Source organism: Carassius auratus, chromosome 8, assembly GCF_003368295.1.
Source record: "Carassius auratus strain Wakin chromosome 8, ASM336829v1, whole genome shotgun sequence".
NCBI lineage: Eukaryota > Metazoa > Chordata > Actinopteri > Cypriniformes > Cyprinidae > Carassius > Carassius auratus.
This window is the reverse complement of record NC_039250.1, coordinates 21,127,994-21,238,388: the sequence shown is the minus strand read 5'-3', so window position 1 is coordinate 21,238,388 and position 110,395 is coordinate 21,127,994. Positions and strand designations below refer to the sequence as shown.

The window sequence follows — 110,395 nt, the reverse complement described above, 5'->3', positions numbered from 1 at the left end:
CCCATACTGTTATAAATTTCAAGCATGATCATTCTTCAGTGTTCTAATGCCTGGATGTCTTTTTTCTACCATAGTATAATTTGTATTCATATATAAGCATACACATACATAAAAAAAACCCTCTGCCGAATCATGATTTTAAACTATTTTATGGAAGACTCAGACCAGGGCTTCCCTAGACACAGACACATGTCCACTCCTCCACACAGGAGTTCATCTCCTCCCCTTTCCCGTCTCAGAACACAGGTGAGCTCTGAATGTTTTCTCACACAAGCTGGACAGCTTCACTTAACACATTAACAAACGAATGAATGAGGACTCTCTGACCTCAGGATACCACTGTTGCTACACTTAGAGACTTTTTTCATTTCTCAAGGTTTCTCTTTATCCCACAGGTGTGAGTATTTTCTCTTTACTGCTTGAATACAAGCGTGTGTTTGAATAAGGGTGTGTAGGGAGGTTCATTCTGTTTCAATACCAATAAAGTTGAGTCATGTAACCAAAACTTGCCTCACAGGATTAACTTCCCTTGTTTTACAGTTTCTGTAAGATTGTTTTTATTCACATCATGCATTATTTCACACCAGTTGTTAATTTTGGCAGTGAATTGATGGTTTGTCATGAGTACCTTTGGCATTAACTTATTTTCCATATTTTTCCATATTTTACATCATGGATGATGGTACTCTGTTAAAGTACACTTCAGTTGAACTGTATATCTCTTGTCTTGCTTTCACTTTAAACAACACAAAATAGATTGTGCAGAGTATGATGGTCTTTAATATAGTGTTTTAAATGGAGCATTAATTAATATGTGGCTCTAAAGCTAAATATATTTCTGATATTTTAATCTTCACCGACTTATTTTGCTAGTAGCTTGACCTTTAAAGACTGTAGTTCTGTGCTTGCCAAGCATTAGCAAGACTTAAAGTATTCAGGGAATCATGATTCAAAACCCAAATATAGCAGAGAATGAATACAGACATTTTCTCTTATAAGGCTACTGCCCGTATCCTGAACGGAAGATTAAGATCTAAGTATTTCTTGACGTACAAGAACTGGCAAATTTTTCACAATGTTTCCTTGTCATGCCGAGAGTGCAAGCTTAAAAAAAATTTCATCAGCCATGCTATTTGTACTAAAAGATGCCTATATGATATACAAATACAATATTAGACTTTTTATAATAATAACATGTGACTCACACTGTGGTGTGTCCATCAACACTATAGCTTCATGCTTAAAGGGTTACTCCACCACAAAATGAATTTTTTTTCAATAATCACCATGTCGTTCCAAACCAGTAAAAGCTCCGTTCTTCTTAGGAACACAATTTAAGAGATTTTGGATGAAAACCTGGAGGCTTGAGACTGTCCCAGTAGCCGTGTTTCCACTATCGAGCTAAGACCGGGCGTGCTAGTGCGTGCCAGGGCCAGTCGCGTTTCCAATGTCACTTCCGGGGCTTGATCGTGCCTCGCCGGGGGCTTCCTCGGGGCCAACGGCCAGGGTTTTTTGGCCCGACGAAAACCTTGGGCCAAAGCGGGCCAGCTGGGGCTAGAGGATGGGTTATGAACAAAGGTGGAGTTTCTCCGAGTCTAGAGAGCGTCAGCGCGGATCATTTCAGAACCGCTTGGAGAAATCAGACGTCAGCTTCTTATTCTCTATCACAATTGTGTATTTATTAAGTAACATTTTATCTGTCATCTCGTTTCAAGAGTTTAGCTCCACGTTGCATATCATCAAAATATAATAATGATTTTTGTTCAGGAGCTTTTATAAAAATAGCAAGTCTGTGCTGCGGATCATTTCAGAAAGATAACAGCTTTAACACGAGCATTAAACACTTTTTTAAATAAGTCGAGCTCAAAACTCTCTTTCAGTCAGCAGCGAGTGTTTGAAATAACTTAATCCAATGTGGATTATAATCACTAAATAAGGCAGAAATATTTATAAGCGATGAAATAGATATGCACGCTAAACATGTTACCATATGCCACGTTTCCACCGAAATTACCCGGAACATTTGTACCAGGAACTTTATTTCCCAGGAACTTTTTTCCCCCCAGACCTGTTGCTTTCTGCGTTTCCACCGCGGTGTAAAATACCAGGTAGATTAGGCAAACAAACTGGTGACGTAGGTCTGCGCGTGTTTCTCAATACAAAGTACCGCTGATAAAAAAAAAAAAAAAAAAAAAAAAGTAAGCTGATTTTGGACGTGCATCCTCGGTAGTTGGTTCAGACTTTGTGCATTCGTCTCGGGAGTGTGATGTCCGCGACGACGCAAGTCCGGTAAATCTATAAACAGCAGGGTACTTGATAACTTCAGTCTGCTCGTCTTGGCTACTGCAATTTTCCTTACTGTATATTTACAATAAAACGAAATAGGATATCAAATACCACTGCCTCCTTTCGTTTTCATTTGAGCATAATAACAACTGCAGAAATGTACTTAGTTCAGGGAAATGTGTATATGCAGCCATTACAATGAAACGAAATATTATATAAATTTGCCTTTTTTATTTTCATTTTAACATATAGATGAATGAAAACAGACCAAATAAAACCTGTTAGATTTACCCCGCAGCTGAATTATATTTTATGTTTAACCACTAAAGACACATCAGAGCCAGCGGCACATATCAGGAGGTCTATCCCAGGAAAGGCTGCTCTCTGCGGATACATGAGGACTGAGCTCCCGCTGATTGCGTGGAGCTCACCGTCTCAGAGATCGGCGAAACACATTTTTAAATAGACGCTGTCTTTATAAATAAACAACAGATTTGAGTTTCAAACAACTACATTCTCGCCTGAAATACTTTTAAAATTACATTTCATGACACAATAACAGTAATATTTTGAAAATGTTGATCCAAATAAATGGTGGTTTGATCTCGGGTTGTTTTCACTTTGTGGTGAATTCTGTGTGTTCTGCATCTGCACTGATTAGTTGTGGGCGTCTCCGTTTATTGTATCAGCAACAGCTGCCACTCATTACTCATCTCCTATATAATGGCTTGTCTCACGTCTTGTGTTTGTGAGATCGTTGTTTCATGTCGTTGTGTTACCCCCGTCTGGCTTTAGTGTTAGTTTGCGTTTGGATGTCTGTGTTTTTCCCTAGAACCTCATCCACTCTCCGCACGTTCACTCAGCCACGGACACTTACCTTCGGCTCTATTCCCCGCAGTTCCTGTGCCACTTTCTCCTGCTGCCTCACGCCACCAAGACCCGGACTTCCCACCTACACTCCACTTCAGGCTGGATTTCTCACCAACCACCGTCTCCCTGGAGTGTTATCGTCCCATCGTCATTGTTCTACTTGTCTTCTTCTCATTAAATCCTGTTAACTCGCATTTGTTTCCGGACTGTCTTTCACCAGCCGTCACAGAACGATCTCACCCAACATGGAAGCAGCGAGCACCAACACCTTCACCGATTTCCTGCACCATAGCGTCAAGAGAATGGATCAGCAGCAGGAGAGCATCTCGAACACCGGACGCGCTGTCCAAGCGCTAGTGGCACAGGTGTCCAAGCTCACCCAGCAGATCCATCAGCTCACGTCTCCCACTGCGCCCATCGCCCCGCCTGCGCCGACCGTTCCCCCGGGGATTCCCCAGGACCACTTCCGGCCTGAGCCGCAACTTCCAGCGCCGGAGAGTTACGCTGGTGAGCCAACTTATTGCAGTACATTCCTTAACAAGTGCTCTATGCATTTTGCCCTGCAGCCCCGCACTTTCGCCACCGAAGAATCCAAGGTAGCGTTCATGCTCACACTCTTATCGGGCAAGGCTGCCTTATGGGGAATGGCGGTGTGGGAGAATCAACATCCGTGCTGTGCCTCATTCCACCTCCTTTCTGACGAGATGAAGAGAGTTTTCGACCGGGCCGCGACCGGCAGGGAGGCCGCCCATCGCCTCTCGGAACTCCGTCAAGGACATTCATCGGTCACAGAATATTCCATCGAGTTCCGTATCCTGGCGGCCGCGTGCCAGTGGAACGAGGCGGCGCAGTGGGATAAATTCCTGCATGGGTTATCCGACCGTGTGCAGCAGGAGATCTACCTCCTCGAGCTGCCCCCTACCCTCAACGAATTCATCGACCTGGCGTTGCGGGTGGAGGCCAGGTTTAATCGCCTGGGCCACCAACACAGTCCTTCCAGACCTCCATTCTCTCCTGGTAGGGGGCGCTTGAGTCGAGAGAACACGGTCGGCTCTGTCGACGATCACGAGCCCATGCAGGTGGGTTGAGCTCGGCTGTCCCGGAGGGAGAGGGAATGGCGGAGGTCCCAAGGACTATGTTTATACTGTGGAGACTTTGATCATAACATCTACTCTTGCCCGGTTAAAGGACCCAGCCCGGTAGTAAACCTGAGGCTACTATCGGGTGGGATCTCCGCTGAGAAGTCCTCACCTACATCATCGACCCTCCTTCCGGTGAAACTGCGGTGGAGAAATCAACATCACGAGAGTCACGCCCTTCTGGACTCCGGAGCCGAAGGTAACTTCATGGATTCTTCACTTGCACATCACCTGAACATTCCTGTCCTTCCTGTGTCTCTCCCCATCCATGTCACCGCACTCAACGGCCAGGAACTGCCTCCCGTCACCCACCATACTGAACCCATCACACTCATCACATCCGGCAATCATCAAAAAACCATATCCTTTTTTCTCATGGACTCCCCTGTTGCTCCCATTGTTTTAGGTCACTCCTGGTTGCCCAAACATAATCCACGAGTGGAATGGGGTTCGAACACTATCACATTGTGGAGCGAAAGTTGTCATGAGTCTTGTTTGGTTTCTGCCTGTCCTGTTGTTCCTGTGTCTGTCTTTCAGAAGGAGACCATGGCGTTGCCAAACGTGCCCGTAGAGTATCTGGACCTGAAGGAGGTGTTCAGTAAGTCCCGGGCTGCTTCTCTTCCTCCGCATCGTCCCTATGACTGTGCCATAGACTTAGTGTCAGGTAAATCTCCGCCTAAAGGCAAGTTATACTCTCTTTCTATTCCTGAGAGGGAGGCCATGGAGAAATACATTTCTGATTCCCTAGACTCTGGATTCATCCGTCCTTCCTAATCTCCAGCGGGGGCGGGGGTTCTTTTTTGTGGGTAAGAAGGATGGTTCTCTGCGACCTTGTATCGATTACCGGGAGCTGAACAACATTACTATTAAGAATACTTATCCATTACCACTCATGTCTTCAGCTTTCGAGAGGTTGCAGGGAGCATCGGTATTCACAAAATTGGATTTACGTAACGCTTATCATTTGGTCCGCATCAGGAAGGGGGATGAATGGAAAACTGCCTTTAATACCCCTAGAGGGCATTTTGAATATTTGGTTATGCCGTTCGGGCTTTCCAACTCGCCCTGAGTTTTCCAAGCACTCGTGAATGACGTGTTGAGAGATATGGTAGATCAGTTTATATATGTTTACCTGGATGACATACTGATTTTTTCTTCATCTCTCCAGGAACATGTCCAACATGTCAGACGAGTGCTCCAGAGGTTACTAGAGAATGGGCTTTTTGTCAAGGCAGAGAAGTGCGTATTCCATGCACAGTCGGTCCCCTTCCTAGGGTTTATCGTGTCGTCTGAGGGAATACGAATGGACCCTGACAAGGTAAAGGCTGTGATAGATTGGCCATCTCCAGATTCCCGTAAGGCCCTACAGCGGTTTCTGGGGTTCGCCAATTTCTATCGGCGTTTTATTCGTAATTACAGCCAACTAGCCTCACCTCTGACAGCCTTGACCTCCCCCAGTACTCCGTTCAGGTGGTCTGACGCAGCTGAAACTGTGTTTTCCAACCTAAAGAGCCGCTTTGTTTCGGCTCCCATCCTTGTCGCCCCTGATCCCACACGGCAGTTCGTAGTGGAGGTCGACGCATCAGAGGTGGGGGTAGGAGCAGTGTTGTCCCAACGTGCTGCTTCAGACGATAAGGTCCACCCTTGCGCGTTTTTCTCTCATCGATTATCTCCTGCCGAACGTAATTATGACATTGGCAATAGAGAGTTGTTGGAGGTCAAATTAGCGTTGGAGGAGTGGCGCCACTGGTTAGAGGGTTCAGGGGTTCCCTTTATTGTTTGGACCGATCATAAGAATTTAGAATACATTAGAACTGCTAAAAGACTCAATTCCAGGCAGGCTCGGTGGGCACTTTTTTTCGGTCGTTTTGATTTTACCCTATCGTACCGCCCGGGTTCCAAGAACGTTAAACCCGATTCTTTGTCACGTCTTTTTGATCCCTCCACCCGTCTCGTTACTCCTGAGTGTATTTTGCCTGAGAGATTAGTTGTCTCAGCACTCGTATGGGAGGTTGAGTCGAAGGTCAAGACGGCCTTAGAAGGGGTAACGCCTCCGTCCGGTTGCCCACCGAACCGCTTATTTGTGCCGGAGGAGTTAAGGTCCGAAGTTGTCCGGTGGGGTCATTGTTCCAACATGGCTTGTCATCCAGGGATAAGTAGAACTAATGGGTTGGTTAGACAACGATTCTGGTGGCCACGTATGGCTCGCAACGTCCGCGATTTTGTTTTGGCTTGCTCAGTGTGTGCCAGTGGAAAGTCATCTAACCGACCTCCTGATGGGCTCCTTCAACCGCTGTCTGTCCCTTCGAGACCCTAGTCACATATCGCTCTAGATTTTGTTACCGCCCTCCCGCCCTCTAATGGCATGACAGTCGTTTTGACTGTAGTGGACCGGTTCTCGAAGGCGGCACATTTCATTCCCTTGCCCAAATTACCGACAACCAAGGAGACAGCGGTTACTGTGTTAGATCACGTCTTTCGGCTTCATGGCCTCCCGGTAGACGTGGTCTCAGACAGGGGATCCCAGTTTATATCCAAATTTTGGAGAGAATTTTGCAAGTTATTAGGAGCGACAGTTAGCTTGTCGTCGGGTTATCATCCCCAAAGCAACGGACAGTCTGAGCGAGCCAACCAAGATTTAGAGAGGACGTTGAGATGTTTGGTCTCCAAGAATCCTTCTTCCTGGAGTCAACAACTCTCTATGGTGGAGTAGGCCCACAATTCGTTGCCAGTGTCAGCAACGGGCCTCTCTCCGTTCCAGTGTAGTGTAGGGTACCAGCCACCAGCTTTTCCCAGTCTGGAGTCTGAAGTCGCGGTCCCCTCTGCTCACGCGTTTGTCCAGAGGTGCCACCGCACCTGGACCAGAGCCCGTGAGACTCTGCTCTGGGTGAGGGAGCGCACTAAGGCCAAGGCCGATCGCCACCGGTCAAAGCCTCCCGTCTACGTCGTGGGTCAAAAGTGTGGCTTTCTACCAGTAACATTCCATTGCGATCCGTTTCGAACAAATTAGCTCCCAAATTTATCGGCCCGTTCACTATAACCAAGATCATTAATCCGGTGACAGTCCGCCTCAAACTACCTCCTGCGTACAAGAGGATACACCCCGCCTTTCATGTGTCCAAAATTAAACCTGTGTTTTATGCACGTATTAATCCGCCTACTCCGGTTCCCCCGCCGACGCGTCTTGTAGAAGGGGAACCAGCATATTCGGTTAATCGTATTCTGGACTCGAGACGGAGGGGACGAGGATTCCAGTATCTGGTGGACTGGGAAGGTTACGGTCCGGAGGAGAGGAGTTGGGTACCTGCTAGGGACATATTGGATCACTCCCTTATTGATGAATTCAATCAGCAGGTAGGCCCTTCTGGGAACTCCAGGAGGAGTTCTTAGAGGGGGGGTACTGTCACGGTTGGTAAACCGTGATCTCGGGTTGTTTTCACTTTGTGGTGAATTCTGTGTGTTCTGCGTCTGCACTGATTAGTTGTGGGCGTGTCCGTTTATTGTATCAGCAACAGCTGCCACTCATTACTCATCTCCTATATAATGGCTTGTCTCACGTCTTGTGTTTGTGAGATCGTTGTTTCATGTCGTTGTGTTACCCCCGTCTGGCTTTAGTGTTAGTTTGCGTTTGGATGTCTGTGTTTTTCCCTAGAACCTCATCCACTCTCCGCACGATCACTCAGACACGGACACTTACCTTCGGCTCTATTCCCCGCAGTTCCTGTGCCACTCTCTCCTGCTGCCTCACGCCACCAAGACCCGGACTTCCCACCTACACTCCACTTCAGGCTGGATTTCTCACCAACCACCGTCTCCCTGGAGTGTTATCGTCCCATCGTCTTTGTGTGTCATTGTTCTACTTGTCTTCTTCTCATTAAATCCTGTTAACTCGCATTTGTTTCCGGACTGTCTTTCACCAGCCGTCACATGGTTGAACTCAACCAATGCTGCGTGAACTCAACCAATCAGCATGTTTAGCACCAAAGTCCCGCCCCCGAAAGTTCCGGAACTTTAAAAAAGTACCACCTCGCCAGCAGGGACTTTCTGGGGGGCATTTTTTTACCCGGAACTTTTATTTAGTTCCTGGTTCCTGCGGTGGAAACACACCAAGTACCGGACCAAGTCCCTAGTTCCTGGGTAAAGTTCCTGCGGTGGAAACGCGGCTATAGTAAACATATGACAGCTTGAAGAAATCAGACATCAGCTTCTTATTCTCTATCACAATCGTGTATTTATTAAGTAACTTATATTATCTGTCACAAGCCTTGTCTCGAGAGTTTATCTATCGTTGCCTATCATAAAAGAATATAGCCTAATAATGTTTTTTGTTCAGGAGCTTTTATAGACGGTTTCAACGGCATCAACATAAACAAACGTTAATGCGCGTGAGCGCTTTTGTGGACCTAACTTAACTTCCGGTAGACTCCAAATAGAATCAATAACAACAGTCAAGTCCCTCTAGAGTAGATATTTTTTATAACAAACAAAATATGTTTGCTGCGTGGATCAGGCAGACTTAATGAAAATGCAAATTCATTCTTTGCCAGCAGGAGATGTTTTAAAGCATAGACATAAAGCGCGAGAAATAGAGGTTTCCCCAGTAACAGCTGTAAACAAAGCAGAGCTGGTACGCTCAGACGCTGCTTTATCAGGCATATAACATTCAAGTCCTACTTCAGAAATACAGCGATATAAAAACAACTGTGCCTCCTTTTGATATTTAAACATAAATGAAAGGAATTATTATTATTAAACGTGCAGTACGTTACGTAATGTTACGTTACTCATGTTTATTTAACGAAGCCTTTTTGAAAATCGATCAGTTTTAAAATTGTGTTGAGTCTCCAAAAATAAATAAATGTATGGAAAACACATCCTGCAGCACAACCACCTGAGCCCAACTTCAGTCAACTCATCACCTTGCCTTTAACTGCGTTTGTAGATGGCACCGCAGCCAGACCGATATAACACAGACCGGAAGTTAACTTAGGTCCAGGCGCGTGCGCCCGATGAAACCGTCATAAAATAAAATAGAGATATTATCATTCATTCTAAATATGACGGCTACTGTGGCTTCAAATGAACAGAAACAGACTAGACTGAATAAGCTGGCTATTTTCATAAGTGTTAAAAATAAATAAAATAGAAATAAGTGTATTTCTGTGTGATTAATTTTGAGTCCTGATAAATGAAATCAATTCTATAGTTAAAACATCGATGCTTTTGAATGTGAATATATAACAAAGCATGCAAACAAACGGCCGCTTTTATCATGTTCATGTGTGATCGCGCATGTTCCAGTGACTTATTTCTTAGTTTTCTGATAACTTCTCTTTGATGGTGAAATGATGAGGTTGCATGACGTTGTTCTGAGAGGCGTGTAAAGGGCGTGTTTTAGTGACGTGCAGCGGTGCTTCAAGCTCCACTGTGGAAACCCTGGGCTATTCTGGCCTCGTGCTACTGGCCCGGGGCTATGAGCCCCGCCCGGCCCGCTTTAAGCCCTGGCTCGCACTGCCCCGACAGTGGAAATTAGGCTATAGATTGCCAAGTAAATAACAGTGTCAAGGTTAATAAAAGGTATGAAAAGTTGTCATCAGAATACTCCATCTACAATCAGACATGCAATCTGGGTTAAATGAAGCGACGGGAAAATGTTTGCAAAAATAACGACTTTATTCAATAATTCCTTTGTCAACAGTCTCCTCTGCGTCACTCCATATCACCGTTCTGCGTGTGTTCTTCTGTGTCATCTGCGCCACAAGGATGCACTGTTTCTATGTTTATGTAGAAGAGCATATGCAGCACAGTATTTACTTGGCAGTCTATGGGACAGTCTCAAGCCTCCAGGTTTTCATCCAAAATATCTTAAATTGTGTTCTGAAGACAAACTAATGTTTTACGGGTTTGAAACGACATGGGGGTAAGTGATTAATGACTACATTTTCATTTTAGGGTGAAGTGTCTCTTTAATAACCTTTGTGAAACAGATGAGTTCTTAAATTGTATTCAGTGTGCACTTTAGTGTTCTTCAAATTGTTAAAAAGTATTATTTTTAAAGAAAATATAAAATGAATGAAATAAAAGGCAATTTTTATGACTTGTAAATACATATTAAGTACTTGATTGTAATTGTTAATTGTTAGTTGACCTATAGGCCTGTAATACTTAGAGAATACTTAGAGAAAGCTGTTACCATAGGGCCATGCTAAACAGTAAAACCTTGACCTCCTGGTTAATCATCCAGACCAACTGAAACAGCAACAATGGCTTAAACAAAATTAAGAATTTGGAGGCAGAGTTATCCATTCACCTGACAAATGGCAATTGTGTACAGGAAACCTGTGTGAAAACAGTCAGCAGAATTTTCAGTAGCATGATACTTTTCTTATTTGGGAAGATCTGAATATATTTAGTTTTTATATAGTATGTAATTGCACCTCCCACATATTAAAATGATAGTGTATTTTTACTTTGTTTAAAGTAATCAAGCTTTAAAAACACAAAGCATTGTACTGCCAGCCTGAATCTGATGATGAAGAGGAACAATATGCACACAGACACTCACAGCTGTTTTCTATCAAGGCTAATCTTTCCATTAGGTGTTTTTTAGCATGCAGTAACGCTCTGCAGAATGTTTTTACCATTACGTTTCCCCTGTCTTGTCCTCGACCTTAATATTATTTACATGAAGGATATGGTCCTGTTGAAAGTTATTGTCACTGATCTCAATGCTTAAGCAGATTTGAGCATGTACTGAATCTGCAATTTATGTTCTAGATTTTGGACATTTTTGAACAATTTTCAGCAAAGCACTCGTGTTTCATGTTGATTTCAGTTGTCAGTAAAATGATAATTTATCCCAGAACCTTTTCCTTGTGTTTCAGATTGTGTTGACAGAGCTTGAGCTTGCAGACAGTGTTCTTTGGAGGATTGTTAAGTGTTTTACAGTGTAAAATGGAACTACAGAATATATCAAACGGTCACTATGTTCTCAACTCTGACAGAAGTCTTGAGAATGGGTAAGTTTCAACTTCAAAACAAGAGGAACTTTTGCAAAAAAAAGTTACTGCTTTAAAAGTTCACAAATTTGACATGATATCATATCTTCTAGCTTGTAACTTTTTTTGCCAATTAATGCAAAGCTTGGTTTGAAAGATACTAGGGATCTGAAACTCAGGTGTTATTAGACTATCATTAAATCAGACCTCAATTTTCACTTGCATGTTGGTTTAGCTAGTAATATTATCTCATGTATGTTTTTTATATATAATATATTACACCAAATCAGTGTTTTATTAATATTTTAAATTAACTTTTTAAATTTTATATTTCATTTTTATCTTAGTGTAATATCTAGTAATATTATGTTTTATTAAATTTTGTTTTTAATAAAATATCATTTAAATATTTAGTTAAAGTTTTTATTTCCATTAGGATCAGTTCGTAATCGGTATGTTATCAGTTAGAAATTTTAGTACTTAAGCTTATTATACATGTTTTCATCTTATATTTTTTTTCAGCTTTATTAACATTTAAATTAACCATTTTGTTTTTAATAAAAAGCAATTCAGTAACCACTTGGTAATTTGAGCCTGCAACCACTGTTTTAAACGCATTTATTAATACAGCATTCACAAACCTGCTGCATTAATGCAATTAGAGATAAATCTTATATCTTGATGGTCCTCACCTGGTCAAAAAGAGAATCAGTAGCTTTTCCTGCATTTTGTTTTTAAACATTTTCAATGCAAGATGAAATAGAGCTCAAAACAGAGTAATTCAAATGTACCATTTGTTACTTTGCAAAATAAATAAATAAATCATTTTGCTTATATTACACAGATCTGATGCCCTCGAAAACATGACAGAGGGTGATACCTTCCTCCCCTGTAAGAGTAATGGAAAGACAGAAACTCAGTTTACAGATGTGAGTATCCAGATTTCAGAACTGCCTTCACAAAAACTTGCTGAATAAAGCTGGATGAAACTGATTCGAATGATGTAAAAGATTCACAAACATAGACCCTCTCTATATTACAGTTAAGTATAATGTGTAACAGTAGGAATTACTTGTAACTACTCTGTCCTAGTAATAGTTTGTGGCGTTAATACACAGAAAAAGTTAATCTACTATTTAAATTAAAATAACTTATTCAGATAAATAGACATACAATCCATGACTAACACAACATTCAACTTTTATCACAGTTCAAGGAAAAGACTTCTTTCGGAATGTCTATTTTAAACCTCAGTAACGCCATTATAGGCAGTGGAATTCTGGGACTGGCTTATGCCATGGCCAACACCGGAATCATCCTTTTTGTGTAAGTCAAACTACACTTCCAATCAAGCATTTGCATTTAGGTTGATTTATGGTATAAATAGATAATAAAAATAAAGGTTATTGAAGGTGTGCTAGTAAAAATTAGTTCTAACAAATAAGTGTTTCTTTTATGTCATAAACATAATGAGTACTGTGTGTAAATTGTCTTTCTGGTATGTGCTCATACTTACAAATGTAAACAGAACATTTCAGGTTCTAGAGAAGTTTAAGGGGCCGTTCACATATCGCGTCTTTTGCACGCTCAAGTTCGTTATTTCCAATGCAGGCTCGCAGTATGTGCGCTCAAAATGGAAGCAACGCGGTGGCGCGTCCACACTGCATCGAGTTAAAAACATTTCAACTTTTCAGAATGCCGCAAGCGCACCGCGGGTCATGTGACAAGAACCATCCAATCAGCTTCATCCTTTCCCGTAACAACGTTGAAAGCTCAGACAAGATGAAGGAACAGCTGAATATAGTTGTATATGGATTGCCATTTTTAAATAAATTTAGTAGCAGAGCAACTGCAAGCGATTTTTAGAGCTGCAAATCCATTTATCTTTTGCTGAAATTTCCGTGTCTTCATGGAGAGAGCACATCATGGTTGCTTAGCAAAGGCAGAGCCTCAGGGGCGCAACTGCCCGAGCGCTTTGGAAAGAAGGAGAAAGTGGCTGGCCTAGCTTTTTCCATGCGTTTTTAGGCGCGACATGTGAACGGCCCCTAATAAATCTGTCCTTGGCATTTGGCTACATTTTATTAATCTGTCTGTATTTCTTTCTGTCTGTCTGTCTGTATCTTTGTCTCTCTCTCTGTATGTCTGTCTGTATCAGTTCAACTTTAAATCAATTCAATTCAAATTTGCTTTATTGGCATGAATGTAAATGATACAATATTGCCAAAGCTTAGTATACATATGCGAAATAAATAAATAAATAAATAATATAACAATAATAATAAATATAGCTGCAAGCAGCAATTATGGGCCCAAACACTCCAGCGGCAAATTAAGGAGCTAAGAATGGCATGAAGGACCACAGTAGATGCAAAAGTGAGCAATTACAGCAATTTTAGGATAATTGAAATGGCTAAAAAATCATAAATACAACCACTAATAATACAATTAAATTGCCTATCACTTTTGACCAACAGATGGCGCTGTAATCAAATCATTTTGGTATGTTCTGTGTGAGATGACAATAACACACAAAAAGTTTAGTGTCAATATGCTAAAGCATTGCAGAGATACAGCCTGAGGTGTCATTTTGGCATGATGCCTCAAATTCGTCACGGTGGTATGCGAAAACCGTTTCGTGCATCGATACAAAATCCATAACATCTAGTCAGCACAGTCTAAAGATCATCTTTCAATTTTTTGGTGATTCAATTTAGGTGAAAATCAGACTAACGTTGTTGAGGAGTTCGAAAAAGTAGGTTCACAACATAAATCAAAAGAAGCGGATAGGAAGTTCCGCTTACTCTGGCATATTTGGTATCTATGTTATCGGCATAAGCCAGGGAATATTTTGAGATGAGTTTCATTGCAATAGGCTAATGCATTAAAAAGTTATTAGCATTTTTATAAGTGTAATTATTCAGGGTTAATGAATGGTTTATTACTCTTGACCAATAGGTGGCCAAATTTATGTGGCATGGTCAGTTTGAGGTGACAATAACAGACACAAAGTTTGGTGCAAATATGTCAAAGATGTGTGCAGCCCCAAATGTATTTTGGCATCCTTCTAGCAAATTCATTGATGCGCTAAATGAGAACCGTTTTGTATATCGACACGAAATCCATAATTTCTGGCCAGCTTGGTCTGAAGATGATCCAAGTCACATTTGGTGAAAATCGGACTAACAGTCTAGGAGGAGTTTGAAAAAGTAAGTTTTCAACATTAATCAAAATGGCGGACAGGAAGTATGGCTAATTTTGCCATTATTGGTATCGATGCTCTCAGCAAGAACCAAAGAATATAGGGAGAACATTTTCATTTCAATAGGCTAATATATTCAAAAGTTATTAGCATTTTTGTGATATCTCATTATAACTTTTGACCAAAAGGCGGCGCTTCCACCAAACTTTTTGAATACCTTCAGGGCATGGAGCTGAAGATTTTTTTTAATTATTTTCGTAACGATACGATAATGCATTAAAAAAATACAGCATTTTAAAACATAATTCAAAATGGCTGACGCCTAAAAAGGCTGACACGGGAAAATTCGATATCATTCGACTCGACATGACTAACTGAATCTGAAGACACCAGTTGTGTGATTTTTGGCCAAATCATTCAGAAGTTATAAGGCAAAATATGCATTTTTCATATCTCTTCTGACCACTAGGTGGCGCTGAGTTGAAATACAGCAGGTTGTCTCAAATCATGTTTTTTTTTTTTTTTTTTTATTGACATTTATTGAACCTTAACAAAAAAAGGCATTCGAAGTTTCAGATTTACAATCAAACCTGAGCGTACATACAAATATTACAACACAATATACATATTCACATCAGCAGGCAAGAAAAGTTGAAGCCTAGGTGAAAATAAAACTAAAAGAAAAAGAAAAAATGTAAATAAAATACAAATAAAATTAAATGAACAAATAAATATATAAAGTAGGGGAGTAGGACAATATTCAATTTATAAAATCAAAGTCTTCCAATAAGGAGTACAAATACACTGCTTTAGGACTTTTCATCCTTCTCACGGTCTCCGAATATACTTTAAACTCCTCCTTAAAAACCACTAATTTTGGAGGGATTTTGAAAAATTTACATTTGTGTATATAAAATTTCAGCAAAAGCAACACATTATTAATTACATAGGATACCTTTTTATCCTTTATTAATAGCCCAAATTTAATAAATTCCCACGACAGTATCAACCTTACAGGTATTCTTTGTTGCATCCATCTCAATGCATCATTCCAAAATTTGTTTACCAAACTGCATTGAAAAAACAAGTGTTCAACTGTTTCTATCTCTACCTTACATATTTGACATAAATTTGAATCCCCAACATTAAATCTAGTTCTCAAAAATTATTTTGTTGGATATATATGATTCAGAATTTTAAAGTGCACCTCTTTACATTTAGGATTAACAGGAAATGAAAGAAAATTGGTCCTAATTTTACACACTTCTTTCTTCTAATAATGACGAAAAATGTAATTTCTTAATACCGGTCCTGGGAAACATTGATGTATTAAACAGTCTCTTAAGAATTTGTTTGAACATTTTCTGTCAACAAAGCTTACATTTTCTATAATAAGTTCTTGTACTTTAGGTATTATCCTTGAATGTTTCAGATGTTCACTTACTAATTTAAGCATCTGTAATGGAATATTCTTGATAATTTTTTCATACATTTTAGAAGAGCAACTTATATTGTATTTACCACAAAAAGCAACATGGCTTAGTATATTTCCCACATTGTCCACTAAATGTGTTAGTGACCATATGCCCTTCTGCCACCACTCATCAATAAACAAAGATTTTCTGTTCACAGTTATACATCTGTTGTTCCAGATTGACATATTATGAGGGCTAAAATTATGCTTGAAAATCAATTTCCAGTATAATAATACTTGTTGATGGAAAGCAGAAAGTTTTACAGGGAGTTTCGAAAGTTCAAAGTCACATTGCAGCAGAAAACTTATGCCACCACATTTATTAAATACGATAGTAGGAATCTCAAACCAGAAAGAGGACTTATCATTAATGAAAGCCTGCAACCATCTAAGTTTAATGACCCCATTCATAATATCAAAGTCAATTGTTTTAAGACCTCCTTCTTCATAATCTTTAATCATGTCACTTTTACGTATATAATGACTTTTCATTTTCCATATAAAATCAAAGTTTAATTTGTTAACTGCCTTTATCCTTTTTGCAGAAACTGATAAAGAGAAACATGGATAGATGAATCTAGAAAGATTCTCTACTTTTGTCAATACAATTCTTCCAAAAATTGTTATGTCTCTCTGCAGCCAAGTATTCATTATTAATTTACAATTATCCAAAGTTTTATCAAAATTTAAATGTTCTAAATTATCCATCCTCTTAGATAACCAGATACCTAAATATTTGACTTCATTTTTCACTGGGATATTGTATAATGTTACATTAGGATGATCATGAATGGCCAATAACTCACATTTTGACATATTTAGCTTTAAACCTGAAGCTTCTGAAAAAAACTTAATTAACTGAAGTGCTAGGGGTATTTGCTGTTCATTTCTTAAAAAAAGAGTAGTGTCATCAGCAAATTGACTGACAATAAAATTATTACCTTCAAAATCAATGCCTAATATGGTTCCCATTTTGAGTAAAATAGACAACATTTCTGCTACCATAATAAATAATAAAGGAGAACATCCACAACCTTGCCTGATGCCTCTTCTAACCTCAAATCTTGGACATGTACCTTGAGTAAGAGCTACAGAACTGTTTATATCTTTATAAAGCATTCCAACAATACTAATAAATTTAGGACCAAAACCAAAGTGTTTAAGAGTTTGAAAAATAAAAGAATGCTCCACCATGTCAAATGCCTTATAGAAATCCAGAAATAAAATTAAACCATCCTCTTCAATTAAATGACCATATTCAACCAAATCAAAAACTAACCTGATATTATTATGAATTGACCTATCCTTCAAGAATCCTGATTGGGTCACACTAATAATTTGTGATATTCCTGTTTTCAATCTGGAAGCCAGTGCTTTAGTAAACAGTTTGTAATCAGTATTAAGTAGTGTTATGGGGCGTAAATTATCTAATATCCTTTTATCTTTTCCTGGCTTTGGTATCAAAATTATAAGCCCTTGTTTCATAGTTGGCAATAATTCAATATTATTTATACACTCTTGTAAGGCTTCAAATAAAAGATATTTTAGGTCATCCCAAAAAAAATTATAAAAATCTGTGGTTAACCCATCAGGACCCGGTGATTTACCAGGTTTACTCTGTTTAATCGCCGCATCAAGCTCTTGTAAGGTTAGGTCTGAATCGCATAGTTCTTTAAATACACTATCAATAGATGGTATATTATTTTTTATCATCTGAAAAAAAGAATTTGAATTAATAGAGGAAAAAGAAGAGGAATACAAATTGGAGTAAAATTTAAACACCTCTTTTACTATCAAGTTGTGATTTAATTGTTCTACTTGGTTCACAATTAAACTACTGATCGAATTTTTTTCTTGTCGTCTTTTCTCCAAATTAATGAAGTATGAGCTATTTTTTTCCCCCTCTTCCAGCCACTTAGCTCTGGATCTCACATATGCCCCTTTTGCCTTTTTAATATAGAATTCATCTAGAATGGAATGAAGCTTAATAAGTTTTTCTTTATCTTCATCTGACATGTTAGGTTGACAACAGCATTTATTAATATCTTGTATTAACTGGAATTCTTTTTTACGTTTCTTTTTCATCAGATTTTTGCTAAAGGTCATTAAATATTCTCTTAATTTATGTTTTAAATACTCCCATTTAATACCACTTGGCATCTTTTTTACTTTAAATTCAGCAATTATTTTTTTAATATATGTACAAAAATCAGTATGATTCAACAAATCTGCATTAAATTTCCAATAGCCTCTAGTATTACAAGGTTTATTTCTTTGTTCTAAGATTAAGTTGATCACACAATGATCTGTTAAGGGGGCACCTGAAATATTACACTTAGTCGCATTACTTGAAAGAGATTCAGATCCGAGCCAATAATCAATTCTTGACTTTGAAGTGGCATTCGGTTTGAACCACGAAAAGTGTCTGGCAGTGGGGTTTAAGTTTCTCCAAATATCAATTAATCCATTGGATAAGCAGAAATTTTGAATAATACTGTTAGCATGAGAAATATCAAATTTAGACGGTTGTCTATCCATGTAATCATCTGGTGACATGTTAAAATCGCCACCGATTAAAATATAATCTGTAGGGTAACTAGTTTTTAGGTCACTTATGACATTTGTTATTGTCTCCAACAGGCCTTTATTCTGGGTTTGAACATTATACCCATACACATTAACTAAAATGAAAAATATGTCGTCTAAGTATAGGACCACTGCAAGCCAATGGCCATTAACATCAGCCCTGTGTGTAATAATCTTGCCTGGGCATTTATTCATGCATATAGCGACCCCTGCAGACCGATTTGAACCATGACTAAATAACATAACATCCCCCCACTGCTTTTTCCAAAAGGTAACATCTGCCAACTCTGAATGTGTTTCTTGTAGAAAAAAACAATGTGATTTTTGACTTTTGCAAAATAAGAAAATTGCCTTTCTCTTAACTGAGTCCTTTAAACCCCTACAATTTAAAGAAGAAAATGAGATATCAGATTTTAACACGAACATGAACAATTAAACAGATAAAACAAAAAATTGAATACAAAAATTAAAAATTTAAATCCAAATAAAGATGTAAACTACGTTTAGCGTTTGTGGAATAGAAAAAACTGAATCCCATTCCTTTATCACCCCACCTCACCTCATATCAAAGAGAAGCAGTCAATACCCTTTTTAAGTGATACGTTTACCCTCTATATACCCAAATGGACCTCTAAACCCAGCCGCATTGCCTTCCTTTCTGGCTTGTGCGATTCTTGGCCATAATTCACTTCTCAACAGTCTATCTTCTTTCGTCAGGTCTTCGGCAAAACGGATGCCAGCTTCTTTGCACACTGCTGACGACTTGGTTCTCTTCCATACTTCGTCCCGCACCAATCTGCGGGTAAAAAGAATGATCACCTCTCTCGAACGACCGGTCTCCTTTCTTCCCACCCGATGCACGACATCCACAGCCTCCTCCATAGTAGAAGCAAACTCAGGCGTTATCTTGCCCAGAAGTTGAATCACATCCTCTCTTATGCGCTCGTTTGAGTTCTCCTTGAGACCTTTTATGCGAAGACACCATCTCCTCTTGTATCTTTCCTCTTCCAGCACACGAATTTTCAGATCATTATTGACTTCGGATAGATTTTCAATTTGTTTCTCCATCATTTTAATTTTGTCTTTGCATTCTCGTAACTCCTGCGCATTTATTTGGAAGGACTTAGCAACGCTTGCAATCATCGCACTGTGCTGCTTCATTTGCGTGCTTAATTCTTCGTGCTGTAAATCTACCTTAGTTCCAAGGGCTTTAATTGCATCCAAAATAGCCGAATTGGGCACCTCGTTTTCCTCACACTCTGTTGGTTTTTTAGCCTTTTTCCCTTTTTGGGGTTTACTCGGTGTGGGTGGATCAGAATCGGTTCCTCTCTCCCTTTTGCTCGAACCTATTGCTATTTCCATTTCGTAACAGTGATCTTCCATATCGGCACCACAACTTCGGGTATGTGTATTAGCAGGTGGAGGTGGAAAAAAACTTATCAAGCTAAACTAACTTGGGAAATTTTGTGAGAGCACGAAACAACTTGACTACTCAATCCGCCATCTTGCCAAGACCCCCTCTCAAATCATGGTTATTATAACACACACCAAGTTTGGTCTCAATATGCCAAACCGTTGCCGAGATATAGCCTCACATGCATTTTTGCATGCTTTCGTCAAATTTGTTCACTTGTCATTTGAGAATGGTTGGACGAATCAACTTTAATTCCTTGAACTTGAACTTTTTTCCAGCATTGTCTGAAGATGATCTGAGCCAATTTTCGTGAAAATTTGACTTACCGTCTAGGACGAGTTCGAAAAAGTAGGTTTTTAGAAAAACTTTTTTTTTCCAATTTCTAATTTTGGGGTTCCTTCGACTTGGCATGAGCCAAGGATTCAGAGGAAAATTTCATTTTCTGGCTTACAGTTCAAAAGTTAATAGCATAAAAATTTTGAAATTTTGGACAAGTGGTGGCGCTAGAGACTTCAAATTTGAACACCTACAGAGTTAGAGACTTCAAATTTGCTATAGTTAATGTTGGGACTTTCCTCTATCAGTGTGCCAAATTATACAGCTTTCTCAAAGTCGGTTCTATGGGCTGCCATAGACTTGCGGCGGAAGAAAAAGGTAGAATAATAATAAGAAGAATCCTAATGGATAAAATAGGGGCCTATGCACCTTCGGTGCTTGGCCCCTAATAAATTAACATCACAGTAATTGAACTGAATATTACAACTTAGAATATTATATCTTAGAATATTCAATTGTAACAAATTAAAATGTTTGAACATTTGATACCACAGTCTTTAACTTACATTGAAGCACACAAACATATTTAGGATCACTGTGGTGCACAGTAAGGTAACACACTGAGGTCACACACACACACACACACACACACACAAACACACGTTCACCTACTGTCTCTCAGGCTGTGGCACGTCCACATGTATCTCGCAGCCAATGCTGGCGTGTGTCCCTCTCCTAGTAGTATCTTTATTTGTTCTGTTTCTGGCTGTAAAGTTCTTTATTAAGTTGGTGAATTTGTTAAAGTAGAGGTCTCTTATGGACATGTATTTCTGAGAGGGAAGGAGGAAGTGTGTCTCTGTCTCGATCTCTCCTGTCTGACAGTGAGCACATACTCTTTGCTCTCTGGGTAACCGGGTAACTCGTGTCTGCCGGTCTTGATGGCTAGACTGTGCTAGACTAGACTGTGATAGAGAAGAAAAAAGTTTTTTTAGTATAGTTTCTATTTCAACAGCTAAAACTACAAAAAAAAAAAAAAAAAAACTTCCTGCCAGTCAAAAAAATCTGCAATATGCAAATAGGGGAAAGTGTTAGCAAATAGAACATGTCATTGACTTACTGTTTTGCATGCCTTTACTATGGAGTTATTTGTGTGTGTGTTTGTTTGTGTGTGTGTTTGTTTGTGTTTGTGTGTGTGTGTGTGTGTGTGTGTGTGTGTGTGTGTGTGTGTGTGTGTGTGTGTGTGTGTGTGTGTGAGAGAGAGAGATGGTGTTGTTGTTAGAAATGCACTCCCAGCTTGTCTAATGCATCATTAATGAGATTAGAAGTTAGATTTGTGTCTCTGTCATCTCCTTGTCGACTGATGAAAATATCCCGATCAAACTGCAGTTTGTGCCGCCTAATCATGATTACGTAAATTAGCAATACTGAAAGTCAAATGACCGGCTGATGAGTCTGTCAATCTATTAGAAATAATTTTGTGGGGAAAAGAATTCACTGAATATCCATCTACACAGGCTATTAAATTGTCAGTGGATTTTATTTTGGAACTCTTTTTTTTTTACTCCACCAAAGACAGAAAGATGTACAGGTTTGGAACAAAATGAGGTGGTTATATTAAGATGAAAATCATTTTGGGTGGACTATTCTCACTGTCCACATGGGAAGTTGCTTTTTGCTGTTGTTGCTTGGTTTCATTATTTGTTTAACCTGTTTGCAGAATCCTGTTGCTATTCATCGCTGTTCTCTCTGCCTACTCCATACACCTGCTTCTGGAGTGTGCAGGAGTGGTTGGTGAGGAACTTTTTCTTTTTATCTTCAAGACAATCCTGATAACATCACACCCTATGTTAAAATGTATCTTGACTTTTTTCTGAACTTTCCATTCTGTTTGTTTGTGTGTGTAGGGATCCGTGCATATGAACAGCTCGGGAACCATGCATTTGGTCAACCTGGGAAAATATTAGCAGCATGCATTATAATAATGCATAACACTGGAGGTAAAATTTTATATATTATACATTTCAGTAGGTACCCACAATGTCAAAAAGACATGACAGCTGATAAAGCAAAGTCAGGGATAAGCACTTTAAGCAATATGAGCACTGAATACAGATGTACTACAACACTGTGTTTCTTACTTTCAGGAATGTCCAGTTACCTGTTCATTGTGAAAATAGAGTTACCTCATATTATTCAGGGTTTTCTGCCAGATAACTCGATAGAGTGAGTACCAGAACACAATACTGATCCTGATGTGCCGGATACAGGGAGGTTCAGAACTGTAAAACTTTTAAGATTCTGAAAAAGATAAAATAAATAAGATTGATCTTAAATAAGTGAGAAATATTTTGCACTATAGATTATATACTATTTCGAGGTCTGACATGATATGTGGTGTAAAACATTTACATTTATTCTCTTTGTCAGTTCCTGGCTTGTTGACGGGAGGTATCTCATCATTATCGTCAGTGTCTTGGTCATTCTTCCCCTGGCATTGTTGAAACAACTTGGTAGGTTCCTGCCTCCTTTCCTCACATTCTTTCATTAAGTTTTCTCCCTCTGACATTTATCATTCCGTTATATTTCATAATAATCACAATCAAATATCTGCACTAAGGACTGTTGAGTGCACCAAACGATGCTTTTAAATTCAGAAGTCATTGCTCAGCGAAATTTCACAGGTGAAGGAACCAACACAATTGTGTTTGGAAAATGTTCTTTAACCAGATTTCACTCATTTTCAAGATGGTCATGTGAATTCGGCACAATATACAACAGAAAGCAGGTTGCTAACATGACTGGGTAGGGTGTAATAAAGGCCTTTATTATAGCTACACATTTCATCAGTATCTACCAGTTGAGCTTAAAAATGTATTCAAACTGGTATGACATGAATGTAAATGCATTTATTATGTATTTCTGCATTTATTTTAGGGTATCTGGGTTACACCAGTGGTTTCTCCCTCAGCTGCATGGTCTTTTTCCTTATAGCTGTAAGTCCACTTTAGACTTCCACCTACATACAGTATAAACACACACGCAGTGTTAATTTCGTTGACGAAGACTATGACGAAAAATATTCGTCAACTAACCTTTTTCACGGACGAAAACTAAATAAAAACTAAATAAAAAGTCAGATATGATGACGAAAAACGTGACGAAATATAACTGACACTTTAGTCAACGAATAAAAATGAGACGAAAATATATGGGAGGGACGAATGGAGAAGAGATCCAATCAGTGCGAATCTTTGAGGGTAGGTTGATCTATGCAGAAGCAGCCGAGCCATTTTAAAAAGCCGCGCAAATGCAAGCGCAACAGCTAAACAAAGCAGCAGTTACACAGAAAAGAGAACAAAGATGAGTTTGCAGAAATTCGCACAGTTTCGAGGCCGTTTTCATAACAGTTAAGTTGTTTACACAGGGAACTACACTGCAACCTTTTGAAATGCCATTGCGACCCAAATTTTTATGGGGTCGTAAATGTATCACTGATTATTTTTGTACCTACTTATGTGTAATGCTATGTTTTAATATGAGCATTTATTAAAACATAAATGTGTATTTTAAGAATACGTTTTATAACGTGCTCCAAGCATTCAACACATCAAGTTGGCTTCAGCCCCGCGATGCGGGAAAGTTGAACTGAGCAGAGCAGCTGGTTACTCGCGTAACACTGAATCGAGCTCTCCTTCAGGACGTTTGCGTCCTCCTGCACCTGAACGAACAAATACAAATCGCATTTTAAATAAACATAAGAAAAAGAGCGAAAAGTGAAAGAGCTCAATTCAGCAGCGCGGTGTTCTGGTGTTCAGGGAGCAAGATGAGACGCGTCTCAAAGTCTTCTTGCTTTTGTACCGACAACAAATACATACTAAATATGTCGAAATAGCCGTCTTGGAAAGTGTGTTCTAAAAAGTCTGTAGTTATGTCTTCAGTGAAAGTAAAGAGTTGGAAAGAAATCGGATGTGTATCTTTATAATGGATGCATTTGTCTCTTAAAGTGACCGCGCCTAATTTACTAGCTCTGCTGTCAGTGTCTTTACTGTATGAAAATGAAAGTAAATCACTCACTGCTCTTGATTGAATTACTTTGTAGTTTTAACAAGAATTTATCCAAAGTCAATCCGAAAATCAGATAGAATAGATTATATTGTTTTACTAGTGACTAAAAAAAAAAATATATATTAGGGACCTGAGCATGTTTTGCTTAAGTGTTTCTTTCTTTAATTTCTAATGCAACCTTTTCACACCACAGACTGAACCAAATTAAGCATTGCATCAGACATTATCAAGATGAATTTGTTGTTCTGACACAGTTTAACCCTGAGTTATTGTCATATTTTATTACCAATTTCTAAACTACAGCAAATAAACTGTGATATTGTAAGAAACGTTGAAGGTGTCTGAATACATTTTGGTTTGATTGTGTATTTTATTTTACAGTGAAGACTATGCAGTGCTATTTTAAATGAACAAAAACAAACTTAAAAAAATGTAAACTTTGTGTAAATAGCACAAATAAAGAAATAGAATGAACATACAATACAAATATAATATAGGTGGTTGTCTATTTCAATAATACTGTACTTCATCTTGAAAGAATGTCATATGCATTGCATATCATTCAGGACGAATGCATATCTTTTTCAGAGAGCATGTATATTTTTCATTGAGAGCAGGCCTTATGTTTATTTTATAAATACCATTCCATAACGGACTAATGGAAACATTTAGTCAGGTCAACTAAGTTGACTTTGTTCTACTAAAAAAAAACTAGACTAAGACTAAAAGACTTAAGACTAGACTAAGACTAAAACTCTTATGATATTTAGTCGACTAAAACTAGACTAAGACTAAAACATTTCAGATGACTAAAATGTGACTAAAACTAAATGGTGTGTTATTCAAAAGACTAAGACTAAGACTAAATCCGAATTTGCTGTCAAAATTAACACTGCACACACGTCTACATTAATAATGACTGACATGTAGTTGGGACATATAAAACCATCTCTCTCTATTGTGTCTTATTAGGTCATCTACAAGAAGTTTGTCTCGGAGTGTCCTGATGAACACACCTATAACAAAACTGTGCCCACTGAAAGCATATACAACTCCACCGATGACATGTGTGAAGCTAAACTTATAACTATCAACCCAGAGGTTAGAGATATAAAGTGCAAATCAGACAAATATGTGTAATTTTAGCTTCACATTAAACGCAGTGAATTAATAATTTAATCTCTTTTTTTTATTATTCATTACAGACTGCTTTTACCATTCCCATTATTGTGTTTGCTTTTGTGTGTCACCCTGCAGTGTTGCCCATTTACACAGAACTCAAAAAGTAAGACTGGATCTGCATTTTTGTTCAATCACATTGCATTTTTGAAAAATTACTTTATTATGTACTGCTATGTTTGCTTTTTTGTCTCCTTATTTTAGTCCAAGCAAGAAACGCATGCAAAAAGTTGCTAATATCTCTATTTTGGCCGTGTTAGTCATGTACCTACTGACTGCCATCTTTGGCTACCTCACCTTCTATGGTAAGAGAAAGTTTACAAAAAAAAAAAAAACCTGTACAGTACCTAAAACTATGGCATTTAAAATAAACCATGGTAAATAATAAAGTACCAGAATTTCAAGGTTTGTGATATTTGAGTTCGAACAATCACTGTGTGGCTACATATGTGCAGGAAATGTGGAGTCTGAGCTTCTGAATATGTACAATAAAAATGACACCCTGATGCTGTGTGTTCGGCTGGCTGTGGTGATAGCAGTGACACTGACCATTCCCGTGGTCCTTTTCCCGGTATTTAAATTTTTTCTAGTTTTCCTCGCTCATTAGTTATTGCATGCACACAATTCCTCATTATCGTACTGGTCGAGTGTTGACAGTACTTCATTGTTTTTCTCTAGATTCGTCGTGCTGTTTTGCAGCTTCTTTTCCCAGATAAACCTTTCCACTGGGTGCGTCACATCTCCATCACTGTTTGCCTCCTCTTCTTAGTCAACCTGCTCGTCATTTTTGTGCCCAACATTCGTGACATCTTCGGCTTCATCGGTAAGTCAGATCTGCCACATAGAGGATTTAATTATCACATGAACATAATAAAAATACAGAACTGAGCTGAATGAATTTTGTTTTAGGTGCCACATCTGCTCCCAGCCTCATTTTTATTCTTCCGGGAATATTCTACATTTACATCGTCCCTGAAGAAAAGGAGCCGTTGAAATCTCGGCCAAAGATCCAGGTGAGAATCAGACAGAATGTAAGTAGAACATTCACAGACCTATGGCTTTTTTTCTCACTTTGTGTTATGTTTTCCAGGCGATTGCATTTGTGACACTGGGTTTCATCTTCATGACTATGAGCATTACGTTCATCATAATCGAGTGGGTCACCGGGAAGAAGATGTCGGGTGGCCACTGAGAGAGCACCACCGGATTCCAAACATTAAAGACCAAATCTAATACAGAACACAAAACTCTTGAACCTGCAACGTCTGCATCAGGTTCAGTTTCATTTAATTTGTTAGATATCAAACAACTAATCCTTAAACAATAAACAGGTAATTTTGATTTTGTATCCCACATATTAAATTTGGTCTTAAACCTTTGCACCCCACTGAATGTGAAGTTCAGTTAATTTCATTTTTAAATGAATAATGGGCAGTTTGATTATTCAACATTCCTAAAAGCAGCTTATAACAATCTTTAATAAGGAAGAGTGTACCGTTTTGTGATGAAACTGAAGTTAATGGATTGTTTTTATTGGTATATTTTTGTCGTTACATCAGAAAAATGAAATCTACAGTACAAGATGTCTTTTAGTAAACAATTAGTGTTTAGTGCAGTTCTCATCACCATCATATGACAACATTTCTTTACCCAGAGAAGAAGGAATATAAATATGTAGCAGTATTCCAGAAACACATGACACTGCTGGGGATTTTTCATGTTGTATGTCATTTTGTTTGTTGAATAATAATAATACTTTTTGAACATCTTGAAAATGAGAATACTTTTAACAAACTTAGGGAAAAAAATAATTGTGGTTAATGGTGAAATGTTGTGATTCAGTGACAAAAAATTCCACTCCAGAAATGGGCCAGATTATTAACAATGAAATGTTAATAATTATTATATTTACAATGAATGTTAATAATTTATTTTATTTTTATTTTTCTTGTGAAAGGTCACTACAGTATAACACAGTATTGATAGGTCTGCAGAATTAATCATCAATAATAAGCTCACTGAAATGTCCCTGTGGTCATACTATGCCCATCTGCAATACTTCTCATCAGTATCTGTGATTTTACATGGACCAGGACTAAAATTGTTTCCTGCTGGTCATTACAACTACTTTATCATAAATGTCAACATGTATGGTTGTTTTGTATAGTTTTTTTATATACATATTGTTTGTGGAATGGAAGAAACCTTCCAATAATTATTGTAAATAAGTGTATATTATTCTGTGTACATATTCTACAGTCTTTTTCTGCTCTGATTGGGCTTGAATGGTGATCGAAAATAAAACGTAATCCTGAATTTATCAATAATTAGTGGGAAGCTTATTAATAGTTTTGCATTTAATTTAATTCACATTTCCCCATGATTGTTTTTATAAAGTGCCTTACATTAAATAAATGGCAACCACGGTAGCATTCCACAATGATTAATGTTTAGAAATACATGTATTCATTGTTGAACACATTGATCCTGAATAATAAAGTAGAAAGGTTGTGTAAAAACGACTGGTTTTATTACATTACAACTATATTGTACTAAAAAAAGAATCTGACCAAAATACATATATGTTATGTATTTGCAACATCAGGAACATAAGACTAGTGTTAATTTAATTCCCAAATGTGTCTGAATCGTTTGACTAAATGATTCTGGTTCATTGAATGATTCATTGACTCGCTCAGACAATAATTTGTCGCCACCTGTTGGCGTATCGATATAATCGAATATTTTAAAAGGCACCTAGAGTTTACTTTTTTTTTTTTTTTGGCAACTTATCAACTTTTGAAAATTGAATCAAATTACAAAAAGGCATATATTTTCCATCTAAATTACACAAAAGAAAAGAAAAAAACATTGATGAGCTAGCCAGCCAGGCAGCACATCAGTTTGTAGAGACTTGAACAGAAGTGCCTAGATGACACGTGAATCAAGTTGCTAGCTGCAATAGTTTTTTGTTATTGTTAGTTTATTCCTAACATTGTTAGTTTGTTCCTATTATTGTTGATCGGTTAGGTACAAGTAGCAACTTTTAACAACAAATCTACCTGCTTTTAGCAACATTCCCGGAAAATTGGATGGCAACATTGATGTACAGTAGGTCACACCAACGTGGATTATTAGCATAGACTGTATAGTGGTCTACCGAAGATACATTGAAACTGTAGCTACAGTATCACTGAATTTTCTACATGAGCCAGTGGTTCATGGACCCTAATAAGTGTTTATGAAATTTGTGCTGTTTATAATTTATAATTGTGCATGTGTTTTGGTTCTTATCACACAGATGTTACTCACATGGGGTGGATTCCAGTAAGTAATAACAATGATTAACACCTAAAAATTCATAATAAATTTCAAGTTTACAATACAAATCGTTGCAAAGCAACTTTGCAAAAGCAAATTAAGTTTCGACAATATTTAGTAGTAGCTTATCAGTGGTGACTGTCAGTTTATGTGCATATGGCAGAAATGTAGCCTATGGAAAATTAATAAAATATGTAATCAAACAGACGATGAACACTATTAGAAGCAATTATTATATAATCAAACTTAGAGCAAAATTTGGTAGTTCTGAATGTTGTTTCAGGGTTAGCATCATCTGAGGTGTCCTCTGAGGGGATTGGCAAACTTGGCACTATATCTTTTCAGGTGTTCTGGATCTAAATGTAAATCCCGAGCCAGATAAAGAACAAAAGATTGACTTGTTGCTCATGTAAATATCCATATGTCAGAAACTGTTGACTAAAGCCCAGTTCATACAATGAATGATAATTATAAAGATAATGATAGCGTCCACAGCAGCGAACGATATAATCTGTTTAGCGCACGCTCGTCCGCTGCTTTCAATTCTCAAGCTCATTATAGCAGGATTCTGATTGGCTTGTCAATGTTTTTAATCGTTTATCAGCTGAAAAAAAATTCTGAAACGGATTCCAATGATATTGTTTCTCTATGTCTTTATCATTATAGCAGTGGTGTGGACTCTTTTTTTATACTGAGAACAATTTTTAAAACTATAACATTAAATCTTAATCGTTATCTTTATCGTTTGGTGTGGGCCTTAAAGATTTACTACGATACATGGCAATCTAAAAATCGCAACAGTAACGTATTTAAAATAATTCATATCAAGTGAACAAGTTCCTATCACAGCAAACACCTATCAGAACCACCAATGCAAATAAAAGTGGATTACCGGGAGACCTGCTGTTATTTCTAATATCTCTTAGGAGTTATAAAAAGATGAGGAGGAAGGAGTTTAAAGCTAAACTCTATCTTAGCCCTGCTATTTTTGTGCTGATAAAATCGGCAGAGGTATCAGCCTTATTAGCTAGATTTGCAAGAAGACAATTGAACACAGGGCTCTCAAGTCTCACGCATTGGGCGTGAGACTCACGCATTTCAACCCGTTCACACGCTCACACGCCACACCTTGTATTTCTCACGCAGAGACATTACGAGGACAACGCCCACCAAGTTGCGGCGCTATTTTTTTAAACAGTGAAACAGGTAACGTAGAGGAATCAAGTGAGTTCCCCGAAGGCCCTGACACGCACCTGCTAATCGAATAAAAAAAATATAGCTACCGATCAGCCAATCAGAAAATAGCATTGCTGTATCCGGGTAAGATTTTTACAGGCTCGTGTGCAACACAGATCCAGACGCTCGCTGAAGTAGGTAACGTTACGGTTACAGACTTGTCAAGACAATGACACAGATTTTCACTATATGTTTTTTTTTATCAATATATTAATTTAACATTTTTTAAAAACAGTCTAAGATATGTTTTGGTCTGATGGTTATTATGACCCCGACACGCACGCAATTTTGGCCATTATACGTGGTCGGCCGTAGCTTTTGTGCCTATTATTAGCCCACTATTATTTTTTTATTGCCAAAGTTACACGTTGAAGAGGATGCGGGGCTACTCTGACAGTTTTATATAAGAGACTTCTATAATAGGCCTATCCATAATACTTGTATGGCAGTATCCATAATAGTTTTTAAAAAAAAAAAATTTTTCTTTCCTTTTATTTTTACTGCACCTCATCCTGGTCCCCATTTTCAAAACGTTTTGCCTAGGCTATTTCATTATATTTTATCCAATGTATAATATTGATTATTGCATTCGTCTATTTCAAAGATGTCAGGGAAGAGGCAAAGGAGCAATCTTTCATGCTTTGTTCTAAAAGATCTGGGCCCGTATTCATAAAGAATCTTAATGCAAAAAGTAGCTCCTAGTGACAAAATTCTAAGAAAATTCTTAGAAATGTGGGCGTTTACTTTTAAAATTAAAGAAAAAAATCCTAGTAAAGAAAAAATTAATTCAGAAAGCATCTTATCCCTTAAAAGAGGTCTTAAGGTAAAATTTGTTATGAGCACAGACGAGGACTTTTAAGAGGCTTAAGAGTTTCTTTAGCAGAGGAGAAAATGGCAGAAAGATGAAGAGGCAGAAGAAATGTGTTGCAGACAATGGATGACAATGAGTTAATAAGACGGTATAGATTATATAATAATTTAATATAATATAATTTAATATATAAATTAAAGTAATCACTACATTACGATATTTGGCAACTGGGAACATGCAACAATGCAATAGTGATGATTTGGGTCTGTCACAATCTTCTGTAAGCAGTGATCACACAAACAATTACAGCACTTTCAGAACATCTTATTGTGTCACAGTTCATTTAGTTTCCACTGGAGATTCCCACCTTGCAGGCTCAAAAAACTGCATTTATGAATATAGCAGGCTTATAGGTGAACACAAGCAGGGGGAATGAACCGTTAATAGTTTGTCCTATACGCTCCCATGTCTGCTTCTTGTCCCTTGCTGTGTCTGAATTTTCCTTTAAGAATGGCCTTGTGTTCATCCACTAACTGGGCTAACAGTAAACACTGTTCCTCTGTCCAGATTGGCTTTCTCGCTCTTCTTGGCTTTGATTCCATGTTTGATACATTAAAACCAACACTCAAACCGCCACTTACATAGGACGGCAATCACTGTAATTGGAAAGAGTGGAACAATTTTTATCATTCTAAGCCAATCAAATACCTTATAGGAAATTAAAAGCATGGTAAATAAAAAAATAGAATTCATATACACACATATAATGTGTGTGTGTGTGTGTGTGTGTGTGTGTGTGTGTGTGTGTGTGTGAGAGAGAGAGAGAGAGAGAGAACGGTCAAATAGGAAAAATTACGCATGTAAATTTAAAGTGAGGATTAGAATAGACCCTATACTTAAAATCACTCTTTTTTTTCCTTCTTGGACAACCAGCCAATCAGAGTCTTCAAAAGATTGTGTCATACATAGCAACCGGTTCAACCCCGCCTCCTCACTAAGATAAACGTTTTTGTCTTTTCCTTACTCAGAGTTGCTCTCAGATCGGTCCCGAATCGCTTTTAAGCTAAGACTCCTACGTAAAAGTTTTTAAGCTAAATTAAGAGTTTTCTGAGAGGATTCTTAGAATCTTTATGAATGCGGGCCCAGCTCCCTAAAAAGGTGGCTAGGTCAGAGGAGGAGGCTGTGGAGAATACAGTAGGGGAGGGAGTTAGGGTGCCAGTAGAGGATGGGTGCATGGAAGAGACTGTGGAGGACCATAGAGGAAACAGTGGAGAACCCACTGGAAACAGGGAAAAAGAGAGGGTTATGTAGAGCAGCCACCTGTAGGTGTTCCTTTAAGAAGGAGTGGTCAACCCGATCGCCATTCATCACAATGGGAACCACCAGCTCTTTTTACTGGTGCTTAGTCTGCAGACAAGATAACTCCTGTGTCCATCAAGGTGTGAGGGACATAAGCAGGGAGGATTTCTAAAATAGCTGCATTAGTGTTAGTGCTTGCTCATTCAAATACCTATGCTGAGAGGGTTTTCTCCATGGTGGGATTAAACAAGACCAAAACCAGGAACAGTTTAGCACTTGATGGAACTGTGAAAAATGGCTGGCCTGGAACCACAGTGATTCAAATGGGAGCCACCAACCCCTGGCCTCAAAACCAGCTACCAACACCTACTATAAACAGCACTGACCATTTTTTCTCTCTCTCTCTCTCACACACACACACAAATAAATGCTGAATTAAATAAATATTATTTTATTTGTAAGAATATGTGTCATTTATGAGATCAGACACCCGTCCCCATCAAACCCCTGCCGACATCGCGACCGCGGGCAAAATCTCACTCTGAACTCAGTTCAAAACTTGAGAGCCCTGTGAACAATATTTACCCCAAAGTTGTTGAAGTTACTTGAAACGTTTAATGCTCTTCTCCGTGCGATGAAATTCGTTTAGAGTAATCAGGGGAAGATGAAAAATTTTAAATTTGAAACTCTACGGAACAAGCAATGGATTCCCGTGCAGCACTGGATTTAAAAAGACCCCTGAGGACAATCATTGTGTAAGAACAGACCTAAACTGTCCAAACTGAAAATATTATCAATTAAAGTCTCGATTAAATATCGGTGTTTAACTTTCAGCACTGCCCCCTAGTGGTCGGGAGCATTTCCATTGTGTTGTGGCTTAATTTCGTTGTGTTGTAAGAATTTCGTTTTGTTGTGGCTTAATTAATCTTAATAAGTATTAAGATAATGATAGCATCCACAGTAGCGAACGATATAATCTGTTTATTCTAAGCGCATGCTCATCCGCGTAGTGTGAGTAGAATGCTCACAATAAACATTTACAAAATAAGTTCAAATTCCTGGATGATGCCCTTAATTATACAGAGAACATGGCCCATTTTTTTCTCCCAATCGAGAATCAAGAATCAAATTCCTTCATAATGAGGTTTTGTCTGATTTAACTCGCTTCCGGGCTGTAGGTATGCACACACAAAGAGAAAGAAAGTGAAATGAGATTCAGAACAACTGACTTGAGAAGGCGGGCAAGACAAACTAGAAGTCCCGCTCTTTTTTTTAGAATTGAAGGTGTGGCTTAAAACTTCCCTTAAATCTCAATCCCTTTCACTCCTTCTGTCTGTTTTGGATGACATACACCATCTAGGAATATCAAACCATAATTTTTCCTCTTTTTATATACCCTGGATGATCTTTTTGTTCCCTGCATTGAAGATTTTTAATTAAAGTATTAAAAGGTAAGAAAACTACATTATCTAGCAGATATTCCCTCAACAGTATGTCAGTATAAACAACATAGTGGACAGTTGTCTAATGGTTTCTTTATATAGAGTCACTAGTTAATAATTCATTTGTTTCTTGATGAATTGTTAGCACCATTCATGAGAAGGAAGTAGAAAGACCATGTGCCATATGGCTTCTATATAGTCGAAAGCAGCAATAATTCATGACAGAAGCAGACCAGAGAACAATCACACAACTGTCTGTAGGTTCACATGAATCTACCCTGTTTCTCAATTTAATCATTGTATAATTATTGTATATTTCTCATGCAGTAATTGTAATGGCAGCTGTAGTACAGACAATCCATGCATATACAGTATGTATAGATTCTAAAACAGACTTAAATTTGAATATACCTTGTTTACAGTGGCACTTGGTTGATATGGATTATGAATTGGCATATTTATTTTTTGTTTTTTTGCTCTTATACTCAAATTCTCACACACAAATTTCAGCTTCACTGGATTCACTTGAGGTGTGGACAGGATGTGGGGTGAATAGTGGTTGAAGTGATGGAATAAGATAAAATATGATTCATCACATTTCCTTGCAACTGTTTTATTTTCCACATATAGTCAGAGCTTCAAAAGTCACTTTACTGGTTTAAAATACATCAGACCTGTAGGATTTCAGTTCCACTTTGGCATAAAGGTGTTTATTGTCAACAGTACGTAATGGTACTTTGTGACCGGTTATACCATTTCAGTCAATGTTGATAGAGGCAATTCTTGAACAGTCTGTTCTTGTGAGATATCACAGAGTTTATCTTGAGTTGGATCATTGATATTGTTCAACTGAATTTCTCAGAGTTTGACATGTCTTAGGTAAGTTACCAGAAAATAACAATAGATTATGTTACCTCCAAAAATAAGTAAAGACCATTAGACTTTAAAACATCTAGTGTTTTGAGTCCTGTGTAAAGCTTTGTTTTACCCACAAGGTATTAAAACAATATCTTGCTGTGAGTGAGGCCCCACATGTGTTATATAAGCTAGTTCCTGTCAAGATGCTAGTCTTTGTGTGAGAACATCCTGTTTGATGATTATAAACGCACAACATTTTTTTTAAATCAATCTTTTTTATTATAGCTTAAAGTAAAAACTTGTGACCAAATGGCCACGTGTCTGCAAACATTGACATAATATCTTGTGTGTGTGTGTGTGTGTGAATACATTTTTTCATGCTTACATTTAGCCAGCCAAATATTTATCATCTCACATGGTTAATGATTTTAATTAGTCAAATATATTGCTCAAGATTTTATTGCAAATAGCCTATTATATAACAAAGATTAATGAGAGATAGATTTCTTTTTATTCAACAAATATAGTGAGGTGGTTATAGGAAAGGTCATAAATTAATAGATAAATAATCAAGGGACTGACTTAATATATGCCAATACAATGTGCATGTGCCTGTTGAGTGGGCATTTACAAAAAGAAATAAAAATTGCCAATACTTTTTTTTATTTCATTTTAAATAAACGTCTCTTTAGTCTCTTAATAGCCAAATGTAGCTATAGATAACTATAACTTTATATTAAAAGCAAATTTTTATTAAAGATTAAAACAATTTATTGACTTTCACTTTTCACATTGACATACATTAAATTAATTGTTTTGGTTCATAAAACCACATAAAACTATCAAAAGGGATTTGAGATTTTACTTGAATGCATACATAAAAAACCCACTGCAGATTCACAATTTTAACGTGAATGAGAGTTTTAAGATGGTAGCCTCAGACCAGGGCGTTCCTAAACACAGACACATGTCCACTCCTCCACACAGTAGTTAATCTCCTCCCCTTTCCCGTCTCAGAACACAGGTGAGCTCTGAATGTGTTCTCACACAATCTGGACAGCTTCACTTAACACATTAACAAATGAATTATTGAGGACTCTCTGACCACAGGATCCCACGTTGCTACACTTAGAGACTTTTGAAACCTCTCGAGGTTTCTCTTTAACCCACAGTGGTGAGTATTTTCTCTTTACTGCTGGAATACAAGCGTGTGTTTGAATAAGGGTGTGTAGGGAGGTTCATTCTGTTTCAATACAGATAAAGTCTTGCATCAGACAGAGTCATGTGACCAAAACTTGCCTCACAGGATTAACTTCCCTTGGTTTACAGTTTTTGTAAGATGTTTTATTCACATCATGCATTATTTCACACTAGTTGTTCATTTTGGCAGTGAATTGATGGTTTGTCATGAGTAACTTTTGCATTAACCTCTTTTCCATAGACATATTTTACATTATGGATGATGGTACACTGTTAAAGTACACTTCAGTTGAACTGTATATCGCTTCTCTTGCTTTTACTTTAAACAAGCACATAATAGATTGTGCATAGTATGATGGTGGTCTTCAATATAGTGTTTTAAATGGAGCATTGATTAATCTGTGGCTCTAAAGCTAAATCAATTTCTGATATTTTATTTTCACCAACTTATTTTGCTAGTAGCTTAACCACTAAAGACTGTAGTTCTGTGCTTGGCAAGCTTTGGCAAGACTTAAAGTATTCAGGGAATTATGAGTCAAAACCCAAATAAAGCAAAGATTGAATACAGACATTTTCCCTAAAAGGCTACTGCCAGAATCCTGAATAGCAGGTTAAGACTTAAATATTCCTGACGTAGAGCTGGCACATTTTTCACAATGTTTCCTTGTCATGCTGAGAGTGCAATATTAAGAAAAGTTGCATCAGCCATGCTATTTGTACTAAAAGATGCCTACAGTATATGATATACACATACAATTCTAGGTTTATTTATAATAATAACACTGTGGTGTGTGTCCATCAACACTATAGCTTCATGCTTAGTTATCCTTGTGAAAGTGTGCACTTTAGTGCTTCAAATTGTTAAAAAGTAAACAGTTTTTTAAGAAAATATAATATTAATGAAATAAAAGGCAATTTTTTATGACTGTTTCCACTTTTTTTTTTAAGTGCCCATTGTCAAACTAAATGTTTTACTATACATTTTAAATAATGTAATGTATTTTATCACATATTAAGTACTTGATTGTAATTGTTAATTGTTAGCTGATCTATAGGCCTGTAATACTTAGAGAAAGCTGTTACCATAGGGCCATGCTAACCAGTAAAACCTTAGCCTCCTGGTTAAGCATCCCACCAACTAAACACAACAGTGGCTTAAACAAAATTACAAATTTGGAGGCAGAGTTATCCATTCACCTGACAAATGGTAATCGAGTATGTATATGAGAATGTATCTGCAATTTATGTTTTAGATTTTTGACATTTTTGCACAGTTTTCAGCAAAGCACTCATGTTTAATGTTGAATTCAGTTGTCAATTACATGATAATTTATCCTCAAACTTTTGTCTGTGTATCAGATTGTGTTGACAGAGCATGAGCTTGCAGACAGTGTTCTTTGGAGGATTGTTAGGCATTGTACAGTGTAAAATGGAACTACAGAAACCATCAAACGGTCACTATGTTCTCAACTCAATTCTTGAGAATGGGTAAGTTTCAACATCAAAACAAGAGAAACTATCGCAAAAAAATGTACTGCTATAAAAGTTCACAAATTCTGCCTGAAATCATATCCTCAAGCTTGTAACGGTAACCTTTTCTGCCTAATGCTTGGTTTGAAAGATACTAGGGATCTGAAACTCAGGTGTTAATAGACTATCATTAAATCAGACCGGTTTTTTTATATATAATATATTAAACCAAATCAGTATTTTTATAAATATTTTAAATTAATATTTTCTATTTCATTTTAATCTTACTGTAATTTCTAGTCATTTTTATTAGTTTTTGTTTTTAATAAAGTATCATTTAGTTTTAATTTTTATTTCCATTAGGATCAGTTAGTAATTGGTATGTTATCAGTTAATAATTTTAGTACTTAAGCTTATTATACATGTTTTCATCTAATATTTTATTTCAGCTTTATTAACATTGAAATGAAAAATTTAGTTTTTAATAAAAAGCAATCCAGTAACCACCTGCAACCGCTGTTTGAAGGCATGTATTAATACAGCATTCAAAAACCTGCTGCATTAATGAATCAGTGATAAATCTTATATCCTAAGGGACCTCACCTGGACAAAAAGTGAATCAGTTCTTTTCCTGCAATATTTTTTTTCTTTTTTTTTTACGTTTCCAATGCAAGATAAATAGAGCTCAAAACAGAGCAATTCAAATGTACCATTGTTACTTTGCAAAATAAAAAAACATTTTGCTTATATTACACAGATCTGATGCCCTTGAAAACACGACAGAGGGTGATACCTTCCTCCCCAGTAAGAGTAATGGAAAGACAGAAACTCAGTTTACAGATGTGAGTATCCAGATTTCAGAACTGCCTTCACAAAAACGTACTGTATAAAGCTGGATGAAACTGATTCGAATGATGTAAAAGACTCACAAACATAGACCCTCTCTATATTACAGTTAAGAATAATGTGTAACAGTAGGAATTACTTCTAACTACTCTGTGCTAGTAATTGTTTGTGGCGTTAATACACAGAAAAAGTGAATCAACTTTTTAAAAAAGTTAAAAGAATATATTCAGATAAATAGACATACAATCCATGACTAACACAACATTAAACTTTTATTGCAGTTTGAGGGAAAGACTTCTTTCGGAATGTCTGTTTTCAACCTCAGTAATGCCATCATAGGCAGTGGAATTCTGGGACTGGCTTATGCCATGGCCAACACCGGAATCATCCTTTTTGTGTAAGTCAAACTACACTTCCAATCAAGCATTTGTATTTAGGTTGATTTATGGTATAAAAACATAATATAAATAAAGGTTATTGAAAGTGTGATAGTAAAAATTAGTTCTTGTGTTTCTTTTATGTCATAAACATAATGAGTACTGTGTGAAAATTGTGAGTCTTTCTGGTATGTGCTCATAGTTACAAATGTAAACAGAACATTTCAGGTTCTAGAGAAGTGGAATAAGTCTATAATTGGCATTTGGCTGCATTTTATTCATTAGCTTCATTTAGTATGGAGGGAATGCGTGTGCTCCATATGCGTGTCTGACCAAGCATTAAGGCTTCTTTGTGTCCATCTACTTTAACTGAATGCATATGGCCATACTCCAGCGTGCCTCTGTCACATACTGTACATGTACCAGTCACAACCAGCCTTACTGATGCTAAGTCAATACAAAATATTTACATGTTTTTTCTTGGATGATGTATCATGTAGAGACCACTGTGTGGAGGAGTCAGGCAAACCCAGAGCTAAAAATTCATTCTTTTAATTTCACTGCCTCCATGTACCATGTTACTTACAAATCCAGTGCTAGGATAAATTATCAAGTTCTGGCACACCACAATACAACAATAAAATAGAACTATGCTCCTTGGTGGAAGAAATGCAATTGCTAATCCTTGTGAATGACAAGATTTTATTTGGGTAATAGAGGAGCCTAAATGTCGCTGTGTTTGCCTATGATGTGATACACCGACATGCACAGCTCACAGATCAGACCTGAGAGGATTATTATAAATAACCTGCTGTAATCTGTAATTAAAACCAAAGCCTGCCTGTCTGTCTGTCTCTGTGTGTGTGTTTGTGTGTGTGTGTGTGTGTGTGTGTGTGTGTGTCTCTGTCTGTCTGTCTGCCTGTATCTCTATCTCTCCGTCTGTATCTCTGTCTGTATATCTGTCTGTCCACAGAGCCACAGTGCTGTTGTTAGTTGTACTCTTAAATGCACTCCCAGCTTGTCAAATGCGTCATTAATGAGATTAGAAGTTAGATTTGTGTCTCTGTCATCTCCTTGTCGACTGGTGATATTATCCCAATCAAACTGCATTTTGTGCTGCCTAATCATGATTATATTAGCAATACTGAAAGTCAAATGACCGGCTGATGAGTCTGACAGCCTACAGTATAAGAAATAATGTTGTGGGGAAAATATTTTACTGATTATCCATCTACACAGGTTGTAAAATTGAAAGTCACTTCAATTACCTCAGTCACCTAAAATTCTATCATCATTTACTCACACATGTTGTTTCAAACCATGTTGCTTTTTGCTGTTGTTGCTTGGTTTCATTATTTGTTTAACCTGTTTGCAGATTCCTGTTGCTATTCATCGCTGTTCTCTCTGCCTACTCCATACACCTGCTTCTGGAGTGTGCAGGAGTGGTTGGTGAGAAACTTTCTCTTTTTATCTTCAAGACAATCCTGATAACATCACACTCTATGTTAAAATGCATCTTGACTTTTTTCTGAACTTTCCATTCTGTTTGTTTGTGTGTGTGTAGGGATCCGTGCATATGAACAGCTCGGGAACCATGCATTTGGTCAACCTGGGAAAATATTAGCAGCATGCATTATAACAATGCATAACATTGGAGGTAAATTTTAATTTATTATACATCTCAGTAGTTACCCACAATGTCAACAAGACATATCAGGGATAAGCACTTAAAGCAATATGAGCACTGAATACAGATGTACTACAACACTCAGTGTTTCTTTCTTTGATCCAACAGCAATGTCCAGTTACCTGTTCATTGTGAAAATGGAGTTACCTCATATTATTCAGGGTTTTCTGCCAGATAACTCAGAGTGAGTACCAGAACACAGTACTGATCCTGATGTGCCAGATACAGTGAGGTTCAGAACTGTAAAACTTTTAAGATTCTGAAAAAGATAAAATAAATAAACCTGATGTAAAATAAGTGAGAAATATTTTGTACTATAGATTATATACTATTTAAAGGTCACTAATTCAAATAAACAAATTTGTGACATTGAGCATCTGAACTCCTTTGTATCAAAGGTCAGATGTTCTTTGCTTCTTAAATTCTAAATAGACTTTGAACCTCACTGTAATTCATTTTCATTTCATTTCAAACTCTCTATGTATGCAGCTAAAACAAGCTCTTAAGCGTCCATTCTGACTGCTTTTCACAATTATATCACTCCTTCTGACATGATATGTGGTGTAAAACATTTAAATTTATTCTCTGTCAGTTACTGGTTTGTTGACGGGAGGTATCTCATCATCATCGTCAGTGTCTTGGTCATTTTTCCCCTGGCATTGATGAAACAACTTGGTAGGTTCCTGCCTCCTTTCCTCACATTCTTTCATTTAGTTTTCTCCCTCTGACATTTGTCATTTCATTATATTTCATAATAATCACAATCAAACATTTACACATCTGCACTAAAGATCTGTGTTGAGTGCACAGAAAGCAGGTTGCTAATACGACTGGGTGGGGTGTAATTTATTAGTATCTACCAGTTGAGCTTGAAAAATGATTCAAATTGTTATGGCTTGAACATATACAGTACATGCATTTGTTATGTATTTATTTATTAGGGTATCTGGGCTACACCAGTGGTTTCTCCCTCAGCTGTATGGTCTTCTTCCTTATAGCTGTAAGTCCATCTATTATCCACCTACATACAGTATAAAAACACCAGTCTACATTAATAATGACTGACGTAGTTTGGACAAATAAAAGCATCTATGTCTGTTGTGTCTTATTAGGTCATCTACAAGAAGTTTGTCTCAGAGTGTCCTGATGAACACACCTATAACAAAACTGTGCCCACTGAAAGCATATACAACTCCACCGATGACATGTGTGAAGCTAAACTTATAACTATCAACCCAGAGGTTAGAGATATAATCTGTAAATCAGACAATTATGTGTCCTTTTTCCTTCACGTGAAATGCAGTGAATTAATCAGTTAATTTCATGTATTTTATTCATTACAGACTGCTTTTACCATTCCAATTATGGCGTTTGCTTTTGTGTGTCACCCTGAAGTGTTGCCCATTTACACAGAACTCAAAAAGTAAGACTGAAACTGCACTTTTGTCCAATCACATTGGATTTAAAAATAATTTTATTGTGTACTGATATATTTGCTTTTATTTTGTCTTCTTACTTTAGTGCAAGCAAGAAACGCATGCAAAATGTTGCTAATATCTCTATTTTGGCAATGTTTGTCATGTACCTGCTGACTGCCATCTTTGGCTACCTCACCTTCTATGGTAAGAGAAAGTTTGTAAAAAAAAAAAAAATACCTGTACCTGGAATTATGTCATTTACAATGTACCATGGTTAATAATAATCAAAATACCAGAATTTCAAGGTTTGTGATATTTGAAAAAGTTTGAACAGTCACTGTGTGTCTACATATGTGCAGGAAATGTGGAGTCCGAGCTTCTGAATATGTACAGTAAAAATGACACCCTGATGCTGTGTGTTCGGCTGGCTGTGCTGATAGCAGTGACACTGACCGTTCCCGTTGTCCTTTTCCCGGTACAATAATTTTTTCTAGTTTTCCTGGTTCAATTACTTATTGCTTGCATACAATTCCTCATTATCGTACTGGTCGAGTGTTGACAGTACTTCATTGTTTTTCTCTAGATTCGTCGTGCTGTTTTGCAGCTTCTTTTCCCAGATAAACCTTTCCACTGGGTGCGTCACATCTCCATCGCTGTTTGCCTCCTCTTCTTAGTCAACCTGCTCGTCATCTTTGTGCCCAACATTCGTGACATCTTCGGCTTCATCGGTAAGTCAGATCTGCCACATAGAGGATTTCATTATCACATGAACATAATACAAATACAGAACTGAGCTGAATGATTTTTGTTTTAGGTGCCACATCTGCTCCCAGCCTCATTTTTATTCTTCCGGGAATATTCTACATTTACATCGTCCCTGAAGAAAAGGAGCCGTTGAAATCTCTGTTGAAAAGGCCAAAGATCCAGGTGAGAATCAGAAAAAATGTAAGTAGTACATTCACAGATCTATGGCTTTTTTTTCTCACTTTGCGTTATGTTTTCCAGGCGATTGCATTTGTGACACTGGGTTTCATCTTCATGATTATGAGCATTACGTTCATCATAATCGAGTGGGTCACCGGGAAGAAGATGTCGGGTGGCCACTGAGAGAGCACCACCAGATTCCAAACATTAAAGACCAAATCTAATACAGAACACAAAACTCTTGAACCTGCAACGTCTGCATCAGGTTCAGTTTCAAGTTAACTCCTCAGTTTCAGTACGTCCAGTTAACTAACTTCAAGAAAAATGCAAAGAAGACTGGTAACACATGATCTTGAATAATTAAAGCTATGATGTTCTAAGGACATTTTACAAATATTTATGGAATTTTTTATGAAAGCCACTTTTATATGCAAAAGTATTGCTGTTATGACTGGCAGATGGAACTTTCTAAACTACACAATACTGATGGAAAACTGTGAAACTGAGATGAGAATTCACTCATCTATATAGCCAAAGTTGTAAACATGCAGTTTGAAGTCTACCTCCTACTACAGAGAGCAATTTTACCGTTACAGAGTCCATTTTTACAGCTCACTTGGGGTCCAAAGATCTTTTATAAGTGCAAATTCTTGTTTAATACACAATTTTCATTCTAAAAACAATATTATCAGCGTAGCATAATAATATTAGATCCTAAACAACACCATTTTATTATGATAATAATCACATTTATTTTTTTGTTTTGATTTTTATCCTAAAACTAATCCATAAACATTTTATTTCCAGAATTAATTTTGATTTTGTATCCCACATATTCAATTTGGTCTCTGAATTTGGTGAATTTAATTTTTAAAGAAATAATAGGCAGTTCTGTTATTCAACATGCCTAAAAGCAGCTTATAACATTATTCAATAAGGAAGAGTACCGTTTTTGAATTCTAGCATTGTTTTAAGCACAATGCTTCAATGTCAGAGGATGAACCTGAAATTAATAAATGTATTTACTGTGTTTTTTCTCATTACATCATCAAAGAAATTAAATCTACAGTACAAGATATCTTACAGTACACAATTAGTGTTTAGCGCAGTTCTTGTCATATGACAACATTTCTGTACTCCGTTTAAGAGAGAAGGAATATAAATGTCTGAATACGAAATATCTAGCAGTATTTCAGAAACACACGACACTGCTTGTGGTCTTTCATGTTGTATGTCATTTTGGAAATACTTTTTGAACATCTTGAAAATTAGAATACTTTTAACAAACTTGAAAAATGTTGTTAAAATAATTTATTACTGGTTTACATGGTGAAGTGACAAAAAATTAACTCCAGAAATGGGCCGGATAATGATTTTTTTTTTTTTTTTTTTTTACTTACTACAGTATAACACAGTATTGATAGGTCTGCAGAATTTATCATCAATAATAAGCTCACTGAAATGTTCCTGTGGTCATACTATGCCCATCAGCGTTACTTCTCGTCAGTATCTGTGAGTTTACATGGACCAGGACTAAAATTGTTTCCTGCTGGTCATTACAACTACTTTATCATAAATGTCAACATGTATGGTTGTTTTGTATAGTCTTTTATGTACATATTGTGTGTGGAATGGAAGAAACCTTCCATTATTTCTTGTAAATCAGTGTACATATTCTGTGTACATATTCTACAGTCTTTTTCTGCTCTGATTGGGGTTGAATGGTGGTTGAAAATAAAACGTAATACTGAACGGATCAATAATTAGTGGGAAGCTTATTAATAGATTTGCATTTGATTTAATTCAAATTTCCTCATGATTGTTTTTATAAAGTGCCTTACATTAAATAAATGGCAACCACGGTAGCATTCCCCAATGATTAATGTTTGGAAATACATGTATTTATTGTTGAACACATTGATCCTGAATAATAAAGTTGAAAGATTGTGTAAAAACTACTGGTTTTATTACATAAAAGTATGTTGTACTAAAAAAAATTCGACCAAAATACATATATGTTATGTATTTGCAACATCAGGAAAATAAGTCTAATGTAATTTCACTCCCATATGAATCTGAATCGTTTGACTAAATGATTCTAATTCATTGAATGATTCATTGACTCGCTCACAGACAACATTTTGTCGCCACCTGTTGGCGTATCGATATTTGGAAAAGTCAGACCGCCAACTTTTGAAAAGTGAATCAAATTACAAAAAGGCATACATTTTCGTATTTTCGACGTGAATCAAGTTGCTAGCTGCAATAGTTCAATAATATTTCTTAATTTGTGATACCCATTGTTAGTTTGTTCCTATTATTGTTGATCGGTTAGGTACACTGTAGAAACAGCAGAATAGTATGTGTGAAGCTTACAGATATTTCCGTTGAAAAAAAAAAAAAACAATGCTTAATTTAAAACACAGGTAAAAGCACCTGTAAAATTTCATATGGTAAGTTACTTCATATTATACTGTAACACACAGTGCCCTATTCTCATGGAATTTTCTTCAACTGTAGCATATTAACTAACTACCAATACATTGCTAAAAATTATGCCTATAATTGTTCGGAATGTGTAATTCTATATTTTAAAAGAAAATAGCTACTAAAAAAGTAATTGTTTAAAAAGGTGCAGATGTTTAATATTTCAATGTAGTATTTAAATATGACAATATCTGATCATAAACACGTATTTATATTTTTTTTTACAAATAATATATATTAAATTTAAAACATTTATATGAGCAAAACAAAATAAACATTTTGAATCATATATTGTGTATTCTAAGCAAAGATGTGGTTTTGCGTCATTGTTACATAATGATGTAACGTCAAAACGTCACAATGTCATGTAGCAACTTTTAACAACAAATCTATCAGCTTTTAGCAACATTCCCTAAAAATTGGATGGCAACATTGATTCACAGTGACAGTCTGTAGGTCACACAAATGCAGATTATTAGTGGTCTATCGAAGATACATTGAAATTGTAGCTATTACTGAATTTTCTACATGAGCCAGTGGTTCATGGACCCTAATAAGGCAATGTTTATGAAATTTGTGCTGTTTATAATTTATAATTGTGCATGTGTTTTGGTTGTTATCACACAGATGTTACTTGCATGTTTCATCTGGTCTCGTTGAGATATATAGTTGAGTATTATCAGCATAACAGTGGAAACTAATCCCATATATTCTAATAATATTACCAAGGGGCAACATGTATATTGAAAATAGCAGATGACCTAGGACAGAACCTTGTGGCACTCCATATTTTACTGATGATAAATGAGATGGCTCCCCATTTAAATAAACAAAATGGTAGCGATCCGACAGGTAGGATCTAAACCTTCTTAAAGCCTACCCTTGAATACCTGTATAGTTTTGTAATCGATCTATGAGTATGTCATGATCTATGGTGTTGAATGCAGCACTAAAATCAAGTAAAACTATAAAACTAACTGGGTATTACTGTTTTGCCATGACACAGTACATTTTTCTCAAACCTTTTTCAATTTGATGGGGGCAACAACTTGTAATGTATTAGAGAAGATAGTGCCCATGTTGCCAGTCATTTCGTCTAATTCATGTGTATTTATGGGTACACAGAGCAGTTGAGATATATCAGGCAGGTTATTTGCAAATCTGTCTTTGGTGGCAGGAACAATAGTTCTGCGCAGACGATAATGCGGAGTCATATAGTTAATATCAGTTATACGCAGCATGCACGATACAAGGTCTGTAATATCATCACTTTGAGGTAAAATATCTATAGCGGTAAGATCGATTCCATGAGATATAATTAAATCTAGTGTATGATTAAAACGATGAGTGGGCCCGGTGACATTTTGCTTGACTCCAAAGGAGTTTATTAGGTCAGTAAACGCAAGTCCTAATGTATCATTTGTATTATCAACGTGAATATTAAAATATCCCATGATTAGCGCCTTATCAACTGTAACTAGAAGGTCTGAGAGGAAATCTGCAAATTTTTTAGGAATTCTGTATACGGCCCTGGTGGTCTATACACAGTAGCCAGAGCAAGAGATACATTAGATTTCTTTTGCATGTCTCACAGAGTAACATTTAGCAGAAGTATTTCAAAAGAGTTAAACCTGTATCCTGTTTTCTGGGTAACATTGAGAATATCACTATTGTTGCAACACCTCCGCCACGACCAGTCTGACGTGGCCCATGCTTATAATTCATTTAGACCAAAATAATCATTTGCTTTTAGCCAGGTTTCATTCAAGCAGAGTACATCAATACTATTATCTGTGATCATTTCATTTACAATAACTGCTTTGGGTGTGAGTGATCTAATATTTATGAGCCCAAACTTTGTTTGTTGTTTTTGTTCATTTACTTTACATGTTTCTGGTTTAATTACGATAAGATTCTAGATTCTTTTTCTAGATCCTAAATTATATTTATATTTTGACCTCACTATTCGGGGAACAGACACAGTCTTAATAGTTTTTACAGCGCAAGTACTTTTATCATTTAAGCGGTTGAAACAAAACTCATCATAATAGTTATTTGAGAATTGTCTTACTAGTCATATGGAGCGAAGTGTCCTGGAGATGTTGTCAGAGAGCAGCTCCGCTCTGATTCTCCTGGGGTGCAATCCATCAGTGCAAAACAGCCTAGGACGCTCCCAGAAAAGATTCCAGTTATTAACAAATAGCAGTTTCTGTTCTTTACACCATGACAACAACCATTCATTTAAAGCAAAAAGTCTACTGAACCTTTCGTGTCCTTGTCGATACTTGGGCAGTGGTCCTGACACAATGATCATCGTCGCGGGCGTCGTACTGCGAACCGTCTCGATCAGGCTGCTGAAGTCCCTCTTCAGCGTCTCTGTCTGCCGCAGCATGGTGTCGTTAACCCCGGCGTGAAGCACGACCGCTCTGGGGCTCTCTTCGGCCTTCAGGATCGCGGGTATCTGAGCTGAAACATCGAGAACACGAGCACCAGGCAAACAATGAGTGTGCACTTTTCCTTCGGCTAACATAGCACGGACGTGTCGTACGATGGAGTCTCCGATGATCACAGCGTCGCGTCCTGTCTCGCGGAGGGGAGCGAAGTGGTTCCGGATGGAAATCTCGAAGGCAGGAGGGGGAGAAGTCATCGCCCAGGGCCCGGCTCGCGTCCTCCGCTGTGGATGCATCCAGGGTCCGTGATGTCCCGGCGTCGGAGTGAAGGACATCTGGGAAGATCGCGTCCTGGGTGCACCCGGCCTGTGCAGAGAAACACACGGAGTAGACGTGGTGGGACTGTTAACAGCATGCTGTATACTTACCCCGGACTTGTGAGCGTCAGCCCAGGATGATTCCAGCGCGGCTCTCCGCTCTCTCAGCTGGGCCTGCCTCACCTCCAGGTCGCGAATCTGCTTCCCCACGGCCCGCAGCTTGAGCGTGTCCCCACCTGCAATCAATCAATCAATCAATCACCTTTATTTATATAGTGCTTTAAACAAAATACATTGCGCCAAAGCACTGAACAACATTCATTTGGAAAACAGTGTCTCAATAATGCAAAATGATAGTTAAAGGCAGTTCATCATTGAATTCAGTTATGTCATCTCTGTTCAGTTGAAATAGTGTCTGTTTTAATTTGCAATCAAGTCAATGATATCGCTGTAGATGAAGTGACCCCAACTAAGCAAGCCAGAAGCGACAGCGGCAAGGAACCGAAACTCCATCGGTGACAGAATGGAGAAAAAAACCTTGGGAGAAACCAGGCTCAGTTGGGGGGCCAGTTCTCCTCTGACCAGACGAAACCAGTAGTTCAATTCCAGGCTGCCACAAAGTCAGATTGTGCAGAAGAATCATCTGTTTCCTGTGGTCTTGTCCTTGTGCTCCTCTGAGACAAGGTCTTTACAGGGGATCTGTATCTGGGGCTCTAGTTGTCCTGGTCTCCGCTGTCTTTCAGGGCAGTAGAGGTCCTTTCTAGGTGCTGATGCACCATCTGGTCTGGATATGTACTGGATCCGGGTGACTGCAGTGACCCTCTGATCTGGACACAGACTGGATCTGGTGGCCACGGTGACCTCGGAACAAGAGAGAAACAGACAAATATTAGCGTAGATGCCATTCTTCTAATGATGTAGAAAGTACGGTGTTATGTGAAGTGTTCCGGTTCCAGTTTACCTAATTAATGCAGCCTAAAAATCCTTTAACGGATTTGGATATTAAAAGCATATTAGTATGTTATGTGTATGCCAGGTTAAAGAGATGGGTCTTTAATCTAGATTTAAACTGCAAGAGTGTGTCTGCCTCCCGAACAATGTTAGGTAGGTTATTTCAGAGTTTAGGCGCCAAATAGGAAAAGGATCTGCCGCCCGCAGTTGATTTTGATATTCTAGGTATTATCAAATTTCCTGAGTTTTGAGAACGTAGCGGACGTAGAGGAGTATAATGTAAAAGGAGCTCATTCAAATACTGAGGTGCTAAACCATTCAGGGCTTTATAAGTAATAAGCAATATTTTAAAATCTATACGATGTTTGATAGGGAGCCAGTGCAGTGTGGACAGGACCGGGCTAATATGGTCATACTTCCTGGTTCTAGTAAGAACTCTTGCTGCTGCATTTTGGACTAGCTGTAGTTTGTTTACCAAGCATGCAGAAAAACCACCCAATAAAGCATTGCAATAGTCTAACCTTGAAGTCATAAATGCATGGATTAACATTTCTGCATTTTACATTGAGAGCATAGGCCGTAATTTAGATATATTTTTGAGATGAAAAAATGCAGTTTTACAAATGCTAGAAACGTGGCTTTCTAAGGAAAGATTGCGATCAAGTAGCACACCTAGGTTCCTAACTGATGACGAAGAATTGACAGAGCAACCATCAAGTCTTAGACAGTGTTCTAGGTTTTTACAAGTAGAGTTTTTAGGCCCTATGATTAACACCTCTGTTTTTTCTGAATTTAGCAGTAAGAAATTACTCGTCATCCAATTTTTTATATCGACTATGCATTCCATTAGTTTCAATCAAAGATAGACATTCATCCGCCATTAAAGCAAGTAACAGTGAGTCCAGCAGTAATGTGTGTGAATAGAGTATTAGCAATGTAAGCGCAGTTAGCTGCAACCACGCCGCTGATGCTAACAGGCTATAAGCTAATAGCGGACCCGGGAGATCAAAATAAAACAAGTGATAGTGAGGCGCTCTGATTGTTTTTGCAAATAGTTCTGTCTCCTTGGATAACAGTGAAATGGAAATAAATATAGTTAAATTAAATTAAATAGGATTTTTTGGGAAGGTAAGTCTGGCCAGTTATACAGCAACGCAAGATCTGAGCTGAATTTGGTGAAACATTAAAGTTCTAGTCTGTGTCAATTTCTCTCATAATAAATAATAATAATAATGTTAGCCGTATTTTTCGGACTATAAGTCGCACCTAAGTATAAGTTGCATCAGTCCAAAAATACATCATGACGAGGAAAAAACATATAAGTCGCATTTATTCAGAACCAAGAGAAAACATCACCGTTTACAGCCACGAGAGGGCGCTCTATGTTTTCAGGAGTAGACTTCAGGAGCACTGAGCAGCATAGAGTGCCCTCTCGCGGCTGTAGATGGTAATGTTTTCTCAGCCAAACTATGAAAAGAAGTGCGACTTATAGTCCGGAAAACATGGTAAATAAATGTTGTCTTTCTCAAGCTCAACAAAGAAGACTAAAAAGAGAAACATCATTCAATTTAGTAAGTAATAAAACTAATATTACTAATTTTTTGTTTAATTTTAGAAATGTAACTTTATAAATTTTCACAATTATTTATTAATGTCACACACACATACCTAGTGACACATGCCTTATGACTTAAAAGATGAGAGTGGTAAATGTTACAGACATGGAACTGTTCAGTCTATTATTGATTTTTATTTCCATTTCACTGTTATCCAAGGAGACAGAACTATCTGCACTGTATTTATCAGTGGGACAATATTCATACAATACTACTACCTAGAAATAATTTGCAGGTCGCAGCAGCACGAATTATATGCCCAGCTACATCTGATTCAATTATTATGCTAATTAACAGTGAGCGGTGGTTTCAGACATTATAGTGCCGCACTTGCACTGACTCTTATTCTGTCTTAAAGAATGAAAAGACCGAGCTGAAAGTGGAGCGATTCGTCCAATCAGATCAAGTTAAATATTGAAGCCATAAACCGAAATGATCAAAACGTAAACGGACCAACTGTCTTGTCCATGTTCTCTCACTTAAATCCTCTTCTTGAGTATTGAGTCTTTTGGCCTTCTGCAATCCTCGCCTTGTTCGCGCGGTGATTGACATGACGGGAGGGGCCGGACACGTGATCGGCTCAGAATGCATTTTCAATGTGCACACTGAATTTTGCTACTTTGCTACATATTAAAACTAGTGTGTGAAATGGCAAATTATGTAATTTAATTTTCATTTTCATTTTGCACCAAACATTGCAAAAATGTATTGGAAAATGTAAATGTAAATACAGAAATGCATTGCCATTTTACATATCGGATTGTCATTTTGCATATTACATTCCAAATTGAATATTGCTACCCATATGCTTCCATAAATAATAAGAAATAAACGTGAATAGATGCGCCGCATGCAAGGTAGGTTTGTAGACAGCAGGGGGCGCCCTAGATCGTAACCACAGTTGTTGTTGTTGTTGTTGTTTAATTAGCCTCCCATATTTCCAAAGACAGACTCTACTATATACATAAATTCTTTACACTTAATTTTCTGATCTATATGTATCATAAAAAAAGTATCATGATATCACCATGATGTTTTGGACATAAAAAAATCAAGGTAGACCTACATGAATTCCTGTATCATGCTGACATGTTTTTTTAAAGGGGTATTCAACTAAATGTTGGTTACTAAAAAGTTGCATATATTATTGAATAAAAATATTAGTAGTAGTATATTAGTAACATGTTGTGCTTATTAAAGTCCTATTTGTAAAAAAGAAAAATATATATATAATATATTTTATATATATATATATATATATATATATATATATATATATATATATATATATATATATATATATATATATATATATATTTTTTTTTTTTTTTTTTTTTTTTTTTATCTAAACAAATGCTCTGTATTTGCTATGACCTTTTGCATTTACTGGACAAACAAATTGACTTGACTTAAGTACTTTTGCATTTGTTAAGAGAACTAAAAAATATATTTTCCCCACTTCAGCTATTAGCTATTTTTAACAGTTTTATTGTGTGAGGTACTTTTGGTGAACAGCCGTGAAAGCCAAAAATCCCTTACATGACACTGCCATTATTTGTTTCATTTTCTGTTTACCACCACTTTATTTTATTTTATTTTATTTTATTTTATTTTTATTTTTTTTGACACTGTTAGGAATTCCTCAACCCATCTGTTTTTGCTCTTCATCCTGTGTGACATACAGATAGCTAGTAAAGTCACCAGACAGGAACCAACCAACAGAAGATTATCTTTGTATAGTTGTACATTGTAGACAGTAAATGGCTGTTCTGATGATCTGACTGCAGTGACAGGGCGGCTCTAAGGGGACTTCCGCTCTCATCTGAAAGCAACATGAACATACAGCAGTGTGTTACGCTGACAGCAAGGCGAGAGAATGAAAATAGAAAAGAAAAAAAAGTGTGGTTGTCCATTTCCTGTCAAAACCTTTTGTCTGCTGATGCTGAGAGTAAGAACTAGGAAGAGAAACTCAGTGCTTGCTCTTCAGTGTAGTCACCGGTAGTGCAGAGGAGATCGCTCGTTCTCTTCCAGGGTCTCTTTCTTTCTTTCTCTTCGAGTTTAATTTTTTAACGGTTTGTTCCATGAGCATATGAGGACATGAAGCGAGCACCGAAGGGGAAAGGTCAGGAGAATGTGGGCAGCTCTCTGCTCAGTACACAGGAGAATGAGAGGCTGGAGGATCTGTTGGGCAGGAGGTGTGTGGTAAGTGAGTTCAAAGGCCTTCAGTACAAGCGTAAGGGAAATGAACACTTTGCAGAGGGAAGATGGGTAAAAGTGTTATCTTGATAAAATGGAGTGACATCTGTTTCAAATTGTGTACAATTTGACTGCATGCTTTGAAAGAATTTGAAAACACACAGTGTCTAATGGGGTTACTTAATTTGTTTTTATCACTGCTTACATTTGTTTTATGGCTTGCAAGATAGTATTTAAAGTTTTATACGGCAAAATAATATTTTGAAATAAAGTAATTGTTACCATACAAAAATATAAAAATGTTTTGCAATATCTGAAGAAAAGAACTATTGACCATAAAGATTTACTTCTCTTTTTGAGATGCTGTCATTTATTGATCTCAGTTTTTGTAAAGCTTTTCCCCTCATTTATTAAAAGCAAAATAAATGTAAAACAGTGAAACAGTTTATTCAAATCAGCATTGATTAGATGATTTGAAGTTATGTTATTCAAAGTATAAAATATCAGTACAATGATCTATCTATCTATCTATCTATCTATCTGTAACAATGTAAAAACTTTCATAGTCACGGGATTAACCAAATAAACCAAAACACAAAATAAAACCCAGGCCTGGTCCTCTCTTGTCCTTTACTGTCTTAACTCCTCTTTTATACTTCTGGAGCTCCTCCGTGGGACTCGAGACCGGTGAGTGGTGCTGGTGACACTCATTTCCAATTACTACACCTGCCTCGACCCTTTCCCATGGCTCTCGGCCCCAACCCACTGTCACACTGTCTGTCTGTCTATCTATCTTTCTTTCTGTCTGTCTGTCATCTGTCTGTCTATCTATCTAAATATCTATAGCTCCTTTCACACTGCATGTTGGTCCCAGAAAATTGCTGGATCGCCTTCAGTGTGTGCACAAACACATCCCAGGATCGATCCTGAGTTGTGGACCTAGTACAATTGCCGGATTCACTCTGTGTGAAAAAAATAATGGAACTCGCGCAGGGCGGAAAGGCCGCAGCTGTCACAAACCCTGCATAAATTGAGAGACCAGGGGATGATGGCCCACTGAGATGGCATCAACATATGCGTAGTTAGCTGATGTGGCTGTCACATATACTTTGTGTGGCTGGTGTTACTCCCTTTCAAAAACGGTCTTGAAGAAACTCCAGTACTGAAGCGACAGGGCAGTAAGCTGGATCCATATTACGAAGTCTACAACAGGTAGTAAACGGTTTCCATTTGAAGGCATATAAACGTCTTGTAGAAACTGGGCTAGAATTAATTATAGTCTCGGTGGCCTCTACTGAAAGACTGGGACATATTAACTCACTCTGCTCAAAGGCCACGCCCACATCTTCCATAGATCTGGCCTTGGTTCCGCAAACCACGACTTAGTGGGCCAACATGAAGCTACCAACAAAAGTTGTTCCACTCTGACCAACTCTATTCTGGATAGCACCGCTTGAATTAGCCGAAAAGAAAAAGCATAAAAAAACTGGTTCTGGGGCATTCTTGAGCTACAGCATCCAATCCTAGGGTCGATGGGGGGATAGGGAGAACCATAGCGTACTGCACATTAAGAAACAAAGTCACAAAATTAAATCATAGTAAAAAGAATGGTTATTTTAAACAGAAAATGTATAACTCTGTGAATGATGGGGAAAAAACTGTGGAAAATACTGAATGTATTAATGTGTAAGAAGTCACAGTCATCCCCAAAATTTGTAGAATGTGAGGGGCATTTCATTACGAAGCCACATTATATTGCAAATTATTTAAACAATTTTTTTTACAAGGAAAGTGGATAATTTAAGATCTGACATGAACAAAACTGACAGTGATGCATGCCAGAAATTGGTTGATAACATAATGAAGGGCAAAAACTGCCATCTCCAATTCAATACTGTAACTCAGGATGCCGTAGAGAAGCTGCGACAGGGTCTATCTATTGATACATCTGCAGGTATAGATCATTTCTGCGACTCAGCTTTCAAAACCTTTGAGTCATATTTTTAATAGGTCCGTTTTGAGTGGTACTTTCCTGAGCTTTGGAAACAGTCAAAAATTATACCCCTTCTTAAAGATGCAAAAGTGGGCTTTACTGGATCAAATAGTTGACCAATCAGTTTTCTCCCAGTGTAAAGCAACATTTTGGAGAAGATCATCTTTAATCAAATAATGGATTATTTCAGTACAAATGAATTGATGACAAAGTTCCAACATGCATATAGACAAGGCTTTTCCACAAACACTGCCCTAGCACAAATGACAGAGGAGTGGCTAACATGTTTGGATGAAGGGACACTAGTTGGAGCTGTGTTTTTGGATTTTACAGCAGCTTTTGATGTAATAGACCATAGTCTTCTCATAGCCAAACTCAAAGCATATGGTTTTTCACACTCAGCACTAACTTGGGTGCATAGTTATCATTCCAATTGGACGCAACAGGTTTATTTCAATGGTAGTCTTTCCAACTGCGTAACAACCTCATGCGGCATAGCACAAGGAAGCTGCCTGGGTCCACTTATATTCTCAATATTTATAAATTATTTTCCACATGTTTTTAGAAAGGCTAGTGTTGTTATGTATGCTGATGATGCTACTTTGTTCACTGCAGCATCAACATTACCTGAACTCAATGAGAATCTCCAGCATGAGTTAAACACAGTAGTGGACTGGGTGAAAAAGAATAAATTGGTACTGAATATTTCCAAAACTAAATGTATGATATTTTTCAATATATACATGTTACCAAGTATCACCCCACTTAATCTGCATATAGAGAGCAATGTGGTCGAGCAGGTTATTAGATTCAAACTGCTGGGTGTTAGACTAGATAATTTATTATCTTGGTCAGACCAGATTGACCACATTGTCAGTAAGATGGGCAGGGGTATCGCTATGTCCAGAAAAGGCTCTGTATATTGTCCACCTGCTACATTGAAAAATTTTGTCCAAAGTCTTGTTCTGTCTCACTTATATTACTGTCCAGTAGTTTGGAGTAGTGCGGCCCAAAAACATCTAAGAAAACTTTAAATTGCACAGAATAGAGCAGCCAGAGTAGTTCTGCACTTTTTTTTTCGCGCTTGTGTGCGTGAGATGCGTATTAAATTATCTTGGTTAATAGTAGAGGCAAAAGTAAAATATAATCTTTTGTTGCTCATGCACAAGGTCATGGCTAATGAAGCATATAACTTTATAAAAGAAAAAATATTGTTTAGTGGATATGGTCATGAGCATGTGACACGCTCAATCAGCAACAAGAAAATGATTACTCCTAGTCCAAGATGTAATTTTATGAAGAAAACTATTGTATACTGAGAGACTGTAGAGTGGAACTCACTTACATCCAGCGTCAGGGAACTCAAAAGTAAATTTTCTTTTAAGAAAACAATAAAACAGAGATTACAGGTGTGAAAGTATTACTTATTTTTATTTTTGCATGTTTTGTTTTAAATTGATTGAATTGCATGTTGAATAGATGTTGCTTTTTGGATAACTGCATAATTTGCACTTCTTTCAAATGTGTGTCATGGTAGCTAATATATCTTATAGTTTTTACAGATTTTATTGATGTATTGATGAATTGAATTTTTGTATTTTTGTATTGTGATTTCAGTGGACCCCAGGAAGACTAGCGAACACCATAGTGGGAGCTAATGGGGATCCAAATAAAACAATAAAACCATAGCGGGCAATGAGTAGTCGTGAGCGACGCACATAAGTCCACTTTAACCTCTCCAAACGCTTGCCATATATAGCTCACCTTTTGGCGGTGCAACCTCCATTCCCCTTCCTCCAGGCTCTGTCTCCAGAGCAAATCCACTCCGAAGTTCAAGTGTCCGGGGATGTGGACCACTCGGATTGACAGAAATCTGTTCTGAGACTAGAGAAGAATATCCCTCGCCAGCCTGCATAGGGGGCCAGAGTTTAATCCTCCTTGGTGATTCAAATATGACACAACCGTTGTGTTTTCCGTCCTGATTAACACATGATGGTCTTGAAAAATATTAGAGAGCTAGAAAGACCACCAGCAGCTCCAATCTGTTTATGTGCCACCCTCACTGTGCCTCTGTCCAAGTCCTGTGGGCTGGGTGTCCTTGACAAACAGCCCCCCAAACTGTTAATGACGCGTCTGTCGTGACAGTCTCGCGGCAAAAACAGACCCCTAGTCCAACTCCTGCTAAGACAACCTTTCATGAATGTCAAATACCCTCCCCCCAACACGATAAACCTGTTACATGGCTCCTTACCATTCATTGACTCATTGTTTTCCTGAAGAAAAGGAAATCTAAGCTAAATAGAGTGTGGCAAATTCTTCACACCAAGAGGTGTTCCCATACGGTGACGTTACCACAGCATCGCAGCATAGCATCTGTCTGTCTGTCATCTATCTATCTATCTATATATCTGTCTGTCTGTCTGTACAGTATGTATGTCTGTCACTCCATCCATCCATCCATCCTGTGTAGCTATTAAACTGTCTAATAAACTGTTATCTAAAAAATCTGTTGGTTAACCAGCTTATCCAAAAATGTTTCTCACTTCTGTACCGGGTTGTTTATTTCTGCTTCTGTACTTGCTTGTTTATTTCATCATTCCATTATGACACATAGGACCAGACCAGATCCTGTTGTTGCCGACTGTATTCTTTACATTAACATTTGCATTGATGCGGCAGAAGTGTTAATCTAAAGCCACTACTGAGGTTATACACCACACACATAAAATATGCACCAATTATGAAATTGCATGGCTTAATTTGCACACTATTTAACTTTATGGCAAATTACACCGACTTAAATTTTTCAACATAGTAGCCTTCCTCTAACACATCAAGACCTCTGCTGCAGACCCGACAGTGCGGCAACTGCCATTTTGTGGGTAATTTTTGGTGCTGCTTGAATGCACAAGTGAAAGAGTTTGTGATTAAAGGAAGAGAAGGTGAGAAATTAGCCTTCACTGCAGATTGAACTGTGATCACCGAGGGGGGTTTGACAGGGGAAGTTGCTTAAACACATTTCCTGCCACAGAATGAGGCTTGTAAACAGCTACTGTGTATCTGCCATCTTATGTTTTGGACACAGTGTGATTTGTTTGGTGTGTTTATTAATGAACATAAATCACATGCAATCACGCATGTGAGAAAAACAGGCCTTTGTGAAAGTACGAGACTAGTTATGACCTTTTTTTCTGGTTTCGTCTGCAGTCTCTGTCCTCAGCGGTTGTGCAGTTACTCATGGCTCTTCCAAGTGAGCCGAACCGATGGACACCACAGCAGTCTGGAGTAGTTTGTTTCGTCAAAGACAGTCCTCAGCGATCCTTTTTCATCCGTCTCTATGACATGAAGGTTTTTAACATGAATAAAAATCTCAAAAATACATAAAATTTTCAACCTTGAGTAGTTCCTCAAACCCATGTTTGTCTGACAGAGATGATCTCAAACCTGTTTCTTCCCTTCAGGCAGGGAAGCTGGTATGGGAACAGGAAATCTATAACCAACTGATGTACCAAAGGACCAGGCCTTTTTTTCATACTTTCCCAGGAGATGTGAGTATTTAGCTGTTGTATTCACATCATTTCATAGCAACCTTGTGAGTCATATACTCACTGTCATTCTTACAGTTGATTTTTAACATTTACACACAGAATGACATAGCAATAATCTATAATGTTTTGTGGGTGTGTTGGGGAAGTTTTTAATTCTCTTTCCTGTAAGGTTAATTTAGCGCATCACTGGTACTTCCTCATATCGCTGTCTACAACAATACAGTCTGCTGTTGCATATATGCAGGCAAAAGAAGTTTAAGTTACCCACATTATTTGCATGTATGAAAACACATGTACTTGTTACTGAGAAAAACCATAACTGCTCATATAACTATTACACACCACACTGTCATCCCGCTGTCAGACACAATGTAAAAATACTTCCTTTTTGTCAGACAAACTCTCTTTTAAAGACTGATTGAACTAACTAATGTAGAAAACAAAAATATAGTCACATTTTAGGTTAAACCTGAAAGCTTAAATAGTGAGGACTTACTGTTTATTATCTAATAGTTTACTGTATGCTTTCTTCAGTTATCTTACTTTAATTAGATATCTTTATAATAGAAAAAAAAACTCAACTTTGCATCTCTCTCCTCAGGACTGTCAAGTGGGGTTGAACTTTGCAGATGTAGGAGAGGCTGAAAATTTCTTTGCTGTAGTGGAGGACAAGATCTGCCAGAGAAACAGTCGTTTTGGTATTCAATTATTTTGTTTTTAACCATTTCTGTCAATTCAAAGTGATTCATAAATCTGATTATGAAGATGATCTAACAAGGCATCTTACTTAAAATGATTGTTTTATGTTTTCCTCTAATAACATAAAGAGAAACAGCAGAAAAAAGAATATAGAGGTAACAACATGATTTCTCAAAATCACGGCTTTAATTATTATTTTTTTCTATTTATTTATATATATATTTAAGCGTAGGTTTTTTGAACAAGGTGCAAATCAAATATATTTTTCTTTTCTATTCTTAGATCATGGAGCTTTGCCACCACTTCCTCCACCAAATGGTAAGTAAATCACTTTTTCACACTACTATTGGGCTTGTCTTTTGCTAAACAAAGTATTTGACTGTATTTTAAATATTTTTGATTGACTTTTCTTTTTATAATAGACATTTTCATTAACCTTTACTTTGTATTAGACAGTACAAGGCAGTCCAATCTATTTCTGCTGCTTTTGTTGTTATTCTTTTTTAATAAATTACTTTTTTTTACATGATTATTGTAACTATTAAAACATAACCTGGCCTGTATAATATATATATTATATATATTTCTATATATATATTATTGTATTTTCAATCACAGGCTCTGGCATTCCTCTTACCTCTTCTCCCATGCTTCCACTGGTACCAAGTAATATCCAGAACCAAATTATCCCTTCCAAATCAAAGAAAGACAAGAAAGAGAAAGACAAGAAAAATAAAAAGAAGTCATCCAAACTTTTGAAGGTCGATATTGGAGCACCCAGTGGATTCACGTGAGTGAAGAGCAGGCTCACTTTAACCAAGATAAATGATTCTGAAAAGGTTTTTGGTTAGCTTATGTTTCTTTGTGTCATGACTTTAGGCATGTCAGTCACCTTGGCATGGGTTCCAACAATGTGGACCCAGACCTGATGAAACTTCTGTCCCGTGCTGGGATCAGTGAAGCAGATATGAATGACTCCGAAACCTCTCAACTCATTTATGATGTCATTGAGCGTTCAGGTGGAATAGAGGCTGTCAAAAAGGAAGTGAGCAAACAAGGTAAGTTAAATTGTTAGATTTGTCATGTTAAAGAGATGTGCTAATACCAGCCAATCATCTAGGTAATGTAGCACACAAATGCCCTGGATCAACACAACTGACACTTTCAAGGCCCAGTAAGGATGTCGTCAAAATAGTCCATATGTTGTGTTCTGTTAATGTCGTGAACTTGTGAAGAAGAGTGAGACAGAAGAGAAGAAACTGAATAAAATCATTATTTTTTATTTCTTTGCACACAAAAAGTAGCTTCATAATAATTAAAGTTGAACCACAGATGTCACATGGACTATATTATCGATGTCCTGGGCCTTGAACGTGTCAGTTGCATTGTTGTCTAGGCAGAACGCTTTGAGATTTCATCAGAAAATATCTCAGTTTGTGTTCCAAAGATGAACAAAGGTCTTTTGGAATGAGGATAAGTAATTAATAAGAGAATTTAATTTTGGAGTGAACTATCCTTTTCTTAATGTATAATTAAATTTTTTGTTTAGAGTCTCCTCGACCTCCTGTTCCCAGTGGACATCGGGGGTCTCTTCCTCAAGTGCCATCTGGGCTCTCCTCAGCACCGCCACCACTACCTCAAGGTCGAATGGGGCCTCTACCTCCTGTCCCGGGTCAATGCTCTGGTCCACCTTCTCATCGAGGTTCCCTTCCACCTACACCACCGAGAGCAGTTACATCACCACAAACCCCTGAGGGCCGCAGCAGTCCAATGCCAGCCCGTTCCTCATCATTAGGCCCACTGCCACCGGTTCCTGGTGGAGGACGTACTGGACCCTTGCCTCAACCTCCAGGACCCCGCAGTGCACCCTTACCTCCTCCACCTGGGGGTCGCAGTGGAGGTTTACCCCCACCACCACATCCAGGAGAACGTAGGGAGTCTTTAGCCCCTGTCCCAGGAAAGAGACCTGGACCACAAATGACCGAAAGACGAGGTAGCTTTCTGCCGCCCGAACCTGCTGGGCCAGCTCCACCACCTCTACGACCGGGATTGAGGAGTGCACCCTTACCCCCACCTCCGAGAGACAGTAGTGAATGTTTGCCACCTCTGCCTCAATCTAAAATGCCATTACCTCCTCCCCCATCTGATTTCTTCCCTCCTCCACCTTGTGATTCATTTCCTCCTCCTCCACCTGAAGACGTTTCTGTGCCTCCACCTCGTCCCTTTGAATCCAACTATCCACCCAGAAGCAATTCTTCGGGCTTCGCCCCTCCACCCCCTCCAGTCTCAACCAAACCCAGTGCAGGCGGTCCGGCTCCACCACCACCTCCTCCACCTCCCGCTGCTCCTCCTCCAGTGAACTTTGGGAGCAATTTCTCCGCTCCAAGTGGTCCACCACCTCAAGCATCCAGCGGAGGTGAAGTGGGAAGAGGAGCATTACTTTCCCAGATACAGTCAGGGATGAAACTCAAAAAGGTGAGTATCTACACTATCATTTTAATTAATAGTTAAGAGTTAATGATTTATTTGATTTAAAAAAAAATACTGTAATGACTAAACATTTCTATTTCAGTGCAAAAATTCTGCGCAGTTTCCTTAAAAATATCAAGCAGCACAATTGTTTTTCACATTGATAATAATAAAAAATGTTTTTTGAAACTAAAGTAGTGCATGCTGAAAAATCAGCTTTTCCATTATAGAAATAAATTACATTTGATTTATTTGGCATTATAATTTAATAGAAACGTAATAATATTTGACAATATTGCTGATTTCAGTGTATTTTTTTATCTTGTGAATGGCAGTGTAAATAGTAAATTTCCTTGAAAAGATCAGGTTAAAAAAGTTTTAAACACAAATAATGTTCCCATAATATTAGCTTCAAATTGTTGCTAGTATTATGCTTCAAGCATTACACGCTATACAAGCTATATACAGTAATGTCTTTTGCCCAGGTGGCCGCCAGCCCAGATCCACCTTCCCCTGCCCAGGATTCAGGAGAGGGAATAGTTGGAGCTCTAATGATGGTGATGCAGAAGAGGAGTAAAGTCATCCATTCATCAGGTAACCACTCAATCACTAGTGTTTTTTATTTTATTTTATTTTTTTATTTATTATAGTAATTATGAAAGGAAAGTAGTACCTTTCTTTTATTATATTCACAATATATTTGGTAATTAATTCTTAAACAATAAGTTGGTCTGCTGGAGCCTGCATACCTATTAACCTTTTACCTTATGCCAAATCTACCATATCTTGTAGAAGAGGATGATGAATTTGATGATGACGAGGACGACGATGAAGACTGGGATTAATCCTGCTGTAATGGAAAAACTTTCAGAACATGTACCCAGGCAGTTTTACATGTTTTGAAAGTTAAACAACACGGTTTCAAAACATTTTCTTTAGGAATGCACTGATATTCTGCACAAAACAGATGCTAATAAATTTCTGATATTAAAATGATATTATTCTTAAATTTAATCAATTTTATTATACTTCATGAAAAAGTATAATGTTTATTTTAAAATTTGCTACATATTACATTTAAAAGAGTTGTTTAAATTAGTTTTTTTTTTTAAAACCTTAAGTGAGCATTGGATTATGGCAAAAGGAATTTTAAAAAAACTTTAAATATTGTTCCAACATATCATGCATGGGTTCTCTTTCTAGTCTCAGGGGTTCTCAGTTTCTGAGTGTTTCAGTTGATGTAGATATCTATAACAATGTGAATCTGTACTGAATGTATTTACAATATGTAAATATACTAAAATGTGAATTGAAAAGTGAATCTATGACTCAAATTATTCCTCATTTATTATTTTTTCCCCCGTACAAGTCAACATCTAACAGCAAGACAGAGTATTGTAATTTACAACTAAACTATTCTACCATTCAACTAAAGAAAAGGACACAAATATTGTGAAATATTTCCAGTGTTAGATATTATCTGAGTGAACTGTGACATTTGTATTCACTTGAAAGATGATTGCTCAACCAGACACAAAGCACGAAATGCACAGCATAAAAGTGCTATTTCCTAAACAGTGTCAGTCATTTTGAATGCATTTAAATAAATATGACAACATACCTAATTTCTCAATCATGCAAAAATGCCCTCCACCCTTATTCAGTATCCTCAAAGACCATCCCATAAAAAATATACAACTTCAAATAAATATATATTACAAATGGTGAGAAACAGCCACAGTCACACAGACGGTGACTTGCAAATGTTTGGTGCCATTATTAACCCAGTTATTAGAATCCATACATATATTACTATTGAACATACATACAAAAAATTATTCGGACAATTTCATAATCCACATAATGGAACATCAGAAATTGCACTGGCCCAATGACAAAGGGTTTAACAAAGGGGCTTTCTGGCGACAGGATAGTGGAACGTTTTCAAAGCTTATGAGGTAATATCATCTTTAAAGGTGCTTTGTGGTTTATTGGTTGATTTTTTTTTTATGTAAATTAAACCCAGCATGTAATTACTGAATCCTAAAGGTCATTTACAGCTTAATTTGTGAGTGGTTTGTAATACTGTAATGCAGTCAGATCACTGTGGCGAGTGGAAACAGTAAGTCCTAAATCAACACGACTACGATCCCAGTACAACAGATGAATGGTCTGTACTTTGGATCAGTGAATGAACAATGAATGTATGATTACATACAACTATCCCAAAAAGGACTTGGACATTTTAATTTTGGGGTGAATGTTGTTCAATTTGATAACAAAATGTCAACCTGCCAAATTCCAAAACAACTGGGTTTCAAACTGTGAACATTCGTTTTGAATTAAATTTAGGGACAGTGTTGAGGAAATAACTATTTAAAAAAAAACATTTTAAATTAAAATGTTTCAATCGTTTAAAAAATAAAGTAAGTTCCAACTATTTGGACTGTTCATGAATGTTTTAATTCAGTTAATTTAGTTAATTTAAGTGACTAAAAATATTTAATTTTGAATAATGTAATAATTCAATCATTTTTAATTGTCTAAAAGTATCCAAATAAGTTTTGGGGCCACTATTCATTAATTATCCAGTGCAGGTACATTTAAATGAAAACATTTTCACTTTAGGTCTCATTTTAAGTGCATTTTGAAGGGTGTAAAAATGTCCAAATACTTTTTGGTGCCGCTGCACAAGAACTAACCTATGCAAGTTCACAAACTACTCGGAGCAAGGTGACCGACTCTCTTATCTTGTGCTCCTCACTCCCCACTAGCCTTCAGTGCTTCTGTGTGTCTGCGATTTGCACGTTTGGGGAGGTCAGCCTGTGAGTTTCCCCCGGCCGTCAGCTGCTCCCAGTAGGACTGGCAGTACTGCTGAATCAGACGCATTTCTGGCTCCATCAGGAGCAGTGGGGTAGGAGCTGCAGGGTGCTGGTGATGGTTTTTGTGATGGCTCCTCGATGCCTCTTCCTCCTCATCAGGGGTGGTGAGGGCTACAGCGATGTCCCGGTCCAGGATGCGCAAGGAAACACGAGCCAGCGTGTGCTTGAAGTTATTTTCTGTGGCCAGGCAATGGTAGAGCCCTGCGTCTGCTTTGGTGAGCGTTTTGAGAAGAACCCCCTGAGGAGTCTTCAGAACCTCTCCCTCTCGATTCAGCTGTCAACAAAGAGATGTGTTCATGTTTTTAAAAAGACCTCTCAAGCTCCACAAAGTCGCATATATCTTATTATGATGAAACTAAAAGAACATTTTATTAGAAATAATATAACTTTTCCTTCAGAAATCATTCTAATAAGATGATCTGATACTCAAGACAGATTTATTATTTTTGGCGGGTTGGTTGGTTTGAAATAAAGTAAAAGAATGCAGTGGTACCGCTTTTCGTCTTCCCTCTCTCTGGTAAAGCCATTTGATGGTGGCCTGAGGAGAGCGCGGCACACACTCCAGAAACGTGCTGCTACCCTCCACGCCGAACTGAACTTTCTCCTGCAGTCTCCTCTCCACTAGTAAATACAGAAGGTGTTACAGTCATATGCTATGTCCTATCATACAAATACATCAGAATGAACTCCTACACACTATTTGCTGATGATTGTTTTTGTTACCTTTAGCGATGTAGCCCCGGCACTGACGCAAAGGGTCACCATGTTTAACATCCTGTCTTCTGCTCCTCCTAAATGAAATAATAGAAGATATAATTAAACACCATGTCATTTTTACTGTAAATAATATCTCCTATTAATTGGGACTCACAAAAGCCAATTAAGTGCAGAATTGGGCTTCTCTGACCTTTTGGTGGCTTGTGTAAAGGCAGAGCAGTTTTCTCCATCCCAGGCGCAGTAGGGGTCTCTGGCCAGACAGCAGTCTGAACAGGCCTTTCCATATACTCCACAACGGTGCAGGGACACTTGGGTAAGACCTTCTTCTGAAGATGCATACAGTTGTTGCTGCAAAATAAAAATATAATAATAATAATACTTGAAAAATATATTGTATAATTGTATGATTTCTAGAATTCATCTTTAAAAATTACACTCTTAAAATGTATTAAAATGTGTTTTATTATGTCTTACCCTTTTGGCTGATATGTACATTGTTTTGACAGGAGCAGGTGTCTATAAATAGGGAATAAAAAAAAGCATATAATATTTTCACCTTTACTTTTTTTTTTTTTTTTTTTTTACATACAGGCCTACATATATATTCTTAAATGTCATTATATATTAGAACAATAAAATGCTGAGGTCCAAAAAAAAAAAATGTATATATTTTCTTTTCATTTGTTTACCCTGAAAACTTCCACTTCCTCTAAAGTGAGCTCTTCCATTGTGGTGGGATCCTTGGGCAGAACTATAACTTTTTGGACTGTACCACGATCTGTGGGAGGACAGAAAAGTGATACACTGTAAACACAATACGTCTATTGACGTTTTGATTAAAAATCATTTAAAAAATAAACATTCATGGATAATTTCTTCAATTTCAACAAGATCTATAATATGCCTTTAGAACAGAAAGGGACATTTTTATTTCATGCTGACTTTAACAACTAGGTTACACCAGCCCAAGGTTAACAGATTTGCAAAGAAACTGAACTAAAGTCAGCATTCAGAAGATGCCAGACTCACCTGTTCCCAGGAAGAGAACCTCGTATCGGCCGTCCACAGCATCCACCTGATCCACGGCAATTGTAGTAAAGCGATAGTCTACCCCAGAGCGCACCACCAGAGGGCGCTTGTGAATGGGATACACGGGGTGGTACATGAGAGGATGAGCGCGAATGAAGTTAACCGCTTCATCTGAGAACTCTTTTGTGGACTTGAGACCTGGGGTGAATGTGCCTCCCGGACACTGATATGAACAACAGAGGGCAAAGTCAGTCAGATAAATGAATATGATTCTGGGTTTGCTCATCTTTTAAAGAAAACACCCTTATAGCCATAAAAGATGTCACAGATCCTGTAAGATGTTAAAAACACACAAGCTTATGCAATAACAAATACTGTGAGAGAAACTTCTAAACTTTCATAAAACTTAAGAGAGAGATCAAATGAATCTCACTGTTCCCGGACGAGGATAGGGAATCTTCCCTGTGTATGTAGTCCACTGGTAGTTGTGTCCGTGTTTATGTGCGAAAGGGCCATTAAAGACATTTCGGATGTCGGCCATTGAGTAGACACACACGGCTGAGCCTTTAAACACAGAGCTAAGAGGCAAATACAAGACAGATGAGTCAAATATGACATCCAGAAACAAATCATTTACGAAAAGAAGAATATGAAAAGTCAAGATTTACTATAATTTGACATTATGTGTTGATCTTAAGGAAATATGTACCCAGAAGTTGAGAAGACGCCATACACCACAGGGTTTCGTTCATCCTGGGTGGGTTGGATAAACACGTCCCCTGGAGAGGATGAGAAAATGTGTCAATAATACAGAGATATTAAGAATGCATTACTGGAAATACAACAGTAATTGCTATATCTGAGATACTTGGCAGATTTGACACAAAAAGGAAGTAAACTCACTCAGTTCATCAAAGAAGGTTTCCACCCCATCATCGCCCATCACAGAGCACACCAGCCTGGCCTTCAGAAAAGTCGTCCATTTGTTCACAAGTGACTTTTGTCCGCCCTCATCATTCTGTGAATAAACAAAAAAACAGCTGTTTTTCATTGACTGACAGAACTGTGAACTGCTTCCTGTGCACCTGCACTTTCTGGTTGCGAGCCTCACCAGGCACACGCGGCCCACTCTGGCCAGCACACTTGGACTCGCTCCTGCCCCTGAGTCTAGAGTCTTCTCACGGAAGAAGAAATAGAGTTTGTCGTCGTTCTTCTCCGCGCTGTCAGGAATCGGTTTCATGTGAACAAATACGGGTTCTAGGAAATAAACAGAGTGTGCATGTAATGTCCATCCAAATATTTCAAGCAAACTAAAACAGCTGAGCAAATATTTATTGTCAGACTAATTCAAATCACATCTAATCCAAATATGAACAGCCAAACTATGTACCATTCAGCCACTTCGAGTCATACTGCTCTGATCTCACAGCTGGCCGGCTGCCCATGGTCCTGAAGATGCCTGGATCAGTGCTCATGAAGTCCACCGCCACTCCAGCGTACAGGTTTCCATCTGGACGGAGGAAAGAGAAAAAAAAAATTCATAAGTACAAGTGAAGCCTACATGTTTCAGATGAATTGTGAAATACGGTCAAAATGTTGTGTGATGACACATTAGACAGGATATTGACCTTTCGATAAAATCTGCCCTAATGCTGTTGATATGCTTTACAGAACACCAGACAAGGATAAACTCTACATTTCATAAACAGAATGGTTTCCAGTGAATTTTGCCCATGTTAAAGTGGTTGAATTGATTTTAATCATTTTATTATGCATTTATATATGGGCTAGAATGAATTGGTGTTTGAAGTTATTATTAAATTATGTAAAAACATGGTTAGAAAACTGCAACTCAAAAGCTTATCAATGTCAGCTATATACCTAAATGAATATGTAAACAAATTAGCACTAAGCTATTAGCAATGATTTACCCTTCAGCAAATGTAGCTGTCCTTACCAATATTATTATTCTGTTATTTTTTGCTGTTATGATTCTGTTAATCTGTTATGTTATGATTCTTTTATGTTATATGTTCTGTTAAGTTATAATTATATGTTCTGTTATTTTGCAATGTTCTGTAATGTAATGATATGTTATAATGTTATGAATCGGTTACAAAATGAAATGTTATGATTCTTTTGTTATATGTTATGATTTTATGACATATTAGGATTCTATGTTATGCTATGATCCTGTTATTTTATTATATGTAACCTTTCTGTTATATGTTACTGTTAACTTGTGTTATGATTCTGTTATGTTCCGCTGTTTTGGAGATTGTTTGATAATATGGTGAACCGCAACCATTGCTACAGTAGGATCAGTTAGTGATGTAAAGGATCAATTACATCAAATCTTCATGAATTGTTTCTTACTAATCAGGGCTGCGACATTCTCCTGGTTTGGATCATAAGAGCATTTTCCCTTGCCAGAGTCCACATATCCAGGAACCAGTCTGAAGAGATAGTCCTGTGGAAATCAGAGCAGGAAAAGCATTGGTTGGGTTAAAGCTGGTTGTGTCTACATATGAGTATAAACAGAATGTTTATATGTGTGTGTGCTGCACCTCAGCTCTCCATCCTCTGTTGATGAAGGTGCAGATGGGTTTATAAGCTCCTGTGCCACAGGTGTACAGGTGAGTCCTGTTCCACGGCTCAATCAGACGCACAAAGTTAGCACACTCTCCCTGAAAACACACACACACACAAACAAGCCACTTTTAAAACTGATTAACTGTATTTTCCGGACTATAAATCGCACTTATTTTCATCGTTTGGCTGGTCCTGCGACTTCTAGTCAGGTGCAACTCATCAAAATTTATTGTACATGGACCAAGAGAAAACATTACCATCTACAGCCGCAAGAGGGCGCTCTATGCTGCTCAGTGCTCCTGTAAATGTTAATGTGTTATGTTAACATACCGGGCACCTATTCAGTTGTTCTGTGTACTGTTGTGTTGTGTACCGTTATCTGAATAACTTGCCTTTCCAAATTACCAATATCGGTTCTTGGTCTTGGATTTTGTTAAATAAATTAAGTTAATATTTCAGTTAAAAGTTTTTAGTTGTTTTCATTTAATGTTTTCAGGGTTAGGCTACACGAGCACTGAGCAGCATAGAGCGCTCTCTCGCGGCTGTAGACGGTAATGTTTTTTCTCTTGGTTCTAAATAAATGCGACTTATATATATATATGTTTTATTCCTCGTCATAACAAGAGTCTCACATCTTATTTAACAAGTCATTTAGAACTAATTAGATGACAAGAACTGATGTAAACTCACATGCCTGCCTTTCCCAGTCATCTGACACTCTCCCTTTCTCTGAGCTGGAGCCGGCCAGTGGATCTACAGACATAAAACACCCACTGCATTATGAGAACAATCAATCCACTGACACTACAGTTCTTCTGGGGTCAGTGTTTGGGTGCTGATTGTTATATTGTCGGGAATGGAATTGATTGATATGAATCATCACTTACAATGAGAGGCTCTTTGTTGATGTTCTGCATGTCCAGAGAGACCAGATATTCACGGCTGCCCAGGTACAACCGCCCCTGGTCTGGGTCAACGTGCAAGATCCGGTAGTCACTGGTGTTGAAGGAAAAACTGAATGGCCTTGCTGTTCGAGTGTCCATAAGTTCTGGTGCACAAGAGAGAAGAAAATAAATACAGTGTTATATATTGGGGAAAATGTTTTATTTTAATTTATTTTATGTCAGCAGCCTTAATTTAAGTTGTTAGTGTTGCATGATCCTTCAGAAATCATTCTTATATGATGATTTAGTGAACAAGAATGATTTCTTATTATTGTTATCACGTAATATATTATATTAATGTAATGTAAATATAAATGTATTTACTGTCATTTTTGATTAATTTAATGTCCTTGCTGAATACAAATAGTCAATTAAAGTACCTATGAGTTACAGAAGACAGAAATGATGGGAAACGCTGTTCAATGTAATTGTAAAACAGTGTTTGATCAATAGGGGGTGCTCTTAACTTTCTTCTCGCGCATCTGCTTTTTAACTGAACCCTCACAACTCCCACGTGTTATAAACATTCAGTGGGTATTCTCTTTTCCAGATAAAATCTTTAAAATACAAATCTTGTGGTAGCGGTGTGTTGGGCCACCCCTTCTCAGTGAGCTCTTCTTCAAGGTGGAAAGAAGAGCCGAGAAGCCTAAGTTGGTGGCTCTTGGGAGCAAACTGCACTTAACACAGTTCCAGAAACATTTCCTGAGTGCTGGCAGATAGAAAAACACTTCCACATGTGGGCTAAGTATTCAGTCTCGAAGGCAAAGATTAAAATGAAGAAATTCAGGGGAGTTAAAATGAACCATTTCTTCAGACGTTCTTGCAGGCTGTCACATGACTTCAAAAGAACACCAGGCCCTGATGCAAGAATTGCAGTTAATGTTGTGTGAATGTTTAACAGCGTAGACTTGTGTCGGTTATGAATTATGATCAGATGATTTCAGGCCTGAGAGAGAGATGTCAGAATCTAATAATAGTCAGGAAAGATTTTAAAGGAATAGTTCCCGGAAAATATAAATTATATCATTATTTTGGGATTCTTTTATCGTTTTAAAGTTCAAATGCACAGCATTTATTTAAAAATCAAAATCTTTTGAAACATTAAAAAATACTGTTATTTTTGTTTTGATAAATGCAAAACATTCTTGCTGAATAAAAGTGTAAAAAAATTTCAGAAAAGAGAGTAATAGGAAGTAGTGATCGTTGCTACACCAAAATGAGAACTTTTTAAAGGAAGTCTTGTGTCTCTCAATAGGTTTAGTTTTCTCTCCCTAAACTCTACTCCTTAAATCTTATTCAAACTCTAACACATTTATTAAAAAGCTGTTCTTTTATATTTCTTCCCCTGTTCCGGATCAGTCTGACACACTCAATCCCATGATCCCCTTTGAGGATGAAGTCCTGAAACTCTTTCATAAGCTACATTCATAGATAACTAATTACACACTAATCTTTCCTTCCATCCTCTGAACTAGATTCATTCACATCATGTCCAGTAACTTCCTGAATTTCTTGTCATTTTGAACTATTACACAATATGCCACTGTTCAAAAGATTCCCAGCTCCATGTTGGTGCTTCTCTTCAGTTCACTCCTCTCATTTTCATTTAATGTATCTAAACACAGGACCTCCAGCAGAAATAAAGGCCCACAACATCAAAAATACAGTAGTACATTTCATTGTACACAAGGGGTACTTTTTATCCCTGTTTTCACCAAACCCATCTTGAGTGTTTGCTGCTAAAAAGCTCATTTTTTAGTTTGATCTGACCATAGAAGCCAGTCCTATTTGCAGTTCCAGTAGTGTCTGATAACTGAATATGCTTTCGTATGTTTTTGGATGAGCTAGGAATTTTTTTTGAAACCCTCCCAAACAACATGTTTTGATGTAGGTTCTGTTTGACAATTCTTTTAAAGGTTTTCTGAACCCGAGGGTCAACTATTTTCTGCAATTCTCCAGCTGTGATCCTTGGAGAGTCTTTATCCACTCAAACTGACCTCCTCACCATGCATTAGGACGATGTAGACACACGTCCTCTTCCAGGCAGTTTTCTAACATTTTATGTTGATTGGAAATTCTTAATTATTGCCTGATGGTGGAAATGGGAATTGTCACTGCTCTAGCTCTTTTCTTAAAGCCACTTCACCAATTTGTGTAACTCAATTATCTTTTGCTGCACATCAGAAATATATTTTCTTAGTTTTTTTCTCATTGTGATGGATGATTAGGGGAATTTGGGCTTTGTTTTCCATCCTCTTTATATGTCTGTGAAACAGGAAGCCATGGCTGGATAATTTCATGTTTATAATCACGATGGAGTGCTCAAAATTGTGAATATGAGTGGGAATATACTTCAGAGATATTTTACTCATAAGAATTTCTAAGGGGGGCTAATAATTGTGTCAAACCTACAAAAAAAATAAATTCTAAATTCTTTTATCAAATGAAAGGATACATTTTTGTAAAAGGATTAATAATGCAGTTGAATTTTCACAGCCTTCTTTGATCATATTTACCAAGGGGGGCAATATTTTTGGCCACAACTGTATATGACTTTTGTGTACTACAGAAAGACAAGTCATTTATTCAAGGGGATTTGCAAATAGTGAACTGTCCCTTTAAGAATTAGACATGTCTATTTTGAAATATCTCTGGTAAATATTATTCAGACTACAACTGGAATATGAAATGTGATAATTTTTTTTTTTTTATGAGATTAGTTTTCACAAATATGTGAACCTGGACCACAAACCAGTCATAAGGGTCAATTTTTCCAAAGTGAAATTTATACATCATCTGAAAGCTGAATAAATAAGATTTATTAGGATAGGACATTTTTCGGCTGAGATACAACCACTGTATTTGAAAATTTGGAATCTGAGGTTGCAAAAAAATCTAAATACTGAGAAAAATCGCCTTTAAAGTTGTCCATATGCATTTTACTAATCAAAAAGTATGTTTTAATATATTTACAGTAGGAAATGTACAAAATATCTTCATGAAACATGATCTTTACTTAATATCCTAATGACTATCATTTTGACCCATACAATGTATTTTTGGCTATTGCTACAAATATACCCCAGTGACTTAAGACTGCCAATGCAACAATTTCTTTGTGTTTTATCAAGCTGAAATGAATGTAAGAGTGGGTTAAAGAGCTTGAGTCATTTTGAGTGTGTCTGATGAGCTTTTAAAAGCTGAATACTTTAAACAGTGCCCTACTGGGTGATAGGGTGAGCTTCAAATGTAGCTTAAAACAAGCACACTGTAACCAATGTATGAACTACAAGCGGAAGCCCAATTTGTCAATGAGCTTCATCATCCTTCCCTGGAAGATCATCTGTATGGATGTTTACACACTCATGGAAAAGTTTAGGCACAGGAAATGTGGCCATTTTAGTGACGTTGTTAATGTTCTGAAAGTATCTAATATGTTTAAATGTGTGTTTACAGGATGTTCTAGAGTAGGTGCTAAAATAACTGTTAATGATCGGATATCTGTTGGACACGGAACTGGGTGGGCAAAAGGGAAAGGGTTTGTGTACACTCCTGTTCCTCTCTCTTCCCTTTACCGTCAGGAAAGAACACCGGACACGGCACCTCTGCCAAACCTGCAGTGGACCAAAGTGGACGCAGCACAGGGTTCCTTACAATCACGGGTGAGAGATGCTGGTACAAAGGTGAGGCTAGTGATAAAACATCCTGCAGGAAGTCTTTGTTGTGAGAAGAAATCGACAGGAACTTAACAAAACACAGTCTCGTGCACTATTCAAACAGATATCAGTATCAAATATAACAAAACCTTAAAATAACAAAATAAAATAGTCAAAATGTTTTATATTTATATTTGACATAAGCTGAAATATAAATTCAGAACAATTAATTTACCAAAGCAAATCAATTATTAATATTGATACCAATATTATGTAAAAATAAATATTTAAATTACATATAATCTGCCACAATATCCCTGAATTACAATAATAAATAAATAAAAAGGTAATTTCAATAACTTGATTATTTAATCAGCATATCCTAATCTGAATAAATTATTAAATTGTGTCAACAGCCTTATTAAATTGTTTAATCATAATAGGGTAAGGTTACACACTGAATGCATACAAGGCCATTGTAGAATATCAAGTTTCTCTTTCTGTCAGTTTCTTGCAGCGTTCTCGGTCTCTAGTTGGGTACACTTTCTAGAGTTACACAAAGACCTTCCCTCATCTGAAGGCGCCTCCGAAACAAAGACCATCCCGGTGGCAAACAATGAACAATCCATCTCAGATAACAGCAGAAAATAAAGAGGCCAACGACACAAGTGGATTTTTCCGCCCAGCTATTCTTGATGTGAAGGAGAGGGTGGTGGCGAGGTTGAGAGGGGGCTTAATACTGGAAGGGTGATCTCTCCTGATGGGGGTAAAACACATTGCAATTGAGGAAAACAGGAGGGCAGAAACGGACTGGATCAGAGCCAAAGAGATTCGGTGGAATTACAGGGACGGGTGATGAAAGAAAAGACAAAGCTAACAATAACTAGTTAGATCCAAATTACTGAGGGCGTATAATTCAGCCCAGTCATCTCTTCAATTAGGTTTGATCAGGGCACAAGCAGGAGGAATATGAGCCCGGGGCAATGGGAAATATGAAACATGAGGTGATTGATATTTGGAACAGCTTTTCTTTCTCATGAATCCTGCTAACATCATTATGAATTTCCCTCAAGGCAATTTTAACCCATCTTGATTGGATTGTTTGTGAAAAACAGAGGGGTCAATTGAATTCTCTAAATCTCAAGGGTCACTGAGCATTGAGGCATCAAACACTTTAACTGTAAAATAGAAGAACATCTGCTTATAGGTCATGAAGCAGTTAATGTTATTTTATTTTTGTTATTGTCATTCGTCCATAACAATCATCAGACCATTTCACGTCCCACCTTAAAAAATGAGGGATGCATCAATATAACAATTCTGACTGATAACCAGCATATAAAAACCTAAATAAAAAATAAAAAAACAACAACAACATTTTACACGTGCAAGTGATTTTAGACATTAAACAAAATTATGTACAGTGTGAAAATGGATTTACTCAAGATTCAATTCTTGTTTGAAATCATGAACTTTGAGTGTTTGATAACTGCAAAGGAAAATTATTCCTGAAATATCCTTGTCATAATTGCCAAATGACCTAAAAATGAATTCTAAAAAATAATAAAATAATAACTGCACCAGAATATTTAAAGAAAGACCAACAAAGGTAGCACTGAGTGCTAACTCAAGTCGAGTAAACTCAGCTTTTTATGTAGGTCATAGTTATTGTACCACAGCAAAGAATGAGGCCCCACAGAAATGGCAAACTAAACTGGAGTGACTTGGGGAAAATGTGGCTTTTGGAAAAAAGTTGTTTACACTCCGGCTGGTACAACACAAACAAATCCAAAATTGTGTTTATATTCTTGTGGGATGCTGTATTTTGATGTTTCCACTGTTTTTAATCTCAGAGCAGTTTCCAAACAATAATGAGCAGGGTTACAATCCCACATACATGAGAGATGGGCCACTCTATAATCTCTGGAGTAATTATGTGGGACCTCTCTCCACCTTCAACTTATTCAGATGAAATGTTATATGAAAGGATTCCCCTTAAGTGATTCACACTTTTAATGCCTGTTTCCATCAGGTATGTGTTAAGCAGGCCATATTTCAACATGCTTCAAAATTGTAATTAGAGGGCCTGTGTAACATGAGGATACCTGTGTCAGTATTAGCTGCACTAATGTGTGTATAACGTCACTGCATGCATGTGCATGTGTCTTTCAAGAACAAGGGTGACAGCTTGACAGATGACAATGACTATAATTGTTTAAAATGACTTTGGTTTAGATCTCATATATGTTTGAAGACATACAATTATGAGAGGAGAATGCTGGGAAAGAATCTGTGGGAATATCCCTGAACTTCTCCACAACAAGAGTTTTGTGTCATATTCCCTTTGAAAAGAAAGATACTAAAACCAGGAAGAGAAAAATTTAAACCTCATATAATGAGTTACAGCACTGATTCTTGAGACAGCTACATATGCCATTAGTTTATATAATAGTACCATTTTTACTGTAAAAAAATATCTTTAATCGAAATTATGACTTATGACCCCCAACAAAACCAGCTATCCTCAGACTGTAACTCAATACTTTAAATCTAGTTAAAGCTAAATATGAATGGAATGCAAATGTCTGTTAATGTGTACGGAGGTAAAGAAAGTTAAAATGATTAATTCTTAATAAATATCCTTTTGTAAAAATGCTCAAAATGACTACTGCATTTCATGTATTCATGTGAAATGCAGTGGTGACAAATGAACAGATTGAACTAAAAATTAGAAACTCTCCTGTAGTCTCAATTCTCGATTGACATGCTAAATGAGAGCAAAGTAAACATTTCATAAGAAATAGGAAGAAGCAGAATGTTGCACTTGCAAAGAAGACCTCTGAACATGTACTGATTAATCCACAATTACGTTTTGGTGCTTAAACTGTTCTTTTTGGATTCCTATAGAATGTTTTGTCTGATAAATTACGAATAACATTTTGTGGTGCACCAAACTGAGGAAAGTTTCCATTTAATGGGAATTCGCAGAGCTCCACATTGACACCACATTGCATTATCTCACCTTAAAATCCAGTGAAATGACAAATTTAACTGAGCTCTTGGATTTCTGAACAATAAACAATACACAAGATTCAAGGGTTCTCTGGAACATGCTCCACTGAGGACACCCACCCAGATCCAGCACGTTCCACACCTCAACCGTGCTGACAACATCCACCATTTGTTTTCAGCCAAGAACTACTTGGCACTGACAAGGAAACTATGCAAACACATGTTTATGTCTGTGTACATAATTAGCTATAAAATTGCTCCCTACAAGCTAAATCTTACAAGGCCTTCCTACATCCAAATACATTCTCAATTAGAAACATGAGTCATACATAAAATATTGTAAAAAAAAAAAAAATACAAAAGTGTTTCAATTTGCATACTTAGTGTGAGTAGTATATTCACAGTGAAAAACCAACAATTAACTGGTTGATGCACTTATTTAACCAAGAAAATGAAGAGTGGAATGTTGTGTACCTATTGCACTTAAGCTTTAATTACATAGAAAAAGGGAAGGGGCTATCAGACTCTGATTCTGGAAGACAAACTAGCCATCTTAATGTCATATGCTAGAGAGCAAAATACATAGTGTACTGTATAGCATGTCATTTAGGACACAACTAAAATGTTTTCTTGAAGAGGAAGGGTGTGGGCTTTGGTTAGTCTATAGCATTCTGTGTATAACTAGCTTTATATAACAATAATAGAAGTTTGGGATGTTCTCATTTAGACTAAGTGTGTACATGTGTGTGTATGTATAGGCATGTGGGTGTATGCAAAAGAGAAAGAGAGAAGCTGAGTGTTTGAGTATGCATGTACAGGTAATGAATAATGTTTGCTCTCACCTTTAAAAGCCAGGTGTACTCTGGGAGCGGAGCGATGTGTGCAGGCCACTTCAAACATGAACAAAGCCAACAGCACTAGGAGGAGTCTCGTTTCCATTACTCTCACAGTTAGACCCGTTCGCAGGCAATCTATACAAACCCACACAAAAGAAAAAAAAGAAAACAAGGTGGACATAGGGAGAAATGCATGAGAGAGGCTAAATTTATCACTGATTTCGACAAAGGAAGAGGCTGAAATGACAAAGGAAGAACAGACGAAGGGCGAGAGGAGGAAAAAATAGCTTGGAAATGAATGAGAGATGGAAGAGAGATGGAGACAGTTTGATTTAGACAGACAACAGAAGGAACACAAAGCAAACATTACTACTGTACTCTACCACTTGTTGTATATTTAGCTTTGAGTTTTAAAAGCCAGGCAAATCCCAGCCTGTCACACCTTCCTCTATTCAACTCCATGCAAAGATAGAGGTTTCAGTCCTGCATTACAGAGCATTTATGCAACATGGGGTCAGTTTTATTTTAGAAAAAACAGGTGCTGTTAATCATCTTCATCCACCCAGTGCAACTGCACAGACTGATTTGAGAGTTAGCGGATTATGAGCATAAGAGCTGTGGTTTGTGACCAGCGTACAAGGGCTTGGACGTATGAACGAGTGGCATAAAAATCACAGAGCAAAGAATAAAGAGTGTCCAGGATAAAGCAAAAAAATAATTTTTATTTTTTGGGAAATGTAACACAATGTACTTGTGTTGATATGGTTTTGAAAACAAATTAAATATTAAATCTAAATAATGTAAAATATTTTTAAATGTACTTTTAAATGTAAAAAAAAAAAACGAATAATTGATTAACTATTACTACTAAAACAGTAGAACTAATACTGTTTTATATTTTAAATATATATGTGTGTGTGTGTGTGTGTGTGTGTATGGTCCTCGAATCGAATCGTGATATTCTAGTGATAACAGAACCGCTTGTAGACTATTATTCCACTGGAGGAATTTCTCACAGGGAATGTCATAGTTAGGGTAACCAGACGTCGGGTTTTTACCAGCACCATCCCATATTTTTAGTGTCCTGACCTTTGAAAATCCCGATGTTTTAACAAATTGTGTTTTGTCCAAACAGCAACCTTGGAATCAATCCCATAGACTACCAATGTTAAAATGCCAAACTTTACAGCAGAAAAAAAAAATAAAAAAAATTACAGCCTGGTTATAAAAACTATAATGGTCTATATAAGCTAGCTAAATTTGCCCTTCAAGATTTTTTTATAACTCATCCGTTTAAATTATATTAAGCCTTAAAGGGATCCCCAGGTATTAAGACATTTATAGCTTAATATAGAATAAATTATGTCTCTTATTGAAATATGTTGTAGAAAACCCATGGAAGATGCATGTTATTTAAAAAAAAAAAAAAAAAAACGACATTGATTTTACACTATGGGAGGCACCATTATTTTATGTGCATAGTACATTCTTTGTTGATTACGTCAAATGGTTGTACTCGGTGACCTGGCACTTTTTACTGCGACAACTCAGAATATACAACATTATGTGGCTTTTGGTTGTAATTTTCAGTCAGAGGGCAACAAGAGAAGCCATATAAGACTTCACTGATTTCCTAGCGATAAGAAGAGGAGAAAAGAATGGGAAAATGCATGTGGACAAATACAATTTCCTAGAGACCCGCTTTTTCTCCCTCCAATTGAGCCCTGATATCTGAGTCTTTTAGCAGACCCCAGCTTCTGAAACAGCTTACAAACGGTTGAGACAAGACATGCTTTGCCATCCTGTAAGGATGTAAACATGCTGATGCTAATCATGATGCTGCGGCAGCTGGATGAGTATCTCAGTGCAGATTTCCCTTGAGATCCGGGGCGTTTAGACTCCTTGTGGGGAAAAATCAATGCTACAGCTTTTGGTTTAAGCCTACTTATATCCATCACCACATGCAAGTTCTTTCAGTAGCTGTAGTCATCATATCAGTATTTTATTTTCAGAGTTGTCTATTCCGAGTTGTGTTGCGGTAAAAACAGCAACAGGTAGCAGCAGTAGCTCACAGAGTGCAGCCATTTTACGTCATCAGAATAATGCTCCCCTCCATTAACGTAAATGATAAGGGAAATCATTTACGTTATATTAAGCTTTACATGTCTTAATACCCAGGTATCCATTTAAAGTTCTGCATAATTAAGGGCGTGGTCACTTGAGTGACAGGTGAATTGCCGCTGTTGACACTGCAATCAAGCTGTCTCGGCTTCAGCAACCAGCTCCTGTTTTTTTGCCCATTTTCGATTATCCAGGAGTGACGCGCGGTGACGTGCTACCAAGATGGCGATGGCCGGCCTCTTCCACTTTGAGCTTCAAAAACTCTCTGCAGAAAACAGGTGACGCCACGGACACTACATCCATGTTTTTATACAGTTTATGGTGAGTATATTACATTAATTCGGTCTTAAAGGGACATTAAATATCTAATTAAATACTTGTCTGTCTCACTAATGTTAATCAAACAACAAAAGATGTTAAATAAAGTAAACATGTTAAACCTACTATATTAAAAAAAAATATATTTAATATTTAATGTGTATCTATTGTATTTGTCTTACGGTTTGTAATTCGCTTCATTTTTATATAAAATTATATATATATATATATATATATTTAGATATCATGAAATAACATTTCTCATATTTTGGCCATATTTCACATGGTGGATGCCTAAAACAGTTATAACTTATAAAATAATACTGCTTTTGTGTCAGTTTTTTTTTTTTTAGACAAGAATGTTTAGACTAAATATAATGTCTATTTGAAAAATTGCTTGGCCAGATCTTCTGGAATTTGCCGCTGGCTCTGATGACAGTGGTTAAACATGAGATGTAATTTGTTTTAGGTAAACAGTCTTTGGGGCAGTCTTTGGTCTCATGAATCTATTATTTTTTCAAAATCAGATAGTTTTGGCTGAGGGCAAAATCTCATCACGTTATATTTTACTGTAACATTAATGCTGGCTGTTGTTGTATATGTTGTATATATTTATATGAATAATAGTAGTATTTAATAATAATATTTAGTATACAGAAATGGTGTGTGTGTTCGTGATTATTACATTATTTCACCATTAGCATGGGCACATTATAGCCATAATCACACTTCTACTTTTGTGATATTGCTCATATATATATTTTTCTTCATTATATCATGACAGTTGTTTCAGCCTGACATGCTCTCGCTAAAATATCAAAATAATTGTAATTCATTGGTGAATTTCCATTATTGCATGTATGAACTGCATATTTAATGTACTTAATGTAAAAACATATTAAAATGGAAAACAAAATTGACCCAGAAATCACTGCTTGTGATTTACAGCTTATGGGGCCATGTGCCTGGGAAAAGCTGGAGGTGGCAAATCACTCCAAGCTGCTGCAAAGCCCCGTCACGCTGCTCATTGTTATAACTTGGAAGATCTCACTGGAGTCCAGGGCTGTGACTGCTGCCTCTTTTAGATCAGTTTCCATCATTCCTATATATGACATCATCAGCTGATGTATGTGAGTGATGTCAGCACAGTATACACTTGCATACTTGGGATATGCATGTCCATACATTCTCTTTATTGGAGATCCATGATTAAATCATCTTAAATCCAGATTCTTTTTTTATTAGCACTTAGAAGTACTAAACGTGTGTATGCCACAGCTTTGCTCTCGGCTGTTTGTGTGTTTTGCTTTAAGGCAAAAGTTTTGACACTAAGCAGCTTGCTCAATCCTTTTCCACAAACTCAGGCGCATACACAAACACAAACACTGGTCCAGGTTCTGCCAGCTGTCACTGGTTCAAATTCACATTCAAAGTGCATCTAGAGGCTTGTCCAGGAATGTACTACATGTCCAAACTGCAAGATGACATAGAGAGTGAGAGAGAACTGTAGATTGCATAGAAAAGTTGGTAAAAGAAGAGAGAAGAGTATATAAAAAAAGGAGCTGGAGATGGTTATCTCTCTGTATGTTCATGTAGATGTGTATCATGACTCTGTAGACATCAGATTGGGATCATAGCCAATGTTTTAGTGTTAAACAAGAGCAAAGAATTATTGGTCTGAATGCTGCAAATGCACATTTATGATCTTGGGTGCTCTTGTGAAGGACTACAAAAACCAACAAATAATTGATATCATATTTTCCAGCTCAAAGAGTCCTCACTTTTGAACCTGATTTCAAAAAAATCCTCTGAAGTTTTACTGTTTTTCACTGGCTCTCATTGAAACTCACACTCTGTGCAAGATCAGATCTGTCTTATGTCTCCTCTCCTTCACATATCCAACAGCATCAGTCACTCAGGTGTTCTTACATGTTGGTTCTGGCACTGATTTGAGGGGAAAGAGTAGGAAGCACAGACTTTAATTCACTCACACACACGCGCACACACACACACACACACACACACAAAGCTCTGCTATAGATCTAACCTAACAGGATAGACAGATACAGTAGATGGACAGACAGCCAGCCACAATAACGGACAGACAGACAAACAGACGGATAGACAGACGGATAGATAGACAGACGGATAGACAGACGAATAGAGAGATAGAAAGACAGACAGACAGACAGACAGACAGACAGACAGATAGATAGATAGATAGATAGATAGAGCATTTGCATGTCTACATCACTCAAGTAAACCGTTAAGTGACATATTTGCTGTTTTAAATCTTGAGTGGAACTTCACAGGTGTAAACGGTTATACTTTCTTGTTAGCATGCATTATGTATCAGTCGTCCTCTGCTGGAATGGCCAGCATATGAATTATGGATGTTCAAGCGCAATCTATGACGTCCATTAAATCCAACTCCAGTGTGTCTGATTTTTTTCCTTTTTTGTGACTGACAAAATGTCAGGCTTCTGTATCTCTCTTTTTAAAAGAACAAATATTGTGGTAAACACAAAAAGAGTATAAAAAGTAAAATATAGTCTGAGTTTGCCAAAGTGGACAGGACATGAACATCTTTGAAAATTTTGCCTCTCATGTTAATTGTAACTTTTAGCAAAACATTATGAAATTTAATTTAAATCATTTTGGTCCCTTTCTTTAAAACGGTTTATACTGTATAATACTACAATCAAGTTTAAGCTTGGGTGTTAAATTGTGAATGCAGTAGCCATACTACATAAAAATATACTTACACACACAACCACCATACAAACATATGCCAGTTACAATTTTAAAAATGTAAATTCATACAGCTGCTGTAACACACAACTGTTCTAAAGTATAAACTGCTCAAGCACCCATGCACACATTTAAATGAGAAGATGAAAGAATCCTTACCGAACACACAATAAACCATCTGCATTCAAGTCATAACATTCCTGCTCTTGATGCACCCTAAATTCACCAAGTAGTGGATAAACCCTAGTTAAATTTCATTTCATCTCCACAGTAGATACAGTTATTGGATTATATGTTCTTTTTCCTCCATGTAAAAATTTATTAAAACAAATTTGTCAAAGTAGCATTGAAGTATTTTTTGGGCTGATAACGACATTTATTATCGTAAATACAGAAAGGCTGAAAACAAAAACAATTAAATATTTATATAGCCTAACACAAATTGCAGGGTGATGTAAAGGTTATGTTGGAGTGCTTTTAATATTACTGCAAATGTAAACACTGTTGCTATGATTTGCATACATTTTTTTTTATATATTTTCCCTTCATCTACCTGAGGCCAAACTACTCTCTTAAGACTTTATGCAGTTTCAGATTGTTTTATCTCGAAGCTGAGAGAAGTGCTGTATATATTCACCTGATTCGCTGGTCTTGTGTTTTAGTCGGTTTGTTGCTCCGTGTATTTGGTGTCTTGAGGCGCAGGTGAGATGTTATCGTTACATTCCTTACCGTCTCTGTTAGCACAGCTCGTGCTTTAATGAATTTCTGAAATCCGTCCAAACCCTTCTCCTAAAAACATAAGAGCTTTTATAGCGCCAGCCTTTTGAATTCTCACTTTTGGGGCGTGTCAATCAGTCCAAAAATCGGCGATAAAAGTTGCAGTCTGTGCACGAAATTCCTCAAGATATTTCTAAGCTCTTATCTAGGCAGTTGATGAGATAAAGGCAGCAGAAGTTAAGATGTGTTTTGCAGTTTGCGTGACAATATCTCCCGCGTTTGTAACTTTGAATACAAAACAGAAGATGTGTTCGTCGTCTTGTCACGTAAGCTCCACGCTGTACGTCTCCGTGTGTTGAAAGTCTGTTTGGATAATTCCGCCGGTGAAGTGTCACGGTCCAGCCCCCTCAGCACTGCTCCCAACGAACCGCCTTTATCCGTGAAGCGGTCAGGAAAATGAAGATACGCAACAGATAATAGTGGATAATGCCACATTAAATGTTGTTTACATTTAATGCATTTATATGTATGTATGTATGTATGTATGTATGTATGTATGTATGTATGTATGTATATATATATATATATATATATATATATATATATATATATATAGTCACACTCACACTAGTCCTATATGGGGTAAGTTGTCACAGTCATGTTACATAATATGAAACAACTATTCAGAGGTCAGAAAAATGCAGATATATCAACACATTGCATAATGCCACATGATGTGGAACTTACATTTAATACATTTTGAACAAATATATATATACATTCCTGCTCGAAAGTTTGTGAACCTTCCAGACAAGATCAGGTTTTGTGTTAAAAAAATATATATATTCAATATGTACATCCAAAACCCAATTTGTGAAGCAGACTTACAAATGATGGACAAAAATAAATAAAAACAATCAAATCGATCACATCTGATCTGAACAAGCTAATAATGTCTTCAGGATTACAAAGGCTACAGAGACAAATGAGTTTTTTTTTTTTCAGGGTTGGTGCTAAACTCTGCAGGACATCAGCACTCCAGGACCAATGTTGCCTGATTTAGTAGCCTGTGGCACCTCCTTTTGCAGCCATTACTTCAACCATACATCTTTTGTTACCACATCTGTCTTTTACCCACTCCTCCTTGCAGAACTCCATCATTTTTGAGAGGTTGGATGGCATGTACTGCCCACTTCAGGTCTAGCCACAACATTTCATTTGGATTTAGATCCAGAATTAAGCGTCTTGCTCAGGGACACACTGGTGTCTCACAGTGGATTGAACCCGGATCTCTCCCATCAAAGGCAGGTGTCTTATCCACTGCGTCATCAACACCCCTAGACCATTCAAGAGTGTGAACCTTCTTTCTTTTAAGCCATTCCATGGTGAATTTGCTTTAATGCTTAGGGTCTTGCTGCATCTCCCATTTTTGGCCCAGCTTCAGCTCTTTGACTGATGGCAGGAAATTTTCTTCAAGAATTTGTTGATAAGTCTGAGATTTAGTTTCTCTGAATATTATGGAGTCACCCTGGCCCAGAGGCAGAAAAACAGCCCTAGACCTTCACATTTCCACCATTATGTTTCACTGTTGGGAGGAGGTTCTTTTCCTGTAATTTTCTTCAAACAGGACGGCTTTGATTATGACCAGATAAATCTATTTTGGACTCATCTGTCCAAAGAATGGACTTCCAAAAGGCCTCTGGTTTGTCCAAATACTCTCTGGCAAAGTTGAAATGGCAGTTTGGTTCTTTTTTGAGAGCAGAGGCTTCTTTCTAGCAACCCCTCCCATAAATGTCATGTCTGATTGTAGGTAGATGCATGTACATTTACCCCAGATGCTGCCAGAGAGGTCTGCAGCTCTCTAGAGGTGATGTGTGGGTTGGCCTTTACCTCATTCATTATTTTTCTTCTGCTTCTTGATGATAGTTTTGATGGGCGTCCACTTCTAGGTAGAGTTGTGGTCATGTTGAATGCTCTCCATTTGTAGATGATTCGTCTTACATTGGATGGATAGAGTTGGAATATCTTGGAGAGGTCTTATAGTCTTCCCCAGACGGATGTTCTGTCACCACCTTCTTCCTGATGTCCCCAGATATCTCCATTCCTCTTGGCATTGTTTGACTCCTTGGCACCACAGAGGTTTGGTTGGTTTCCTCTCTATTTTAATCCGTTTTGCCCTACTACTTTCCAAAGGATGTAAATGATAATAAAGCACTCAAAAATGCAGCTAGGGCTTCACATTCTTTTGCACATACAATAATTCAATCTTTCATGTAGTTTTTTGGCTACTCACAAAATTCCCTCCAAACATGCAATTAATCAAAATAGATCTCACAGTTAATTTATAAAAAGCGGTTGATGTTAAAATAAGACAATCATGGTAAAACAACAGAAAACTTTGAAACATCTCAAGGGGTTCACAAACTGTTTGTCTGTCTCGCCTCATTAGATGTTCACATTACTAACTGCTGCAAACATAGTGACAAACCGTTGTCAAGCAGTTGTGTTGGAGACCCACTGCAGTGCATTTGTGGTGGATCTGTTTGTCCCGCCAGAAAGTGTCCCGAAATTCCCAAAGTTTTTTTGCATCCGGCTGCGTGACTCAAGATGATGGTGGGGGTAGGCTGGGTGAAAGGACGCTCTTTCGCACAAACATTTTTTTGTGACAAAAGGCCCGTGGTGTGTTCTTTCTGGGGTCTCTGACATGCATTAGGATGCCAGTACTTAGATTAAATGTACAAATGTTTTACATTGCCTTTATATATAATTCCAGAGTCAGTGGAAGGGTGTGTAAAAAGTTTTACCATTTCCTTTTCAGCTGATTTAAAAAGACGCTCTGCTTTTCATGACATCACACAATGTGCCCTTTTCTTAAAATGCTGCGGATGTGGAGGTGGTTTCTTGTCTTTCTCTCTCTTTGTGGGAGGCATCCTTTATTCTCCTCTGAGAGGAAGTGACTCAAGTCGGCTTTAAGTTCAGGTTTCCGTGTGATTTTTCACCCACAATGCAAGAAGCCCCACCAGCTTCACTATCTTCCATTCAGCCCCACATTCTCCAACGTCAGAGACACTTGACAAAGTCCGCAGTTTTACGACCACATCTACGCAAACCACTGAATCACTTAAGAAGCTTAATTGCCTAATATATGAGCTTATTTGATTTAAGTGTAAAACCTCAACTTGGTGAGCAAACACCACACCGGTGAAACGACATGATGTGGCATGTAACAGAAAAAGATCAAGCCAAATAGGTCATGTTTTGAATTGGTACGCACCCTGTTTAAAGTGAAAACACTTTTATTATATTCTAATTTACATGTGACCTTTGTATCTTGCATGAACATGCTACTATGGCAGCTTAAAAGTTGATGACCTACAGCTATATATTTCCCTTTGTTACTGACTTTGACAGACCTTTTGACTGATCATCTCATGTTTGTGAAAGCACAGAATTTGAACTCTGTCCTTTGTGTGAAAGAGCACATGATTTATTCCACTTTAAACTTTCATTGATTTGATACAATGTGCATTGTACAGATTGAAAAAAGGCCGTATTTGAATTTTAAAGAGCTCAAATGCATTTGGTCTACAAAGAGCATCACGTTTCATCATACATGGTCAGGAAGTCAGCGGGGTTTTGTTGAGAAATGATTGTCTTTCTTTCTCTGCAGTCTATAAACAGGGATTTGCAGTCTCAAAAGCAAGAGTTACAACAACAAATTTATCATGGTGGATACGTGGCGCTCATCAATCCAGACAGTGCTTCTGTGAAATGCTGCAGGCTATGTGCAAGCACAGGTTTCGAGTTGGGGAGGGATTCATTTTTAAAGTAGACTAGTGGGTCAATGACATAAGAGTTTCCACAATAAAGAGAAGAAAAGTCTTTTATGAATGTACTTCATGTCAAATATGGGCTTGATAAGTTCTTAAAATGCACTGTTTGTATTCATGTTGATTGTACTTGGTTTATTCATTATTTAAAATTTAATAAAATTAAAAAATTTTCATTGGCTTTTGGATTATCACTGGAGGTGAAATGCTAACTCGTTTCCAAGCATTGTCCGTGCAGCACTCTATTGTATTTTAATTTTTTTTTTACATCATTAATGTCATGTCATTGACCCTAGTACCCTCTGACTCCATTAAAATAAAACATGTACCTACATATTTCCTCACTACAGGATAGATTCCCGCAAGAGTCAGTATCCTGAGTAAACCTGGAAAAGCCTCCAAAATGCAGAGAAAAGGAAAGTAAATCCATGGAAAAGTTGGAAAAGCTGGAGGGGTGTGGGAGTGTAAAGTACATCTGTCTTAGGAGATAAATCTGTCAGCACCTTAGCCGCAGCCCACGGGATGCCCAGGATGGATGAGCGTATAAGCGGCCTGCCTCATCAAAGATGGATGCGGTGCCACGAGATTTTGAGATGATAAAAGTCCCACTGAGGTGCCTTTCCTTTTTTTCCAGTATGCTCCAGTTTCATCTTGATTGCAAATGCAATTGCCTGAGGCGTGATGTTCTTCGAAGAATGGGTAACGGGCAATTTATACACAAAAGCTGAGAAACACACACACAGACTTTGTTTACTATAGTCTAAAAGGCTAAAAGTGCTTTTGATGAAGTAGCAGAATGTAGAAATAAACTGAATTCAGATATGCATGTATACTCATGTCGCCACAGCTGAGTCAAAACACATATTGGAGGGCAGACAGGTGGAAAGAGTACAGGGGACTGGTGATCTTTCAGATAAAAACCATTTATCTGCTTGCCAGGGCTGTCAGAGGTCTGCTAATTAGCTTTACCATTCAACTCTCTCTTTCCTTCCTTCTATCTCACACTCTTTCCATTCCCTCGCTCCCACCCTCTTCATCACACTCTGTCTCTGTCTCCTTCACTCTCTGACCTTCTTTCTTCTGTTCCGCCAGTTGCTTTTAACTATTTTAGTATACTTTATTGACCCGCAGTGCATATTTAAATTACTTGACAGACTATTTTATATGACTTTAATATAATCTAATGTTATGTTTTGGTATTATGGATGCTTTACTGAAGTGTATTGGAATCTTTTTTTTAAATTGTAAAGGGTAAAGATGTTTTGAATCAGGATCTCTGTTCTTCACCTATTCTGCCTGACAAAAACTGTGCGTTATAACTTGCATGAGCAAGAGTCTCAAAGCTCCCATGGTCAACAACACGGAAATAATGTGTATAATTAATTCATGAATTTAATGTAAAAGGTTTTAAGATTCACTGCGCCTACAGTAAACACACAAGAAAATGTGGCAGATATTCAGCAAAATATAACAATGCAGCTAAAATGTGAATATTAAAATGTTTAAATATTATATATTTCAAAATATATTTGACGTTTTAAAATGTTACAGTAAAATTAATTAAATAAAATGTAAAAAATAAAAAACAATTTATATAAGTTAAATAAAAACAAGTTAATTTAGTTTAAAAGGCTTTGAGATTAACTTCACCTGCATTAGAGTAAAATCATTATTGTTTTTTAATGTTGTATAATATTTGAAAATATATAAAAAATATAGAAAATTAATTAAAATTAATAAATAAATGAAAACTTAATTATAAAACTTTTAAATGGCAGCCCAATCATTTATATATATATATATATATATATATATATATATATATATATATATATATATATATATATATATATACTGATTATACAATTTTCTTCTGATCCAACCCATTTGAGCGTGGAACGGTAGCTTGTGCTCCCATGAGATCACGTATTTCCTTCAATCTTGATAAAGCGTGTGGTGGTATCTACATCTCCCATAACAGTAGTACAGCTCTACTCCTCTGCTGCCTGCTTTGCATTTACAAACAGGGCAGGCCTTTGCTAGTGGAATATTTATAGCATTGCATTAAGCATGAAATCAAAGGTTTTAAGTGTACCATTGCAACATCGGCACTCCTCTGTTGAGGCCTGCCCAAAAATGCCTGCCCTTTGGCTGTTTGCAGAGCTGTGCTGTTTCAATGCATATCCAAGCTTCATTACACATTGACCTCTCTTATGTCAAAATACAAGCTTTTGGTTAACATGCAGCCAGAGGTGACAAGGGCAAAGTAAAGTTTACCACGTGGATCACATATTTCCATATTTTAAAGCAAATATCACTTCGGTTTGATGCATGCATTTTTTTAAGAGCTGCGTTTGACCTCTGAAGGTCAAATCTCAGATAATGCTGCTGCCGACTTGTAAGGACTGTTGAATTGATCATGAAAACATGGAATGCATCAGTTCACGTGATCAAGTGTTGAATTGATCATGAAAACATGGAATGCATCAGTTCACGTGATCAAGCATGGCACAGCTGTCTAAGCAAAGGCATCTGAATGGAGATAAGAGCCTTTGGCAATGACATCACATACACTGCACTAGGAGGCTTATCTCATTGCCTTTGCAGTCCCACAGACCCCCATATAACTACCCAGGAGCTTGTGTTGTCTGGAGGCATTTCAAATAAAGTCAAAACAAGCTCACAATGAAAAAGACTGGAATCCTAATATTTTGCACCAGAGCTGTTGTTCCATTAAAAAAAAAAAAATAAATAAAACACGTGAAAACCATACAACGACTTTGTCCTTTTATCAGAAAAGCAGATTCGAATTTCTTATTCAGTTATTTTCTTTTCAATGCTGCCCTCTTGTGGGAAGACATGAGAAACAAAGACGTCTTCTGAAAGCTGGAAAAAAATATGCTTGTAAATAAAGTTAGGCGCATATCAATCTGATGATGTTTCTTATCATAGTGTTGAGAGATTAACACTAAATAAGTTAGAAAACAGGAAAGAATAAAGCTGTTCATTTGATTCATTTTCTGGAAAAGCCGAAAAGACAAAAGCCACATAAAACATTCTGAATGAAAAGACAAAAACTTTATTTGACATGGAAAACAAAAACCAAACAAAGACACACATTTAAAAATTGTAGTTCTCTATAAAATTTAGCACACAAAATATAGCATTTCTTTGATACTGTAGGTCAAATCTACCCTAATAATTCAATAACAAATTATAAACCCTTTTTAAGGGAAAGGATTATGTACAAACCACTGGCCTTGCAAGTAGAACAAGTACAATCCAGTATACTTACAATGAGTGAACAGCTTTTCATTTTTAAACCAGACTTTTACAGGTCAAAACTCAAAATCTTTTAACACAATTGCCTTCTTACAGATACACAGGAGAACATTTAGAATGGTTGCATTCTAATAACTGACCAAAGTTAAAGAAATGATTCCTAAGGATCTAAAGAAACACTATTGGAAATAAATGCAAAAATGATATGAATATAAAAGACATCATGAAAAAAAAGTGTACATATTCACTATTTTTACCATTTCATCTAAGCATTTAACTGGACACAAATGTTTGAGTACTGAGTGCACACATCATGCTGTCAAAAGGGGGAAAAAACACCACACTAGATGACCTTGCCAATATTTCGCTCATTTAAATAACATTACAATTGTTATTCATTGCAGTGAATAAATGGTAATGTGCATGTGTTCTAGACATGACAAAAGTAGTTTTAAGGATTACATGATCACCACGGCAAGAGGTACCAAGTGTCAGGATTTAATCTGCTTCTATAAACAAAGTGAAATAAACTACAATTATTTAAAGGTTCATCAATAAACAAAAGATGTCATGTATTAATGACACAAAACGGAGGAAATGGACCTCATGAAGGGAAACACATCTACAGTATAAGGAGGATGAAAGAGTAAACATCCCTGAGTTATCTAGTTTTGGTTCAGAATGAAGTGCATTTCAGAATGTTTGACCTTTCTCCTTATAAGCAACACGTGGTGGTAGAGTTTGTGAACAATAAAAAGGCAAGGAAATGTTAATTTCATGGTGTTAGAATTCTGTAGATGAGGATAAAAAAGTAACACAAACAGCAATTAACCAAAAATATTACAGCAATGACTGAAAAACATGATTAGGCCCGTAAAACATCCAAAAAGAAAAGTATGGTGTGTTTAGAAATGGTCATGATTGTAAGTGACAGACGATGCTACTGCATACAGTCAAAAACTAAACTAAGGGCAGTCTATAATCTCAAGCTTTAAACAGTCCATCGTGAGATAAACAAGTGTCTTATGGGTATCAGTAGCCCTCTGAAATCTATAAATGCAAACTTACAAGTGTAAAATGTGATGACATCTTAAGGAAAACATGTTTTCAGAGGAGTGCACACATTGAATTTGAAAATTCATCATCTTTAATGTACACAAAGTACCATCTACAATGAAGACATAGTTAAACCCTGATCATTAAGCATCATTAACCACTTGTTATTTGAAACACTCTTAATTTATGCAGGAACTGATATCAGTAAAACAGATCATAGAAAATTCTAATGATGCTATTCTGCATAAAAAGAAACCAAGACAAGCCAGACAACCCGGTTTCCTAACTCTTCTCTTCATCTACATCAATATCTTCCTCTTCCTGTCCTTGCTCTTTGACCTCACAGCCGCTGGAGTCACGTGACTCTTCTACTTCCTCAACATCCACTTCCTCTTCATCTCTCTCCTCGTAGGAGGATTCCCCCTCATCTCTGTCATTCTCTTCTGAGCCTAAGAGAATATGATTAGTCATGATGATTTGGATCAGTTTTATTTATTGATTTGAAAGACATTAGAAAAGCTCTACATTATACAACATGACTTGATTGTGAAAAGGAAAACCTCACCTCCGACTTGGTCATCATCTTCATCCTCATCCTCTTGCTCCAAGTTTTGGCTCTTCTCCTCATCTTCATCTGAATCGGAGATGATCACACACTCATCTCCATTATTGTTGCCCTGAGGTTTGGGACCGCTGCTGGACAACAGAAATTGGTTTAAAAACATAAACACAAATACAATTTGAAAAGTCTGGATGCTTCAGGCTAGAGATTACCTGCCATTCTCTCGTGGCTCCCACAGTGGAGTCAGATAATACCTCAAAGGGTTTCTGTACAGGTCATCTTTCAGGATCTAGAGCCAAGGGAATGGAGTTCATCATTTTTTTACTATGTTTAAGGATTTTGTTATCGCCTGTTTATACAGCCCTTCCTCCTGCACCTAACCACATGAGAGATGTACCTGTGCGATGTCATCCCTTCCTGGGTTGCTGTGGTCACTGAACCAGTGGAAGAAGCTCTGGTAAACTCCCCGTGATGTTCGACGTGGTTCTCCACTACCGACCAGATTCTGCCCCCTGTGCCACAAAATTGGGTTTGAGAATGACACCGGAGACCCTGAGCAAAAAGGAAAGCACATACAGATAAAGCACAATTACCTTTTTTTTTGTACCCAGAATTTTTTTAAAAAGTAACCAAGAGTAATCCTTTTCACATTCATGAAAAGAGGGGTATTGTGATAATGGTCAGCTCACCTCCCATACCAAGATGAAGCTCCTTCACTATCATTTTGTTTTGAAAAAAGGGATTTCGCCGAAAATGGAAGCAGATGCGGTAACCCAGTTTGTTGTTCTTGAAAGACTCAATCTGTCGAATGACGAGCATATTAAAAACATAGATCGTTTGCAAGTTTAGATTGAAAATAGGAAAAAGAAAAATTGAAAAAATGTATTACCTCTAAATTAGTCATGTAGCTTAGAGCATCTTCGTCAGTCTCATCGATTTGCGCTGATAGATGTGGGTGATTCAGAAGCTGATTGGCATTAAGTTAAGTGCACATTACGTAAATGAAGACAAAGATCTGGAATCCACAATCATTTGGTTGAAACCCATTTGACACAAATGGAAAAACAAAATGAACAGGAGTTTTGAGTATGATGAGTAAAGTTCTAGGGATTCTGAGCCAATATAACAGAATTTGCTATAGGGCCCCCTCAAAATCCCAAAGAAAAACATTGTGGGCCCCATGTACTTCGTCTCCCTTTTTTCCCCATTTGTGACACTCCCCAAGTATGATCTTTGGTGACAATTAAAGTGATAATTCACCCAAAAATGTAAATTCTGTCATTAATCACCTTCATGTTGTTCCAAACCCACAAAAAGGTAATCTCATAACTTCTTAACATTAAGGTTGAAACACTGATGTCACATGGACTATTTTAACAATGTCCTTACTGCCTTTCTGGCCCTTGAACATGGTACTAGTTCCATTACTGTCTATGAAGGGTCATCAAAAATATCCTAATCTATGCTCCAAAGATGAATGATGGTCTTATGGGTTTTGAACGACATGAGGGTGAGCATTTAATGACAGAATGTTCAATTTCTGGGTAAACTATATAACGTTAGACGTCAGCTCAAACCTTAACTTCAAAGGCCTTGACACTTATTAAGTTGTCCTGAACGCCACGCACACTGTTAAAGGATACAGCAGTGACCCAGAATCCTGGGATGGCTTGAGTGATGGCGCTGCGCTGGTCTAGGTGAGGGCGTCGCTGGCGGCTCACTTTCATCTCCAGGCGTTGATGTAGACGCGCGCCTTTCTTCTCCAGCGCGTCCAGCCGCATCTGCACCTGAGCGAGCAGCGCCACGGACTGCCGCACCTCCGGGGCCATCTTCACCGACACTATGGCACACTCTCCGTCCTCGTTATCCTCATTATCAGAGGCGACAGACGAGCTTGCCGTGGAGGAAGAGCCAGGAAGGGAGTCGTCATCCTCCTCCTCTTCATCATCATCCACGAACGAAGCCTGCTCTGGATCTTCTCTGTCCTCGCAGAGCAGCAGGGATGAGGAGCTGTCAGCCGCGGCTGCCTCCGTCGTTCTCTCACTCTGAGAGCAACTGGGACGATTAGACTTATCCCTTGATTTCTCTCGGCTCGCTTTTTTAGAAGAACAGGGCATTTCTTTAGTACGGTCTTCGTCCGCGTCTCCACCGGTCAGACTGGCAAGCGCTTCTGCTGCGGCGATGGCAGCTGAATCTGACGCCTGGCGCTCGCTTTCAGCTTCACTAGTCTGTCCTGTGCTCTCCTGCGCGTCTGCTTCATTCACAACCACCGTGTTCTTCTCTTTAGCGTCTTCAGGATGCCCAGACCCGTGTTTTGGCTCGTCACTGCCAACTTTCTCAGCTTCTGCATCTTCACGAGAGTCAGTCCTTGGTTCCTCGTCACTCACTTTCGCCTGCTTGGGAAGCGTGGAGTCAGACTCTCCACCTGGACTTGCACTTCTTTTCCTCTGGTTAGTTTCGGACGGCTGACCGCTGTCCGAGTTTGTACTCATGGTACTGCGAGTTGTAACTTTGTCAGACGTATAAGATGATTTTAAAACAAATTTTAAATGCTAATTGAGATAACTGTGCGGGTCTCTATCCAGAGCCCGCGTTCGCATTACAGCAATACCAAATTCCAAGTCTGCGCAAATGTCAGCAGGCCTAGGTAGCTTCCTAACGCTCAATGAGGCTAGTTTAAATTCTCGCTGACTGTCGCATATCGAATATTTCCGTTTGTATGTACACACAGCACTCGTAATATAGAGTTACTTTTCTCTTAAAAGTCACAATCCGTCTAAAAATGCCTAGTTCTGTTGTATTTGTTTACAGTTTGCCCTTCCGTTCGCCATTTATCTGAGGCTTTGCATACGAGCGCGAAAACAAAGCTCTGATTGGCTGAAATGCACCGCGCAAAAATATCTCGGCCAATCGTAGACGGTGTACTGCAGTTGGTGACGAGCAGGAGCATGGAGTACATCACCATTGCGTTGCATTTACGCACTGAAAGAGTTCTGATTAGGTGGTGTTGAATTATTATTTTAGTTTATAAGAAGCAGAACTTGACATTGTGTACTATACCAGAATAACAGTATTACAATCCTGGATTCCGTTTCAGTTTGGACCTTTATTTGAATAACATATTTTAAGACATTAATTCAAGGAGAGAAAATGTACAGTTATTGTTTAAGAACAATTAGTAATATTAAATTAATACCATACTAAATGTATTTACATACAGATGCCCTTAGTATCATTATTGTTGTACAATTTTAATCTTTATAAAAAACGCGTCTTGTACTTTTTAATCAGTACATTTAAAAGCAAGAAGGATAGTGAAAAGTTTGCTGAACACCCTCTACTTAACTTTATCTTTGGATTATGCAAACTTCATAATTCCTTACAAAATTATTTTTTTCCAAAAAATAAAAATAAAAACTGTCTGAAACAGACTGCCAGCTATATGTTTAAAACCACCATTTTAAACTATTATAATATTTATCATTCTTACTAAAGTCGTTGATATTGTTACTGGTTGAAATTTGATTGTATCTCTTCATGAGAGTCCATTTGGGCCTCGCATCTGATAAGTTTCACCTTGTGGAGTCACAGGAAACACGTGAAAAGGTGCCATCCAGCCCATATCCTGATCCCTGGAGGAAAAAGTGGTGCAACTGCAATAAATAATCTCTTATGATTCTCCCACCTCCAACGATAGATCCACTTAGATCCCTCCAAAGAGCCAAAGTGTTATTTTTAACCTTTACTACTCTGCCATTTTAAAATTAATTTATTGTATTTATACATACAACCAACAATCCACCAGGAGTGTGACAAGCATCAGGAAAGTACAATGTTACTGACACCCCTATGAAGAAGGAAAGACAGTTTACCTGTGAAACTTTTGTCCTTTTCTTCTCAGAAACTCCTCTTCATCCACGGTCCAAACAGAACCTTTTCTTCCTTCAACGCGCACAAAGCACTTATGAAGACTGAGGTTATGCCGAACAGCATTCTACACACAGACAGAGACACATCAATGACTTGTTCTAACAGGAAGAATAAGATTCACTTAGTCCTAACATAAAACCACTGTAATCTCACAGTCGGATCATCACTTTCTGTCATTAACATACAAGCTGTGAAAGTTTTCTGGTCTACAAGTCGGAGGCTGTGGCTTTCAGGATTGGCTTGTCTGCAGTGAGTCATGGAATGATAAATATAATAGGTTTACAATACAAACAGCGCATCTCATACCTTCCATGTGGCAGTATTGTGACGAAAGTAGAAAAACATGCGGGTAAACCAGTGATAGATTTCATTCAGAGTAAGCTGCTTCTCTGGAGACTCCAGTATCGCCTAGCATAAAAGACAGCTTTTATGTGACTGGCAGGAAATGAAAAGGTAATATACAGGATGTTCAATTCAGCTGTACTTACCCATCGTATCATGGAGGCGTAGGTGAAAGGTGGCCTCATGTTTGTGAACTTATAATACTCAAAACTGGGGATAATCCCTATTGCCAGAAAAGAAAGAAAACAAAACGCATGAAGAAAATAATTACATCGTATACCGTAGTATTGTGTGTGGAGATGAAATACGAATGACTTGTAATCAGAACCAGTATTTTTGTATAGTATAATGTTAATAGTAACAAACGTTTGTGTGCTGGCTGACCTGGTATAACTTGTGAGGTAGAGATCTGCCAGTATCCTTGTGTTAGTGCTTCAGCTGCCGCTCTGTCACTGTCATAGACACCATTTGCGCTCTGACATGCTGCAGGTTGCAGGAGTTCTGACAGATGTCCTGACTTCTCCACACTGTTACCATCCTAAGATCAGAAGGAGAGAATTACATCAACATATAATCTTGACATACAATGCCATCTGACTTTCATCAAGCCCTATAATCAGGTCAAATCTAAGCTCAAATAACAACCAGAACATCAACAGATCCCACTGTAATTATGGAATAATTTGATTCATTCACACAGGGTTTTGTCTTAGCTTTTCTAATGCTCCCTTTTTGTTTACTGTTGTAGACTAGCTAAAGATCACTGTTGTCTAGTGTGACCTAATTTCAGGTCTGCTTTAGCTAGCAGACTGATGGCCTTGCATTTGTCGCAAGATAAACTGGTGTGAAGACAAAGCCATAATCCACTTACAAATCATGATAATAGTCCATTCAGCAGTATGCTTGGCGGTTGGCCAGCAGAAGATGTTTGTAGATACAACGTTTGGTGCATACTTTCCAAACTCACAATTTTTTCCTGACTCCCTTTAAATGGCACTATAATTGTTTGTTTTTAACTAAGGAGTGTAGATCAATTGTTGTAGCTTTTTTCCTGAGAATTACATATTCTTCCCTTCCCTCCCCCTGAGCTTGCTGGGAAGATTTTTTTCCACTTGTAAATGTGTATTTTTATTACATATCTTAAAATAGCAATTGCCTTGTAACTCTTCCATTTTTATGATTTATGGGCGGCTGCAGTCATATTTATGAACTCTGTGATTATCAGCAACTAGCCGCCAATTACCCTCTCTTAAGCAGCATATATTGGACCACTTATTTAGATGTATTATATATTTCAGAACTAATTTAATACAAGAGAGCTTACCTCAGAGGTAGATTTGACGTCAAATAGGTGTAGCTGCATAGCCTGTAGTTTCTGTCTCTCTGCAATCAACTAACAGTAACATTCACAAAGGAAAGATAATGCAAGGCCATAAACAGGCATCCTTATATAATCCAGTTCTTATGATATATTATATATCATTAGTTCCTGCGATGCATATTAAATTGGTTAAGCTGGCTTAATATAGAAAAAAAGCATTGTTTTTGAGCACTGGGGTTGCATACCTGATTCTCCATGTATTGTACTTTGTCTTTCTGCATCCTAAACTGGGCTATACTTCTGTCCCCAGGAGCATGGTCAGTAGAAAGGTGTCTAGATTATGGGATATACAGATATCAGGTATTGTTGGATTTAGTAAATGATATTTGTAATTCCATAACTGTCTCACTTTAAGAAATGTCCATATTCTTTGAACACTTCTCTGCTCTTTGAGCACCCAGGCCATCCACATTGTCCTTTAACACACAGAAAGTCACCTGGAAGACTGTATGCATGCCTAGAGATAACCATAAATGCTTCATTTAGCACAAAAACTGAGACCATACAGGCATTTTTTATTTGTTTGTGTGTTTATGTTCTCAAACCAGATACTCACTTCCCAGTATGCTCTGTGCTGTCAGGCGGAGGACTTTCAGATTGGTTGGTGTAAAGTGGCACGGGGTCTGACAGGTCACTGTCAGGTTCTGTCTTACACACAGTGTCCACAACCCAGTCATGAACACCACAAGCTGTGGAGCATTATCAAGAGTTCAGTGTCAGAGATAAATGAATTCATTTGTTTTGATAAAGTCTGCAGTACCAGTACCTTGTGGGAACGGCTGGTTGCCTTTGCGTAGTACTGATGGTCTGTGCTGTCTGAGATGTTTGCTTGTGATTTCTCTGACAGTCTGGATAAAGACAATATTCTTTTAAACCCTTTATTCTTGAGTAAGGTGTTGCAAGGGAAGTGAAACCTTTTCTGACTGAACTGTACCTGCTGTTGTAGAGTGGACGTTTGAATGTGAGATGAGCCAGAGCCTCTGAAATCACTGTCCGAGGCAACAGATGCCTTGGAAAAAGATACATTTTAAGGTTTGTTACAGAACTCATTCTCTCAGTACAATGTGTTACTTGAGCTGAAAAGTTCAGGATTCAAGATTCAGATTTACTTGAATCAACATTAACCTTCATATATAAATATATCATTTAGTTCATATATTTAATATTATTATTTGTGCATTAATACAGAAATTTGTCAGTTTCCAGTCCGTTACCTTTGTAGCCATGGGCTTGCATGAGATCAGAGATGAACTGCTTCCTCTGGCCTTCATCTGCATGCTGGAAAAGGTAGAACGGTCTTGCTCTTGGTACTGATTTTGGCGACTACTCCATTTATCTCCACCTTTGTGTGTTCCAGCACCATTTTGAAGCATTCCTATATAGAAATATGAAGATATAAAAGAGTTTAGTTTATTTACTCTATCGTACTACTGAGTACTAAGAGCGAAAGGAATCAGTCCTAGCGCAAACTATTTCCTGTGTAAATACATTCACCTTTGCTTTGTTTCCTATAGAACAACTATTTTTTTATTCAACATATTTGAATAAAACTGGTAAAAGTATGGAAGTTGTTTTTCATTCTCGTTTTTCTGTGCAGGTGTTTTCTGAACACAAACCACACTTCACCTTGAGTAGGCCCCTTATATACAAACTGAAGAACCTTTTTTAACTTTCTGTGAAGCAAACGATTTTGTCAGCTAAAACAAGCAGTCTTTATTAATCTATAGGATATTACATATTTTACAATATAGCTTAGCCACAAAATATGTACATTAAAAATGTTTGTTTGTGAGATTGAGATTAGTGTTATATAAACAATAAGATGCTCAACTGAAGTTAATATGAGTTTAAGTAATTCGATCATTGTAGAAACACGTAGATAATAAATCATCATTTATCATTTTCTTTTTTACTTTCAACCCTATCAATTCATCAATTCAAGTGATATGCATGTTCACTCACCATTTACAATATAAATATGACACATCTAAACTTAAATTAAATTTTTTTAAATAAAAGGAGCCATCAGAATATTACCATTTGATTTAATCTTATTTTTCCTCTGTAAAAAGAAGTTCAGTTCATCTTAGAAACTCAAAGCAATCAAATCAATAGCTACAGGTCAGTTGCTTTCGTAAGTCTCAAATAGCGATTAAATAATTATGCGATTGGCTATTAAATCTGAAAGGACCATGACGCTCCAAACTCAGCCCATATATGAAGTACTTCGATATGTGTTCTGATCTAATTCAGTAACTTCTGTTTAACATTTAAAAGCGTGGATTTATCATACCTTACATACAACCTTTGAGAAAGAAAAAAACCTTCATCTTTGGATTTTAGAGCGCCATTGTTATTGCGGTTTTCAAGTTCTCATTGACATTTGACATTAACCACATCCAGTCTTATAAATGTCACATTTTTTTCACCTGGGGGGTTTTTCAAACAAGCAACTTCACATGATGAGAAGCAGAAGAGCCTTATTTTGCATGTGCTGAAATGTTTAACAAATGTGCAAAAAAAATGTTCAAATATATATAATACATTTGAACATCTTGAAAATGATCAACTACCCACGTTTGCAACATTTTTTTAACAGTAGCTGCACGTTATATTTATGACCCTCTTCTGCCCTTCTCTGTATCAGTAGTCATCGTGACTAATTCTCGGAGGCTTAGATCAGGAATACGCAAGGCTGTTATTTTCCAGTAATTTGCAGGATTAGTTTTTAATGTTGTGGTCTTGTGCCTAGTGAATGTGCATTGATTTTTAATTTGTTCCTCTGAGAGTTCGACCTGAAGATGATATTGATAAGACTGGGATTATTCAAGGCAATGAAACTCATTATTCATCTCTCAGTCTGAATAGAGTCTTCTCTCAGTTCCAATCACTGAGATAAAATCCCTCAAAATATGAGAATAGCCTGGACTGACAGCGAGTTTCATTTTACAATGACGACACTTTAGAAACTTCAGTATTCAGTAAAATCAGTTTTAGTTTCCGTGTTCTGTGGAATTCATAGTCTCAAGTGATAATCTTCAGATCTAAACTGTGAGCCATTAAGCCAATTCGCATTCACTCGGAATTTAACCTGAAACTTGTAATTAATAAGAACATATATTTTTTAACAGTCCAGATATGGAACATGAAGACAATTCTGGCCTAAATTCTCTCCCACAAACATAGAAAATATCATTCTGACTCACTTTTTTTCCACTGTACCCACTCATTTATGTTAGCAACATACAATATTATAAGAATCAAAGACCAGGATATCGGCGGTATGAACTGTACTTTAATCTGAAGTGTCAAATGATAGTGTTTAATAGTTGGACACCCTGCTCCACCCAGTTCCACCATCGTGGCTTCTTACTGTTGGAGGTCAGAATTAATCGATTCATTGATTAAAGTGGCATCTCCTCTGTGGTAACTGCTGAAGATATGCAAGACGAAGCTGATTTTGCATTAAAGACTGCTATTCTTGAGCATTCTCTGGTATCATACAGTAAGTACCAAGGCAAGTGCCTGAACGATTTCCATGCTTGTAAAAATGGCTAACTAGCATCATGTAAATGCATCTATATATATATAGCGATTTATCTTTTTATTGTTATTATTATTTACTTGGACAAAAATATATCGGTTATCATACATAGCTTGAATATATATATTGGCTTGTTATATAATTCAGAATAGTAATATCGATGCATCGTTTCAATTTGATCAATTTTTACAACATATAACTTCATATACCAGCTCATAACTAAATGCTATAATTCTTAAAGATAACGGTTCAAACCATGAAAGATTTTAATGCCTGACATCAAAGTACTTTTTCAACTTCCTTTAAGAACTGTTTGTTTTCTAGTTGTGTTGAAACCATGATGAACTGATGTTTTAAAGAACACTAAACCAACGTACCGACCTGAAGAACTCATTTCTAATTTAAATCTTCAAAGAACTGTATAACTCATCTCAAGAATCCACCACAAGAATCTGCTAAAATGCAGATTGTTCGCAAAAAAAGATGCCACAAAGAACCATTGAAGAACTGCTACTTTTGAATGTGGCTGCCACAAGAACTTAATCTCTTGGTAATAAAGAATAAAGAGGTGACCTTTTAAAAAAAAAAAACTTATTTTGTGTCAACCAAGTTATTTTTGAAATGTTTGCACCTACTCATTTTCTCCCCATGTGCAGCTCTCAGGTACACAAGAAGTGTATTTTTAGAGTTGTGTAACTTACCCTTTACATCTGTTGTCTGGGTGATCCCTCTTTAAGATGGAACATTGATTTCACACACATTAGTTTAACTAATACATGATGCAATTGCTATCATAACTGCAGGATCTCTGTAGAAGATAGGCTCTTTTACCTCCCACACCTTTCTTTGTCTGTCGCGCTTTTCCTGGAGACCTTCACTCTATGTCTGTGCTTAAACTCAATCCTTCTCCTCAGCAAAGGCCTTTGTGGTGCCTCTGAACAGGAAAGAAAACCAAAGACTAAGATGCACAGACCTCATTTGCGACTGCACTTTAGGAAAGCACAGTTTGGTTGCTTGTCTCTTTTTCCTATACTGAGCTGTGTTAGTTTGTCAGAAACTACAGCGGAATGAAATGTTATGTAAGCTGTCACTTCATCTGGAATTACAATGCCATTTTAAGTGTAAAATGAATCACAATTAATTCAGTGGTTTGTTTGAGAAATGTGATCATTTTAACCAATCTAGCTTTAAAACATCCAAGGATTAAAGCAATTCAAACTCTTGTCTGTCAAAACAAAAGCATATTTTGAGTATTAAAATGTAATCAAAAATGATGTACATTTGATGATGCAATATTGTTCATAATTTAAAAACACACAATAACTTAATCTCACACACTGGTGTCACACTGGCCAAAAAAAAAAAAAGGAAACAGAAATTAATTTAAAGAATTAGGGGTTATAAAAGCACCAATAAAAAGTTTCTATTTTTTTCTTAAATTTTTTTCTCTCTTGCTGAAAACAAACAAATACCTAATTAATACAACCAGGTTGAAAGGAGAAAAAAAAACTCACCTGTTGTGCGAGTGTCAGCTAGATGCAAGTGAGAGAGCAATTATTAGGTTGAATGCTCTGGAAAATGTTCGGGTCACCCCTTTTATAATGTTTAGCATGACATTTAGTGGAAATTCAGCAAGGCAGACTGTTTCCCCACTGGGTGTTGGCGTGTGTGTATCTGTATGTGTATGTGTGTGTGTGTGTGTATGTGTTCATATTGTATATTCATTTGTGCATTACAGGGTGTGTAATAACTGTCTACATATCATCTTAAGAAATTATGTGGCAAGTTGATGTTTCTGTTTCCTATTTAAGAAAACTTCTTCACTGCAGCAAAATCCAATTTCTTCCATTTTTTCTGAGTGATTACTCAGGTTTTCTACATGTAAATGTTATTGATAGTTGTCTTTGTATTACTTGGGTACTCATACTGTAGGTGTATTGCTGACTGTTAATCTTGAATAAACAAATAAATAAACTATTAAATTATTCCTTTGGTGTGGATGAGCCAAAGCCCAAATTCATCTTGACCATCTTTTGTGCTGTTTTACCATGAGACAGCAATAAGATTCTGCACATTTGCTTCTGACAGATATTTCTAATTCACCTCATTCGTTCTTTTTGATTTCAAAACATCTTCCTTATCATATCAGATAAAATGTATTTTCATGGATCAGATCATTCCTGTCAGATTTCATGACTGAGATTAAAAGAACATATAATAATTCTGCCATATACCCATATAAATTAGGACCAGCGTGCCACTTTCAAATGAAAAAGTTAATGAAAAGTCCATTCCGGAAGACCGGAAAATGAGATTGCAAAGAAAATAACCTATTACGTGTTCGGAAAGTCCGTTTGCAGGGTTTGTGACGTTGTATTCGGGTTCTGGGGGGAGACTGAACATATGTACAGGGTACATAGCATGTGTGTCGATTAGTTTAACGCAGGAAAAAACATCCTCATCCTGTGGTTGAAAAGGTTATTTGAGTGTTTTTGAACAAATTGTTCTTCAATAATGACACTCCCAAGCACATGTACTGCATGTAGACCTCTTCTGCCTTTTCTGAGACATGTACGTACCGTAACTACATACAACTTAAAAACATTTTTGAAGATGAAAACGATTTGTTGATTTGAAAATGTATCTCAACAACAGATAGATCAATGTTACAAAAAATAAAGTGATGCTTGGGGTCATATTTCTGAAGTCTGAAAAGCTCACATTATATGAAATACATACAGAACATGTACACATTTGAAAATTTTTCTTGGGGGGGGGGGGGGTGTAAACATAAGGGATCAATGTAGAACAATTATGTAAAGATTATACAAATCTTACACAGAAAAACATAAACTTTTGTGTCCATAAACTTTGAAAGAAAATGTATGATTTGCTTAACAACAAAGATTGTGTGTGTATAAATTCACAGATGGCTATTTTTTTTTAGCTCTTCTACATTCATTTATAACTTGTATAACATCTGCCTGCTGAATTCCATGACATGTGACGATATATAAGACATTTAGAGACAAACAATGAAAAAAAAAAAGTTTAACCACTTCCAGCCTGAACGTTTTGTTTTATTATTTGTCTCTAGTGCACGGATTATAGAATCACGTAGAGTTCTGTACAATATATTTGGGCCAGTTTTGTGACAGCAAAGGAAAATAAAACCTTTGGTAGGCAAAGAACCAACTGGATAATTAAAAAAAAGTTCTAGATTAGAAAAGAAAGAAAGGGTCATGTTACAGGTATCTTTGAGCAGATACTCATAACACAGGGTTAGTTATAAAAGTAGGCTACTAGTTACTGGAATGCATACAATTTTTGAGACACAAGGTTGTATGTAATTTTTTAACCATTCTAGCACATTAATTTTATTTTTAATCATAGACCACATTTGCTGGGAAATAGGGGGAAGGATTCTAATCGTAATTATCTCATATCCTCATTCAACAACAATACCTGACAGGGGTGTGGAGAGTTGTAACAAAACCAATCTCCAGTGAAGACTTTTTCTATTTTCTTGATTTTTCAGCATGCCTAGACAGACTGAAAAAGAGACATATGTTTCAGAGGTAAGAGATGTCTTGATTACTTCATGCAGGCAGCTGAGCTGTACTATGGATTTATTTTAAAATACAGTAGATATAGGTAACATGCAAGTAAAGGTAATTTCTTGTTAAATATTTCAACTGTTACGATGCAAATTATATGTATAATGATGTCCTTTTTTGCTTTTATTCTTACTGTTACAACTAGTTTAACAGCTTACTTTGAATTGCAATAACTCTTTGTATTCAAAACCAGTTATTTAAATCACCTTTATGATCATTATAATTGTGACTGAAATTTGTAGCAGACAGATAAAGATATATTGTGTTAAAATATGAGGCAAAAAAAAAAAACTCTCAGAGCCAGTTTCCCAGAGAGAGATTAAGACCAGTCCTAGACTAAAATGACCCTATAGTCCAGAATTGAATAGGCTGATTTCTTGGAGGAAGACTAAATGGTCCTTTTGGATTGTTCTGTACGAGATACAACCATGGTCCATTATAAGGCTTACAGACCCCAAGACTTAACTATTGTCTGCAATTATCCAGCTGTGATCCTTGGGGAGTCTTTGGCCATTCAAACTATCTTCCGCACATTGCATTAAGACAATAGATACATTGACAAAGATTTGCAACATTCCCTGTTAATTGGAACTCCGTAATTAGTGTCCTAATGTTGTAAAGGAAAATATTCAATGATTTAGCTCTTTTCTTTGGCCTTTGTGTTTCTGATAATTATATTCCTGTGTAACAGGAAATCATGGATGAATAATTTAATGTTCCTGCTTAAAAATGTTAATATGAATGGAAATACAGGTCTTCAGAGATTTTATTAATAATAATTTCTAGGACTACAAATAATTATGGCCAATGTGTATTATGTGATATGGTTGAAATGTTAGATTTTTGTGATTTATTTATTGACTTTTTTTTAATGAAAGATCAGAAGATTAAACAATACAGATTAATTTCCATAGTCCTCTTTGGTCACATTTTTGTAGCGTGCTAAAAAATTCTGACCATGACTCTCTCTCTCTCTTCCTGTTGCTCTCTCTCTCTCTTAAACAGCTGATTTATGTATAATATAATAAACAATAATAATAAAATAAGCTGGCTGCAATAAGTTATGCAAGAATTCTTTACAGATTCCTAGGCATTTATTATTTGACACCTAATTTTGCAGTTAACTTTGCTTACTTTAAAAAAAAAAGTTTTCTCTTAATTAGTAAATTTTTTTGTTTGTTTATTTATGTTGTAGTTGATCACCCTTTTTGTGCTGCTATTGTTTTCCCTGGATTTGCTTCTCAGTTCCATTCAATTTTTAGCTTTTCTGGGTTCATTCCATGTTTTTCAAGCAACCCGTCATGCTTACTCAGATTAGCACAGTTGGTTTTAAATGTATCTAGTTTATTTTAGTTCATGACTCCATAATCCATGAGTTAGTAATCTGTACTTAATCTTTGTTTCAATGTCATTTTTTAAACCAAGATTAACTATTCTAGATTAAGCCTACTCGGTTTATTTTAAACTCTATCTGGGAAACCGCCCCTCAGAGTTATTCATTGTTAAACAAAAATGGATACAATCATGGTTACCCTCTATAGGCAGCTTGCAGTACATATCGGTGGTAATGTGACAATAAAAGTGATTTGACTTGATTTGACTATTGATTTCGCTATATTAAGCAAGACCGACTGCTCTGTCTAGGAGTTAAAATAGCTTTCCAATCAATATCTCTAAACGGTAATGATCTATAATCGAATATGCCAGCTTTTCTTTCTCACCACTAGATCTCATTAGCTTCATGATCATTCTACTATATTGTTCATTTGAAGCAGGTGCACTGGATTATGCTATCAGAAATTAATTTAACAGACTTTTACGGTTTCTTTTCACATACTCTCTGCAATCAGTGACAGGTAAGCAAGCTGTCCACAGGGACTTTTGTGTTTTGTTGGTTTATTATAAATGAGTGCAAGAATTAGGTGTTAAAACTGTTGTTGACTACTTTTTGGTACTCTTGGTATTTCATAATTCTTCACATATCTTGACTCAAAACTTTTATTTTACTCAAATTTTAAATCTTTGTGTTTAGAGCAATGGTCTCAGTCTCAATTGCTGGAGGGTCACCGCTCTTCTCCAACCCTAATCAAACACACTTTATCCAGCTAATCAAGCTCTTCAGGATTACTAGAAACTTCCAAGCAGGTGTGAGTTGGAGCTTAACTCTGCAGAGCTGTGGGCCTCCAGAAATTGTAGTGTGTTGCCCAAAGTGGGCTTTAGCCCCATTTCACTCTGGAGGGGACAGTATGTGTGAGGGGCTGAATCTTCCCAAACTATTTAAAGCTGCATTTAACTGGTTGTTAAATGTGAGTGAACTATTACCAGTTAATTTGTTTTTAGTATAAATTCTATATACACAAATGTGACACTTTCTAGTGAGCCTGAAGACCTTGATTAGCTGGATCAGGGGTCTTTGATTAGGGTTGGAGCTAAAATGTGCAGAGCTGTGGCCCTCCAGGAATTGCATTTGAGACCAATGGTTTACATGTTCTGGATGGCAACACAAAGTATTTACTGTATTCTTGGCTGAAAATGTCTTTAATTGAAAACAAAAGAATGGTTGAGTTCAGATTGTCATTGATTATCTCGTTGTTGTTTTATGATTCGTTAACATTGATATTATTAGGAAATAATAGCAAAATAAAATTCCATGACAAATGTATTATTATTATAAGAACCAATTGATTTATTGTTTCTATAAGAGCAGCAGCATGCTTTATGGCAATATTGTCTTTTTTTAATATTAGTATTATAAGACTTCTCAAAACAAAAAACAAGGCAGTATGTCTTTTAAAGTCGGCATGAAATCAAAATGGAAAATAAGATTTTTTTTTTCTTTTTTTAAATGGAATGCTTTAGTGTTTTATCAAGACCTGATTTTTACTTTTATTTTATTTTTATTTTTTTATTTTTTTTATATTCATGTGCCCTCATAATCTTTGATCAAAAAGGTTAACCTCCCCCTCAAAATGACTCCTCTTCTGGTCACGAGCTATGATGCAAGGGCAGAGCTAGTGACATGAGTGCTGGTCAATTCAACCATTGCTGCTGCGAGCCATGGGGCTGTAAACTTCCCATAAAAAACAGACTGAAGTAGTTTAAGTCTTTTTTTTTTTATTAATTGTGGTGATTTTTGGCTCACATTTAACAAAAAAAACACTCCTCTCACTGGTCACCTAAGTCACCATCTCAACAAATTAGAATATGGTGACATACCAATCAGCTGATCAACTCAAAAAAACCTGCAAAGGTTTCCTGAGCCTTCAAAATGTTCTCTCAGTTTGGTTAACTAGGCTACACAATTCATTGCCAAAGAAGCTGGCTGTTCACATAGTGCTGTATCCAAGCATGTTAACAAAGTTGAGTGAAAGGAAAGCGTGTGGAAGAAAAAGATGCACAACCAACCAAGAGAACTGCAGCCTTATGAGGATAGTCAAGCAAAATCGATTCAAGAATTTGAGTGAACTTCACAAGGAATGGACTGAGGCTGGGATCAAGGAATACAGACGTGTCAAGAAATTTGGCTACAGTTGTCATATTCCTCTTAAGCCACTCCTGAACCACAGACAATGTCAGAGGAGTCTTACCTGGGCTAAGAAGAAGAACTGGACTGTTGCCCAATGGTCCAAAGTCCTCTTTTCAGATGAGAGCAAGTTTTGTATTTTATTTGGAAACCTAGAGTCTGGAGGAAGGGTGGAGAAGCTCATAGCCCAAGTTCTGAAGTCCAGTTTTACCTTTCCACAGTCTGTGATTTGGGGTGCAATGTCATCTGCTGGTGTTGGTCCATTTGTGTGTTGTTGTTGTTTTTTTTTTTTTTTAACCAAAGTCACCGCACCCATTTTCCAAGAATTGTTTTTATGGCATTTCATGCTTCCTTCCGCTGACCAGCTTTTTGAAGATGCTGATTTAATTTTCCATCAGGATTTGGCACCTGCCCACACTGCCAAAAGCACTAAAACCGTAATCCTGCTGTTTGTAAATGGTGTGCATCTCAGAACTACAATTCAAACCAGCATTTTAAATATTTGTTTTAGAGCAGTGGTCTCACTCAATTCCTGGAGGGTCACAGCTCTTCTCCAACCCTGATTGAACGAGCCTTATCCAGCTAATCAAGCTCTTCAGGATTACTACAAACTTCCAAGCAGGTGTGACTTGGAGCTTAATTCTACAGAGCTGTGGGCCTCCAGAGATGGAGTTTGAAACCTCGGTTTTATAGAGTTGAAGTGTGTAGTTTGTTAAATGACCACGATGTTGGTGTGCTTGACTGGCCAACAAACTCACCAGACCTGAACCCCCACAGAGAATCGATGGGGTATTGTCAAGGGGAAAATGAGAAATGAGACCAAAGAATGCAGATGAGTGCCACAAACTGATCGACTACATGACAGCCACCCTGAATTGAGGCTGTAATTAAAGCAAAAGGGTCCCCTAACATATACCGTAAATTAACATACTTTCCAGAAGGCCACCAATTCACTAAAAGGTGGTTATTTATATATATTTTTTTGTCTTATGAAGCATTCCAATTTGATGATGGTGGGTTTTTGTTAAATGTGAGCCAAAATCATCACAATTAAAAGAACTAAAGACTTCAGTTTAGCAAAAAATATAAATGAATGATTTTGCAATGCATATTTTCCATGGCCGTATCAATTTATTTGCAACTCTGCTTTTTTTTGCATCTCAGTTTGAGCTTGCAATACAGTTTTTCCTTTTGCACTTCGCGTTTCTGTGCGTCTCACTTTCTGGCACTGTTTTGATATGCGGTTGGAGTCAGTTTCTCACTGGCTCTGAAATCATGAGTCACAGGAGGGGATGCTCCTGATCAAATTATTTGGGCTAAGCATCAGCATTCATGATCCACTGTAAGTTTTAACAGAAAAGACCGCAACAAGCTCGTAATCTCGACTTCATAAATGGGAAATAGGAAGTTTCCGATAGCATGTGAAGACAACAGAGAAGCGCGTGCTCAGCACAGTGGATAGCATTTTTTTTTTTTTTTTTTTTTTTTTTTTTTTGACTGCATACACTGTTTATTTTGATCGGGACCTCTCACAATATATTGCTTTACACATCTATTTCATTAGCTGCTCAGAAATATTCACTCAATCATGCAGCACATATCAGAAGATCTGCGATCCGTCGCGGTTAGCGCTCCCACTCCATGATCTATATATATATCTAAATGTATATCTAAAATAGGAAGGTGCCTGTTAGAATGTTATGCTCTGGACTCTGAGCATAACTTGCTTTTCTATAAATAAAAAAAACTAACATTTTCTATAAAAACAATAATGTCCTGGCAGTGACCAATAAATTGTTGTAGATTTAATTACATTAATGTTATAAGTTAATATTTACAATAAATTTTATTTGCTACTATGTTAAAGAAATACTGCTGTAAAAAAACCTTGTTTGTTTGAAGTGTTTGCAAAGCAGTACTTTTAAATGGAAAAAAAAAAGCACAACACTACTATTGAATGCATTTATTAGTTCTGTGCATAATGTGATTTTAATCTTGATAAAAATTGTAATCGTTGCCCAGCTCTCTCTTTTTATTTATTTATTGGCCCAAGACGCAGATAAGAACTGATCCAGGCACCTTCACTGAGCAGAGGCATGCGGGTGGTGCTTTTGATACATAAATGTATGCGTATACAGCTAAATGCATCTCTTATCCTTGTGCTCTTCAGTTATTTTTCCTTTAATGTAAATAAACATGGGCAAACAAAATACTTGCTTTTGTGTACTTATGATGCTAATTAAATTGTGATCTTTCGCTTTAATACCACTTGGTTCATGTTTCTGCTGATTGGGCTGACATTTGACACGCCCACCAAACAAGAGAAAACATCTCAAACCCCTTACACACCATTTCCAGGAAACCTGTTGTTCAAACTGGAAACCGTAGCAAAAAGTTGTACACCTGGTTTGAGCTTGAACTTGCCCCTGGATCAGTTATGGTCTGCGTCTTGGGCCGTTGACGTCACTTCCAGGGAGGCATGTCCAGATCTGTTGTACATGCCTCTGTCCTTTGACTCCACCCCCATTTCAAAACGGTGCCAGAAAGTGAGACGTGCAGAAATGTGAAGCGCGTAGGGAAAAACCCAGGGGGGCAGGGTTTCATTTTTTCTTTTCTTTTTTTAAGCACCCCTGGGTGCCGCCATTGGCTAGCAGACCCCCACCAGCCGTTAGCATTTTTATTGACTCCCATTCATTTTGGCGTCATTTTGAC

The 110,395-nt window shown here is 37.3% G+C and overlaps 7 protein-coding genes across 13 annotated transcripts; 3 read left to right on the top strand and 4 right to left on the bottom strand.

Annotated features, from left to right (window-relative positions):
- The first annotated feature begins 225 nt into the window (after nt 1–225).
- On the top strand, nt 226–44,324 carry LOC113107592 (sodium-coupled neutral amino acid transporter 5-like). The gene is made up of 17 exons (XM_026270216.1): nt 226–397; nt 11,180–11,314; nt 12,138–12,222; nt 12,504–12,619; nt 21,960–22,033; nt 22,147–22,239; nt 22,387–22,465; nt 22,670–22,752; nt 23,177–23,235; nt 25,280–25,408; nt 25,513–25,592; nt 25,691–25,791; nt 25,942–26,057; nt 26,165–26,309; nt 26,396–26,499; nt 26,577–26,760; nt 42,641–44,324. The coding sequence occupies exons 2-16, from the start codon at nt 11,250–11,252 to the stop codon at nt 26,676–26,678; spliced, it is 1,431 nt and encodes a 476-aa protein (XP_026126001.1). The 5' UTR covers nt 226–397; nt 11,180–11,249; the 3' UTR covers nt 26,679–26,760; nt 42,641–44,324.
- Nucleotides 33,475–44,131, top strand: LOC113107591 (sodium-coupled neutral amino acid transporter 5-like). Of its 2 annotated transcripts, XM_026270214.1 has the most exons (17): nt 33,476–33,604; nt 35,471–35,627; nt 37,013–37,141; nt 37,881–37,965; nt 38,251–38,366; nt 39,722–39,795; nt 39,911–40,003; nt 40,142–40,217; nt 40,626–40,708; nt 40,975–41,033; nt 41,146–41,274; nt 41,377–41,456; nt 41,555–41,655; nt 41,811–41,926; nt 42,035–42,179; nt 42,266–42,378; nt 42,457–44,131. In XM_026270214.1, the coding sequence occupies exons 3-17, from the start codon at nt 37,029–37,031 to the stop codon at nt 42,556–42,558; spliced, it is 1,485 nt and encodes a 494-aa protein (XP_026125999.1). In that variant the 5' UTR covers nt 33,476–33,604; nt 35,471–35,627; nt 37,013–37,028; the 3' UTR covers nt 42,559–44,131. The 2 variants fall into 2 exon arrangements, with proteins under 2 accessions (XP_026126000.1, XP_026125999.1); XM_026270215.1 differs by lacking the exon at nt 35,471–35,627 and having other exon boundaries at nt 33,475–33,604.
- Nucleotides 42,075–57,525, bottom strand: LOC113107594 (uncharacterized). The gene is made up of 3 exons (XM_026270217.1): nt 56,090–57,525; nt 46,934–47,805; nt 42,075–42,190 (listed from the first exon to the last, which is right to left on the bottom strand). The coding sequence occupies exons 1-2, from the start codon at nt 56,238–56,240 to the stop codon at nt 46,937–46,939; spliced, it is 1,020 nt and encodes a 339-aa protein (XP_026126002.1). The 5' UTR covers nt 56,241–57,525; the 3' UTR covers nt 42,075–42,190; nt 46,934–46,936.
- Nucleotides 52,105–62,357, top strand: LOC113107590 (wiskott-Aldrich syndrome protein-like). The gene is made up of 11 exons (XM_026270213.1): nt 52,105–52,338; nt 57,533–57,673; nt 57,787–57,873; nt 58,475–58,571; nt 58,701–58,727; nt 58,855–58,890; nt 59,191–59,362; nt 59,452–59,630; nt 60,122–61,047; nt 61,527–61,635; nt 61,834–62,357. Exons 1-11 carry the CDS (start codon nt 52,234–52,236, stop codon nt 61,884–61,886), a joined length of 1,932 nt encoding a protein of 643 aa, XP_026125998.1. The 5' UTR covers nt 52,105–52,233; the 3' UTR covers nt 61,887–62,357.
- A 16-nt stretch (nt 62,358–62,373) lies between these two features.
- On the bottom strand, nt 62,374–82,999 carry LOC113107589 (semaphorin-3F-like). Its single transcript, XM_026270211.1, has 18 exons — nt 82,537–82,999; nt 76,716–76,844; nt 69,149–69,309; nt 68,952–69,014; nt 68,237–68,356; nt 68,046–68,139; nt 67,060–67,179; nt 66,781–66,926; nt 66,573–66,687; nt 66,379–66,448; nt 66,103–66,247; nt 65,670–65,892; nt 65,330–65,418; nt 65,115–65,156; nt 64,831–64,988; nt 64,647–64,714; nt 64,417–64,544; nt 62,374–64,197 (listed from the first exon to the last, which is right to left on the bottom strand). Exons 2-18 carry the CDS (start codon nt 76,810–76,812, stop codon nt 63,802–63,804), a joined length of 2,235 nt encoding a protein of 744 aa, XP_026125996.1. The 5' UTR covers nt 76,813–76,844; nt 82,537–82,999; the 3' UTR covers nt 62,374–63,801.
- A 7,213-nt stretch (nt 83,000–90,212) lies between these two features.
- On the bottom strand, nt 90,213–94,295 carry LOC113107587 (putative testis-specific Y-encoded-like protein 3). 2 transcript variants are annotated; one of them, XM_026270203.1, is made up of 7 exons: nt 92,990–94,295; nt 92,236–92,313; nt 92,036–92,147; nt 91,744–91,898; nt 91,559–91,635; nt 91,350–91,480; nt 90,213–91,233 (listed from the first exon to the last, which is right to left on the bottom strand). In XM_026270203.1, the coding sequence occupies exons 1-7, from the start codon at nt 93,836–93,838 to the stop codon at nt 91,067–91,069; spliced, it is 1,569 nt and encodes a 522-aa protein (XP_026125988.1). In that variant the 5' UTR covers nt 93,839–94,295; the 3' UTR covers nt 90,213–91,066. The 2 variants fall into 2 exon arrangements, with proteins under 2 accessions (XP_026125988.1, XP_026125989.1); XM_026270204.1 differs by having other exon boundaries at nt 91,350–91,477.
- A 140-nt stretch (nt 94,296–94,435) lies between these two features.
- LOC113107588 (forkhead box protein P3) lies at nt 94,436–104,433 on the bottom strand. Of its 5 annotated transcripts, XM_026270208.1 has the most exons (15): nt 102,058–103,261; nt 101,375–101,477; nt 101,245–101,273; nt 98,214–98,374; nt 97,934–98,008; nt 97,766–97,847; nt 97,556–97,688; nt 97,349–97,456; nt 97,185–97,272; nt 96,943–97,011; nt 96,003–96,156; nt 95,765–95,841; nt 95,583–95,684; nt 95,219–95,340; nt 94,436–94,978 (listed from the first exon to the last, which is right to left on the bottom strand). In XM_026270208.1, exons 4-15 carry the CDS (start codon nt 98,370–98,372, stop codon nt 94,882–94,884), a joined length of 1,266 nt encoding a protein of 421 aa, XP_026125993.1. In that variant the 5' UTR covers nt 98,373–98,374; nt 101,245–101,273; nt 101,375–101,477; nt 102,058–103,261; the 3' UTR covers nt 94,436–94,881. The 5 variants fall into 5 exon arrangements, with proteins under 5 accessions (XP_026125993.1, XP_026125994.1, XP_026125991.1 ...); XM_026270209.1 differs by lacking the exon at nt 101,245–101,273 and having other exon boundaries at nt 101,384–101,477; nt 102,058–103,260; XM_026270206.1 differs by lacking the exon at nt 101,245–101,273 and having other exon boundaries at nt 102,058–103,259.
- Between the last annotated feature and the right edge of the window lie 5,962 nt (nt 104,434–110,395).

Excerpts from the sequence above, each read along its gene's own strand:
- LOC113107588 (XM_026270205.1), bottom strand. The coding sequence starts at position 104,084 with ATGCTGAAAAATCAAGAAAATAGAAAAAGTCTTCACTGGAGATTGGTT. Across the intron at positions 97,273-97,348 it reads GAATATGGACATTTCTTAAA|ACACCTTTCTACTGACCATG; the intron begins GTGAGACAGTTA and ends CCCATAATCTAG. Across the intron at positions 95,341-95,582 it reads ACAATACTGCCACATGGAAG|AATGCTGTTCGGCATAACCT; the intron begins GTATGAGATGCG and ends GTCTGTGTGTAG.
- LOC113107594 (XM_026270217.1), bottom strand. The coding sequence starts at position 56,240 with ATGCAGGCTGGCGAGGGATATTCTTCTCTAGTCTCAGAACAGATTTCT. Across the intron at positions 47,806-56,089 it reads GGAGGTTGCACCGCCAAAAG|GTGGGGACACGCTCAAGCTG; the intron begins GTGAGCTATATA and ends GATTGATTGCAG.
- LOC113107592 (XM_026270216.1), top strand. The coding sequence starts at position 11,250 with ATGGAACTACAGAATATATCAAACGGTCACTATGTTCTCAACTCTGAC. Across the intron at positions 26,058-26,164 it reads TTCCCGTGGTCCTTTTCCCG|ATTCGTCGTGCTGTTTTGCA; the intron begins GTATTTAAATTT and ends GTTTTTCTCTAG. Across the intron at positions 26,310-26,395 it reads TGACATCTTCGGCTTCATCG|GTGCCACATCTGCTCCCAGC; the intron begins GTAAGTCAGATC and ends ATTTTGTTTTAG.
- LOC113107587 (XM_026270203.1), bottom strand. The coding sequence starts at position 93,838 with ATGAGTACAAACTCGGACAGCGGTCAGCCGTCCGAAACTAACCAGAGG. Across the intron at positions 92,314-92,989 it reads CAGGATTCTGGGTCACTGCT|CTTCTGAATCACCCACATCT; the intron begins GTATCCTTTAAC and ends AATGCCAATCAG. Across the intron at positions 91,481-91,558 it reads GAGCCACGAGAGAATGGCAG|CAGCGGTCCCAAACCTCAGG; the intron begins GTAATCTCTAGC and ends TCTGTTGTCCAG.
- LOC113107591 (XM_026270215.1), top strand. The coding sequence starts at position 37,029 with ATGAGCTTGCAGACAGTGTTCTTTGGAGGATTGTTAGGCATTGTACAG. Across the intron at positions 41,656-41,810 it reads TGGCTACCTCACCTTCTATG|GAAATGTGGAGTCCGAGCTT; the intron begins GTAAGAGAAAGT and ends ACATATGTGCAG. Across the intron at positions 42,379-42,456 it reads TGAAAAGGCCAAAGATCCAG|GCGATTGCATTTGTGACACT; the intron begins GTGAGAATCAGA and ends TATGTTTTCCAG.
- LOC113107589 (XM_026270211.1), bottom strand. The coding sequence starts at position 76,812 with ATGGAAACGAGACTCCTCCTAGTGCTGTTGGCTTTGTTCATGTTTGAA. Across the intron at positions 67,180-68,045 it reads GAATGTCGCAGCCCTGATTA|ATGGAAACCTGTACGCTGGA; the intron begins GTAAGAAACAAT and ends TCCTCCGTCCAG. Across the intron at positions 66,688-66,780 it reads GAGTGGGCCGCGTGTGCCTG|AATGATGAGGGCGGACAAAA; the intron begins GTGAGGCTCGCA and ends GTTTATTCACAG.
- LOC113107590 (XM_026270213.1), top strand. The coding sequence starts at position 52,234 with ATGAAGCGAGCACCGAAGGGGAAAGGTCAGGAGAATGTGGGCAGCTCT. Across the intron at positions 58,891-59,190 it reads ACCACTTCCTCCACCAAATG|GCTCTGGCATTCCTCTTACC; the intron begins GTAAGTAAATCA and ends TTTCAATCACAG. Across the intron at positions 59,631-60,121 it reads AAAGGAAGTGAGCAAACAAG|AGTCTCCTCGACCTCCTGTT; the intron begins GTAAGTTAAATT and ends TTTTTTGTTTAG.